This window comes from Microcaecilia unicolor, chromosome 9, assembly GCF_901765095.1.
Source record: "Microcaecilia unicolor chromosome 9, aMicUni1.1, whole genome shotgun sequence".
Taxonomy (NCBI): Eukaryota; Metazoa; Chordata; class Amphibia; order Gymnophiona; family Siphonopidae; genus Microcaecilia; species Microcaecilia unicolor.
Genome location: NC_044039.1, coordinates 40234162 through 40378340, shown reverse-complemented (window position 1 = coordinate 40378340; position 144179 = coordinate 40234162). Strand labels below are relative to the sequence as shown.

The window sequence follows — 144179 nt, the reverse complement described above, 5'->3', positions numbered from 1 at the left end:
AAGAAACAGGACAGCTGAAAACACCACAACACCGATCTTGAATGTTAAGTGGCCTGAGTGGAAGGTGATCTTTCAGCAGGAGAGAAATTGAGCCTTTTGTTATAGTCTGTATTCATGGAGCTTCAGTTACTGCTGCTATTACATAAGAACATAAGAGTAGCCATACTGGGTCAGACCAATGGTCCATCTAGCCCAGTATCCTGTTTTCCAAACAGTAAGTCAGGTCACAAGTACCTGGCAGAAACCCAAATCATGGCAACAATTCATACTACAAATCTCAGGGCAAGCAGTTGCTTCCCATGTCTGTCTCAATAGCAGACTATGGACTTTTCCTCCAGGAAGTTGTCCAGCCCTTTTTTAAACCCAGATATGCTAACCGCAGTTATCACACCCTCCGGCAAAGAGTTCTAGAGCTTAGCTATTTGTTGAGTGAAAAAAAAATATTTCCTCCTATTTGTTTTAAAAGTATTTCCATGTAACTTTCTTGAGTGTCCCCTATTCTTTGTACTTTTGGAATGAGTAAAAAATTGATTTACTTCTATTCATTCTACACCACTCAGGATTTTGTAAACTTCAATCATATCTCCCCTCATCCTTCTCTTTTCCAAGCTAAAGAGCCCTAATCTCTTTAGCCTTTCTTCATACAAGAGTTCCACCCCCTTTATCATTCTGGTTGCTCTTTGAACCTTTTCTAATTCTGCTATATCTTTTTTGAGATATGGCAACCAGAACTGAACATAATACTCAAGGTGCAGACGCACCATGGAGCGATACACATTATAGTATTTTTGGACTTATTCATCCTCCTTTTCCTAATAATTCCTATCATCCTGTTTGCTTTTTTGGCTGCTGCCACACACTGAGCAGAAGATTTCAGCATATTATTTACAACGACACTTGGATCTTTGCTTGGGTGCTGACCCCCAAGGCGTACCCCAGCATCAGGTAACTATGATTCGGATTATTCCTTCCAATGTGCATCACCTTGCATTTGTCCACAATAAATTTCATTTGTCATTTGGATGCCCCGTCTTCCAATTGCCTAAGGTCTTCCTGCAATATTTCACAGTCCGCACATGTTTTAACAACCTTGAATAGTTTTGTATCATCTGCAAATTTAATCACCTCACTCATTTTCCGATTTCCATATCATTTATAAATATGTTATGTAGCACTGGTCCCAATGGCACACCACTGTTCACCCTCTTCCATCGAAATGACCATTTAACCCTACCCTCTGTTTTCTGTCCATTAACCAATTCCTAATCCACACCAGAACCTTGCCTCCTGTCTCATGACTCTTTAATTTTCTCAGGAATTTCTCATGAGGAACTTTATCAAAAGATTTCTGAAAATCTAGACACAGTACATCAACCGGCTCACCTTTATCCACATTCACGCCTTCAAAGAAATGAAGCAAATTGGTGAGGCAAGACTTCTCTTGACTGAACCCATGCTGACACTGTCCCATTAAACCTCGTTTGTCTACGTGTTCTATAATTTTATTCTTTATAATAGTTTCCACTATTTTGCCCTGCATCGATGTCAAGCTTACGAGTCTATAATTTCCTGGATCACCCCTAGAATCCTTTTTAAAAATTGGCATCACATTGGCCACCCTCCAATCTTCAGGTACTACAGGCAATTTTAACGACAGGTTACATATAACTAACAGCAGATCAGCAATTTCATGCTTGAGTTCTTTGAGTACCCTTGGATGTATGCCATCCAGTCCAGGTGATTTACTACTACTACTATTTAGCATTTTTATAGTGCTACAAAGCGTACAATTTGGCTCAGTACATCTTCCAGGTTCACCGAGATTTCTTTCAGTTCCTCCACATCACCCTTGAAAACTATTCCAGTACAGGCAGATCTCTTACATCTTTTTCTGTAAAGACAGAAGCAAAGAATTCATTCAGTTTCTCCGCTATGGCCTTGTGCTCCCTGAGCATCCCTTACTCCTTCATGATCCCTTGGATTCCCTTGCAGGCTTTCTGCTTCTCATGTATCTTAAAAAGTTGTTACTGTGAGTTTTAGCCTCTGTGGCAAGTTTCTCTTCATATTCTCTTTTAGCCTTTTTTTTATTAATGCTTTGCATCTGATTTGTCAGTACTTATGTTGCTTCTTATTTTCTTCATTTGGCTCCTTTTTCTATTCTTTGAAGGACAATATGTTGGCTGTAATGGCCTCTTTTACTTCACCATTAAACCATGCTGACTGACATTGCATCTGGACTGGGTTTCCAAGATGGTATTTTTGAATATGTCCACATCTGATTCAGTATCCTAACTTTTGCAGCTGATCCTTTTAGTTTCTTTTTAACCATTTTCCTCATTTTATTATAGTCAACCTTTCGAAAATTAAACACTGCTACAGTAGATTTCCTTTGCGGGTTCGTCCCAGATAGTAGCTGAAAGTTGAACGTGTTATGATCACAGTTTCACAGGGGACCCAAAACCACCATCTCTCCCACTATGCCCTGTACGCCACCAAGGACCATATCTAAAATGGCTCCTCCCTCTTGTCTGTTCCTGGACCAGCTGCTCCAAGAAGCAGTCATTTATTACATCTAGAAATTTTCTCTCCCTGGCACTACCTGATGTAACATTTACCCAGTCAATATCAGGGTAATTGAAATCACCCATTATTATAGTGTTGCCCAATTCGCCAGCTTTCCCAATCTCTATAAACATTTTTTCATCCATCTGTTCATTCTCTCCCAGCAGACGGTAGTGCAGCCCTATAAGAATACTCCTTCCCTTCACACATGGAGTTTCTTTCCATAATGATTCCACGCCGCTGTGTCATGTGGAATGCTTATTTTATTGGACTCAATTCCCCCTTTAACATATAGCACAACCCTCCCCCCTTCCAATTTGATCCTCTCTATCATTGCGATACAATTTGTACCCTGTTAACACAGTGTCCCATTGATTGTCCTCTTTCCACCAAGTCTCTGAAATGCCTATTATTTCTATCTCAGCATTTAGTGCTATATATTCTAACTCTCCCATCTTATTTTTTAGGCTTCTAGCATTTGTTTACAGGTACTTCAAATTGTGTTTTTTCCTTTCACCTACAAGCTACTTAGAAGTTGAAGAGGATAATGTGCATCCTTTATCGAGCTCTCTCATTAAGCACACCTGGCTTACTTTCAGCATTGTTGAAACCTCGCTACTGGAATTCTCTAAAATGTCATGTTTCAATAGTATCCTTCAACCATGTGCTCCTGGTTGACTGTCAGTTTCCCCTCCCCCCCCCCCCCCCCCCCCCCCAATTCTAGTTGAAACGCTGCTCTATCTCCTTTTTAAAAGTTAGCACCAGCAGCCTGGTTCCATCCTTTTAAGGTGGAGCCCATCCTTTTAGAGGATCAGGCGACCCTCAGGGGGAGGAATGCTGGCTTCGGCCTAACCCCTGGTAAGCCTTTCCTCAGCTGAGAGGTACCCACCTCTACCACCGGCTGCCTTTCAGGTGCTGTGGAGGACTTGCAGCTCATCTGCATATCCTTACAGCCTTCTCCGGGGTGACACCCAGGTCCACCCCGATCCACTCAGGGCCTCCGCTCTAGGTGCCGCGCGCCTAACGGCGCGCGGGGCATTTTTCTCTTTGTATCTAATCTTTTTCCAGTTGCTAAAGTACCTTAATCATTTATGGCCCCTATTCACATTCTCTTCCTAGCTCTGTCCCTTCCTAATCTTTTCCCTCACCCCCTACCTCTCTCCGCTACAGGAACTCACTTCCCATCCATTGACTTCATCACCTCACCTTCTCTCCTACCCTCTTCCTCCCTCTTGGCTTTTAATCTCCGTCTCTTTCTTCCCTCCATTTTGCCTTCCCCATTCCACCTAAATACCTCTCGCCTTCGACGCCTTCGTGGCCACACCTCTCCTACTCTCCTCCGCTCTCTTTTACTCCTTCTCTTACTCTCAGCTGGTGACATCAATCCCAATCCTGGCCCTCCTCACCAACTATTATCCAAACTCTACAGATCTCACCGTGACCTCTCTAACCTCATCTCTATTCCTCTACTCCCCTCCTCTTCTCTGCCCTTCTCTTGCGCCCTATGGAATGCCCGCTCTATCTGTAACAAACTCCCCTATATCCAGGACCTCTTTATCTCGCGTCACCTCCATCTGCTCGCCATAACAGAAACCTGGCTCTGCCCTGATGACTCTGCTTCAGTCGCAGCCCTGTGCCATGGCGGTTATCTATTTTCACATACTCCTCGCTCTGCTGGCCGTGGGGGCGGTGTTGGACTACTTCTCTCTCCCTCCTCTAGATTTCAACCCCTTCTTCCACCTCAATCTCACTGTTTTTCCTCCTTTGAAGTCCACTCTATCCGCCTTTTCTCTCCTCTGCCTCTTCGAATAGCGGTCATTTATCGTCCCCCTGATAAGTCCCTTTCATCCTTTCTCAGTGACTTTGATGCCTGGCTTGCCTTCTTCCATGATCCTTCCTCCCCCTCTCTCATCCTTGGTGACTTTAATATTCCTGCTAATGATCCTTCCAACTCTTATATTTCCAAGTTACTCGCTTTAACGTCGTCCTTTAATCTCCAACTATGCTCCACCTCCCCCACTCATCAAAATGGTCACTGTCTTGATCTCATCTTCTCCTCCAACTGTTCACCCTCTAGTTTCCTTGCCTCCGATCTTCCCCTCTCTGATCACCATCTTATAACTTTCACACTTAAATCTCCTCCCTCCCAGTCCCGTCCTATCCTATCTAATTTATCTAGGAATCTTCACGACATTGACCCTTCATCTCTATCCTCCCATGTTTCAAACCTCCTCTCTACTGTGGCACCATCCACGTCTGTCAACGAGGCTGTTTCTTCTTACAACAATACTCTATCCTCTGCCTTAGACACTCTTGCACCTTTGATGACCCGCCCTGTAAGGCGTACAAAACCCCAACCTTGGCTGACTTCTAATATCCGCTACCTACGTTCCTGTACCCGCTCCGCCGAACGCCTCTGGCGGAAATCTCGGGCCCTTGCTGATTTCTTACACTTTAAGTTCATGCTGACCTCCTTCCAATCTGCTCTTTTACGTGCCAAACAGGATTATTATATCCAACTGACCAACTCTCTTGGCTCTAATCCTCGACTTCTCTTCACCACATTGAACTCTCTCCTCAAGGTGCCCCCTCCCCCAACTCCCCCTTCATTATCTCCTCAGACCCTTGCTGAATTCTTTCACAACAAGGTTCAAAAGATAAACCTTGCTTTCTCTACCTCACCAGCTCTCCCTCCACTAGTCCGTTCCCCTCTCTCTCCTTCCCCTCATTCCCTTTCCTCCTTTCCTGAAGTTACTATTGAGGAAACTACACTTCTCCTTTCTTCCTCAAAATGTACCACCTGTTCCTCTGATCCCATTCCCACCCACCTTCTTAATGCCATCTCTCCTACTCTTATTCCTTTTATCTGTCACATTCTCAACCTCTCACTTTCCACTGCGACTGTCCCTGCTTCCTTTAAACATGCTGTGGTCACACCTCTCCTTAAGAAGCCTTCACTTGACCCTACTTGTCCCTCTAATTACCGACCCATCTCCCTCCTTCCTTTTCTCTCCAAATTACTTGAGCGTGCTGTTCACCGCCGCTGCCTTGATTTTCTCTCCTCACATGCTATTCTTGACCCATTACAATCTGGTTTTCGCCCTCTCCACTCAACTGAAACTGCGCTTACTAAAGTCTCCAATGACCTATTACTGGCTAAATCCAGAGGTCAATATTCCATCCTCATTCTTCTTGATCTTTCCGCTGCTTTTGACACTGTCGATCACAGCATACTTCTCGATACCCTGTCCTCACTTGGATTCCAGGGCTCTGTCCTTTCCTGGTTCTCTTCCTACCTCTCCCTCCGCACCTTTAGTGTTCACTCTGGTGGATCCTCTTCTACTTCTATCCCTCTGCCTGTCGGTGTACCTCAGGGTTCTGTTCTTGGTCCCCTCCTCTTTTCTATCTACACTTCTTCCCTTGGTTCATTAATCTCATCCCATGGCTTTTCCTACCACCTCTATGCTGATGACTCCCAAATCTACCTTTCTACCCCTGATATCTCACCTTGCATCCAAACCAAAGTTTCAGCGTGCTTGTCTGACATTGCTGCCTGGATGTCTCAACGCCACCTGAAATTAAATATGACCAAAACCGAGCTTCTCATTTTCCCCCCCAAACCCACCTCCCCGCTCCCCCCGTTTTCTATTTCTGTTGATGGCTCTCTCATTCTCCCTGTCTCCTCAGCTCGAAACCTTGGGGTCATCTTTGACTCTTCTCTCTCCTTCTCTGCTCATATCCAGCAGACCGCCAAGACCTGTCGTTTCTTTCTTTACAACATCCGTAAAATCCGCCCCTTTCTTTCCGAGCACTCTACCAAAACCCTCATCCACACCCTTGTCACCTCTCGTTTAGACTACTGCAATCTGCTTCTTGCTGGCCTCCCACTTAGTCACCTCTCCCCTCTCCAGTCGGTTCAAAACTCTGCTGCCCGTCTCATCTTCCGCCAGGGTCGCTTTACTCATACTACCCCTCTCCTCAAGACCCTTCACTGGCTCCCTATCCGTTTTCGCATCCTGTTCAAACTTCTTCTACTAACCTATAAATGTATTCACTCTGCTGCTCCCCAGTATCTCTCCACACTCGTCCTTCCCTACACCCCTTCCCGTGCACTCCGCTCCATGGATAAATCCTTCTTATCTGTTCCCTTCTCCACTACTGCCAACTCCAGACTTCGCGCCTTCTATCTCGCTGCACCCTACGCCTGGAATAAACTTCCTGAGCCCCTACGTCTTGCCCCATCCTTGGCCACCTTTAAATCTAGACTGAAAACCCACCTCTTTAACATTGCTTTTGACTCGTAACCACTTGTAACCACTCGCCTCCACCTACCCTCCTCTCTTCCTTCCCGTTCACATTAATTGATTTGATTTGCTTACTTTATTTATTTTTTGTCTATTAGATTGTAAGCTCTTTGAGCAGGGACTGTCTTTCTTCTATGTTTGTACAGCGCTGCGTATGCCTTGTAGCGCTATAGAAATGCTAAATAGTAGTAGTAGTAGTAGTAGTAACAGTCTCCCCCTTTCCCAGAATGTCACCCAGTTCCTAACAAATCTAAATCCCTCATCCCTGCACCATCATCTCAACCATGCATTGAGAGTTTGGACCTCTGCCTACCTTTTGGGTCCTGCACATGGATCATCTCTGAAAATGCTACCCTGGAGGATCTGGAATTCAGCTTTCTACCTAAGAGCCTAAATTTGGTTTCAAGAACCTCCCTCCCACATTTTTCTATGTCATTGGTACCCACATGTACCAAGACAGCCAGCTCCTCCCCAGCACTATCTAAGATCTTGTCTAGGTGATGCATGTCTGCCTTCTTCGCACCAGGCAGGTAAGCCACCAGATGATCCTCATGTCCACCAGCCACCCACCTATCTATATGCCTAATGATCGAATCACCAATTACAACAGCTGTCCTAACCCTTCCTGCCTGGGCAGAAGTTATTGGAGACATATCCTCTCTGCAAGAAGATAGTAGAGCCCCTGGTGGGAGATCCTGGCTACAGGAGTACTTCCCACTTCACCAGGGTGATGTTCTTCTCCTCCAAGGCATCACAGGAGCTGCCAGACTGGAGGTGGGACTTCTCTACAACATCCCTGTAGGTCTCCTCTATGTAACTTTCTGTCTCCATCAGCTCCACCAAGTCTGCTACTCTAGCCTCACGAGAACAGACCCGATCTCTGAGAGCTAGGAGCTCTTTGCATCAGGCACACACATATAACCACTCACCAACTCGAAGATAATCATACATGCGACACTCAATGCAAAAGACTGGATAGCACCCCTCTCACTGCTAGACTGCTGTCTCCATCTTAGTATTTTTGAATTTTTGGGACTTACAATTATTATTATTATTATTAACATTTGTATAGCACTACCAGATGCACACAGCACTGAACACCTGACACAGAGAGACAGTCCCTGCTCGATAGAGCTTACAATCTAAAAACACAGACAGACAAGACAATTAAGGGTGAGGAAAGTACTGGGTGAGAAGGAACAAGGATAGGGGAATTGAGTAGTGGTTAGGAGCCAAAAGCAGTGGTGAAAAGGTGGGTTTTCAGCATAGATTTGAAAACAGGCAGAGATGGAGCTAGGCGTACAGGCTCAGGAAGTCCATTCCAGGCATAAGGTGGCCCGAGGGAAAAGGAACGAAGTCTGGAATTAGCAGAGGAGAAGGGGGACGACAAGAGAGATTTGTCCAGCAAGCGGAGTTTACGGGGAGGAATGTAGGGAGAGAGGAGAGGTACATAAGTACATAAGTAGTGCCATACTGGGAAAGACCAAAGGTCCATCTAGCCCAGCATCCTGTCACCGACAGTGGCCAATCCAGGTCAAGGGCACCTGGCACGCTCCCCAAACGTAAAAACATTCCAGACAAGTTATACCTAAAAATGCGGAATTTTTCCAAGTCCATTTAATAGCGGTCTATGGACTTGTCCTTTAGGAATCTATCTAACCCCTTTTTAAACTCCGTCAAGCTAACCGCCCGTACCACGTTCTCCGGCAACAAATTCCAGAGTCTAATTACACGTTGGGTGAAGAAAAATTTTCTCCGATTCGTTTTAAATTTACCACACTGTAGCTTCAACTCATGCCCTCTAGTCCTATTATTTTTGGATAGCGTGAACAGTCGCTTCACATCCACCCGATCCATTCCACTCATTATTTTACACACTTCTATCATATCTCCCCTCAGCCGTCTCTTCTCCAAGCTGAAAAGCCCTAGCCTTCTCAGCCTCTCTTCATAGGAAAGTCGTCCCATCCCCACTATCATTTTCGTCGCCCTTCGCTGTACCTTTTCCAATTCTACTATATCTTTTTTGAGATACGGAGACCAGTACTGAACACAATACTCCAGGTGCGGTCGCACCATGGAGCGATACAACGGCATTATAACATCCGCACACCTGGACTCCATACCCTTCCTAATAACACCCAACATTCTATTTGCTTTCCTAGCCGCAGCAGCACACTGAGCAGAAGGTTTCAGCGTATCATCGATGACGACACCCAGATCCCTTTCTTGATCCGTAACTCCTAACGCGGAACCTTGCAAGACGTAGCTATAATTCGGGTTCCTCTTACCCACATGCATCACTTTGCACTTGTCAACATTGAACTTCATCTGCCACTTGCACGGATGCATTTAAAGGTCAGTAAGAGAAGTTTGAACTGTACGTGGAAGCAGACAGGGAGCCAGTGAAGTGATTTGAGGAGTGGGCTAGTGAGGGTAAAATGATTTTGGCTGAAAATAAGTCGTGCTGCAGAATTTTGGACAGACTGGAGAGGAGAGAGATGGCTGAGTGGAAGACCAGTGAGAAGCAAATTGCAATAATCCAAGCGAGAGGTGACAAGGGTTTGGATAAGGGTTCTGGTAGCATATTCAGAGAGGAAGGGGCGAATTTTGCTAATGTTGTAGACAAAGAAGCGACAGGTTTTGGCCATCTGCTGGATGTTACCGGAAAAGGACAGGGAGGAATCAAAGATGACTCCTAGGTTGCGAGCAGATGAGATGGGGAGGATGAGGGTGCCATCTACTGAAATAGAGAATGGGGGAGGGGCAAGGTGGGCTTGGGGGGGAAAGACAATAAGCTCAGTTTTGGCCATGTTCAGTTTCAGGTGGCGGTGTGACATCCAGGCAGCTATGTCGGTCAAGCAGGCTGAAACTTTGGCTTGGGTTTCAGCAGTAATGTCAGGTGTGGAGAGGTAGAGCTGAGTGTCATCGGCATAAAGATGGTACTGGAAACCGTGAGATGAGATCAGAGAGCCCAGGAAAGAAGTGTAAATGGAAAAAAGAAGGAGGCCAAGGACAGATCCCTGAGGAACTCCAACTGAGAGTGGGACAGGGGTGGAGGATGATCCACCAGAATATACTCTGAAGGTACGGTGGGAGAGATAAGAGGAGAACCAGGAAAGGACAGAGCCATGAAATCCAAATGAGGACAGTGTGACAAGAAGACTATGATCGACAGTATCAAAAGCAGTGGATAGATCGAGCAGGATAAGGATGGAGTAAAGCCCTTTGGATTTGGCGAGGAATAGATTTTTACAGACTTTAGTGAGCGCTGTTTCAGTCGAATGTAGAGGGCGAAAGCCGGATTGAAGCGGATCAAGAATGGCATGAGAGGAGAAAAAATCAAGGCAGCGGCTGTGAATGGCACGCTCAAGTAATTTGGAAAGGAAGGGTAAGAGGGAGATGGGACGGTAGTTGGAAGGACAGGAAGGGTCCAATGGTAAAATTATGTATCATACCTGATAATTTTCTTTCCATTAATCATAGCTGATCAATCCATAGACTGGTGGGTTGTGTCCATCTACCAGCAGGTGGAGATAGAGAGCAAACTTTTGCCTCCCTATATGTGGTCATGTGCTGCCGGAAACTCCTCAGTATGTCGATATCAAAGCTCCATCCGCAGGACTCAGCACTTAGAGAATTACACCCACGAAGGGACACTCTGCCCAGCTCACCACCGCCGAAACGGGGGAGGGGAATTAACCCAGCTCATCCCCACACAAGTGGGGGAGGGGAATCCGTCCAGCTCATCCCCGCGGAGCGGGGGAGGGACACCACACCCGCCGATGCGGGGGGATCTGGCTTATCCTGCAACCGCAACCGCGGGAGGAGCTGACTGACCCTAACACCGCCGAAGCGGGAGGGGTACAAAGCTGCCCTACAGCCGCACGAAGCGGGAGGGAGTGCCGGCAGAATTTAAATCTCAATCCAGCCCCGTAAAACGGAGGGGAGAGGAATGCAGCAGCTCACTGTAACACAAACTCGTCTCAACTCTTGAAGAATCCAAGTGAAAGAAGAACTTGAACACGAAGTCCTCCTGAAGTAACTGAAGGCTAAACTTGAACCTAAAATTCAACCAGAATATAAACAGTACAGATATCTGGGAGGGGCTATGGATTGATCAGCTATGATTAATGGAAAGAAAATTATCAGGTATGATACATAATTTTACCTTCCATATCATCAAGCTGATCAATCCATAGACTGGTGGGATGTACCGAAGCAGTACTCACCCAGGGTGGGACATAGAAATCCCTGACCGCAACACTGAAGCTCCAAACCGGGCCTCCGCCCGAGCAGCCACAGTCAAGCGGTAATGCCTGGCAAAGGTATGGGCCGAAGCCCAAGTTGCCGCCTTGCAAATCTCTTCCAAGGAGACGGACCCTAAGCCGCTGCAATGGCTTCCTTGCCCATCTTGCCACTGTAGGCTTAGAAGCCTGCAGACCCTTACGAGGACCTGTAAACAGGACAAACAGATGATCTGATTTCCGGAAATCATTGGTCACTTCCAAGTATCTGATGATGACTCGTCTCACATCCAGAAATTGAGAGCAGAGTATTCCTCTGGGTAGACCTCCCTACGAAAGGAAGGGAGACAGAGCTGCTGAATCACATGGAAGCGAAAAACAATCTTGGGCAGGAAGAAAGGCACTGTGCGAATAGTCACTCCTGCCTCAGTGAACTGCAGAAAAAGCTCTCGACATGAGAGTGCCTGGAGCTCGGAAACTCTTCTGGCTGAAGTGATAGCCACCAAAAAGACTGCTTTCAACGTCAGGTCTTTCAGAGATGCCCTCGACAAGGGTTCAAAAGGCGGCTTCTGCAATGCTCTTAGCACCAGGTTGAGATTCCACGCAGGCACCACTGAGTGCAGAGGAGGGCGCAGGTGATTAACTCCCTTGAGAAAGCGCACCACATCTGGCTGCGAAGCCAGGGAAGCACCCTTCAGGCGGCCCCTGAAGCAAGCCAGAGCCGCTACCTGAACTTTCAGGGAACTGAGCGACAGGCCTTTGTCCAGACCTTCTTGCAGGAACGCCAACACTGAAGAAATTGGAGCAGTGAAGGGAGAAAGTGAGCCTGCTTCACACCACGCTGCAAAGATACGCCAAACCCTGGCGTAAGCAGTAGAAGTAGAGCGCTTCCTCGCTCTCAGCATAGTGGCGATGACCTTGTCTGAGAAGCCCTTCTTTCTCAGACGCTGCCGCTCAATAGCCAGGCCGTAAGACCAAAGGGGGAGGGATCCTCCATCACCACGGGACCCTGATGTAACAGGCCCTGCTCCACTGGCAGCCGCAGAGGATCGCCGACTGAGAGCCTGATCAAGTCCGCATACCAGGGACGTCTGGGCCAATCCGGACCCACCAGGATTACCCTGCCGGGATGCCCTGCTTTGCCACCCGGTTTAGCACCCTGCCCAACATGGGCCAGGGCGGGAACACATAGAGAAGCTCTTGTGTCGGCCACTGTTGGAGAAGAGCATCTACTCCCAGGGATCGAGGGTCCCGTCCTCTGCTGAAAAAGCGCGGCACTTGGCAATTGGCCGATGACGCCATCAGATCTAGGCTCGGCTGGCCCCAGCGCTTCGGGATGTCCAAGAACGCCTGAGCAGATAGCTGCCACTCTCCGGGCTCCAAGGTATGGCGACTGAGAAAGTCCGCCTTGACATTCATGACTCCGGCAATGTGGGCCGCTGAAAGCTGCTCCAGGTTCGCTTCCGCCCACTGGCATAGATTCATAGCCTCCTTGGCTAGAGGGGCGCTCTTGGTACCTCCCTGGCGGTTGACATAGGCCACAGCCGTGGCATTGTCCGACAGGACCCGTACAGGCTTCAACACCAGTACCGGGATGAACTCCAACAACACCAACCGAATGGCTCTGAGTTCCAGGAGGTTGATAGACCACTTGCCTCTGCAGGAGACCAGAGCCCCTGCGCTGTCCTTCCCAAGCAGTGGGCTCCCCAGCCCATCAAAGAGGCGTCTGTCGTGACGACAATCCACTCCGGGGTCACCAGAGGCATTCCTGCAGACAACTTGTCTGTCTGCGTCCACCAGCTCAGCGCCTTGCGCACTGCTGGGTCCAAGGGAAGGCGCACAGCATAATCCTCCGACATCGGAGTCCAGCGCAGCAGCAGAGATTGTTGTAGTGGTCTCATATGAGCCCTAGCCCAGGGCACTACTTCCATCGTGGCCGTCATAGAGCCCAACAGCTGCACGTAGTCCCAAGCCCGAATAGGAGAGGCTACTAGGAACTAGTCCACCTGAGCCTGAAGCTTGACAATCCGATTGTCTGGCAGGAACACTCTGCCCACTTGGGTGTCGAATCGAACTCCCAGATACTCCAGGGACTGAGTCGGGCGCAGCTGGCTTTACTCCCAGTTGATGATCCACCCCAGGGAGCTCAAAAGAGCAACCACCCGGTTCACAGCTTTGCCGCACTCTGCATAAGAGGGGGCTTGGATCAACCAGTCGTCCAGATAAGGATGGACTTGAACTCCTTCCTTCCTCAGGAAGGCCGCGATGACCACCATTACTTTGGAGAAGGTCCGCGGAGCAGTAGCCAACCCGAACGGGAGGGCTCTGAACTGGAAGTGTCGGCCCAGTACTGCAAAACGCAGAAAGCGTTGATGAGGAGGCCAGATGGGAATATGCAAGTACGCTTCCTTGATGTCCAAGGATGCCAGGAACTCTCCTGCCTTCACTGCCGCTATAACAGAGCGGAGGGTCTCCATGCGAAAGCGCCGAACTTTCAAGGCCCAATTGACCCCTTTGAGGTCGAGGATAGGCCGTACAGAACCTCCTTTCTTTGGTATCACAAAGAAAAAGGAGTAACATCCCTTGCCAAGCTGATTTTCTGGCACCGGAACGACCGCCCCCAGGCGGATCAGATTGTCCAAAGTCTGCTGCACTGCCACAGCTTGACCGGAGACTTGCAGGGAGAGAGTACAAACCCGTCTTTTAAGGGTCGGCAGAACTCTAGCTTGTAGCCGTCTCTGATGACTTCCAGCACCCAAGCGTCTGAAGTTATTGTGGTCCACTCGCCCAGAAACGAGGACAGCCGTCTTCCAATCTGCACTGAGGCGTGGACCAAGGCCCCGTCATTGGGTACGAGACCCTGGGGGAGAACCGGAGGGAGCACCTCCGGGACGGCGGTCTCTGCGAAAGGAATGCTGCTTGGGGGAGAAGTTCCTCTTGAAGGAAGAGGGGGCAGAGGAGCCCGACCTGCCCGGGCGGTACCGACGGGTTTCCTGAAACCGTCCTCTGGAGGTACCAGGGCGAGTACTAGCCCGAGCCCTGACCTCTGGTAACTTCTTGCCCTTAGACGTGCCGAGATCGGTCACGATTTTGTCCAGCTCGACCCCAAAGAGCAGCTTGCCTTTAAAAGGCAATCTAGCCAGGCGGGATTTAGAGGCATGGTCAGCAGACCAATGCTTCAGCCAAAGCCACCGCCGCGCAGAGATTGTCTGAGCCATGCCTTTAGCTGAGGCTCTCAAGACATCATACAGCAAGTCTGCCAAATAGGCTAAGCCCGATTCCAGGGCCGGCCAATCAGCCCTCAAGGAATGATCCGAGGGGGAAGCCCGCTGCACCATAGTCAGGCACGCCCTGGCCACATAGGAGCCGCAAACTGAGGCCTGCAAACTTAAAGCAGCCGCCTCAAAGGACGACCTTAAGGCCGCCTCCAATCTTCTGTCTTGGGCGTCCTTTAGGGCCGTGCCACCTTCCACCGGCAACGCCGTTTTCTTAGTCACCGCAGTGATTAAAGAATCCACGGTAGGCCACAGAAAGGCCTCACGTTCACTTACAGGCAAAGGATAGAGGCGGGACATAGCCCTAGCCACTTTAAGGCTCGCTTCCGGGACATCCCATTGAGCCGAAATTAAGGTGTGCATGGCATCATGCACGTGGAAGGTTCTAGGCGGGCGTTTCGTCCCCAGCATAATGGCAGAGCCAACAGGGGCTGAGGGAGAGACGTCCTCCGGAGAGGAAATCTTCAAAATGCCCATGGCCTGCACAAACAGGTTGGGCAAATCCTCTGAGCTAAAAAGTCGCGCTGCAGAGGGGTCATCCGCTCCATTCGAGCGGGGATCCGTCTCCTCCAAGGAATCCGCAAAGGACCGTTGGGAGAACTCAGATACGCTGCCCTCATCTACATCGGAGGAGACAAAGTCCTCCAAGGCCTGGGAATCAACCCGAGGGCGTTTACCTCCGGGGGCCTCAACCTCTTTACCTGACGAGGGAGCAGGGGCAGCGTTCTGCATAAGGAAGGCCTGATGCAGCAGCAAAATAAACTCGGGGGAGAAACCCCCCAGACTGTGCACTTCCGCAGCCTGGGCAACAGCCCTAGACGCACCCTCAACCGGCGCTCGCAAGAGCGGGGGAGAGACATGCTGCGCATCCAAGATGGCGTCCGGCGCGACACTCCGCGAAGGAGCCGCACGGGAAAAACGGCGCTTAATTTTAGCCGCCTTTGTGCCGTCGCCCAAATTAAGGGCGTTCATGGCATTAATGTCTCCTACCTCAAGGGCGGCCCAAGAAGAAGCCGTCCGAGCCGCGTGGCCGGCCAAGATGGCGGAGGCGAGGAGCGGGGGATGGGCGTTTATGGCGGGAAAAACCGCCACACCGGAGGAAGGACCGGGACACTCATCGGTCACAAAACTGTCACCCAACAAGGGCGAATCAGACTTTAAGACCCCCGCATCCCCTCTAGAAGCGCCCAAGCGATCCGGGGAGCGACTCTTTACGCCCTCGCCCTCCGACGCCATATGCCACGTGGAGATAAATCGGGGAACCCCCTGCCCGCTATAAAAAGGTAAAAATTACCTGCTTTCCGCTCCGAGCTGTAACGACCTGGTGTCCCAGTGAGTAGCTGCAATGAACGTTTAAATAAACGTCGAAATAAACGCCTTTAAGGACGTTCAAAATTTTTTTTTTTTTTTTTTAACGGAGCCAGCGGGAGGGGGGAGAAAAGGAGGGACCTGGCACCACCAGGTTTGCACTTGCTCAAAAGAGCCCTCAACCGGAGTCCAAGATGGCCGCCGATTAGGACGGACGCGTTTTTTCGTCTCTCCTTTTCCTGAAAAAAAAAAATATCGTTGTTATGCCTAAGAGGAGGGGAAGGGCTGCGGCGACTGCCTCCCAGCAGCCGAGAAATGTACCTTCTCTTGGTTCTATCGAACCATTTTTGCAGAGAGCCGCAGGCATGGTTGTTCCGTCAATGGGTGGCCCGCTTGTTCGCACACTAGCTGGAGAAAGTGAAGCGAACACAGGGCTGGAAGTTTCGTTGAGCCCAGACGGCAGAGAACCGCCTCCTCAGCCAATTGGAAGCAGTTCCCCGATGAGTGCGCACTCAGACGCGAAGACCGGAGGGTCAGGTAGCGGAGAGGAACGGGAGGCTATTCTATCCTCGATGGAAGGTTTGGGAAGTTTGTTAACTCCCACCTTAACTGCTCCCATACAGAGAAGAACCACTGAGGAGACCGTAGGAACAAATGGGAATGTAAGTCCGATACACACTGAGACAGAAGATATATTTCCTTTCAAAAAACCTACTGAAGTAACTTTAGACAATCTTTGGCATCTAATTGTGGAACTTGGTAGGGCTTTATGCCCTCAGACAAAAAAAATGTCAGAAGAAATTGTTTTATTGGATGGGAAATTGAAGGAAGTAGAAATTAAACTTAATACTGTGGCCTCACAAACTGAAAATTTTGAGAAAGAATTACAATATATACAATCTGTGCAAACAACAATTGTTAAAGATTTGGTAAACCAAAGGAGGAAATCGGAGTTTCTTGAAAACAATCTTAAAAATAATAATTTACGTTTTATAAATTTTCCTGCTCAGCCTCTGATTTCCCCACGGGAAATGTTAAGAAATTACTTCAGAGAGGTCTTGGAAATTGGTGAAGATCAACTCCCTCCTATTTCCCAGGTTTTTTATATCCCGGGTAAAAAAGATGAACAACTTCCAAGTAATCAGGCAATAGATGTATCTGCATTGTTAGAAAGATCAGATAATGAAATAATTACAGCTTCAACTTTACTTGCTACTGTGGCGTTGACCTCTGACAAATCATGGATATTAAAGAAATTTTTCCTAAAGAAAGAAAAAACCTTTAGAGGGTTACAAACACGGATTTTCCCGGATTTGTCGAGAGATACGCAGAAGCGTAGGCAAAAGTTTTTGCAGTTGAAACAAGAGACTCTCCAATTAGGAGCAACGTTTTATTTAAAATATCCTTGCAAATGTTTGGTTAATTATCAGAATGTCAAATATGTGTATTTTGACCCTTCCCATTTAAGTTCCTTTTTAACATCTAAGAAAGCTCTGTAAATGAATATATACCTTGTCTGGAATGCTGATGTCTTAGTTTTGGTAACAATTTACTTGAAATGTTTAATTTCTTTTCCTTATATCTCCAGTATTTTGAATACTTGGACTCCCTATTTGTGGACTTTAAAGCATCTAAAAAGGAGATGTTTTCTCTTTTTTTTTTTTTTCTGAAGAAAATTGTGTTATTTTCCTTTGTAAATTAGTACTCTTTGGATGCTTTTTTCCTTCTCAAGTGGTATTGGCTTGTGATTATTGAAATACTAATAAATATAAATTTAAAAAAAAAAAAAAAAAAAAAAAAAAGAGCCCTCAACCCCAGGCACTCAACAAAACCTAAAAATTAGGCTTGGAGGCCTAGCCAGAGCTGCTGTTGTGTGTGACCACCACCTGCTGAGATAGAGAACATACTGAGGAGTTTCCGGCAGCACATGACCACATATAGGGAGGCAAAAGTTTGCTCTCTATCTCCACCTGCTGGTAGATGGACACAACCCACCAGTCTATGGATTGATCAGCTTGATGATATGGAAGACGGTTTTTTGAGGAGCGGTGTGACCACAGCATGTTTGAAGGCGTCAGGGACAGTTGCAGTGGAAAGAGAGAGGTTACCTCGAACAATTACCTCGAACGCAGGTAAACAAATCCTATGGGGCCGATCCTCTGTATTGGATGAACTCTTTCACAGGAGGTTTGAGTTTGAGTATGAGCAGAACAGCCACACTTAGCGATTGGCTGTTCTGTACATGCTCAGATGACTGACCGGCATCCCCCCTCCCCCTAGCACATGCAAGTGAGCTGTTTGCAAAAGCAGCGAGCAGCTCATTTGCATGCGATTCACTTCGGGAAATTTTTACTGATAGAAATAGTGTGATTTTTTACAGGGACCTTTGTGCATCTGGGTGTCAGTCTGTGTTAGCATGTGGGCTGTATCACCTGGAGGAAACCAACAGTGTTAATTAGAAGGCAGCAGACAGCAGAACTCAATCTATGTGTAGTTTTTCTCAGTGACAAAAGGGAGGAGGTGTTCTCACGTGTGTGTTTTGAGTGGCTGCAGAAAAATCAGAAATTCCAGGGAAGAGGTGGAGGAGTGCTGTGTGCATCCACAAGAGATAAACAGTGGAATAAAGTGAAGTTGCTTACCTGTAACATAGGTTCTCTGTGGACAGCAGGATAAATCAGTCACATTTATGGGTTAACGTCATCTCTGCAGATTGGACCCTCTCTCCCAAAGCTCATAAGAAATAGTAAAATCACTCTGGGCATGTGTGAATGCTTCCTCCCTAGCAACTGAAGTCCCTTCTCCTCAGTCTGTTCTAAAGGGTCATTTCAATCATGAGGGGAGGTGGGAGGATTGTCTGGCTGATTTATCCTGCTGTCCACAGAGAACCTACTTTACAGGTAAGCAACTTCACTTTCTCCATAAAAAAGCAGGATATAATCAGCCACACATGTGGGTGAGTCCCGAGCTGAGGGTGCAAGGGTACATGGAAGTCTACTATATTTAGCAAACCCTTGCAAAACGGGTGTAACACCATGGTAGGTTGAAGTTAAGGTCAATGGAAGAAGAAAAGGTACTGGTGAGGTCATGTAAATGAACCAAAGAAAAGTGAAAGGAGATGGGATGGAGCTAAAATGAACAGAGTTAGAATATTCTGTCATTTCAAAATAAAAAAAAGAACGAGTGTTGATATATTGTGGAGATGGAAATGTAACAGTGGTGATAGGCAACTGTGCAAAGGATTTCAACAATGAATGTATGGAAATAGACTATCTTATGTTTCCTACTCACAATTTAGGAAATGTCTACCCGACATTTCTGTAATGTTTGTGTATTATGAAGGTATACCCAAAATAAAACAATGTTAAGGATATTCGTGTAACTACAACACGAGTTTAACTAGATGATACTAGGGAAGCATGGGTGGGGACATTATACTGCGAAAGAAACCTCGACTAGACGGCAAAATGTATATACCAGCAACCTAGTTACTAGGCAGCATGGCACAATGTGATGGTTAGGAATAACACAACAGCAAAACGGTATAACCTACTATTGTGATGAGAAGAGGTAAAATACAGGGTAGTTGAATGAAAAAGGACTATCAGATGGTTGTTAAAAGATGTCCTTGGAGTCAACCCTAAAATAAGAGAAAGGTTAGGGTTGGTGAGAATGAGGTTTTCTTCAAGATAATTTTTGTGCCAAAGGAACTATAATGAAACACCTTCCCATATATGAGTTAAGAAAAAGTATAAATGCCTGAGACAATTTTGAGGGCTCATTTTCAAAGCACTTAGACTTACAAAGTTCTATAGGTTACTATGCAAATCTAAAAGTCTAAGAGCTTTGAAAATACGCCCCTGTGATTTACATACACACTAGAACTGAAACAATAAGTACATAAGTATTGCCACACTGGGACAGACCAAAGGTCCATCAAGCCCAGTATCCTGTTTCCAACAGTGGCTAATCCAGGTCACAAATACTTGGCAAGATACCAAAAAAGTTCAATACATTTTATGCTGCTTATCCCAGAAATAGCAGTGGATTTTCCCGAAGTCAGTTTAATAATTGTCTATGGACTTTTCCTTTAGGAAGCTGCCCAGACCTTTTTTGAACCCCCGCTAAGCTGACTGCCTTGACCACATTCTCTGGCAATGAATTCCAGAGTTTAATTACACGTTGAGTGAAGAAATATTTTCTCCAATTCATATTAAATTTACTACTTTGTAGCTTCATCGGATGCCCCCAAGTCCTAGTATTTTTGGAAAGAGTAAACAAATGATTCAAGTCTACCTGTTCCACTCCACTCATTATTTTAAAGACCTCTATCGTTTCTCCCCTCAGCTGTTTTTTCTCCAAGCTGAAGAGCCCTAGATGCTTCAGCCTTTCCTCATAGGGAAATTTTCCCATCCCCTTTATCATTTTCATCTCCCTTCTCTGTCCCTTTTCTAATTCCACTATACCCACTATCCTTCATGTCTTGATTAAAGATGCAATTCTGCAGTAAATAGGAATGTAATTTCAATCTCATAATACGATTCATGCGGAATGTGGAAAGGTAGTTTTTGGAGGCCTAGAGATTTAAGGGTAAGGACGGAAAGGTTCCTGTGGGTTGAAACCTGCAGTGTTGTAGGAATTCAGGTAAACATCAGATGGAGCTCAAAGAACAGAGTACCCGTGTACAGGACAATAAAGAATGCAAAGCGTTCTAGATGGAAGATATGTTAACATGCTAAACGCATGTGAGTTGAGTGGAGAAATTAGCTACTGTATTGCTATCACCTATATGATTTTTTTAATGTTTGTCTGTATAAGTATCTAGGTATGTTAGGATTTGTTTACCACCATGTTCCAGAAAACCAAACATGGCAATGAATAGAAAGTCTAACTTAGAGAATAAGCAACAAGAGCAATACAGCCAGACAATAATACATATCAAGGCATGATGTGCTGTTGATAAGGTGAACACAACATCCGATGAAACATCTCAAAGGTCAATATAGTTTGAAATGTCAAGAAACAAATGACTAGTGTGAGCTTGAGTGGACAACTGATGAATTCCTAAAGAAACCATCCATGAGCGTTAGACGTGAAGAGGGAGCGAGGGCTACCGAATCCTGTATAGAAGAGAAAGAATGATATGCATATCAGTGCTGACAGGAGAATGAAATGAGTTGAGGGAATGATATTGAAAAAAGGTAATAACGTCCATGGAAATACTGGCGATGGAATCTGAGTACGTTAACATGCTGGTATGAGATTTATACCAGCATCTCAGGTATACTTCATCAGCCTAATACCCTCAAAGATAATTTTGAGAAAAGGAAACCTGGTTAAAGTTAATGTGCAGGTGATTTATCACTGGCTATGATAAACTATCCCAAAAGGGAGGAGTGGGGGAGTTGTCAACCATAGCTATGGTTTGCATAGTAGTGACAATGGGAAGGCTTCATATAGCGTTCTTCACAATGTTTTGAGAAACAGTAGAGAAGGTAGTGAAAATACAACTTGTGTTGTTACTGTATAAATATGTCCAATTTTTTGTTTCAAAAATGGCCATTTGCTAGATGTTTTTGTGCTCAGTATGTCTATCTTTGTGGACCATTAAATAAAAATGTCTAAGGGAAAAAAGAACAAAAACAAGCCATTGGGATGCATGTTGGGGGGAAGGCAGCATTCTTAGTAGACTGGCCACACAGATATCCCATCATAGCAGTGGGGCACCCTAAGGGGCATGGCAGTAGATGTCACATAAAAGGTCCCAGGTACACATCTCACTATTATCCCATTATATTGTATGGTGAGCCCTCCAAACCCCACCAAAAACCTACTGCACCAACTGTATACCACTATAATAGCCCTTATGTCTGAAGGTGTCACCTCTAGGTGGGTACAGTAGGTTTTTGGTGGGGTTTGGAGAGCTCAACAGTTAGAGTGGGATATGGGCCTAGGTCTCCTCCTCTACAGTGCACTGCACTGACCACTAGGCTACTCCAGAGACCTGCTTGCTGCTCTGATAGGACTGGTCATAACATCTGAAGTTGTCATAGAGACTGGTATGTATGGTTTCTTTCACATATTTGGGGGATAGGAGGGGGTCAATGACAACTGGGGGAGTAAGGGGGTTCATGCCTTAGTCCCTCCAGTGGTCATTTAGAGCACCTTTTTGTGACGGTTTTTTTCAAGACCTGTTTCAATCATGACTATCTTTTACCCACAAACATTTTGGCTTTGTTTCTGTATGGGTGAAAAACAGCCAAGTTTTGGGAATGCCCAAACCCTGCCCCCAACACGCCCCATTGTGATTTGGATGCACAACATACGAACTTCATAGAAAACCATCTTAAAAATGAGTTTCAAAAATAGCAATTTGGACATTTTGGCAAAAAGAAAAAAAAAAAAGGTCCATCTGCCACTTTTTACACATTTTTCTGTTTAGAAAATGTATTTATTTTTATTTATTGCATTTGTATCCCACCTCTTTGCAGGCTCAATGTGGCTTACAATTCTTCAAGGGTGATGGAGGTAGAAGAGAACATACAATTGGTTTAACAGAGGGTTTTGGGTTACATGGTGGTAAAATACATGATGATTTTAGAGCAAAAGACATTAAAGAGCATTTCTGGATATATTAGAGATACGTGAAATACATGATAGTTTAAAGCAGATGACATACATGATAGTTTAAAGCAGAAGACATTAGAGAACATTTCTGGATATATTTAGAGATAGTGCAGTTATACGTGCTGATCTTTATGATATATGTTGTCAAAGAGGTAAGTTTTCAGTAGTTTGCGGAAGTTGGTCAATTCATAGACCGTTTTCAGGTTGCGTGGCAGCGCATTCCAGAGCTGTGTGCATGTACAGTGGGGGAAATAAGTATTTGATCCCTTGCTGATCTTGTAAGTTTGCCCACTGACAAAGACATGAGCAGCCCATAATTGAAGGGTAGGTTATTGGTAACAGTGAGAGATAGCACATCACAAATTAAATCCGGAAAATCACATTGTGGAAAGTATATGAATTTATTTGCATTCTGCAGAGGGAAATAAGTATTTGATCCCCCACCAACCAGTAAGAGATCTGGCCCCTACAGACCAGGTAGATGCTCCAAATCAACTCCTTACCTGCATGACAGACAGCTGTCGGCAATGGTCACCTGTATGAAAGACACCTGTCCACAGACTCAGTGAATCAGTCAGACTCTAACCTCTACAAAATGGCCAAGAGCAAGGAGCTGTCTAAGGATGTCAGGGACAAGATCATACACCTGCACAAGGCTGGAATGGGCTACAAAACCATCAGTAAGACGCTGGGCGAGAAGGAGACAACTGTTGGTGCCATAGTAAGAAAATGGAAGAAGTACAAAATGACTGTCAATCGACAAAGATCTGGGGCTCCACGCAAAATCTCACCTCGTGGGGTATCCTTGATCATGAGGAAGGTTAGAAATCAGCCTACAACTACAAGGGGGGAACTTGTCAATGATCTCAAGGCAGCTGGGACCACTGTCACCACGAAAACCATTGGTAACACATTACGACATAACGGATTGCAATCCTGCAGTGCCCGCAAGGTCCCCCTGCTCCGGAAGGCACATGTGACGGCCCGTCTGAAGTTTGCCAGTGAACACCTGGATGATGCCGAGAGTGATTGGGAGAAGGTGCTGTGGTCAGATGAGACAAAAATTGAGCTCTTTGGCATGAACTCAACTCGCCGTGTTTGGAGGAAGAGAAATGCTGCCTATGACCCAAAGAACACCGTCCCCACTGTCAAGCATGGAGGTGGAAATGTTATGTTTTGGGGGTGTTTCTCTGCTAAGGGCACAGGACTACTTCACCGCATCAATGGGAGAATGGATGGGGCCATGTACCGTACAATTCTGAGTGACAACCTCCTTCCCTCCGCCAGGGCCTTAAAAATGGGTCGTGGCTGGGTCTTCCAGCACGACAATGACCCAAAACATACAGCCAAGGCAACAAAGGAGTGGCTCAGGAAGAAGCACATTAGGGTCATGGAGTGGCCTAGCCAGTCACCAGACCTTAATCCCATTGAAAACTTATGGAGGGAGCTGAAGCTGCGAGTTGCCAAGCGACAGCCCAGAACTCTTAATGATTTAGAGATGATCTGCAAAGAGGAGTGGACCAAAATTCCTCCTGACATGTGTGCAAACCTCATCATCAACTACAGAAGACGTCTGACCGCTGTGCTTGCCAACAAGGGTTTTGCCACCAAGTATTAGGTCTTGTTTGCCAGAGGGATTAAATACTTATTTCCCTCTGCAGAATGCAAATAAATTCATATACTTTCCACAATGTGATTTTCCGGATTTAATTTGTGATGTGCTATCTCTCACTGTTACCAATAACCTACCCTTCAATTATGGGCTGCTCATGTCTTTGTCAGTGGGCAAACTTACAAAATCAGCAAGGGATCAAATACTTATTTCCCCCACTGTATACAAGAAGGTTGATGCATGCATTGATTTGTATTTCAAGCCTTTGCACTTGGGAGGATGAAGGTTGAGGAATGTGCGAGAAGATTTTTTTGCGTTTCTGGGTGGTAGTTCTACTAGATCTGCCATATATGCTGGGGCGTCACCATGGATGATTTTGTGGACTAGGGTACAGAGTTTGAATGTGATGCGTTCTTTGAGTGGGAGCCAGTGCAGTTTTTCACGTAGGGGTTTAGCGCTTTCATATTTTGGTTTGCCGAATATTAGTCTGGCTGCCGTGTTCTGGGCTGTCTGGAGTTTTTTTTAAGTATTTGCTCTTTGCAGCCTGCATAAAGTGAGTTGCAATAGTCCAGATGACTAAGTACCAATGATTGTACCAGGTTGCGGAAGAGCCCCATAATCATTTGCAAGAAAAAACATGTGGTTGATAATAACAAAATCAGCATGTGCTTTCAAGTTATCTTGTATGAGCACAGTTTTTTTGTTTTTGATATATTGTAGAGTAGCAGTATGTGAGAAAGAGCCCCTGTGCAGCTTTAACTGGAAAGACACAAAGAATTTATTTCCCCAGAGGAAAGAATGCAATATCCAATGATTCCTGAATTGGGAAACACCCATTGAGGGGTGGTTCACCAATCATTAACCGTCCATCGTTGAATATAGTCAGAGAAATACAAACCCATCAGTGACCAGGTTCAAACCAAACAGGAAAAAGCTGAACCTTTACTTACCCTAAAAGCTCTACCTGCCCTCTGAACTAAGCTGTTCTTTCTACAGCATTATCAACAGTGAAGGTAGTGGTGCGAGTCACTGGAATAGGGGCAGTATTTTCAGAGACATTCAGCTTAATATACCAGCTTAATATACCTGTCATATTTTGAGACACAATTTCTAAATGTTATGAAAGAAATGTGTTTAAAAGTGAAAATAGTCAGAGGGATACAAGTTCCTACTGGACCACCTTTTACTGGGCAGTCCCTGACAGGACTAAAAGAGAACAGCTAAATGATTTAAGGCTCTTCATTACAGAAAATAAACTCCCTAGAGGACCTCACAGTCAGAGGAAATTGCATACTTAAAACATTTAATGTGCACAAATGCTGCCCACATATACTTTTTAACATATTGTACCAAATAAACTTATAAAAAGTGAGGTTACTTACCAGTAATGGGAGTTTTCCATGGACAGTAGGATAAACCAGCATCACTCGCTTGATGATGTCAGTACGGACCTGTTCCCTAGAGCCCAGAAAAATCTGGAAGACTTTTCTGAGCATGTCTGGATGTGTCACCCTAGTTTTAACTGCCACTGGAGAACTCATATGTTGCACTAGGTGTCATTTTTTAAAGCCTAGTCAGCAAGTATTCTCCTGTGTTTTGTCCTTCATTTTTGGTTTGTCTTTAGGCTTTGACTTCTTTGTATCTAGCATATTGAGATACAGGGAGAGGAGCAGAATCTGTCTGAAGCATTTAAGTGGATAAAACAGACTGGTCCATGGGTGCTCCAGTGGTAGTTAACACTAGAAGGACACGGTCAGACATGCTCAGAAATGTCTTCTAGACTTTTCTGGGCTCTAGGAGCAGGTCCAGACTGGAGCAACCAAGTGAGTGACATTACCTGCCTGCATCCTGTTAAGTGAGTACAGTTAGTTAGTATGTTAGTTTTTTGTCATGTTGTACAATATATTTTTATTATATTTTACTATGCATGTTGATTTGTTCGCCACCAAGTTCTTTAGATTGTGCGGATAATAAATATTTTAAATAAACATCTCTTTCCATGAGTAAAACTTGGTTTTACAGGTAGAAATCAATAAAATAAGGATTTAAACCAATGGTTCCCAAACCTAATCCTGGAGGCATCCCAGCCAGTCAGGTTTTCAGGATATTCATAATGAATATTCATGAACAGATTTGCATGCAGTGGAGGCAGTGCATGCAAATCTCTCATGAACAATGATCTGTGTGTTAAGTGTATAGCAAAATTGTAAGGAAAGTAACAAAGTAACTGTGCGGCTAAGTATCTTAGAGGCGGTGCAGAGAATTATTGATAAGTTCACAAGGAGTGGGATGTTTGTGCTATGAGATCTTCCTGGGTTTAAAATTGAGAGTGGTATGAATGTGGTTTGAGAGTGAATGAATGCAGATAGAAACGTACTGTTTTGTTATGATGGTAATATAATAGTAGTGGAGGAGTGGCCTAGTGGTTAGGGTGGTGGACTTTGGTCCTGGGGAACTGAGGAACTGAGTTCGATTCCCGGCACAGGCAGCTCCTTGTGACTCTGGGCAAGTCACTTAACCCTCCATTGCCTGCCGCATTGAGCCTGCCATGAGTGGGAAAGTGCGGGGTACAAATGTAACAAAAAAAAAAAAAAGAAGAAGAAAGTAATGTAAATTTGGAGACGCAGTTGTTTGATTTATCTGATATGAATATTCATTGTGGATATCCTGAAAACCTGACTGGCTGGGGTGCCTCCAGGACCAGGTTTGGGAACCACTGATTTAAACAATGGAAAACATACATGTCTTGAGCAAGGCATAAAAGTAGGGGGTGTCCTTTATATCTGTTATAAAAAGTAGACCGATACACATATATAAAAACAAAGAAATGATTTATTCAAACCAAGATAAAAGCAGTACCCGACGTGGCCACGTTTCGCCCTCAGGCGGGTACTGCTTTTATCTTGGTTTGAATAAATCATTTCTTTGTTTTTATATATGTGTATCGATCTACTTTTTATAACAGACTTTTATGTAGCAAGTAGACTGTTGCCTTTTTTGTTTTTCTTTTTTGGTGTCCTTTATATTACATTTGGCATGTACTAAAGAAACCCATCCCAAAACAAAATACAAAGCAAGAGTTTTTCCCTTGTACACTCCCAGCATAAAGATACATTTGTGACATAGTCCTCCTCTCTACTAATCAGGGGCATAGCTAAACCTCATGGTGGGAGGGGGCCAGAGCCCGAGGTGGGGGGGGGGGGGGGTGGAGTGTGAGGCAGCAGAGTCTGCCACTCTGCTGCCTCACACCTCCCCCCCCCCGCCGCCTCGCCCCCCCTCGCCGCCCTCCCGCACCCCACAACAGCAAATACCTTTGCTGGCGGGGGTCCCCAACCCCCGCCAGCTGAAGCCTTCTTCAGCGCTGGTCTCTGGCACTGCTGCATTCCCTGCTCTTTCTTCCTCCTCACATTCTGCATACTCCTTTAAGTGAAACTGAGCCCAGATTCACTTAAAGGAGCACGCAGGACGTGAAAAGGAAGAAAGAGCAGGGCAGGGAACGCAGCGGCGCCGGAGACCGGTGCTGAAGAAGGCTTCAGCTAGCGAGGGTTCAGGACCCCCCACCAGCAAAACCAGGGGCACAGACAAAACTTGGGGAGGCCCAGGCCCCTGTGGCTCCACCTAGCTATGCCACTGCTACAAATGAATTTGGCTAAAATTTGGAAGGGAAGCAAGAAAATCCTGCAAACAAAAAAACTCTCCTACCAAATATCAGTCAAATCCATCCATGGAGAGGGCTTCAGACACATGTACAGACGGACAAACATGGTGATAGTAACAGGTGGTTCTCACTGATGAAATATTACTACAAGCAGAAAACAGGAAAGAGAACAGTAAAAAAAAACCAAAAAAGAGGAAAGCAGGTGAGAACATGAAAAACTGGACTCAGGATGGACAAATTATTTTATTTTCTGAAGAATATTGTGTCATTAAAGGGTGCACAATTTTCAAACACCCTTATGAGGGGTACTTGGAATATGGAGAATGAGGTACATGTCTTAAAACACCATTTAAATGTAGCAAATTGCATACATTCTTTACAAGATGTTATGTCATGATGTATACCTTCCTCCTTGAAAAAATGATGCAGCAAAAAAACAAAACAAATACTAGAAATCCCAAACTACACTGTGATTGGAAAAAAAGAAACCCTTAGATTTTGTCATCTCGCTATACAAAACGCACCTCCAATGTTCTATGAAGCCTCAACAAGTCCCAACGTTCTAAACGCATGGTGGTGAAACCCGAAATTCGCCCATGAGTGTTTGCCCCGCCCCCGCGTCAAACGTCATGATGTAGAGGGCGGACCAATAACACTCAAACAAGGAAAACCAGCAGCAAACAGTTGCTAAGCGACATCAAAGCAACGCAAAAAGGACCAATCACGAAACAAAAAAAGGCCATGAAGGACACTGCCAGCATCTTCAGCACAACGCCGCACTAACTCTCATCTCACCCCACCCCAACGCTGCACCCCCCCCTCCAAGACGTAAGATCACAGCGACTTGAAGCGGACCACGCAAAGCCACCCCCACCAGAGTCGCAACACCCACTGCTCCACCATCCACCCTCCCCCAAAGAGGTCGCCGCCGCTCACCAACACCCCTCCGCCAAACGAAGCAACAACAGGTCCCCGCTACCACTTTCACCCATGGAAGCAACAGAACGACTGCTACTGCGGCGCACGCTCCTCCCCCTCAGGTCCCAGACCACCCTCCACACACTCGGAAGCAGCGCCTCCGGTACAAGTCCAGACAATTTCGGAGGCGAACCTTTCGTACCCTCCCTCGGGCGCTTCCCGAGAGTCGGCGGTGGTTGCTGCCACAGGCAGAGGGAAGGAGGAATACACCTACCGCTTACCTCAGGGAAGAAACGAAGGAGGCGGATCGAGAAGAAAGGTTTTTAGAGAAACGTGGTCTTATAACACAAAGCTTTAAATGTGCCTTCGTCGACGGATGGGGGGGCCCCTGCCACACACACTCACACTTTCTCACAAACACACTCTCATTAACCTCACTCTGTCACACATGCACACTCGCACATTCACTATGTCTCTCTCTCACACACACTCCTCTCAAACATACACACTCCGAAGCACACCTTGAATTGGACTCACAGAGAGTCTGTGTAATGCACACATAATCCCTCACTCTCTCTCACACACAGCGTATCTGTGTGAAGCACACACTCTCTACCTCACATACACACTCTCTGTCTCACACACACACTCTCACAATCACTCTCTCTCTCTCTAAAACACTCTCACACACACTCTCTCAAACAAACACACTCCCAGGAAAACCTTGCTAGCGCCCGCTTCATTTGTGTGAGAAACGGGCCTTTTTAACTAGTAGTAACATAATAGATGGTGGCAGATAAAGACCTAAATAATCCATTCAGCCTGCCCAGAAGTCAAAACATTATCATCTAACTTTGTTGTTTGTAACTGCATAATTTAAGCCATTTTGGGTAATCTGTACTAAAATAAAGTTCAAGTAGCACTTTGCATAACTGATCGCTAGAATTCGCTGCTTATTTACTTTTTCTATTATGCAAAAGTGACATCAGTGTGAAGTCATTATTTACACTAACAGTGTTTAATGAAGACAGAGTTATCAAAGTTTTTGCAACAAACATTAGGGAGCAAAACAACATTGCTGAATTTCCAAAGCAGAATTGGAAATTGGGGGGCTTAAATAAGCTTCTGAGCAAGAACATCAGAAGGGCAGTGGGAAATTAATCAATGCATGATCGATACTGCAATAAGACAGCGATGTACTTGTCTTCGTGCAAGTTTTTTTTTGCTTGCAGAAGACATTTGGAACAAATTCTGTGACTCAAATTAACCTTATTTACTTTGCAAGAGTAGGTCTGTGTTCATCACTAATCTTAAAGGTCACATAAGTTGTCCAGTGTACATTTAGCAAAAAAAAAAAAATTATGTTTCGATCCAATTCTCAGATCTTGTACTTTACAAGATATGTGAGAACAGCATTACGGTGTGGTAACGTGTAATGTAATTGCCTTGTTTTTCATATATTTCTGTACATTTACTGAAAATCTGACTTCAACAGGTGGACCGTAACTCATTTTATCAGTATCACTGTGTATGCAAATATGAGGCACTATCCTCTCTGAACATAGGGTAATTCATTCCCCTCCATGACATTATGTCCACGAGTTCTGTGAGAACTAGTGGCATGCAATCAACAGTACCCACTAAATTGCAAGAAATTTCTCTATGAATTACTGCTTTGTGTTATTATTAGCTGTGTACTTTTATTCTCACTGCTCTTTTCTCTACAGTATAATGATGTTTACATGATTTGTACAGCACCATAACGATGTGTACAGTGCTTTTCAGAGACACAAGTCTGGGCCTCAGTGTCTTCTATTTCGAAGTCAAAATACAGACAGTAGCCTATGCAGATTCTGCTGCACCATATAGTCAACAGTTCACCAGTATAGCCAATTGGCTGTCTCTGAATGGATTAGCACTAAACCTTGGAAAATCAGAGACTACATGGCTAGTAAGATGCCTCCCTCTACCCAAAAGAGACCCTCTCTATTAACAGTATGCCTCTAGCTCTTCAAGATCAAATCACCATTTTGGATTTACATCTAGATATTTGTCTTGCATTAGACCCTCAGATTACAGCTGTCATTAAGTCTTCTTTTTTCACCGAGTCAGATTTGCGCAATAAGACCATTTCTTTCTGTGCAAGACCTTTGAATCCTCATATTTTCTCTTTTGCTTAATTGGTTGATTACTGGAATTCATTCTAAAACAGGCCTCAGTCTATCATCTTCAGTGTTTTTAGAACACTAATGTAAGGCTCTTAAGCACATTACACCTCTTTCGGCTGCCTGCACTGGTTTCCCATAGCATTCTGGATACTGTTTAAGGTCCTTCTTGCCCACAGATCGCATTTTTTAGGTGCCCAGCATTTTTAGCCCATCTTTTGGTTAGGTATCAACTTATTAGATTGCTCGAGATGAGAATCAGTTTTCCGTACCTTCATCGTTATACAATTGGAATGTACTTGGCAGTTGGTCTTTAGTCGCCTTGCCTGTTTATTAGATCTTTGGATAGCTATCTATCTTGCTTTAAAGCTGGTTTAAAACTTTTCTAGATGTCGAGGTGTTTTAAGAGTCATGAATGCTTCTGTTATTCGTACTCAGGTTGGGACTATGAATTGCAGTCTCTTCTTGTCTTGCTTTCTTATAAATGTATGTAAACTACTCGCATGTTTTTATATTTGGCTCAAATGGCAGTACATTGAAATAGTAATTACACCAAACTAAAAGACAGCCCATGCTCCTTGAGGTTTACAATCTAGTCAAGACAGATGGACAAGACACACTAACAAATATGATCTATACTGTCTAAATGTTAATCATTGAGAATGCCTATAAACATTGGCTCTTCAGAGTGATTTAATTGCTACTACATGATTGATTTATACAATGTAATACAAACTCCTATACTTATCCACATAAGAAATGTACAAGAAATATGCTTACATTACATCTCAGAGCATTTGAAATTGCACAGCTTCAGCCTTCAGTCTGTTGGCTTCTAACTTTCTGTTCATGGCCCTCCAAGAAGAGAATCTTGGAGCTGGGCTTCCAGCTCAAGTACATGAAACACAGTACATGAAGCACAGCTTCGAGAAGCCACCCTAGTAAATCTATGTGATAGGACAGCAATGCTTTTACAATGCAAGAGATGCTACGGCACTAGAACTCATTCTGTGAAAACAAAATGTCTATGCTGAACATGTGTACATGCTGTATGACATCACAATTATTACTCATACCATTCCTAAGTCTAGAAAATAGACTGTATTGTCAATTCAGGTACACCATTACCAGCAAACTGTTTCTAACCAAACACTACCCAGCCGCTAGAACAGTCAAATGTAACTTGGTTTAGGAGACTGAGCAGATCTCATAAGACATATGCACACAAAACCCATGCCCCTCATTTCACTACAGATAACATAATACGGAGGATGAAGGGTAACACTTTTGACATGTCTGATGTGACAGAGGTATTATAAATGATCACTGCTCAAATTCTACAATATGAATTCATGGATTCATGGTTGCTGGTGTAAGGAAACCAATGGGTACCCTTTCAATGAAAATGCAGGATGTGTCTCACTACAGGTACAGTGGGAGCTTCTTTCACTTGAAACCATCCTGAATTTTAAAAATGGTCATACCATCTAAACGTTCATTTTCCTTTTGGGAAAGACCATCAATATTCTTCTTCATAAAAGGAAGAGAGGTCAAAGGTTTGCATTAAGCACCGTCGCTGTATACTTTTCAGACTTTCTAACGTTTCCGGGGAAATCTGTTCATCAGAAGCCTCATTCTCCCCCTCCCCCTCCATGGGTCCCTCAGTAGATACAGGGGACATCCGGGAACTGTAACCTTGATCTGACTGAACAGACTGTCTCTGATCCTCAAATGCCTTACACTGTGCATTCAACTGGTTCTCATCATTTTGTATGGGAGAGAGCTCTGAGGGCATAATACTTTGGTAGAGCTGATGGAACATAAGCCTTTCCAACTGCCTCTTTACATCATCTGAGAGTTCATCGGTTAATGGTACGGATGTACATGTGTTGTCTGTGTCACTTAGCAGGGATGGGTATTCCACATCCCCGCTGATTAGCTCATTCCTTACAGAGGGCATGTTCGAGAGTAATGGCGTTTCTTCCATACTATCTTCGTAGGGCTGCAAACGTTGAACCATATTCTTGCCAAGCAAATGAGGGAGAGGTGTTAGTACCTGAACAGTGCTATCTTGTCCATTAGATATCACAGTTTGAAGTGATGAATTCCCATGGTGTCCCACAGGATGGAGTAAAGGCTCCACCTTCCCAACTTTCTCCTCATTCTCTTGACAAGACAGATCAACTTTGAAACATTTATTGACATTTGGTTTCTGAAAAACTGGTTGCTGTTTCTGGATTCCCCCTTTGTACTGCTGCAGTTCTATTAGACTATCCAGTGGCTCCTCCTCTTCTTCTACTAGATCTTTTGAGAGTAAGCACTCTTTTTCAAACCAATCAGAATACACCTTTTGCCAGTTCTGGAACCTGCACAGTGCTTCTTCCAGGCTTTGGCCACTTGAGTTTCGGGTATAATACTTGATGTTTTCCACACTGTAAACCCATCCTGGATGATGTTGTTCTATATTGTGGATTCGAAAGAAAACCTGTTCAAACTCTTTCATTAACTGGTAGTTGGTGGTGACTTTAAATGGTTCTGGAATATCATTCTCAGAGCTGACAGCATTAAAATAGGCAATAATATACTTGCCAAAATTTGCTGGCTTTCCAAAATCAGGCATGATCAAGTTGAAAGCAGGAGTACAGAGGTCACCAGCTGGATGTCGACAGTCTTGCTTGAGACAAACCCTTGCCTTATCTTCCCCCATCATGGCCTGCCACTTGGCTCGAGTGCCGTGTGAGCAAAGGATGATGATCTTGGAGGACTTCTCTTCCATTTCCTGCTTCTGTCGGTTAACCCAGGCTGCAACGCCAACCTTTGCAATTTCACTCTCTTGCAGCAGGTCCAGTGTGACTTCTGTGCCACAGGTGGCTTGCAGGAGCTCTGCAAATTTGAGAACCACTTTCACATATAGAGGATGGTCTGCAGAGTAAACAATCCAAACCCTCTGTATAGTTAACGATGGATCTGGAAAACAAGGAAGCAAAGAAAAAAAAAAGAACATTTGGCAGAAGTTTTCAGAACTAAAAGTTGGATATGTTGTTTCACTCAGCATCAAGTAAATTTTAACACAAAAATTGAAAATGTATTCTGCAAGTTATTATTGGTAGCTGGACTGCAATTATCAATGTTTACTCGTTTTCCCCAATAAAAAGAAAAACCAAAAATCACCCACATTGCAGCCTTAGGTGAATCTTTTCATAAAGACGGTTAATAAATCCTAATAAATAAACATAACCAAGCAAAAGCAAAATAAAACAGTCACACTTCAACCTAGTCTGAAAACAACCCATAAAAGTACACAAACCAGCCACTGCAGAATAACACACTCTGAGTGGCAAACATTGGGCCCTGTTTACTAAGGTGCATTAGCATTTTTAACACGCCTACAATTAGCGCACAAGCTAGCTGTGTAGGCGCCTATAGGGATATTGTAGGCGTGCACACGGTTAACGCGTGTTAAAGATGCTAACACGCCTATAACACGGCCTAGTAAACAGGGCCCATTATGTTTGACTGCAGGACTGAAGGAAAACAAAGGAAAGCTGGTTAAGGCTACTAATAATAATTTCACCAACTCCCACACATCAAGTAATAATTAGAAATAAATTTATGGGCTGGCCTAATGGCAGTTCTATGTACTGAGTTCAGTTCATGTGCTGGGAGTTTGCTGCTTAAGGCTGCTGTGGAGGCAGCATTAATTGCCACTGCTGAACAGTGAACATGCCAAAGGAAGCATGGTTGCATGACAGATGGTCAGGGATAATTGCTGTGATGACTGGTCTAAAGTGAAGCAGAGATGACATAAAAATAGGGATAAAATACGACAAGTAGCCGAGAATGAAGGCGCATGGTGACAGATCCCAACTCCAGCAAGTGCCAACCACAGATATTTTTTTTCAGACCATGAGATGTGAATAAATTCTGGCTGTTCAAACAGCTGAATGACCAGAATTTCTGTGTCTAAGGGGCCCTTTTACAAAGTGGCAGTAATCCCAATGCAGGTTTACCGCACACTAAAACTGAACTACTGCCGGACCAACGTGGCTGATGGCGGCAGTTCTGGGTTGAGCACACATTTCCAGCACTCCCAGGAAATGTTTTTTTTTTTTGTCTAGTCCAATTCTAACCCCGTGGTAATCGGGCAATGCCACATGCTGCCCAGTTACTGCGGAAGCCCTTACCACCACCTCAATGGGTGGCGGTAACTGCTCCCTGCTGCATGGCCATGCGGTATGAGTTATCTTACCACATGGACATTTGGGGGGGCCGGGGCTTTTTACCCACTGCAATAAAAAAAAGGCCCTGGCACATGGGGAAAACAGCACCCCCACCCCCCCAACCGCAGGGCCCTTTTCCCCACAGCTTAGTAAGATTGGTTTTAAAGTTATATGGATTATGGTGAAATTCAGCTGCTCTGCATATAACTCGTGCAGTCAAATGGCAGAAGTTCAAAATGTTTAATGGTAGAAAATACGTTGAAAGACTAATAATGCTTTCATGGAACTAAACTAAGGTTGTAGCATCTTAGGGGATTGGTAAGTGAAGAAGATGCTTAAATGTTTGCAAATGAATAATGATGAAATTGACTGGCAGGGTGAGGACTTGATGCAGTTTGGCTTTACAACAAATGGACCATGGATTTTGAGGGGGATTTGTTACCCAGTTTTAAAAAATTATCACTGGCTGCTGATCGAACAGAGACTAAAAGTCAAGATTGTTCGTTTCATCTTTAAAGCACTCCATTAAATGATCTCTCCTATTCTTGCCTCGTTTGCCTCTTCATCAGCCTGTTAGAACCTTACATTCCAGTAGTCAGAACCTACTTGAAGTTCCTTCATTTCATCTATTACCGTGTTTCCCCGAAAATAGGACATCCCCCGAAAATAAGACCTAGTAGAGGTCTTGCTGCAATTGTAAAATATAAGGCCTCCCCAAAAGTAAGACCTAGCAAAGTTTTTTCTTTTAAAGCAGGGCCGCCGAGAGCCAGACAAGGCCGCCGCCGCCGCCCCCCCAACCAAGGTCGCCAGGCCCCCCCTCCACCCACCCTCCGTTGCTCCCGGAAGTTGGAACTAACCTTAAACTCCTCCTTTCACCAAGTTCGCACTCACAGCAAGCAGCAGCAGGGCAGGCCACTCCTTCCTTCGGTGTCCCGCCCTCACCTGATGTAACGTAACGTCTGCGAGGGCGGGGCACGGAAGGAAGGAGAGGTCTGCCCTGTTGCTGCTACTTGCTGCGCGAGTGCGAACTTGGTGAAAGGAGGCATTTAAAGTTAGTTCCAACTTCCGGGAGCGATGGAGGGCGACTCCGATGTTTCCACGAAAAATAAGACATCCCCTGAAAATAAGACCTAGCGCGTCTTGGGGAGCAAAAATTAATATAAGACATTGTCTTATTTTCAGGGAAACACGGTAGACTTGAAGCCTATGTTTCGAACTGTAGGTCCTAAATTCTGGAATGAATTTCCAGAAACTCTTCATAGGATCACTTCTTTCACGTAGTTTAAGAAAAATCTTAAAACATGATTAAATCCATGAGGCATATGGAAATTATTTGGTTATCTAGTAGATCTTGATGCCTTTGGTATGTTATTTTGAGAAGAACTTTAAATACAGGTTTGATGAAGTATATGGCAATTAGACTTGCTGATTAATTTTTCTGTTATCTTTTAATTTTGTCAATGTAATAGTAATGTTAATTGTATTATTTTTATTAATTATGTATGTTCTCTTGTAACCCGCCCAGAACTGTGGATACAGTGGGATATAAATCTGCCAAAAAAATTCTCTCTTCAATGCAATCAGTTGCTACCTAAAGATCTTCCAAGAACCAACAAATATCCATCCCAGTCTCTGATGAATCTAGTTCCCAGGTTAATCAGAGACTCAGCAGTAGGATTTTCAGACCTGGCCTCATCAACACCACTAGTAACATCAAATGGGTGGAATACAAGTGAAAGTGCCAGTGCAGGGCAGCTCACCAATGGCAGGGAAAAGAATGGTCCAAAAAAGAAGCACAGAGGGATATCAAGAATGGTACAAGTGTGCTTTATTTGTGACCTGACCAAGCCATGTTTCAGCATAAAACAACCCCTGCCTCAGGGGACAATTCAGCAAATCAACAATAATCACATAAGCTATTGCTCAAAATATAATGATCCACGTTTCCACAATGCACTTTGGGGACGGAAATTCAGAGACTTGATGTGGAACAAACCGCCGTAAAAATGCGCTCATGCGATTGTTGATTTGCTGAATTGACCCCTGAGGCAGGCATTGTTTTATGCCGAAACAAGGCCCATGTTGAGTCACAAATAAAGCACACTTATACCATTCCTGAGAGCCCTTTGTGCTTCTTTTTTGGACTGTTGTTGTCGTGTACTTCGAACCCCTCCGTTGTATGCCGAGAAAAGAATGGGACATGACAACGTTGACAGGGACACTTAGAAATTCTATCCTAACATACGTACCTGGTGGGCTGGTTGGTGTTATTTTGCTTGTTTCTGGAATAAAGCAGTAAAAACAGTTTATAATCAATTGTAATCACGTACAATTCTATTCTCTTTGATTGAGTCAATACAGCAATGATCTTATCTATCAAGCCATTTTCATTTTTAAACAATGATTTAAGGGTTCTTGTAGTCCAGTAAATAAGTTTAAAATTAAAATCATATATACTTCATATATTAGCACTAGTCTTCATATTTGATTTTTTATCTACTATTTACTCAAAGTCTGTCTCTCTGATCTGCCCTCTTGTTTAGATAATTGCAGCTAATTCTTCTTTATCTAACCCAAGGGGTCTTTTACTAAGATGCAGTAGCATTTTTAGCTCACTACAGAAATCAGCTGGTGGTAAACACTGAGATGCCCATAGGAATGTAATGGGTGTCTCAGGTTTACCACCAGCTGATTTCTACTGCGAGCAAAAAATCTAAAAATTCTACTGCGGCTTAGTAAAAGACCCCCCCCCCCACCCCCCCCCCCCCCCCCCCCGCCAGTGATTCCCAAACCTGTCCTGGGGTAACCCCCAGCCAGTCAGGTTTTCAGGATATCTACAATGAATATTCATTAAATCAATTTGCATATACTGCCTCCTTGGTATGCAATTCAATCTCATGCATATTCATTATGGATAATCTGAAAACCTGACTGGGATTCCCCCAGGACAGGTTTGGGAATCAGTAATCTAATGTCAGACTCCTTCCCACAATTCAAACCTTTCACTGCAGGCTCTTTGAATTGTAGGAGGTGCCTTTATATGATGAACTAGCAGCATTAAGGGGCTCTTGTCTGGAATTCCTTTACCATCTGTCTGCAGCTTTTTCTACAGGAGGGCATTCCAGGCATACATTACCTATTTTTTGAAAATAGGGCTACTTACTTATAATAAGTGTTCTGAGTGTAGCAGTTCATCAGTCACACAATGTGAGGGATGTCATCTGTGACAGGACAGCATTAAATGAGTCTTATCTCTGGCCTCACTTTTAAAAGCTTTTGAGTGTTGTAGCTGCATTGGTTCAGGGTACCTCAGAGGCCTGTCACTAAGCTGATAAGTTCAATTCCAGGAGGAAACAATGGACTATGTGTGTGCCTGGTGAATCGTTGTACTTGGAGAACACTTATTAAAGGCAAGCTGCACTATCTTCATAGTCACACATTTGGGACTCCCTAGAAAAGGGCCGTAGTGAAAACAAAGACAGGAATAAGAAATGCGCATAATAGCAATCTGCTGCCAACACAACCTTTTCTTTGTTTTAAAGGTAACATGAAATAATAAAAATAGGTGCTAAAAGAGCTGGGCTCTCCCCTTGGAGTCATTATCTAATCTACACAATAGTGAGATGACGTACAGTATAGTGTTTGCAAAGAAACAATTAAAGGACATTACATGCAAGCCTATTGAGACCAAAGTGGAAAATGTTCTTCTCTATAATAAGCGATAGATGTGGTGTAAAACAAAAAGCACCTCACCCTGCTAGACCCATCCCCACAATAACTATGGTGATAGCAGCATTATCTTGTAGGAATGCTTTGTGGCAGTGGGGACAGAGGGGTTTGTGAATATCCAGTGAGTGATGGACGGTGCACATAGCAGGCAGATTCTGGAAGTAAATCTGTTCAAGTCTGCAACAAACCATGGGACTAGAGAGAAGTTTCACCTTTTCCTGGAGCAATGACCCTAAGTACAAAAAGAGGACTTGGTGCTCACGTTTACATTACACTTGTCCACTTAAGTGTACAGAATGCTGTTACTTTCACAGCACACCAATTTGCAAAAGTGGTAGCAAAGCAACTAAGTGTTATTTATTTCTTTTGGCATTTGATAAACTGTCTCTCAAGAAACACCTAAAGCAAAGCATCTCCCAACATGCAGTCTACAATTTAAAATAAATAAAACAAAGTATCTTCCAAAGAGTAAGTTATTCTGTAAGGAGACATTTAAGTGGCATTAATGCCAGTGGGAGTTCATATGGGCAGAGACTAGGAGAGGCATGGGCGAAGCTGCCACTTACAATAATCTATAACGTGCGCATGTAAGTTACATGTGCCCTTGCTACATATACACCAGGTCTAGATGGCTGGTGTAACTGTGGTCCCTTATTTCATTTATTATTTATTTATTTATTTGAATTGTTGTTGACTGCCTTTTTGAAGGAAGTAACTCAAGGTGGTTTAAAATGTAAACTTAAATGTTAGGTGTGCCACCAGGTTATGCTAGTGTTCTCTATAATGGAATCTGCACACCATCACAACACGTAAAAGGTCGTGCCCACTCATTTCTTTCCTCAAGCCTTCCCATCGGTCTCTGTCAGCTGAAACCATGACCCCTGGATAATAGCAGCTTGATAACCCCCTTATGCTTTCCCCTCTCCCCATTTCCCCTATTAGCTAAATCAGGTGGTTTTCAATCCCGTCCTCAGGGCACACCCAGCCAGTTGGAGTTTTCAGGATACCCCTATATCCTGAAAACCCCGACTGGCTGGGTGTGCCCCCAAGAACTGGGTTGAAACCCCCTGGGCTAAACTATTATTATCTTATCATGTTCTCCTGTTTGTTGTCTTCCCTTTGTGTTTTACTTTGTCTAATCCTCTTTTTTTTTTTTTTTTATTACCCTGATTATGTACACTGCTTAGATAGTTTATAGTTATAGTTTATTGATGGCTTGGTATACCGCTATTACGTTTGGTCGCAGCGGTTAACAATAAAACAAGAACTGATAACAAAAAGAATGCCAACTGTTGCTAGGACAGTACACAATCACACAGTAAAGGAGGGGGTATGAACAGTCTATGCAGGTCAAGAAGAGCCTAGGCTTCTACAGAAATAGATCCAAAAGCTAATTGATAGAAATGTTTTTAGAAGACTTTTGCCTTGATTGCAGTATATTCAACTTGAACGGCTCCAAAAGCAAATGCAACAACGGAGTGAGTTCAGCAAGAAGAAAGCAATGTCGTTGAGCGGCCGAGTTAAAGGGTAGACCTGAATCCAAGCCTGTTGGGAGACTTACACTGCAGTCCACAGCCAACTTGAAAAAGTTTGAGCTATACCACCAGGAAGAATGGGAAAAACTTGCACCATCCTGATGTCATTGTATACTTATCTTAAACTAACTCATGGGTATTATGAATAGAAAAGCAGTTTTTATCAAGCATTGTGTCACAGAGTGCAATGACTTCTACAATTGAGACTTTGATTTCATATTCTTAATTTTCTTTAAGAATAGTTTTATAGTTGTTTGATAGTGTTGAAAGGTGAGAGTATGTTCTGCAGCTCAGTGAAACAAAATTACTACTTTAAATGTATTTTGAACTGAATTTTTTTTCAGATAGTAGAATATGAACAACATAGAAGGGTGTGAAGACTTTAGCAAGGCACCATATATACAATTAAAAGCATGCACTGCAAGAAAATTGTGAATCAATGAAGGTAAAGTTGAAGATCAAGACATGGGTAGGAAACACTGGCAGACAAGATGGATCTTGCAGTCATCTGCCATCATATTCTATATTTCAAAATAAAAAAGGAAAGGGAACTATATATCCAGCCACTTAGAACATATGGACTATGTTTCTATAGACATTGCTCCAACATGCTTTCCATAAAGATTTAGTATTCTAAATCACAGATAGCTGTAGATAACCCTCAAGTGAAAACTAGAAAACAAATCAGTAATTATATACTAGTGTATTTCAAGAGAATCATAGTTGGAAAAAGTAAGGTAACTTTTCCAAGTCTACAAAAACCATTAGCACTGATATTTAATATCGACTCTCACCACTCCTGGAAACCAGTGGTTTATTTACTTTGCTACTCTGGGATAATTTAGTAAATCAGAAATCTTTCCATGCTGTTGCTCTCTTTGCCTAAATTGTTCACTATCATGTTCTGCTTTAGCTCAGGAATGGTGGTCTATAAGCTGTTAAATTAAAGTAAATTTATATTACCTGGTGGCTTGTGGCATACAAGTTTAAATATGATTCCAGTTGCAAAAATCACCAGCAGGACACATGCAACAGGGATATACCAATGCAGAGGCTGGGTAAATACTTCAAAACAAAGGCAAGATCACATGTGAGAAATCAGTTGTGCAAACAGCATCACATCAGCAAATTCATTCTAGCAGAATACTAAGGCAGGGGTAGGCAACTCCGGTCCTCGAGAGCCGCAGGCAGGTCAGGTTTTCAGGATATCCACATTGAATATGCAGGAGAGAGATTTGCATACCATGGAGGCAGTGTATGCAAATCAAGTTCATGCATATTCATTGTGGATATCCTGAAAACCTGACCTGCCTGCGGCTCTCGAGGACCGGAGTTGCCGACCCCTGTACTAGGGCAGAACTCTTGCTCTCTGATGGGTTTAGAGTACAGGCTGGAAGAAGGAACAACTCTAAGATTAAAGGGAGCAGACTGTTTGCAAAAGCAGTCCATAGGGAGGCCAGCATGGGCCAACTGAGTTTTATTTCCATTGTTTGTTTGGAACTCGTTGGTCTTTAGTCAATTTCACTTCCATTTCCTGGATTGGCCACTGTTGGAAACACAATGCTGGGATGATGGACCTTTGGTCTGTCCCAGTGCGGCCATACTTATGTACTTTAAGCAATGCTCAAGGTCCTAGAGTGCTACAACATTTGGAAAATACACTGGTTTCTAAAGAGTGTTTGCTATGTCCTAGAATACATTTCAGTGGCAAATTCAAATATGTCACTATTAGCTAGAATTACTAACATTACATAAACCGCTTTGAATGTAGTTGCAAAAACCACAGAAAGGCAGCCTATCAAGTCCCATTTCCCATTCCCCTTACTGCGTTAGCGCATGCTAAATTAGTTTCCATTGCATACAATAGGGTTTGCAATAAAACAATGTTCACGTGGAACAGCATTTTGGAATGGATGTCCAGGGCAGTATGTCACTGAAGGTGCTAGTATTTTAGAACAGGATCTGATGACATACAGCCTGTTCTAAAATACACGAGAAATGGACCTCCATGTGCTGGTGACATCTGGCACAAACTTCCATTTTACATACTGAAATGTCCAATTTAAGAACGGGGCAAAAGAAGGGATACAGACGTCTTTGTGGCACCAGAGCAACGTCCATGTTACAAAATGGCCACATAGGGATAGGTTCTATACATGGTGCCTAAAAATTCAGCACAGAAAAACCCCACTTAAGTGTTATTCTATAAGCAACCCTAGAGTTCGGCATGGTTTATAGAATAACGTTTAAGAGTTATGGTCATGTGTAAATTTAAGTGCCACTATTTGCACTAATGAAAATGTGGAGCAAATGCCCACACATAATTTAGACACGGAGCACCCTAGTTAATTACACGCATAACTCAAAATCACGCCCCATTCTGCCTCAAAATGTCCATGACCATCCCCTTTCCACACCTTTTTTGAGCCAGGCAAAAAGTTTAGGCGCAGATCATGTGCCTAACTTTACTTGACAACCACATAATTAATCTAATTAGTGCCAATTGCTTGTTAAAAAGCCAATTGGCAATAATTAGCTCATTATCCTATTAAATTGTGCATGCAAATTGGGACTGCGACTAAATTTGCATACACAATTTGTGACAACCTTTATATAAAGAGGGCTATTGTCCATGCGGAGCAGAGGAGCCTAATGATTAGAGCAATGGGCTGAGAACCAGGGGACTCAGGTTCAAATCCTACTTCAGCTCTTTCTGATTTTTTTAAAAAATTGTGAATCTTAAAAGTACACTGCTTCAACAGAAACCTGCAAGCCTGAAGGCTAAGGAAGCAGTGTACTTTCAAGTACAGTGGGTATTTTTTTGTCCTTGGAGCGCTAAGAATTAAAAAAATAATAATAAAGAGATGAAGTGGGATTTGAACCACAGCCCCCTGATTTTCAGCCTGCTGCTCTACCCATTAGGCCACTTCACCACACTACATAAAGGTCTATTGAGACATTAATTTAAAAATATATATATATTAGCACCATGAACATCTATAGCTCCTGAAGCTGTCACAGCGCTAGGTATCCCTAATTTCATATTCGGGGAGGGAGGGGAAACTGCAATGACTGGGGGATTAAGGGTGTGACTTCCCTTTATCCTTTCAGTGGACAGCTGCTCAATTGGAGCAAAGTAATGAATGCCTTTGTGTTTGTGGTATGAATGTCAGTTTTTGCTTTGTTTTGACCTACTATCTTAAGCAAGAGATTTGTCTTCTTTCCTATCTTTTAATAATAATTGTATATTAAAGTTTTTGTGAATAGTTACTTGGCAAACCGTTCTGTTTTGCTAAGCAATAAGTAACGGTATAGTAAATAAACGATAAACAATAAACCTTTCTGTAACCTGGAGGTGCCAGGTATCAGGTCTGAATTCCAAAGTCTTTCTTTTTGGATACAGACGTAGACATCGCTTCCCCTTCTGTAATCAGAGTTGGACGTCCATATTTTGTCATCTCCCTTGTCCTTCCCAAAATACACCCAGGCCACACCCACTTGCCATAAGGATGTACTGCAGTTTTAGATGCCCTTATCCTGGCTTCATAAAATTAGGGATTTGGACGTCTATGCAATATGGCTAGTTTTAAGACATCCAAACATGAATACAGCTTCTAAAACAAGGGTCCAACTACGCTAATGCACACTAAAGTTGTAGTGTACATTATTAACTCTAGGGAAGGGGTTCTCAAACTAGTCCTTGTGACATAAGAATAGCCATACTGTAATACTGCAGGTTTTCAACCCTGTTCATCATGGTGCACACCCAGCCAGTTGAGGTCTTCAGGATATCCCCATTGAATGGGGATATCCGGAAAACTCCAATTGGTCAAGTGTGCCCCAAGGACTGAGTTGAAAACCTCTGCCATACTAGCTTAGACCGATTGTCCATGTATTCCAGCAGTGGCTAATCCAGGTCACAAGTACCTGGCAGAATCCTAAATGTTAGGATGATTCCATGCTATTGATCCCAGGGATAAGTAGTGGCTTTCCCCGTGTCTATCTTAATAGCAGATAACAGACTAGCCTATCTTAAACCCAGATACACTCAATTCTAATACCACATCGTCTAGCAACGAGTTCCAAATTTAACTATTCACCGAATGACAAAATAATTTCTTCTGTTCATTTAAAAGTGTTACCACGTAACTTCATTGAGTATCTCCTCATCTTTATATTTTTTGAAAGAGTAAATAATCAATTCATGTTAACTCATGTATTCCATTCAGGATTTGGTAGATTTCTATCATATTCCCTCTCGGTTGTCTCTGTTCCAAGCTGAAGAGCCTTAATTTCATATGAGAGGAGTTTCATTCCCTTGTAAATTGCTCTGAAAGCATATTTAAGAAACAGTATATCAAATAAAATGAACCTGGTGGGGGTGGTGCTGGGCAAGACTTCTACGGTCTGTGTCATGAAAATGGCAGATACAAATCAAGGTAAGGTATACACAAGTAGCAGCACATATGAGTTTATCTTGTTGGGCAGACTAGATGGACCATGCAGGTCTTTTTCTGCCATCATCTACTATGTTACTATGTATGTTAATCAATTTGGTTGCCCTTCTTTGAACATTTTCTAATTCCGTTCTACCTTTCTGAGTTGCATTGACCAGAATTGCACACAATACTCAAGGTAAGGTCACACCATGGAGCAACATGCAGCTATTATAATATTCTTAGTCTTATTTTCTATCCCTTTCCTACTAATTCCTAACATTGTTTGCTTTTTTGGCCACTGCCACTTATTAAGCCAGTCTGGTTTTCAATATATCCTCAATGAATATGCATCAATTAAGTAATCAATATGAGTTCCTATGTTTCAATCCAGTTGCTACCATAAATAGTATACCATATAAATCAAACAACTGCGTTTCCAAATTTGCAATTTATTCTTCTTATTTTTTTATCTTAACAATTTGTTCCTATCTACTTTCATTCACTTTCAAACTTCATTCATACTTCTCACAATTTTAAACCAAAGGAGATCTCATGATACTAGCCTATAGCTCCCTGTGAACACATTAGTAACTTTTCATTGGTTCCCTGCACCTGCGCTAAGTTACTTAGCCGCACAGTTGCTTTATCGCCTTCTTTACAGATTTAACTTTACACTTATCACAAAAGTCACACTATTCACATACAGGAAACCTTAGTTCATAATAATGATATTATTCCTTCCACTTATTGGGAAGTTAATCATGCAGTTGTGTTATTACTTTTCTTGTCAGGATTTTAATTTTGCTTAAAGAGTCACTTATCATTTACAGGACGCCTTAGATCTTATGTCTCTTCATCCACTCAAACAACTTTTCTTCTGGCTTCACAGCTGATATCACGTGAGAGTTCTTTACAGATCCAACATCATTCCAATTACTAGTGTCACGATTCTTCCTTGGATATTCTCCTATAGGCTCACTACAGCAACTTCCGTAATGGCCAAGAATTAACAATCAGCACCAGATGTAACCACAGTGATTAAACCCAACGCTTGCACAGCGTTTCGCCACCTGGCGTCTTCAGGGGTTTAACTGCAATAAAAATAGAATAAAAGCAGATACAACACCCCACTACTGTACAACTTCACTCTTTTATATTTTTAACTGCTAAACAAAGCAATTTCCCCTACCTCTTATCTTCCTACCGGTTGCTTGCACAGGATCGACCTTACTCAAGGGACCTGAAGAAAATGGCGCCGAGATATACTTGAACGCTGGCGCTTGCGCACATTTATCGAACACAAGGGGGACTGTGACCAATCAGAGACCAGAGCTTACAACCCAGCTCACTCTACTTCCTTATTGACCCCAGGCGGAGAAACCGTACCCCATTCATAAATTAGTCTCTGTTCTTATAAGAAGAATAAACTGATGCAAATTTGGAAACGCAGTTGTTTGATTTATATGGTATACAATGAATATGCATAAGATAAATCTGTGCATGCACTGCCTCCATTGTATGCAAATCTCTCTTATGCATATTTATTGTGGATATTTTGAAAACTGGACTGGCTGGGCATTTCCTGAGGACTAGGATGAGAGCCCCTGCTCCAGGTGTATATTTGTAAATCATGATAGGCTGAGATTCAGCAGAAACTTCAGTTCTATCTAGAGACTTGGAAACACTCTGCAAGAGCAAACACAACGTAGGCACATTCCAACCTGCTTCAAATTTTTTAAGATGGGGCAGTGTGCAATTTTTCCTTGGATCTGCTGTGAAAATGAGAAAATCAGCAAAAGACTCCGGCAGACCAAGAAATTTGAAGTTGGATTGCCAATCTGATAACATTTACACTGGAATTTTCAAAAAATGGAGACAAATTTCTGAATACCCTCCTCAAACTTGAGAATGAAATGTGTTTGAAATTTGTAAGATTTTTCAAATGGTCAGGGAAATCCATGGATTTTCTGCCAAGCTTATTTCTGAAAGATTTATTCAAAGTTTTAACCACCTGTTTCACAAAAACAGAGAACAAGATAGAGGAAGGCCCATCCACTCTGCCCAGTTTACTTCCTGGTATAATACAGTAGCCCCAGTTGATTTTCGGCTTTCCTTCAGTTTTCTGCACAGAAAGTAATATTCCCAAAAGTTAGTCAGGAAACGTATTGGTTTCCCAATTAAATGTATGGCCTTAATTTGTTTGGCTCCTTTAAGATGTACCTCCGAGCACTGGACCGTGCATTACTGGCCCAATGCCATTGGACAGAAGAATGCAGATTGCGAGGTTGATCATAATGTGTTTTATTAATTTACTGTGGTAAATTAAGCTGTAGTACAATGCCCTGGGAAGTCGCCCTGAGAAATGACAGTAATAAGGTTAAGTATAAGTGGCAATTACAGAAGACATGATACATTTTACAAGTATTCCTACAAACAACCAAATGATGCCCAAACCCCTTGACTTCTTTTAAAAACTATGAGGTCAATATTCAGCTTGTGGCGCTCGGCATTATGCCCCAAAATTCTATGCTGGGCCGTGTCTGGGCTTCAGCATTGAATTTCCAGGTTTGCGGAGCTGGCAAAAGCACAGCCAATGAAGTGCAATATTCAGCACTTAACTGGCTATGGAGCACTGCATAAAGACAGGACTGACTTTTATGTAGTTCCATTTATGCGGTTACCTTGGTCGATTAAGTGCAAAATATCAGAACTTAACCGACCAAGTGCTCACTTCACCCCTAGAATGCCACCCAAAATAGTTGGTTTTCAGAGTGGCGCTAACTGAACATTTTCAGCATCCACTGAAAATGACCGGATAGCCACGAGCGGGTGATTTAACCGGCCAGAAACGGCTCCTGGCCGGTTAAACAGCTTTGAGTATTGACCTGTACATTTAACTATTTTACCTGGACTGGGTTCTGTGGTTGACAGTGTAGGGCAAGGCAGGGAGACCAAATGTCTTATGCAATCATTTTCACAAGTTTCGAAAAATGCTTGAATCTAGAAGAAAAAAACAGGAGGAAAAAATACAGAGCTCAATAAGACGGTACCTTACATTATTGTGAAGAGGGAAGAAAGGGAAGGGATTTGGGATTCAGCTCATGCCTTTTTCAGTAGTAGCTCAAGGTGAGTTACATAAACTAGGTTTCCAATGCTGAGCAGGAAGCATCCGTTCCAGAACAGCATCTGGGTGCCCCAATTCTGTTCTACAATACTACTACTACTAAACATTTCTAGAGCGCTACTAGGGTTACGCAGCGCTGTACAAATTAACAATAAGGACGGTCCCTGCTCGGAAGAGCTTACAATCTAAAGGACGAAATGTCAAGTTGGGGTAGATAAGTTTTCTGAGAAGAGGTGTAGTGATTAGGTGCCGAAGGCGACATTGAAGAGGTGGGCTTTGAGCATTGATTTGAAGATGGGTAGGGAGGGGGCACGGCGTATGGGCTCAGGGAGTTTGTTCCAGGCATGGGGTGAGGCAAGACAGAAGGGACGGAGCCTGGAGTTGGTGGAGAAGGGTACTGAAAGGAGGGATTTGTCTTGAGAGCGGAGGTTACGGGTAGGGACGTAAGGGGAGATGAGGGTAGAGAGGTACGGAGGGGCCGCAGATCGAGTGCATTTGTAGGTGAGTAAGAGAAGCTTGAACTGTATGCGGTATCTGATTGGGAGCCAGTGGAGTGACTTGAGGAGAGGGGTGATATGAGTATATCGGTTAAGGCGGAAGATAAGACGTGCGGCAGAGTTCTGGATGGACTGAAGGGGGAGTAGATGGCTACGTGGGAGGCCGGTCAGGAGTAGGTTGCAGTAGTCAAGGCGAGAGGTAATGAGAGAGTGGATGAGAGTTCGGGTGGTGTGCTCGGATAAACTACATAAATTTACTAGCATAAACCCTTATCAGTGTACCTAAATTTAGCTCTGCCCAGTTGTGCAGGTCTATGGCAGGCGTAAAGGCTTGTGCCAAAGTGTAGCAGGCACTGCACTAGTTTACAGTATCCTGTAAATTGTATGTGGCAGCCCTGCCCATCCCATGTTCTGCCCACCCGTACACCCTCCTTGCAGGTACGCACTATAGCATTTATGTACTTTTAGAACAGGGGTGCTCAATGTTGGTGCTCAAATTCTGCAACCTAATTGGGTTTTCAGGATTTCCCCAGTGAATATGCATGAGATTTATTATCTATCTACAACGGAGGGAGTACATGCAAATAGATCTCATGCATATTCATTGGGGAAATCCTGAAACCAGACTGGGTTACGGACAAGGAGGAGCAAAATGAGCACCCCTGCTTTAGAATGATGTGCATTAAGTGCAGTATGCAGCACCTTTCTGTGCACTTATGTATTCAAGGTGCACGTAACTGAGTGTGTTTAGTTATTGAATTGCCTTTTATAGGTTATGGACTAGATTCTACCTCGCCAAGATTTCTGCGAAGAAATCGAAGCATATTCTATAAAGTACGCTTTAATTTAGGCGTACTTTATAGAATAAGCCTAAATTTCCACGTAGTTTATAGAATACTGTGAGTGCCGGTCTATGCAACTAAATTTAGTCGTGGTCAATTATGGCAAGTAAAATAAATCCCAATGTCTAAATTAGGAGTGGAGCTTGTGTATTCTATAATTATGCGCATAGATTTTAGAAATGCCCATGACCCGCCCATTCCACGCTCATAACCACACCCATTTTCAACTATGAGACATATTAATGCGCACGTTACAGAATACGCTTAGCAAGTAGTATGCGTAAATTCTAATTAATGGCAATTAGTGCTGATAATTGGTTAACACCCAATTATCAGCTCTGATTAGCTTAACTAATTAAGATATGCACATTGTTATGGAATACGCTTTGATTTCCATGCAAAAATCTCAACGCAATATGTAGAATCCTGAGGTATGTGCATATCTCTGGTATTTAGGCATGAGTACTTAGGCTGGAGTAAATGTTCCACCTAAATTATAGGTGTGTATCTAACTTGTTCTGCTGGCAGTCTATAAATTAAACAGGCTTCTGCTTCCCTTTATAGAATAAGTGCCACTGAGGTACACTCTAGGCACCTAAATATCGATACACAATTAAAGAATTGTTCTCATACCCTCTAATTCTATAAACGTGTGTGAAGATGGGTTGTAATAAAGTACTTGTACTTCATTACAGTACTTAAGTACAATTGTCAGTACTTTTTACTTGTAATGAGTTACATTTTTTTCTAATACTTTTACTTGTAACTCGTTACAAAAAAGCTGTACATTTGTACTTAGTAACGAAGTACAAGTTAAGAAAATTTGTTTTTGGGTATTTGTTTTCTTTAAGTATTCTTTCTTACCTCTGCTTCTTCCTCTCAGGGCTTGCAGAAGATTGGGCCCAAACTTCTGGTCCCAGAAACAGCTGAGACTGGAAGTTCGGGTCAAGCCAGCGTCTAACGTCACATAACCTTCCAGGACAACTGCGAAGGCACACTATCTCCCGCGCGTGGTACTGTGGCTGAGGCGCATAGACTATCGAGCACAAGGGTGCAGTGAGTCATCGGACGTGGAGGACTAGAGGAGTTTTTCTTGGGTGCCACACTGATGGTAAGGAGGCATGGGAACCTCCCAGCACTGAGGAAAAGTAGCTGGCTACCAGGTGACAAACTATAGTTGCTTTCCCTTCTCAAATCTACCATCCCCCACCACATCCCGATGAACGGACCTACCAAACGATGCCAAGCCTGTGTGGTGTTTCAAGGCCACCTCCCTTCAGTCTCAATCAGCTGAGAGCTCCTCCTCTCCGCCAAACAAATCTCCCTCCCACTCCGAAGCCTAACAGGCTGAGAAGCAGGGAGAGATGTGAAAAGCTAAGCTAAAAGGAGGGGGGGAAAAAAGCAGGTTGATAAGCAGGGAGAGCCTAGATGAAAGGAGGGAGGGCTGTGAAAAAAAAAAGGCTGAAAAAAAAAAAAAAAAAGTGGCAGCTCAGCTCAGAGCTGGGAGGAGGGTAGAAGGGGAGAGCTGAGCATGGAGGAAGTTGGAAAGGGAAATTAGAGGAACACACTGGGCAAAGAAGAAGGTGGGAATGGGAGATCAGGGTGAGACATTCTGGATACAGGAGGGAGGAGAGATTGGGGAGAAGGAAAGTGGGAATGGAGATTGGGGGAGCATGCTAGATTTGGTGGAAGGGGAGTTTGAGGGCATGCTGGGCATAGAGGAATGGGGGAGGAGAGATTGGGGAACATTCTGGGTATGAAGGATGGAAAGGGAGATCTGGGGGATATGGTAGAAGGGGTGATCGTGAGAGATGCTGGGCATGGAGGAGGGTGGAAAGGGAGATTAGGGGGAAATGCTGGGCACAGAGAAGTGAAGGTGGAAGGAAAGGTCAGGGATGGTGCAGGAGAGGAGGGAAGGTGGAAAAAGAGATCGGGAAGATGCTGGGCAAGAAGGAAAGAAGGACAGGAGAGATGCCTGGCATTGATGGAAAGGAAAGAGAAGAGAGGGGAGATGTTAGAAATGGGTGGAGAAAAGAGATGGAGAGCTAGATAGAAGCAAAAAAAAGAGGGAGCTGGAAAACTGAAGGATGTGATGAAAAAAAAAAAAATCAACGTCTGACTGGAAGAAATTAAGAAGATAGGAGGAGAGGAAAACATGGCAAATGGACAGGAGGCCCTGGACAGCGATCCAAGAGAAAAGAAGGAGCAGCAACTGGGATCACTATGCTTAAAAAAATAAAAATTACCAGGCATAAAGGTAGAAAAATAATTTTATTTTCCATTTATTGATTGCAATGTGTCGGTTTTGGGAATTAACATCTGCTATCTGTATAGTTTGCACTGTACGTAAGGAAATGCAATCTTTTCTATTTCTGTAGTGCTGAATGTAGAGTCTGGCTTCTTGAGCTTTCAAGCTAATTGTTGTTTACATATTTCTACTCTTAGGGGCCCTTTTACTAAAGCTTAGTACTAACGGGAATTAGTGTGCGCTAAGTGCCCTGTGGCCTATAGGTATAAAATAGGACGTGCAGCATTTAGTGTGTTCTAATTCCATCAGCATTTGCTAATTCCATCAGCATTTGCTAAGCTTTAGTGAAAGGACCCCTTAGTTTGTGGTCACTTATCCTGTATTTGTGCTTGAATATATAATTAGAACTGCTGCTTTTGGAGAGAATTAAAGTATGGCTAAATGCTCTACGATGATGCATACATCTAGTCACTTCTTGAAAACACTCATCAACTTATATTAACTTATCTGAGTATAATGAGAAAGGCAAGGAGATTCCTGAGAAAGGCAAGGACAAATTAAACTCAGGTATACATATAGAGTATCACATAACATGTAAAATGAGTTTATCTTGTTGGGCAGACTGGATGGACCGTACAGGTCTTTATCTGCCGTCATTTACTATGTTAATGCTGCACAAATACTGTTCTTGCAGCCATTGTTATAAACTGTGGTGCTTTGCAGAGCCTGTGCATATTCCTTCACTGTGTAGGAACCTATAAAAGTACAGTAGTAAGTATATTGTTGCTCTAGAGCCCAGTGTAATATTTATAGCACTGTCTTTTCATAGGTGTTAAGGCTGTTATGGTGTGATAAGTTTCCTATACGGGTTTTGAGTGTCTTTTCAAGGTGTATTATTTTGCAAAGTGTTTGGGTCTTTCTGAAAGCAGGCTGCTTTAAACGAAGAACGTTCAATCCATTCTACAGTTTGTTTACAGTTGCTGATCAGTTGTTTAGTCAAAAAAAGATGTACTGTTGGGCCTTAACTCAGCTTTTGATAAAACATCAAATAAGAAAGATTAAAATAATGATGTGTCCAATTTCTTCAATAGCTTCAACAGGCACCACAGTTTGTGGGGAAAGAGGAAAGAGAGAATGACAGATTGTTGCCCAGCTTGTTAAAAGACTATTAAACTTGTAATTTCATGTATTATGTTTCTGTTCCATTGTACCCTCAGAGATCTAGACAGATCATAAGTTGATATGTATACACATTCTCAATACAGTACTGCTGCTTGTAAACATACTAATTCTGTGGTCCAATTTGTTAAGAATACTTTTTACTTTGTAGTAGAAAAAAGTTGTTTTAAGAGCTGTACTTTATTACTTTTGAGTGTTTTTTTCTTTTAATAAGACTTTCTACTTTTACATCACTACTTTTGAAGCCAATAATTTTACTTTTTACTTAAGTACTTTTAAAATGTAATGGTCCCATCACTGTTTGTGTGTACAAATTATAGAATAGTGTCAGCTGCGTGCATACCCTAATATATTAATTAGTTATTACATAGAAACACAGAAAAATGTAGGCAGATAAAGGCCATATGTTCTATCCAGTCTGCACATCCATGCCATCAACTCTCCCTATCACTCCCTTAGAGATCCCATATACTCATCACAAGCTCTCCTGAATTCAGATACTGTTTTCATCTCCACCACTTCCACCAGGAGGCCGTTCCATGAATTCATCACCTTTTCCGCGAGGAAGTATTTCTTCAAATTATTCCTGAGTTTGTCCACTTTCACCTTCATCCTATGCCCCTTGTTCCAGAGCTTCCTTTTAATTGAGACTCACCTCCTGTGCATTTATGCCATGTAGATATTTTAAATGGCTTTCATATCTGCCCTCTCCCCTGCCTGAGTAAAATAATCTAAGTCGGGATTCTGCAAATTGCACGCAACTACTAGAGGCATAGATGTGGAAAGGACATGGGCAGGTTGGGGATGTGCCTAGCAGTAGGATACTAGAAGTTACTTGCCTATCTTCCTACAGTTAGGCGTGAGTATTTATACTAGCCTTTCAGCTAATATAAGTGCTTGAGGCGAAAGTTAGATTCACAATTGTGGTCTTAAACTAGTAATTTTTTTTTAAACAGCAATAGCGTGCACAATTGCTATTATAGAACTGGCATTTTGCATGTATCATCCTGGCACTTAACTTTAGGCAACCTATAGAGAATTACCCCCCTTAATTATATAAAATTTCCCAAAAATTGCACATGCAAATTAAATGAATAACGTGTGCATCCCAGAAAAGGTGGTGCAGAAATGAAAGGGTCATGGGCGTGGATTCCACCTATGCCCCCAATCATAGAATAAGGGGGTTCCGCATGTAAAGTTAGGTGGGGGCATTTGCACTGTGTTTTTGTTGGTGCAAATTAGGCATGGTTTATAGAATAGCGCTATTCTATAAACCATGCCTAATTTTAGAACAGTGCTGAAACGGGGGATTTTTCCAAGTCGAATTTTTAGGCGCAATTTATGGAATTCACCACTTAATGTGTATGTGAAGGGCAATTCAATAACAGGATATCTACAATTATGCACCCAGAAGGCGCCTGGTGGAGCCTATTTTATACAGGTATATAGGTGCCTACTTTCCTATACAAAATATATCCTACCTGTATGTATGTGTGTATGTGGAGGAGTAGCCTAGTGGTTAGTTCAGCGGACTCTGATCCTGGGGAACTAGGTTCGATTCCGCTTTGAATGTAATTGGAAAAACCACAGAAAAGCAGTATATAAGTCCCATTCTGATATATATATATATATATATATATATATATATATACTGTGAGAAGGAAGAGGCTGTCCTACCCTGGTTAGGCCCCTAGAGGGCGCTGTTCCCTAAAATGTCCAGGGAGAAGGGCTGGGTGAGTCACTAAAGGGAGCCAGTAAGGGGTGTATAGCAGGAGGTCGCTAGGACCGAGGAGAGTCCTGGAGGAGGAAACAGGTGCAGCAGGTTATGGGCTGGGTCCTGTTTGGCCATTAACCACTTAATACCCCACCTGAGTTGTGAGGGAGAAGGAGAGCTGGTAGCTGAAGCAGGAGGATCCCCATGAGAAGTATTGGCTGAGCCCTTTGGACTGCTGGTGAACTGTGTGCAAAGCAAGGAAGCTGGCTGGGGTAAGAAGGCCCTAGAGTATCAAGAATAAGAACTGTGTGTTCAAAGAGGTACTGTATGTCCAAGATGAAAATACTGTGTCTAGAACAGTGAAGAGGTACTGTGTTTCCCAGATGAAAAGACTGTGTGTCTAGAGCTGGGTGCTACAAGGAGGGACTGTGTGTCCGGGACTGAGTTAATACTGAGAAAAGACTGTGTGTCTAGAGCTGTGTGCTACAAGGAGGGACTGTGTGTCCAGGACTGAGTTAGTACTGAGCCCAGATGCCTGTGTGGGAAGGCTCAGGGGGAAGAAATCTGTTGGGTATTGAACTGTGCAAGAAGAAATGTTTAAGCTGGAAGTTTGCACTGAGTAGGAAGAAATGGTTAAGCTGGAAGAACTGTTTAAGCTTGTGAAAGTGTTTTAAGCTAAAAGAAGTGTGCCCAGAGGCTGGAATAAAGATTTGTATGAGAAAAATCCTGTTGATAAGACCTGACTATGTTTGTCTTTTTGAGAACCAGGTCACCACGAGTAGAAAGGGGTAGGATACTAATTTGCATAAAATCTGCATACTGAGAACCAGCTCACCCTGAGTGAAAGAGGGACCTGGGATCCTGAGGTGGGAGCTTCATCTTCACAATAGCCTCATCATCTTCACAATACATACACACACACACACACATATATACACACGCACACACAGTGCAATCCGCATAAGTGCAAGGGTCTGGGACCAAAGAAATGAATGCAGTTAACCGGAGCGTGCACTTAACCATTGTGACCCAAAGAAGCTTGACATCTGTTAAACCTATGTACAGTACTGTTTATTATTATACATACAGTATACAGTCTCAGTTAACTGATGTTAGACTTACTTGAAGTAATCAGTTATAGTCCTCTGTACACTATTGGGTCTGTGAGTTCCATAGACTATGTCTGCCAGATGGTAAAAACTGTCATAGCACTGACATCCAGTGGCCTCCAGATAGGCCCGCACGGTGTTGCAAAAGTGACAGGAGGAGGTTGTTGAATTTCATCAGCATGTGCCTCGCTGCTCATTTCATCATCTGTTTCATCATCAGCCGTTGTTGCCTGCGTGTAGGCGCATATCTCGACATCAGTGCTGTCAGCTGTTTGTAGATCATAATCAACAGCTACATAGCGATGAAACTCTTCAGTAACACCAGCTGGGATGTCTTCAGTAATACCAGCTGGGATGTCAATAACCTGTTCATCTGAAGCGTTTGCAACAGCTGCATCTGTTTCATCCCTCTCCACATCCTTAACAAAGCTTGCCCGCTTGTAGCAGTTCACAATGGTTGCCTGTGTAACATAATTCCAGGCTTCTTTCTGCATATGTAGGGAATCCAACAGTGATAGATTACGAGCCAGTTCAACAGGACGTTTATCCTTGCCAGTCTGGTCATCCATAACGCTCATCAGATGACGCAGCACAAGAGCCCAATAATGTTATTTGAAATTGGCTATTATGCCCTGATCCAGAGGTTGGATCAGAGAGGTAGTGTTTGGTGGCAGGAAGACCACCTTGACGTTAGACAGCCTGACATCATCCCTGTGTGCAGCACAATCATAGGCAGTCGGTGGCCTAACTGTTTGGGGAGGCTAAAGGGGGCAGGGTTAGGGGTGGAGCTTAAATCCATAATTGTCTGATAACACACAGAAAAAATAAATAAAAATAAGTCACAATTAATACCTTTTATTAAATATAGATATTAGATATGTATCATATGTCAAAGAATAAAGTGGTTGCTCAAAGCATATACTAACCACAATCGATCGCTCAGCTGCAAAACACTATGCACAATTTTGTGCAAAAACACACTCAGAACCTTACTGTACCATAAATATTACACTGGGCAGAACCTAATACACCAATATACCACCCATACAGAAAATGCAGACCGTCAACAATATGAAACAAGGGATCATAATATCACAATTCTCATGTAGAGCCACAAAACACCCTCATTCATGTTTAATGTGGGATAAAATGCCATAAATAAGTAAATAAATATAAACTTTTAATGTTGAGCACCTGATTCTCAAAGTGGACATATTCCAAACACTATAATGAAAATAAAATGATTTTTTTCTACCTTTGTTGTCTGGTGACTGTTTTTCTGATCGTGCTGGCCCAGTATCTGATTCTGCTGCTATCTGTCCTCTTAACTCCGTTTCCAGAGCTTTCTTTCCATTTCTTTCTTTCCTTTCCTCCTTTCTTCTTCATTTCTGGCAGCTTCTGCCAATTTTCTTCATCCATGTGCAGTTTTTCTCCTCTCTTTCTTTTCCCTCATCTCCTTCCTCACTCTTCCCTCCCCTCCACCCATGTCCAGCATTTTTTCTCTCTCCCCTCCCCTCCTCTCCCTTGCCCTCCATCCACCCATGTCCAGTGACCCTTCTCTCCCCCTGCCCTGCAAGCACCCATACACAGCAACCCTCCTCTCCCCTGCCCTCCATACACCCATGTCCAGTAGTGATCCTCCTTCCCCTGCCCTGCATGCACCCATTATACCCAGCGACCCTTCTCTCCCCTCCTTCCACAAATGCCCAGCAACTCCCTTCTCTCCCCTGCCACCCCCTCCCGAGTTGTTTGGCAAATTCCTCCCCTCCCTCCTCCCTCCGGATCCAGTCCACTCATGTCACTGACCTAACTCTTCTGAGCTGTCAGCGCTAACTCTACCCCGCTGCGCTGGCGCTGCCGGCGTTCGCGCTTCAAAATGGCCGCTGAGACTTACAGGGCGGCCTCTAAGACTTCAGCAGAAGTCTCGCGAGGCCGCCTCTGGAAGTCTTGGCGGCCATTTTTAAAGTGCAAACGCCGGCAGCGCCAGTGCAGCGGGGGACAGTTAGCGCTGACAGCTCCGAAGACGAAGAGTCAGGTCGGTAACGTGAGGGTCCGGAGGGAGGGGGAGGAGCCGGCTCGCTGCGGCTGGGGAGGCTTAGCCTCCCCAAGCCTTCGATACCGGGCGCCTATGAGCACAATTATCACAAAGCTTCAAAATCTGATGCTTTTGTGCCCGCATTCTAGTGTCTAACTTCTTTAGCCACTGCTTCAAAAATTTCCACAGTCATCCATGAATTTGCATTAGCCTCGTATGACACAGGAAGTCGCTTAACTTTCTTGAAGCAACGGGGCTGTTTGCTCTTTCCAATGACGAGGGGTTCCAACTTCTCGCTCCCATCCATATTGCAGCAAAGGAGGATTGTCAGTCGGTCCTTCGATGTTTTTATCTCCAGTAGTTTTGGCATGTTTGAATGCAAGTGTTCCATCAGGAATAGCTCATCAGTAGAGACCGTTTTTGTCAGCATTGAAAATGTCACAAGGTGCAAACTCGTTCAAGATGGTAGGAAGAACCGAAACAACCCAATTTTCAGCACCAAAGTCATCAGCGTCTTGTTTCTCACCATGCTGTTCCTTGAATTTTATGTTGTTCCTCTCCTTCCATCTTTCCAACCATCCCAACAGTGGCTTTGAATTTAGTTAGTCCAAGACTTTCAGCTAGCTGATTAGCTTTCTCCATAAGCAGTGGACCACTGACAGGAAACTGTCTGCTCCTGACTCGAGAAAACCACTGAAGACCATCTTCTACCTCCTCAGCTTTTCCTGCCCTTTTACGTTTCCTGTGTGGATTTGTATTGTTTTGCCAGTCTTCCAGAAGCTGATGTTTCTGCTTCAAGACACATGAAATTTCACTGGGATTGACACCATATTCTTTAGCAATAGATGCTGGACTTACTTTTTCTAATTTTTTCAAGAACTTCTATTCGTTCTGCCAGTGTTAAAATCTTACAGTTCCACCGCAACGACAACTCCAGTGTACACTCTTAACAACATTCTTTCGCTTATTCTGCCTGTGGAAGTTAAAGGGGTGGTAAATTTGAAATCTCATTGGTTGTCACGCGCCAATTGGCTTCCAAATTCCGTGAGCGTACTTATGCGGAGTCTTTCCTGCAGAGGAGCGGTCTTAAACCATGCATATAAGCGAATCTTGCACTTATCAGTGGTGCGCTAAACCGGTTTGTCCCTATAGAAATTGATGGCGCCAAAAACGGGACCGAAGTACGGCTTGCAGTTAAACAAAGCATGCACTTAAATGGACTGCACTGTATATATATATATATATATATATATATACATACACATATATACATATACATATATATATATACATACATACACATACACATATATATATACACACACACTAGTAAAAAGGGCCCGTTTCTTAACGCAATGAAACGGGCGCTTGCAATGTAATGAGTTCCTGCCATTAAATGTTTCCACAGTTGTATTCTGAATATAATTGTTGTTTACATGTGTAAGATTTCTTTATATACACTATTTTTTGTGTAAACTGTGTTACAATGTGGTAAAAGTTTTCCTTGTTTAGGCCCTTCAACTACTTTAACAATCACATCAGAAGAGCTCCTTACTCATGAGAATGCAACATACAGTTGCCCATGTGAGAGACAGAGTAACAGTGTGTTTTACAGACAGTGTAAGAGAGAGATACACAGAGTGATTGTGTGTGTGTGTGTGTGTGTGTGTGTGTGTGAGAGTGACAAAGTGATTAAATGTTTGTCTTCCCTTCCATTCTGTGCACTTGCCTCCACTGATATTCGTACCTCCCTGTATATGATTGTTTGTTAGAGATTCAATCCACTCCACTTCCCTCCTCCAAGTTCCGTTCTAGCTGATTGGTTCTTCGTTGCTATGACGTTGCGTTTGTTTGCTTGGCAACTATGCAGCGTTCCGTTTCCTCGACATGAGGGCGGGGACAGTGGCAGCCAATGAAACGCTGAACTACAGACTTACGAACCCTACACAGCCAGTGCCAAGGAGTCAGCTTCAGAACATTGGAGGTGCTTATGTATATATATCTACACATATATACACACACACACATTTTAAAACAACTTAGGCGTGAATTACTTACCCAGCCATAGAGGTGGTGTAAATGTTTATGCTTAAATAGTAACTTACAGTATTTTGTATACACATATAAGAGGGAGCCCAGCCCATGTATACCACCACCTTGCAAATGCATGCTCTGTAAGTTAAGTGGGTGTATGAAGAATCGCGCTTAGGTGGAATTTTGGCACCTATGCTTTTAAAAGCCATTATTCTAAATATTAATGCATGTAATGGGTGTTTAAATGTTAGCACCTGTTTTGTAGAATTGCCCCATACTGGCATATTCACCTTTTAAATGCACACACGAGTGCATATGCCAACAGGTCACCTAAGTGGTATTCGGTAACTATGAACATATCCGTGATATTGTATACTTTGGAAAAAAGGTGGGAGAGAGAAGATATGATAGAGATGTTTAAATACCTACATGGCATAAATGCACAGAAGGTGAGTCTCTTTCAATGGAAAGGAAGCTCTGGAACAAGGGGGCATATGATGAGGGTGAAAGGGGATAGAAGCAGTGTGTTTTTTCTAGCAAAAAAATGCCATACTCAAATACTAGGCCACCCTTCAGGGTTGCGGTGATCACTGAGGGACCCACCAACCAGTCACAGAATCCGTGACAAGGCAGAATTGGCATACAGAGCCTGAGTTCTTTTATTAAAACTTGGGGTCCATGGGACAATTTTAGCAGACAATGGAAAAGGTGCCGGTGCTCAGTACCCCCAAGTACCCCCTTCAAAAAAAGTCCTGGATATAAGTAACCAAAGGAAATACTTCTTCACAGAAAGGGTGGTGAATTCGTGGAAAGGCCTCCCGGTGGAGGGAACAAAAACAGTATGTGAATTCAGGAGAGCTTGGGACGAGTACATAGGATCTCTAAGAGAGTGATAGGGAGAGTAGACGGCATGGATGGGCAGACTGGACAGGCCATATGGTCTTTATCCGCCTACACTGTTCTATGTTTCTCTATTTTTCTATGTATAGTTTGCAGGTGAGCATACACATTGGTGGTGTCCAGGTAGGGTGCACATTTATGAGCATAACTTAGAGATACTATAAGATACAAGTGTATCATTAGAAGTTCGGTGTGAGTATTTACCTTCTATGGCTAGTATAAGTGCTTAAACCTAAGTGCAAATCTGAGAATATAGCCTGCTAAGTCAGTACTCTATAAAGGAAACTAGGCACCTAGTTTCCTAATAGTATAAGTGGGTGTTTATATTTAAGTGTACTGTTATAGCATTATCCCAATATAGCAAGAATCATGTGCTATTTACCCTTAAAGTATATTATTATGCACTGCAGTAAACTGAGATGCAAAGCACTTCATTATTATGCAAATTCAATAACAGAGCTTGTGTTTAACTTCACAAAGTGCATTATTTGCAGCAAGGTTAACACCAGCTCTAAGCTAGTATTACCTTTCCTCTCAGAAGCATCGGGACATTGCGTGTCGGGAGGGGGGGGGGCTGGGGAATGGGTATTTCAGTATCAGGTGGTTAATGAGGGTGGAGTGCTGGGAATTTGAGCGCCACAGGGTAGGGGGATGGGAAGATTTGCTGTCAGGGATGTTGCCTGGCAGTGTGGGGGGGGGGGGGGGGGGGGAGGGTTAAGGCATCCTATGACTGATCCCTTTATAAGAAAGCGGGCATGACTTTGGGCCCACCGTCTGCATTGCTTAAATACCTGAACCCAGCAACACGATGAAACCAAAGAACATAATGGACATAACTTAACTCTTCCTCTATATGATTCCCTAATATGTTTGTTTGTTCCACATGAGCCCTATTCTACCATAACATCACTGTGTAACTGTTTATACCAGAATTGGCGAACGCCTCTATGGTACTATTGTAAGCCACATTGAGCCTGCAAATAGGTGGGAAAATGTGGGATACAAATGTAACAAATAAATAAATTGCTGCAGCCAGGAATGCAGGTAGGGTGCAAAGTTACACTTATTGAATGCTATAAGTTATGTACATATCTCTGGAAAACAGGTGCACACACTTACTCCAACTCTATGGCCAGCATAAGTGCTGACATCTAAATGCAAAGAGGAGGAAAACCAAAAAAGATCCCACATGGAACGTTGCAAAACACATAACAGTGGGAAGGTGGAGATGGCTTGAGAAGAACCAGGTACGCAGGTTGATCATAATAACCAAAACATTTTATTTCTTGTACTTGCAGTAACATTCAATGCCCAACGGGGCACTGTGTTTCAGCACCAAGTGCCTGCCTCAGGGGTCTGTTAAACATGAAATATAAATGAGGTAAGAAATAAAACACAGAACATAAAACAATATCAAAAGAAATTAATCCAAATGAGATACGTAAATGCCAGATCAGTAGTAAATAAAACAGAAATTATAACAGACTGGATCACTTCAGACAATCTTGACCTACTATTCATCACTGAAACCTGGATCCATGACCTTAAAGATCCCATAATCTTAGATTTATGCCCACCAGGATACAAAATTACCCACTGGACAAGAAACAGAAAAAGAGGAGGAGGAATAGCCATAACATACAAATCCGAGTTCACCATCACAACCATTCTACCACAACTTGAAATCGCCTCAGTAAGAATTAAATCACCCAAACTTGCAGGAACACCTTAACGCAGTCCTTTTCTATAGACCACCAGGCAACTGGCAAGATTCCCAAACACTTTATGGACTTTATCTCGAATACTTGTGTATCTACCTCAAATCTTATCATAATAGGAGATATCAATCTGCACCTAGAAGACCTCAACTCAACAAACACCCTAGAATGCGAAGAGTTCCTACAATTATGGGATCTTCACAGGACAAACACGCATCCAACTCACATCAAAGGACGCTCACTAGATATCGTCACATACAAATTCGATCCCGACTCAAATCTTATACTAACAGACACAAAATGGACACCCACACCGTGGTCCTACCACTATAAAGCAAACATCTCCCTCCAATGGCAAACGAAAGACTCAACGAACAAACAAGAATGAAAAACCTACACCACGAGAGGAAAAATAGACCCGGTAACATTCTAGCAACAAATTTACCACAACTGATGGCCAATAAAGGCAGATACAAATCAATTCCTCCTAGAATGGGACGAGAGATGCAGATCCATATTAGACAATATCGCTCCAACCCAAACCAGAACCTTACACAGAAAGAACTCAATACCATGGTTCAATGAAGAACTGAAAAAAACCACAAGTTAGAAGGCTAGAACGTGCATGGAATAAAAAGAAAGACGAACCCCCACACTGAACGCCTGGAAACTGTAGGGGTATTTCCCTGTGATCTAGCCTAAGCTGGTCTTGGCCTATACAAGCCTATGACATCTTGGTATAATAAGATGGCTGCTGCAACTCTCTGACCTGCACATCTCTGTGTCAGCAAGATCCAGCTTCAGCTTGTGGAAAATCACTGACAGGCTTGCTGAAGCCAAGGACATTCTGTGTTCCAACCATCCCCCTTCTATCTCTGAGACGCTGGGAAGGGAGTCATACTCATGGCACCAGAAGTTACCATCTCCAAGGTCACAAAACAAAGAACTCTTCTTACCCATGCACTGTACTGTATGAGAGGAGAATTGGTCCAGGCTATCCCCCGACAGAGAGGTCTGGAAGAACGCAGGGAGAGTGGGAGAAAAAGAGTTAGTCGGAGACCCTCGGAGGAGGAGTACCTGTGAAGGAACTGAGAAATCCAGCAAGGCTCAGGGTGAGCTAGAGACTGTATGATACCAACCTTGTGACCTGCATAACTGGTGCAAATACCTGTGGCAGAGATATTGGCTCTGATAACCAAAGGAGAGACGGGAACCTGCTTGTTTGCTGACAAAGACCTGCACTACATAAGACACAGACAGCTAAGATAGCGTCTGGGGAGATTCTGCTCTGGTCTTATCTGAAGCCGTCATCAGGACACCGTGGTAAGATCACAGTGATATATTTCCTGGTCTGGGGTTAGGCAGTGGTTTTATCTAAGTACGACTGGTTTATGTCAGCTCTTGGTCAGGGACAGCTGCTAATGTGTATTTTGCATAAGATGTGATAAGGTTTCATAAGGATCATTAGGATATCATTTGTACTGTTCTAATCATTACTGTACGTAGTCTCAGGATAATCAGAGTGTAGTTAGACAATATATTTTGTTAGTGTGCATATCAGTAACAGATATTATATATTGCATATAAGCTATTGCAGAATGTTTCTATTTTTCTACCTGTAATAAATAATAACAATTATCTGTGACGTGGCTTTGGTTCTTTGGCAAAGCACAAAACACTGGCAGGGTGCCAGCACAAGGTTCCTTTATAATATCCCCTAGACTGAGCGGGAACCTTGTAATAAGTATTATCAGGGAATAATTATTGCCCTAATTACTTATTTTCATCCTACAAAACAACTCCAAAAAAAATACAAATATGCCATAAGCCAAACCAAAAGACTATATTACAAAACTAAAATTGGACCTAATTACAAGGACAAACATAAACTCTTCCAACTCGTGAATAAAATATTTGATACTACACCAGTCACAACCAACAACAAAGATGTTCCAGAAGCAGACAACCTTGCAAGTTACTTCAAAGAGAAAATCGTACAACTAAGACTTAAGATACCTGTCAGTACCATCGACTATGCTGAATTCCTTGACTGCCTAGACCCAGACCCTGGCATATACCCAGCAGACAGAACCTGAACCAACTTCGAGAACCTATCAGAGGATATCATCTCCCAAACGCTCAAAAGATTTGCCAAATCTCATTGTAAACTAGATATATGTCCAAACAACCTCATGACATCTGCTCCTCAACAATTTATAACAGTTATAACGAAACACTTGAATTATATGTTACAAAATGGACTCTTCCTGAAGGAAAAAGGAAACATTCTACTTACCCCCATACCTAAAGATGCAAAGAAACGTGCCAGTGAACTATCTAACTACAGACCAGTAGCATCCATTCCCTTAACAACCAAACTAACGGAAGGAATAGTGACTAAACAACTCACACACTATTTAAATAAATTCTCAATACTCCACGACTTCCAGTCAGGATTTCGGTCTAACCACAGCACCGAAACAGTACTAGTTACACTCATGACTAAATTTAAACAAATGATTGCTACTGGAAAAAACATACTACTCCTACAATTTGACATGTCAAGCACTTTCGATATGGTTGATCACGGAATACTACTACACATCCTTGAGTACTTCGGAATTGGCAGTAACGTTCTCAACTGGTTCAAGGGATTCCTAACCACACGATCATACCAAGTGACATCCAACTTGAATACTTCATCCACATGGATACCCGAATGCGGAGTCCCACAGGGATCCCCCCCATCTCACCGACTCTATTCAACTTAATGACGATACCCTTGGCCAAATTATTGTCAAACCAAAACCTCAATACATATACGCAGACGATGAAACGATCTACATCCCATTTAAGCAGGATCTAAAGGAAATCTCCAACGAAATCAACCAAAGTCTCCATATCATGCACTCATGGGCGGATGCATTTCAGCTGAAACTCAATGCAGAAAAAACCCAATGCCTAATACTTACCTCTCAATATAACACAAACAAATTTACCACCATTAACACACCAAACCTGAAACTCCCAATTTTGGAAACCCTAAAAATTCTTGAGTTACCATCGATCGACACCTAACACTCGAGAGCCATGCGAAAAACACAACCAAGAAAATGTTCTACTCAATGTGGAAATTAAAAAGAGTAAGACCTTTCTTCCCAAGAACTGTTTTCCTTAACCTGGTACAATCAATGGTGCTCAGTCATCTAGACTACTGCAACGCACTATACGCCGGCTGTAAAGAGCAAATAATCAAGAAACTACAAACAGCCCAGAACACTGCAGTTAGACTCATATTCGGCAAAACAAAATATGAAAGTGCTAAACCCCTATGAGAAAAGCTACACTGGCTCCCACTTAAAGAACGCATCACGTTCAAAATATGCTCCCTAGTTCACAAAATCATTCACGGAGATGCACCAGCCTACATGTCAGACTTGATAGACTTACCACCCAGGAATGCTAAAAGATCATCCCGCACATTCCTTAATCTGCACTTCCCCAACTGCAAAGGTATAAAATACAAACTAATGCATGCGTCAACCTTTACCTACCTGAGCACACAGTTATGGAACGCATTGCCATGCAACTTAAAAACGACTTACGAACTAACCAACTTCCGCAAACTACTGAAGACTCTCTTTAATAAGGGATACCATAAAGATCAACAAATGTGAACACACACCACTCCCCCACATAAATTCGAAACTGTCTTATAATATATGCTTGTTATATTACTATTATGTTTTATCATTATCATGTTAACCAAGACCCTTCTGTAACACCAAATGTCTATTTTCTAATATATTTCCACCATTCATGATGTATTGTAAGCCACATTGAGCCTGCAAAGAGGTGGGAAAATGTGGGATACAAATGCAATAAATAAATTAATTAATTAATCAATCTCCCTCATTAATATAGATGTTAAGATCCTAGCCAAAATTATGGCTGAGAGGCTGAAGGAGATACTTCCCACCCTGATACATGAGGATCAGTCAGGCTTCATAGCACGACGACAAGTAGCAGACAACATTAGACGCACTCTAAATCTTATCTGGGGGGCACAGAAAAGGGGCGACTCCCTAGCACTCCTCACGGTCGACGCTGAGAAGGCGTTTGATCGGGTCGAATGGGAGTATTTATGGGATGTAATGCTGGAGATGGGATTGGGAAGTGTTTTCGTGGGATGGGTAAAAGGCTTGTACTCAACACCGGTGGCTAGGATTAAAGTGAACGGGGGCTGGTCAAGTCAATTTGCTATTCAAAGGGGAACTAGGCAGGGGTGCCCCTTGTCCACACTACTATTTGCGATCTCGATAGAGCCGCTGGCCCAAAGAATTAGAGAATTAAGGGATGTTAAAGGGGTTAGGATGGGGGGGAGGGATCACAAAATAGCATTATTTGCAGATGACATTTTATTCTATGTGGGAGCACCATTGCTGACATTACCTATAATTGTGAGGGAATTAGATGCATTTGGAGCATTGTCGGGATTCAAAGTAAATTTCGACAAATCTGAAATAATGGGAATAACAATATCAGAACATGAAAAAGAGCAAATGGGAAGACACTTTGCATTCCGGGTAGTAACCACTAGTTTTAAATACTTGGGTATTTGGATTCCATGTGACTTAGATAGCTTATATGTGTTGAATTATGTTCCCCTAATCAGAGAAATACGAAAGGACCTAAATAGATGGAAGATGAGCTGGCTGTCCTGGTGGGGCAGGATAGCAGCCATAAAGATGAATATTTTACCTAGATTACTGTTCTTGTTCCAAACCCTACCAATCCCAGTCCCAAAGGGGGAGCTACAGAAGATACAAACAGAGTTGGGTGGGTTTGTATGGGGAGGGCAGCAAGGAGGGAGAGGTATGCCAAATATACTTTGGTATTACTGGGCAGCTCAACTGAAACAAATTGGTGTATGGAGCAAAGTGGATCTGTCGCCTATCACTAGGTTGGAACAGATTTTTGTTCAGGGGGGGCGGCTTGACGCCCTTCTATGGGGCTCTACTCCAGAAGTTAATTATATGAAGATGGCATTAAACCCTTTTGTTTCTCATCTACTTACGCTGTGGGGAATGCTCAAGAAAAGGTTACGGGGAACCCAGCACAAATCTACCTATGCTTGGATTACCCAGGAACCTGGATTTCCAGGAGGGAGGGACGGTAGGATATTTTCTACATGGTTCCAAAAGGGCTTGATTAGATTCCGGGATTTCCTAGACAATGGTTCAATTAGAAATTTTACTGACCTTAGAAGGGAATATGACTTGCCTGAGACGGACATGTATGCATATCTTCAGGTGAAAGATTATATTATAAAAGAGAAGGGGATGAAAGAGGGCCCAATTAAAAGTGAAAAGTTTGAAAATCTGTGGGGGGATATAGACCTGAGAGGGAAAGGGATCACTAAACTTTACGAATGTATCAGGGGAAGGGATTTTGTAAAATTGCCATTTATGTATGCATGGGAGCGAGATCTCGAGACCGAATTTACAGAAGCAGAATGGCAGAAAATATGTATGGAAGTTAAGAGAGCATCCATTTGTGTTCTTATCAAAGAAAATGCCTACAAAATATTGAGTAGATGGTATTACACGCCAGATAAAATAAAGGCAATGTTTCCCAATGCTTCAGACACATGTTGGAGATGTGAGAAGGAGAAGGGCACCTATTTTCATATTTGGTGGGAATGCCCAGTTTTACAGGTGTTCTGGAAAGAAGTAATAAATTCATTAACTAAGATGGTGGGTATCTTGTTCCCCCGCGATCCAAAATGGTGTCTTCTAGGTTGGGGAAACAGAGGGAGGAAGAAGTGGCAAAACAGAATATTGCGTATGGGTCTGGCCACTGCAAAAACAATGGTGGCACTAAAATGGAAACAAACTAGGGGACCCACAAAGACAGAATGGGTAGAGAAACTTAGATTGGTGGCTGCTATGTAAAAGATGACAGATAGACGCAAGGGGCGTCATAATCCCAATGCAGAGGAATGAGTACATTTGGAAAAGATTTTTCTGGGTGAAGAAATTTAATGAAGAGGGTGGGTTAAACCAAAGAAATAAGAGAACGGGGGTGGGGGGGGGGGGGGGGGAAGAGGCTTGTGGAAAAATGTTCATATATTTATAAGTTGAATTGTTGAGGGAACCTGTGGTTCTGGAATGTTGTAAACCTGTTTGATCAATAAAAATTTTATGAATGAAAAAAAATAAATAAATAAATTAAATAAATATATTAAAACAATGTGAAATAATGTGAGATAATTACAATATGATAAAAAGACCAATCGTAAAAAGTACACTTTCTGAAACCACATACATCTTATGGCATAATCAATGTTTGTGGACAATGGTATAGAACCTGTATGTTTGCCAGTTGTACAAAAAAAAAAAAAAAAAGTGTAATAAATCAACACCTGCATATCATGAAAACTTATGGTGCAGAGAATCCCTTACAAACCAGGTTAGGATTGTATGTTTATAAAGAAGAAATCAGAACATATATACATATAAAAAATATATACAATTTTAAAGAGGTAAATGGGCACAGGAGAATTTTATTGATGAACGGGTAAATAAATATTGTCTATGTATTCTAAATGATGTCTATTACATAAGAATTTTAAATGATATCAACTACAACAGACAAAATGGAAGTGAAATGTGAACTAGATGGTTCTAATGGTTATAAAAAAATAGCCCCAAATATGCATGTGAGAAGTTTATGTAGACATAATACCTCAAAAGTATGCTCAAAAGCCAACTATGCTGTAAAGAGATTAATAAAACAATATTAACTCACCAAGAAATGTTAATGCATCCAGAAACAGTGTTTGAATACAGCTTGGATAGATCTTCACTGTAATGATTGTGTAATTGGTCTAGAAATCCATGAACAGTAGTGATAAAAAAAACATGTTAGAAGTGAACAACATAATGTTGTAATGCCATAAGAGTGCAGTGAATGATATGTGATGGAATGGATGATTGTAAAAGTCCCGCTGTATTAGAAGTGAACAACGTGAAGTTAAATTTAACGTGTTCTTTACCACTATTGTTAATTGATTTCTAGACTAATTACACAATCATTACAGTGAAAATCTATCCAAGCGATCCCCATCACTGTATTCAAACACTGTTTCTGGACACAATATTCTTGGTGAGTTAATATCGTTTTATTATTCTCTTTACATCATAGTTGGCTTTTGAATGTACTTTTTAGATATTATGTCTACATAAACTTGTCACATGCGCATTTGGAGCTATTTTTCTTTTGTAACCATTAGAACCATCTAGTTTACATTTCATTTTCATTTTGTCCCCTGTAGTTAATATTTAAATTCTTCTGTAATTGATATTTAGAATACAGAGGGCCCTATTTACTAAGCTGCATTAGCATTTTAACATGCCTACAATTAGCGTGTGCGCTAACCGTGTAGGCACCTATAAGGATATTGTCGGCACGTACATGGTTAACGCACTTTAGTTAACAAGCATTAAAAACCCTAATGCACCTATAAAGCGGCTTAGTAAACAGGACCCATACACAATTATTCACCCATTCATCAATAAAATTCTCCTGTGCCCACCTACCCCTTTAAAAAAAATTTTTGATTGCCATGATATTCTTATGCGCCTTATCTGTTATCTATACTCTGATTTTCTTATTCCATCAATGTGATTGTCATTGTATTATATTGTAAGCCACATTGAGCCTGCAAATAGGTGGTAAAATGTGGGATATAAATACAGCAATATTATATATATATATATATATATATATATATATATATATGTGTGTGTGTGTGTGTGTGTGTGTGTGTGTTCTCCCTCCCTGGGGGGGCTAAGGGATGGAAATACATATTTTGGCGCTCTCGAACAGGGACTGATTGCCCTGTAATTAGCCTTAATAGCCCTCTAAACTAAAAAAAAAAAAAAAAGGGAGAAAAGATAAAAAACGGAAAAATAAAAAAGCTGAAAAAACCCCAGAAAAAAAACAGAAGAAGTCTGAGCTATTTGTGCAGCTGGACTGTGGAAAGTTTGGGTTTTTACTCCGGAGTTGAGTTGAGTGAAGAGCCTGCAGGGTTGAAGAATCTCACTGCCAAGGGCTAGGTGGTGGCTGTGGTCCCTAGCATACGTGCAGGTGAGATGGGTGTGGACGCGTCAACTGCACAACTGGTGCATGTCTGGAATTTTGTTTAAAGACATCTGTAAGTATTTTTTTTATTTTCATGGGGGATGTTAATTGTTAGTTATCAACTGCTTTCATAGACAGCAGGACCTAGATAGTATATTTAAAATAGTGTGCGCCAGTGATTCCTTAGTGCAGAAAGTCCTTGTAAGTAATTGTTTACGTTGGAGCAGGATAACAACTCAGTATCTGTAGTTTGCTTAAGTACTGTTCTTCCCTTGTACTTTGTAAAATGCCATAAATTGTTAAAGTCTAAGGAGGGATATATATTTTTTCCCTTTTCTTTCTTCCTGTCCTGTTTTCTCTTGTACTTTTGCTCATAGCCTTGGCTATTTGTGAAAGGGTTAACAGCTTGTCACGGCATTTTGTTAGTTTGCTTTGGAATGCAGTGAGAGAAAAAAAAAAGGTGGTTTTGCAGACAGCGAGACTTTCTCATTTAGAAAAAAAGAGGAATTTTTTTAGTTGCAGTCTGTGTTTCTTGAGTCACTTGCATAAAAGATAGCTGTACTTTTTTACCCCCTAAATTCCTGGCACAGCTTGCTTGGTTTAAAGCTGCTCTGTCTACGGATTTCTCATTGTAGCCCTGTTAGTTATGTTCTTACACTTTTGGTTAAACATAGCTGTATTTTTTTTTTCTTTCTTCCCTAAAGTTCTGGCAGAGGTTGTGCTGTTATTTCAAGCAACGTTTCTTTTTTTTTCTTTTTTCTTTCCTCTTTCTTCTTTCTGTTGCTGTCCATCATTACTGTGTGTGTGCGTGAGTGCAGACTGGCCAGTTTGTGTGGGTGTGTGTGCATTACGTTGTTTTTTTTTTTCAGGAAAAATTCAGCTGCTTGTAACTTTATTGTACACAGATTAACTGTGTTTCCTGCCTTTTTGCTACATTATTTTCACTGTGCAGATTCATTTGCCAGCATTATGTCCTGTTTATTTTACTCAAGTCTTAAGGCTGTCGTTAATTGCATTTTATCTTTCAGCTGCGTTATGGTTCATAGGGCAGATGAATATTTAAAATGCAATACAATTTTTAATTTCCAAATTATAGACTCTTTCTTGCCTGTTGTAAATATTGTAAAGATCAGCCAAGGATGCAACTTTTTGTTTCTTTGTTTATAGCTAAATTTTATTGCATTGGGTTCACAGTTTGCCCTTGTTCTGCATTCTCTGTAATACATTTAATGTAAAATGTCATAATAAGTATGTGCCTTCATTTCAACAAGTGCAGTCCAGTTTATGCTTTCTTTTAGGGAGCATATTTAACCATGTTCTTCTGATAATTGCCTTTGTTTAAGAGCACTAACTTTTAAGAGATTCCTGAAAACTAATCATTAATACTTTTGATTCCTCCGTGGTATGCAGCACATATGTAACACAGGATGTACAACCTTTCATTTATTTCTATAGTCTGGATCCAATTCCAAATGGCCCATCTTACTGTACCACATACTATACTCATACATTACAGCCTCATTCTTTGTATGAGACAGCTTTCTTAAAGCTAAAATAGTGTCGGATACCTATTTTGAAAATGTATTGGGATGACAAAGGGTTTTGTGCAGCCCTGTCTAACAAAACAGGATCTGGACTCTAAGTTAACCCCATAGTGGGTGTCTGGTCAAAGTTGCACACTTTTACACTCTTCTATTTCTGATGGCATGTTAATTTTTGTAATGCAGTTCTCTTATTTCCAGTTGGTTGCATTCCTCCTTAATAAAACGGACCATATTATCTGTTGTATCAGACATGTTTGTGCCCCATCAGGACTTTTCTTAAAGCTGATTTTTCTTACATTGGTTTCAAAACTTAACATTCACTTATGGATTTTGATTTACAAGGATAAATTTAGGATAAATTTTACATTCACTGGGAGATGTCCTGTAAGGTTCCTGCCTGTATTTTTCTGTTGTGTCCACATGCTCCATGCTTTTAAACTCTGTAATGGTGTTGCAGAAACTTTTGTCCTACTCATGCTAGCTAAGCTCTGTCTCCTGTTTTATTTAATGTATTTACTTCATTAATATCTGTGCCACTCTACCTTAGGTAGCTTAGATTGTACAGACACTGCCTCACAGGAAAAGTAAATATATATGAATCTTTACATTAAGAAGAAGTTAACATATTTTGAGTACGTTGCCAGAGAATGTTTTGTACTGCACCAAAACAAGGACAGCACCTAGTTTGCCCCAATTGGTTTAAAATCCCTTCTCTTTAAATTGTTACATTAAATGTCTGTCTACTGCAATGTTAAATGTGTTTAATGCCTATGTATGTTCTGTACCCTAGGTACCTGACATTTCATAGTCATACCTCCCAGGCAGAGAGTACCTTAATGTACTTTTACATTATGCAATTTGTTTCAATTTACTTCATCTACAATGGAGAAAATGTGTTACCATTATCTGAGTGCAAACTTTACCACTTTAAAAAAAAACAAAAACTTTTTCTCCGAATACCTGCTGACTACCATAATAATGTTTACAGTAATGTTCACAGTTATGTTTTGCATTGCAGGAAGTTTAATTGCGATATCGATGGATGAAAATTTCCCATTCCTTTTTGGGTGTGAATATATATATATATATATGTGTGTGTGTGTGTGTATATTTTTTTTTTTTACATATGTATATTCTTTATTTTATGTTCTGATTTCTTCTTTTTAAGCATACAATCCTAACTTAGTTTCCTGTGCCCACTTACCCCAGATGTATGTGTGTTTAGAACGTGCAATTTCTACGATTTGTCTTTTTATCATACTGTAATTATCTCACATTACTTCACATTGTTTTAATGTATTTCTTTTGATATTGTTTTATGTCCTATGTTTTATTTCTTACCTCTTTTATATTTCATGTTTAACAGACCCCTGAGGCAGGCACTCAGTGCCGCAACACGGTGCCGTGTTGGGAATTGAATGTTATTGCAAGTACAAGAAATAAAATGTTTTAGTTGTTTATGATCAACCTGCGTACCTGATTCTTCTCAAGCCATCTCCACTTTCCCACTGTTATTTGTTTTGACATCTAAATGCATACACACATCTATATTCCCACCCAGCTGCACTTGTATTCTATAAAGCAGGAGTTCTCAACCCAGTCCTCAGGATACACCTAGCCAGTCAGGTTTTCAGGATACCCACAATGAATATGCATGAGATAAATTTACATGCCCAACCTCCCTCCCTACCTCATGCAAATTCATTGTGGGTATCCTGAAAACCTGACTGGCAGTGTGTGTTCTGAGGACTGGGTTGAGAACCCCTGCTATAAAGGAAAGTAGATGCCTACTTTCCTTTATAGAACATGCTTATATACAGGTGCACTACTATAGAATCATCACCCCCCACCCTTATGTCAAAGGCACCCCCCTTTTATAAAGTTAACATAGGAACATACAAGATAAGGGAGCAATGGTGAGAGGTGTACCTGGGAGCATTTATTTGAAGTCCACTGCACTGTCCCTCCCTAGGGTGTCCCATTGCTTACCTGTATCTCGTAAAAGCAACAAGCTTCTCGGTTGTCCTCCAAAGGAATCATGACATTTGTTCTGGGGAATGACCATGGCTAAAGAAAACAAAAGGAAAGCACATCTATGGAATCCAAAGACCCAAAAAAAGATGAGAAGTCATGAGGAGATCAAGAGATGCTATCTAAAGCAAAGAAACATGAGTAGGCATTTCCATTTATAAGAATTCAAGGCCTCACTCAGCACACTGAGTTCCTCATTAGTCAAAGGGGCACTCATGACGGATTTGTTCAGTAATACAGTCCCGAAACTGGGTCCTTTTTTACCATCCAACTTTCCAAGTTTGGAGACACATATTTCTATTTTGACTTGGGGTCTATTTATCCCATTATGCATTCTCCTGGGAGGGAGGGACAATTCTACAAGGAGGCAACTCTATTTAAGCGCCTTGGTAATGCATAGTGAGAGCCTATTGTATATGGACACTTGGAATACTAGTGTTCTTTTAGGTGCTGCCTTTTACACCTGCCATAGACCCGAGGTAAACGAGGGGCCTAAACATTGCAGGCACATGGGCAAGATACAGCATTCTGTTAAGTTGCCCACGTAAATGTCTGCCCCGCTTATGGTCTCCTATGTTTTGTCCCTTTATAAATATGTACAATGTCATTTGTGCCTATTTGTAGAATACCACTTAGGTGCCCAAACGACATTTTCATAGGCAAGCGTACACTTAGAGGCATATTTTCAAAGCACTTGCACTTAAGGGGCCCTTTTCCTAACTGTGTTAAGTGTTAATTCATGCTTAGGGGCCCTTTTATCAAACTGCGGTAAAAAGTGGCCTTAGTGCATCTTCTTTACGTGGGACACCGGTAATTGGGAAGAAAGCCAGTACTGGGCAAACTTCTACGGTCTGTGCTCTGATCATGGCTGGACAGATTCAGCTTCAGAAGATGGAGAACAAGGCCACTGCTGGGCAGTCTGTGCCCTGATCGTGGCTGAATAGATCTGGATGGGCTTGAATGGTGCTTTTCAGGGGCTTCGACATTAACTTCGGGAATTTTAGAACAAGGACACTGCTGGGCAGACGTCTATGGTCTATGCCCTGAAAATGGCAAGGATAAATCAAGTGTTATTAGAAGGACCTGTCTTGGTTTATGTACGTTTGGTCACTCTCTCTTGCAATTTGGTAAGGACAAATCTAGAACCAAATACCATTTGTAATGAGTTTATCTTGTGGGGCAGACTGGATGGACCGTACAGATCTTTATCAGCAGTCATCTACTATGTTACGTTCAAGCACGGTAAGGCCATTTTTACCGCCGGGGTAAAATGGCCAATTTTTCTATTAATGGCCACATGCTAATCTTCCTATTAGCACATGGCCATTAGCGCAAGTCCCTACCGCCACCTATTATGTAGGCAGTAACAGTGGCGTAGCCACAGGTGGGCCTGGGTGGGCCCGGCCCACCCATTTAGTGCTCAGGCCCACCCAACAGTAGCACACATTTAGTGGTAGCTGATGAGGATCTCAAGCTTGGCCAGCTGAAGACACAGGAGCCAACTTTTCAAAATTATTGGGGGTGCTAAGACCAATGGAAACAATCCATCCCTGGACACATACAAGGAATTTTTCCAATATTGGGGGTGCTCAAGCACCCACAGCACCCACAGAGTCGGCTCCAGTGGCTGAAGACCCCCTGATGCTCAGTTTTCAGCGCAGGCCTGCTGAATACTGTCAAGGTGGAATGAAGCATTTTCCCACCAGCTGAAATATTTTTTTTTGGTGGTGGTTGAGAGGGGGGAGAACACTTGGTGCCCACCCACTTCTTGCCTAGGCCCACCTAAAATTTGTTGTCTGGCTACGCCCCTGGGCAGTAAGAACTCATACGCTAAGCATGCACTAATCAGTTAGCATACAGCAATACAGCTGGTCTAATTGATTAATGCTGAACACGCCCAGTACTAAAAATAACCATTTTATTTTTTAGCACTTGGGTGGCACCTGCACATCCCAAAACTACTGCGCTAAAGGACAACACAGTGGGTATGCAAATCACACACAGAACAGCTGAATAGGAAATTGCTCCCAATTTTTTTTTTTTTAAAACAACAAAAAAAAAACTGTGCTGAAACTTAGCACTTTTTTTTTTAACTCTTCCCCTAATGCTGAACCTTTACGCCAGTTCAGAGCTGGAATAACGATGCAGCATAGGAGTAAAAAAAATCATCTGAAGTGAAAACTTCAGATGAGATGGATCACCTATCCCATCCCAACACTCCTGATCCCATTACCCCCAACCCCATAAAATATCCCTGATGGCTTAAGTGGCTTCTGGTTCCCCAATCTCCCATCACAAAGATTCCCCCTGGTGGACTAAGTGGCCTCCTTGCACCTCCTACTTCCTCCCCTGACCCCCACAAAATATCCAGGGGCACAAGTGGACCACCTCGATATTCTCCCTCCTGGGTCTGGAATCCCACAAACCCAACACATAGTTGTGAAGCAAGAGGAATGCCCACTTATTTCTGACACCATTTTGGAAAATGATCCAAGATGGTGGCATGGAGGCAGGAGTGAGTGGGCATCACTCCTGCCTCCCAATTCTGGAGGTAGGCTTGCAGGATTCTAGGGGGAGTTGTACCTACTATACATGGTTTTCGAAAGGCAAGTAAATATAAAATCCAAATGAAAAGCACCAGAATTTGTATGGCAATTAATGAAGATTTGTTTCAGCTTTTCAAAACCCCTGTGAGATGTTTCAGGCTCTAGTCCACATTGATCTTGTACTCTTGAAAAGTGAAAAGCAGCTTACCTTCTCGACCTCTTGGTAGTACTGTCTGCATGTCCTATTGAACTTGAAACTGGTTACATAAATACGGAATGCGGAAGAGCTATTCTCTGCGTTAAACCCTATCATCATGTTCTTCTCTCGAACTTCCGCAGTGATGTTAGGCTCCCAGTGACTGCCTGCACATGGTACAGAAGTGCCAGGAAATTAGAAAACCTTTCCCACATATCTTAAAGAAGACGCTTGCAACAGAATTAGCCTAATGGTTAGAGCAGAGGGCTGAGAACCAAGGAAGCCCAGTTCAAATCCCACTGCAGCTCCTGGTTACCTTGGGCAAGTCAATTAACTTTCCATTGCCTGAAGTACAAGCTCTCCAGGGACCAAGAAATACCTACTGTACCTGAATCTCACCTTGATCTACAACTGAAAAACGTATGAGCCAAATCATAATAATGAATAAAAATAAATACATGCTCCATGTGAAAGTCCGAGTTCTTCTAAATTGGTGACTTTTTAGATATGGCAGGCCTACTCCATATCATTTAAACAGCTGAAAATTCAAGCCTTTCAATAGAATTAAGAGGAATAAGGGTAAGGTATTTGATATGGTAATTTTGTGAAGTAGTTTTTGCACATATGTTGCCACATATGCATGTAAACGGCCTCTTATAAAAAGGGTAAAATCCTGACTGGTGTAAAAGTATACACAATGGTGTGACAGACATACTGGCAGAATCTGGATGGAGCATGAGCACAGTTTGCAAGTAAATGTGTACATTATTAAATATGCAAAAAACTAAAAACAAAACACTTACAGAACAATAAACTCAAAGACTGTCAACACACACACAGTTACTGTAAAGTGCTCAGGTGCCTCAGAGCTAAACAGCCCAACACAGAGCATCCAGCTCCTACCATATAGGTACAGCCAGCATCTATCATAGGCAACCACAAAGAACTACATATGTGGAGGAAAAAAAAGCTCAAAGGCATAAAACTTTCCACAAGCTGTGAGTGGAACAGTAAGAAAGAAATAACCAGGGCTTTTTTTGAGGGAGTACTTGGGGGTACTGAGTACCGGCACCTTTTCCATTGTCTGCTAAAATTGACCCATGGACCCCAGGTTTTAATGACAGCGCTCAGGTTTAACACACCAATTCTGCCTTGTCATAGATTTTGTGATTGATTGCAGGGGACCTGGCTATTGTGGGGTGGGTCTCTCAGTGATCACCCCACTCCTGAAGAGTGGCCTAGCATTTGAGTACCGGCCCCTTTTTTGGTAGAATAAACGCACTGGAAATAACAGAAGCAAAAGGACTGTAACACCCCTAGTATAAGGTCTGATCAAGGGTGATGCAGTGGTAATGAAATGAGGGACCCTTGTCAGGTATGCTTGGTGCACTGGTTGAAGATACCCTGGGACTTTATGGAACCCTGAAGATAAGTTTAGAATTGTTTTTGTAGCTAGATATACTGTTCAGATCTTATCCCATGAGTTTTATAGTCCGATTGCTTCTTTCTTTCTTATGGACTACTAGTAAAAAAGGCCCGTTTCTGACACAAATGAAACGGGCGCTAGCAAGGTTTTCCTCGGAGTGTGTATGTTTTGGAGAGTGTATGTGAGAGTGTCTGTTTGTGAGTCAGAGTGAAAGTGTGATTGTGTGAGAGAGAGCGTGAGTCTGGGTGTGAGTGTGTTTGTGAGAGAGTGTGTGTGTGAGAATGAGAGTGTGTGCAAGTGTGTATGTGAGACACAGTGTGAGTGAGAGTGTGTGTGTGTGGGCGAGAGAGAGAGTGTGTGTGAGACACAGATTCTCTGTTTGAGTGAGTGTATGAGACCAAGCGAGTGTGTGAGTGACTGTGTGGCACATAGAGAGTGAATGTGATACAGTGTGAGACAGAGTGTGTGAGAGTGAGAGTCAGAAAGACATTGTATATGAGAGAGAGAGTGTGAGCCGTGCCCTCCCAATCCATGGCCATCTGTCCCCTGCCCCCTCCATTCATCCTTTTCCAGCAATTCCCCTCTGTCCCTGAGCCCTGCCCTCCCAATCCATGGCCATCCATGTTTGTCTGTCACCTGCCCCCTCCATTCATCCCTATCCTGCATTTCCCCTCTCTGCCTGAGGCCTGCTCTGCAATCCATATCCATCCATGCCCATCTGTCCCCTCCATTCATCCCTATCCAGCAATTCCCCTCTCCCTGAGTCCTGCCCTTCCAATCCATGCCCATCCGTGCTCATCTGTCACCTGGCCCCTCCATTTTTCCCTATCCAGCATTTCCCCTCTCTGCCTGAGGCCTGCTCTGCAATCCATATCCATCCATGCCCATCTGTCCCCTCCATTCATCCCTATCCAGCAATTCCCCTCTCCCTGAGTCCTGCCCTTCCAATCCATGCCCATCCATGCTCCTCTGTCACCTGGTCCCTCCATTTTTCCCTATCCAGCATTTCCCCTCTCTGCCTGAGGCCTGCTCTGCAATCCATATCCATCCATGCCCATCTGTCCCCTCCATTCATCCCTATCCAGCAATTCCCCTCTCCCTGAGTCCTGCCCTCCCAATCCATGCCCATCCATGCTCATCTGTCACCTGGCCCCTCCATTTTTCCCTATCCAGCATTTCCCCTCTCTGCCTGAGGCCTGCTCTGCAATCCATATCCATCCATGCCCATCTGTCCCCTCCATTCATCCCTATCCAGCAATTCCCCTCTCCCTGAGTCCTGCCCTTCCAATCCATGCCCATCCATGCTCCTCTGTCACCTGGTCCCTCCATTTTTCCCTATCCAGCAATTTCCCTCTCTCCCTGAGCCCTGCCCTCCCAATCCATGCCCATCCATGCTCCTCTGTCCCCTGCCGCCTCCATTCATCCTTTTCCAGCAAGTCCCCTCTCGCCCTTCCATGTTCCCCCCCCCTTCGCATCCATGCTACGCTCTCTCCCATGTCCCAGCCTGGCCCGCCCTCTTCTCCCCCCCCCCCTTCGCATCCATACCCCCCCTTCGCATCCATGCCCCCCCCCCTTCGCATCCATGCATCCTGTTTTTTTTTTTTATTCTTTTTAACTTTACCTCCGTGGCGGTTCGTGCAGCGAAGCGTCAGGGAAGGAGGCGGCGCTCCCGACGTCTAGCTTTCCCTTCGCTGTGTTCCGCCTTGTTTTGAAGGCGGAACACAGCGAAGGGAAGGCTAGACGTCGGGAGCGCCGCCTCCATCCCTGACGTTTCGCTTCCGGATTTGTTTGTTTTCTCGCGAGGGCGGGGCAGAGACGGCAGGCTGAACCCTTCAGCCTCAGCCTGGGAGTGACGTCAGATGGCTTCAAGGCTTCAGGCTTCAAGGCTTCAGGCTTCCGGCTTCAAGTTTCCGGCTTCACAGAACTGAGGCTTCCGGCTTCAAGTTTCTGGCTTCACAGAACGTGGCTTCAGAACGTTGAGGGTGCGTTTTATTATATTAGATAACATGCTATCTCTGTCTTGTCTACGCTCACAGCTTGTTAATGTTTTTTATGCCTTTGATCTTTTTCTCCACATATATAGTGTTGACAGTCTGAGTTTATAATGTTATAAATGCGGGATTTTTCTTAGTTTTTTTATTGTCCTGCACTCTGTGAAGATCTATTCTTAGAAAGTTGATTATAAAATATGCTAATTTACACATGTACATGAATAATCTAAGTGTGGACATTTTCTCAAGCAGCTGTAAGGTGTAAATTCACACCTACAAAAGCAGGTAGAATTTCTGCCACTTACATTACTGTTTTATAAAGATACACAGGGGTTCTGTTATAAAATTACCCTCAAATTAAGAACAACTCACACTGTAGACAAAGAATAGAGAATAAGGACAGGTAAAGACCACAGCACACATTCAATCTGCACACTTTCCTTCCCATTACAATACTACAAAGCTCTTCAGTTTTACCGCTGATGGAGACTTTTTGTGATCATCTCTGGGAAAAGGTGACTAAAATAGCAGATCCAAAATGTTGACAGTGGCCAATTGTTCATGTCATTGGTCCATAAGCAGTCTGAAAAAGTTACATGTTTGAACTTCTGTAACTTATTTTTTTCACAAAAAAGGATGAGTTTGGACTGTTGTAAAACAAATTGCTTGCTCTAACAGAATTCATTAAAACCTCTTTTTGATTCTGGTGACTGTAGTCATCTTTTCCTATAGACGATCACATTGTTACTCCACCACTGGGAGGATGTTCCCAAGATTCCACTACCCTTTCCATGAGAAAATATTTCTTTACATTCAACCTGTCCATTTACAGCCTCATATCATAACCTACATTTAAACATTCCTACAATTTAGCTAAAGAATCTTGAAGAAAAGACCAAACGGTTTTTCTTAACTAAATATATTCTACTCATACAAAGCACCAGAGATCATGTAGATGATTCCCACCTTGAAGCATGCAGGACTTCATCTGCTTCATTGTTTGATTTCTACAATCTAAAGATAAAACAAACAAAACACCCCATCCCCAAAAGAGAGGTGGTTAGTCATTGTCTGTAAAAATGTATGAAGGGCAGTGTATCAAGGGAGTGAATGAAACACAAACAAAAATGTAAGCATTAACTCTTGCCAAGTGAAAACCCATAACACTTTGGGACAATGTTGGCAGGGTTAGATGAAAACTCAGCAGAGCTGCCTTCAGTAGAGTGTGTCGGACACTGAAGATGGGATGAACTACCTTTTCAAATTGACATGGAAAAGATCTGCTAGGTCATGCCCAATTACTCCCCCACTGTCTGTTGCAACCAAGGAGGTTGAATTGAGAATAGAAGACTGTATGAGGCTATCTAGACCATTATATGGGTTGAAGCCAGTAGGCAGAGCATGCTGGCAGTAGGTGGAGTCACTAGTTCACCCAAAACAATAGCAAACGCTATTGAAAGCAAGAGTAAAAGACTATTAGAAATAATGGTCCATCTGTTAAAAGTCTAAAGCTGTTCCAGTTGGATAGGCAGTGCCTGAAAAGGTAGAGAACAATTTACTTTATTTTACTTGACTGCTTTTTACTTTATTTGAAAGTTTCTCATATGTAGATATAAATATCATGAAATAAAAACTGAGTATCACTAAAACAGCTTCAAAAATTACTGTAGCTGGTGAAAACAGCACTAAAAGGCTGTATTTTGAGCTCATTTTTCTACATTGTTCTATACAATACAGTAAATCATGGCCAAATTTCAGCAAGGACATCCTGTTTACTGATGGGTTCATCTTAACTGTTGCCGTAATCTGCCTTGCGAAGCCTGATAATATAAAGACTGGAAGTAAAATTAAACTCTCCCTTCATTGGGGCACATGGAATCACATGTTCACTTCACCCCACCAGCAAAGGTATGATATCTAAGTGGGGGAAGAAATATGTGCCCCCCAGTCCATCCCTGTGCCCCCTTCAATGGGCTGCTGGCTATGGCATGCGTTTAATCATGTGATTGTGAGATTACAATTTGTAATAGTGCCATTAATCGCAATTAGACATTTCAATTGAAATGCAGCCCAAGTTGCAACTAGTAAAACTCACTGGGATTGGATGACCAACATCCAATCCCAGAATGCCTTGTATGAAGGAGCAGGACATTGAAGCATCCAAACTGCTTCAGCATCTACTGCATTCTTATTTGGGCCTGCCCGCTACCTCAGCTGCCTTCCGCCCGACAGAACAGACTGCATGCTGTCAACCGGATCAACCACATGCTGCTGACGCCGGCCAGACCAACTGCATCTTAGTGCCTAGCCTGCCTGTACTGTTCGCTGCATGACCGGACCGACGACCATCCGCCTTGGCTGCCTGCCACCTTCTGCTCTGCTGGCCACCACTGCTGTCTGCTGCTGCTTTAAGTGACTTGAAAGAACTGCTTTTACAGAGCAGGTAAGGGGTCCGGTCTTGTTTTGAGTCCTGGGGGGGGGGAGGCCAGAAGTGGATGGAATATGGAATGGCGGAAGTTGCTGCTGGGGACAGAGGGGAGGGCGGAATCACAGGAGTTGTTGCTGTTATGGGGGGAATGGGGGCAGAACTGTGGGAGATATTGCTATTTGGGAGGGGCAGGGAGTGGGACCGGTTGGAAGCGGGGCTTGGGGGCCCAAAAACAAGAGCTGGTCTGGGGCGCTACAACATCTTGAGCCAGCCCTGCCACTAACTGTTTAAGTGCCACTGAATATCAGCAGACAGCCCCACACAAGCAATTTAGGGGTATGTTTACTAAAGCTTAGTGTGTCTTAAGTGCTGTATGCCCATAGGAATAAATTGGGCTGCACAGTGCTTAGCGTACGCTAAGCTTTAGTAAACATGGCCCTTATCCGAGTAAGAACCCTCCTGCCTAGCTAAATCGCTTTGGATACTCGAATGCTAAATTTCTGTATAAGGATATGCTATAATGTGATTATAATTTTTAATATAGTAAGCTAGACATTCTGGTCTTGAAGATTTTTTTTTTAAGTTTTATTGCAACTCTTATTCCCTGTCAGTACACGAGTGCCATGGGAGCTCATGTGAGCTGGTTTCTGAATGTTGATTTTCTAGTTTACATCACCACTTCGTTTCTTCCCATAAGCCCATCAACAGAAGAGCCTAACAAAATGACTGTAATTAACCTGGCTCTAACATTCAGGGCACAAGTTTCCAAATTTTTGTACTGGTCACTTAACCCTCCATTGCCCCAGGTACAAATAAGTACCCGTATATAATATGTAAGCCACACTGAACCTGCTATGAGTGGGAAAGCGCGGGGTACAAATGTAACTAAAAAAAAAAGTCCATGCAAACTTTTTATCCATGGACCTTCTGCACCAATTTTTGAAAAAGAAAGTTCAAGTGAACCTTTACTTTGAAACTGGTCATGGGTACTGCATACGCATTTTGTACAGTCATATTTCATTTGGACATGAACAAGCATCAGACTTGAAATTACAATCTACACACACTGTTTTCCTTCCAATCCAAAACATTTTCTCTGGGAATTACTCGCTTGGATATAAAGGTAGGTGTATTGTGGAATAATGCACATACTTTTAGCCATATGGACGAAGGAGTATTTGTACCTGGTACAGCACAGAGCATACTCTTCTGGTTCGGATCATGAGTGGTGCCTAGCTTGGGCAGATGGTGAACAGTTACATCATATGTTTTCCCCGGCTCCACTACGAAGCGGTCAAACATGAAGCTCCACTGAAATCAAAGAGCAAAAATAGCGCAGTGTCACACATTTCATCTGTGCATGGTCAGTTTCCCTCGATGAACTTAATGACGCTCCAAGTCTAGTAGTAACTATATAACATTAATGTTCCTCTGTCCCACTTCACCTGGAAAGTTGCTGAACTCTGTCTGCTCTATTTTTGCTAACAGTCAAACAGAACATCAACCTGACACACAAGGGCAATTCTATAAGTGGGTGCCTCCTTTTAGATGCCCTGATGGCATGCAGTCAGGGTCTATTCCATAATGACATCTGGGCACACAGATTCTGTTATATAATACCAGCATAACATAGAATTATAGTTATACCGGCTTTACAGCTTGTAGCTCTGGCAAAACTGTGGGTGCCTAATTACAGCGAGGGCGCCTACACCTTACAGAACATAGTAAGTTGCATATGACAGTGGCAGCATTGTCCATGCCCCAACCACAATGCGAACAAGTATGGAGTGAGGTCAAAAAAGGATACCGCAGTGTCCAAGAGGAGTAGGTATTTGACCACAATTTAGTCATAAAATTGCATAAAATGGAGGATACAGGCGTCTTTTGGCAAAGATGCCTGCGTCAGGAGTCAGAAAATTCTAATGGAGTGTATCCATGCACATAGTTCAATGGTAAAGCACCAATTATGTTCATAAACTCAAAAGAATAATAAAAACTGTATCCTCTGAAAAACATCCGACAATTATCAGTGTGGCTGTATCTTTTTTGTCTGATACAACCAAGCTGATAATTGTTTTTCAGAGGATACAGTTTTTATTATTCTTTTGCGTTTATGAACATAATTGATGCTTTACCATTGAACTATGTGCATGGATACACTCCATTAGAATTTTCTGACTCCTGACACAGGCATCTTTGCCGAAACACGTCTATCTTCCATTTTATACAATTTTTATGAATAAATCATTGTCAAAGACGTACATTTCCCAGACTTTGAAGTATCCTTATTTGACCTTGCTCCCTTCTTGTTTGTACTTATCTGTGAGGATTTTGTTCTCCTCTTTATGACTTTTCCCTCCCATAATCCTCCCATGTGAATGTTCCCTTGTGTTTATGTGCTATGCCACTTAACTTGCGTCCTCAAAGAACAGCACTTAGATGCCTTTTTGCCACATATGCGTGCAGGTGAAAACTGTTAATATTCTGTACATTTATGTATGCACGTGGCACAGCTATTTCTAAATCCTTCCTCCCTCAATGTTTGCTCCAGCTATTTCTAAATTAATTTGTTTGGCATGTGCTGGGTATTTATCACAACTTAGGGGGAAATGCTGATGATTACTCCACGTGGGGTTGATGAACATCCGGACCACTTTAAATGTGGTCAATGTTCTAACTGTGTACATGCAATGGAGATAGCACTACATTTTTTTCAGTTAAAGTATCATACTGATTGTAATAGTACGTTATATGATGCCCATGTGGGCTTTAATATATTGGTCAGACCCACCGCAAGATCAAACTATACATAGCAGAACCTTTAAGCATCATATGCACACAGAAACTGGAAGCTCCTTTAACCTAACATTGGGAGCAAAATAGACATTCCATTAATGATGTTCAATTTGCAGTATTATTGCAAGTAGATTTGCCAAGAGGAGGTGACATTGCTAGGATAATGGTCCAAAAGGAACAGCTGTTGATTTTTTTTATTTTATGGAACACGACCTTCCCAGCAGGATTGAACAAAGTGGAATGGATTGTTTAATAGCTTCCTGAAATAAAGAGGCTGCGCATGTGCTAATCACAATGTACAATGCACTTTTTAAATTTTTTTAGTGGCGTGGTCTGACAGTTTATTCCTGTGAATGAGTACATTTTCACTATCAGATTTAATTATATAGGGTATAATTGATTATCAATATATGTCATTGAGATTTACATATATAGTACTATTATAGTTGATAGAACACCAATGTAGGCGCCATAGGTGCCAGCTCTCTCTGTGGGTGCTTGAGCACCTCCAATATTGACCAAACTCCTTTATTGTGACCAGGAAGCCTTCATATGTGTTTTTATTTGTAGCATTTGTATCCCACATTTTCCTGAGTTTAGCATCACCAATCATTTTGAAAAGTTGGCTCCTATGATGGGTACCCAGTTATAAAACTGCCCTTATGCTGTGCTGGATGGGAACCCCCCCCCCCCCCCCCAAAAAAAAAAAAAAAATTTCTGTGCTTAAAGTAGTTCACCGAAACAGGGCTATTGAGTTATCATGACTTGGAACAGCCAGCATAAAGAACATCAAGCTTACAAACAATGCTTACAAAAACAGCCCATCATCTCATATCAAGAAGAAAAAGTACAGTATGCTAGCTGACAACTTTCACAATGGTGAATGAGACGAGCGGAAGAAGAGAACTGAAGGGCTTGATGGCCCCACTCTTACTGTGCTGATTTCTATGTTCTGTCAAGGAAGCACAAACTGTGCATTGTCTTTGAAGTATGGGCATGAATGCAAAAAAAATTCTCATTTCTTTTTTTTTTTCATAAGCTATTACATTTTGGGGCCCTTTTACAAAGGCGTGCCAAAACGTGGCCTGCAGCAGTGTGGGCGTGTGTTTTTCGCACGCGCCAGACCCTTACTGCACCGTGTCTGGAAAAAAGAGATTTTTTTTTTTTAACGGGCCAGAAAATGGACATGCGGCAAAATGAAAACCAGTGCGTCCATTTTCCGCCTCAGACCTTACTGCCACCCACTGACTTAGCAGTAAGGTCTCACATGCTACCCGGGCAGTAAGCATGCAGCGCACACCACTGCCGTTTACCGTCAGGTAAGCTCCCAGCGGTAGAAAATAGGAAATTTTCTACCGTGTGTTTTCAGCACGCGACAAATTTACCACCCAGGGTAAGCGGTAGCCGGTCGGTAATGCCAATTTGGCATGTGTTGGACGCACGTAGGCCCTTATGCACCTTTGTAAAAGAGCCCCTTATTTCCTCTTTATTTGGGTTTTAATTATTAGTGGATATTACTTACAAACAGCACAAGTAATATGAAAGAAATAAAATATGAAATTCATTTGAGCTTTTTATTCTGGTTTGTTTCAAAATGACACAGGGAATGTCTTTTCAAATGAGTGCAAGTTCTTACTTCTAAGACAACAGCTCTGAGTGCAGCATTCTGTCATTACCCAAGTCCTTGCAGATGCAACAACCCGACCACAAGTTATGTGAGTGCATAAAATGAACAGCACAAGAGAGGGTCCAAAAGTACACAACCAAAGCAACAAAAACAAAAACCAACAAAAGAGCCTTCCTAGTGGTTAGTGCAGTGGATTTTGATCCTGGGGAACTGGGTTCAATTCCCACTGCAGCTCCTTGTAACTGGGCAAGTCACTTAACCCTCCATTGCCCCAGGTACAAATAAGTATTTGTATATACCATGTAAACCATTTTGAATGTAGTTGCAAAAATCACAGAAAGGTGGTATATCAAGTCCCATTCCTTTCAAGAATGGAGCAACGGAGAGTCCTAAATTGACCCGACATAGTTTGTTAGGAGCCATCGCTGCGTACGGATGCGTTTGTTTTGCTGCTTATTATCGTGCAGTGCTATTTTGAATGACCACTTTGGATCCTGTTTGACATTGTTGAGAGTCAGTTTGACCCCTGAGGCAGGAGCGGTTGTACGCTGAAACACGGCCCGTGTCAGGTCAATTCAAATTAAAGGACTCTCCATTGCTGCATTCTTGAGGGCATAAAATAACACAATTAACTTGGAGCAGAGGAGGAAGGATGTTGTTTTCTGTGAATAAAAACAGAAGAGCCTTCCTGCATCAGTAACTTTCTATCTCTGCTCTGCAGGGGAAAATGGCCACTTCAGGTACAAATTCTTAAGAAAGGTGGAGAAGGAAGGAGGGGAAATAGCAACAAATTCTCACACTAACCGGGCCTCCATCTGGATTATGCTGAGAGTTCAGGTTGTTCACAAAATCAAACTGGACACAGATCTGGATATTGCTGCTCACTTGCAACACAGACAACTCAGCCCCCTGTTGGACTAAAACACTAGCTACAAAGAGAGAGAGAGAGAGAGAGAGAGAGAGACATGGTTTAAGGAAAACAAAAGATTAAAGTACGAGGCAATTTTTAAAACTCTGGTCAGCGTGCAAGGTCTCTTATTTAAATATTTAATTAAAATACAATACTTATAAACCACCCTATCTTGCGACCCTAGGCGGGGTACAAAAATTAAAGTATACATAATAGCAAACAAAATTATATAACTTACATAAAATAAAAACAAAGCAATAAGCCTCTACAGGGTAAGAGGAAAAGAAATACCCCCCTACAGTTTTTTGCAGTTTTCTCAGCAACCATTCAACAAGAATTTTTACACCAGTCATTGGCAAGCACCATACATAGGCAGGGTCATACAGTGAGGTTCATTTGTTATTGAAATACATGGAGAAATGAGGCCTTACCTGCTAATTTTCTTTCCTTTAAACCCTCCAGACTGATCAGGATGCATGGGATATGCACTTCTACCAGCAGAGGGAGACAGTGAACCATTGACTTTGAGCATTGTATATTACACCTGTGCAAAACCCAGCCAATCAATATTATGATAACAAAGCAGAGGAAAAAATTCCCACACTACAGCTGTACCCAGGACCCATAAAGAACACACCACACTTCTACCGACAGACTCCCACAGAAGACCTGCCTCCACACTGCGAACGAAAACAGGCCTGCATGCAAAACTTGCATATATGCAATACTGTGTGTGTGTGTGTGTCATTTGTCAGGAAACAACCACAGCAGTCCCAAACTGCAACAACCAAGAAAACACAGATCGCTTCCCAACTCCAGAGCCCCCCTAACCAGCTCAACGCCACAGACATCTTTACGTGAGAACAAAGGGAGGGCTCTTGTCCAGTCTGGACAGTTTAAAGTAAAGAAAACTAGCAGATAAGGCCAATTTCTCCTTCCTCAGCAACCCTCCAGACCGGTCAAGTCACATGGGAAGTACCAAAGCACATCCAGCCTATGCTGCTTCACAAAGGAATCCAGAAGTAACCACACCACCACCCTGCAAGTGTCTTGCAGCAGAATCAAGCTGTTCTCCACCCAGGACGTAGCCACCCCTGAGTGGAATGTGCTTGACCATCAACGGTACAGGATGAACCTTCAGAAGATAAGCCGAAGCAATAGTCGCCTTGGAAGCCACCTGCCCCTTCTTAGGACCTACCCAAGAGATGAAAAGACTCCGTTCTCCACAAGTAATGCTGTAAAACTGGCTCACATTCAGCTTGGCCAAATAGCGCTGATCTCTAACTCCTGCCATATCACCCAGAACCGCAAAGTCTGAAATAACCAGAGGTTAAAAGAATGGGACCAGCTTCAAGGCGACTTTCTCCAGGGAGAAAACGAAAGGGCTTCTGACAGGGCAAGGCCTGCAACTCTGAAATCCTCTGAGCCGAAGAGATTGGCACCAAAAACACTATTTTCAGAGTGAGATCCTTGCAATTGCTACCCTCAAGCGGCTCAAAAGGGAGGCCCAACCAAAAACGAGGTTCTAATCCCAGGACAGCACAAAGGGGCGTCGAGACTAGAGATGTGCACAGGAACAGGGTTCGCGGGAATCCCGGGGAACCCGCAGGGACGGAAGCAGTTCCTGCGGGGTTCCCATGGGGATGGAAGCAATTCCTGCGGGGTTCCCGTGGGGACAGAAGCAGTGGATGTGTATGCTGCACTTGCGCCAGTCTCTCACCCACCGAGTACCAAGTTCTTTGAGTGCTGTCTCCTCCTTGCTTTAACAGCACATATGCAGAAAGTCTCCATTAAGGAGGTGGTAGAGATACAAATGGTGATGAAATTCAAAAAGGCATGGGATGAACACAGAGAATCTCCAATTAGAAAATGGAAGTTATAAAATACCTAAACTTAAATGGCTGCTTGTGTGTGGATGTGTCCAGCAACACTTAGATGGCGACTCTGGCTGTGATGAACAAGGGCCGATACCGGAAGACCTGAACGGTCTGTGTCGCATATATGGCAATCTGGTTTAGGATGGTCTGGAAAGGATTTAGACAGCAACATTAGTGGCTAGAACATGAGGACAGTGCTGGACAGACTTTTAAGGTCTGTGTCCTGCAAATGAGAAGGTGAATAGGCTGGAGTGGGCTTCGAGGGCAACTCCAGCAGTTGGAACATAAGGATAGGGTCAGGCAGACTTCTATGGTCTATGTCCCAGAAACACCACAGAAAGACCATAATCAAGTATATAATATCAAATTCATTGTTGATTTAAGCATGAATTGATAATGATTGTGACTACTGGGAAGACTGGATGGACCGATCCGGTTTTTATCTGCTGTCATTTACTATGTTACTATTAATCCTCTCTGCTCCCGGGCTGATGCGCAGACCTCAGCTCCGACATAGGCTCAAGCATCAGATGTCAGTGGCATAGCCAGTCTTGACAGTTTGTGGGGGGCAGACTTAACATGAGGGGGCACTAAGCATATAGGAGTGCTTGGTATACTCCTAAATAACACCTTAAGTGTGCACTTGATGACAGATTTCTAAGTAAATAGTCTATCCTGTATCATAAACCCTATAAATACTTATGTAAACTTTGGGCTCCTTTTACAAACCCACGGCAGTGATTATCAGCACGGCAAATGCGAGAAAGCACATTCAATTCCTATGTGTTTTCATCGCATTTGCCATGTAGGAATCGCTACTACAGCTTTGTAAAAGGAGCCTTTTGGAAATACTGACATTTTAAAATAAATGTGCATTATCCTGTAACTTGAAACTTTGCCATTTCAGCAGGGGCGTAGTTGCTAGGGGGCCACGGGGGCCTGGGCCCCCGTAAATTTGGCCCTGGGCCCCCTGGTGACACCCCTCTCAACCCCCCTGCCAACGCCGTCTGTACCTTTGCTGGTGGGGTACCCCAACCCCCGCCAGCCGAAGTCTTCTTCCTGCGTTTGGTTTCTTCTGAGTCTGACGTCCTGCTGCATGTACAACGTGCAGGACGTCAGACTCACAGAAACAGAATGAAGCCCTGCAGATCGCAAGGCTTCGTTCTGTTTCTGTGAGTCTGACGTCCTGCACATTGTACGTGCAGCAGGACGTCAGACTCAGAAGAAACCAAACGCAGGAAGAAGACTTCGGCTGGCGAGGGTTGGGTCCCCCACCAGCAAAGGTACAGACGGCAACGGATGGTGGGCGGGTCGAGGGGGGGCTAAAATGTGCCCCCTCACCTCGGCTGAAGTCCAGATATGCCCCTGCGTTACAGTAATGGTCAACATCTCAAAAGGCATCACAATATCCTGCAAAATAATTACCACAATGGTACATATCCTTCAACTGTTTTATGACACATATAAACACCTCAATAACAATAAGCTGTACAGTTTTAATATGTAGCCTAAAATCTAATATAAAAAATACTGATTCTTAACACTGAACTATCAAGCTGTTAATTTAAACATATATTTGACATCCACAAAAACCCCCATAGCTCCTCCTCTAAGAATGGATGCAGAGCAGAAAAAGGACATTTCCCCAGGAACTTACCATACCAAAAAAAAGTTGATTTTGGTGTAATCTCAGTAAAAATATAGATTCTTTGCAATCCGAAGCATACTATGAAGTACCTGTAATACGAAACCTACAAAAATCACTCAGGATCTATAGAACTAATCTACTTTACCATAATACCACTAACTTACAGAAGTAACACAACAAGGACCCTACAAAAAATGTTTAAATTTCTTGTGATTTCTTTTATTCTGCAACATTGTCCTCCTCTAGGATTATTCAGATGGGAAGGCATTGTAAGTAACATAAGGCCCGGGGAAGGTTAAAGAAGGGCAATATATATCTCACTATAACCACCTTGCCTTGTTATATATAACCCAATACTATACAGTTGGCATGAATTGTGACTCACACCTACACCCTTACCTTAACAATGTGACTAAGATTTAGACACTTATGCAGGAAAATGAAATCACCCTTTAGTGCTCATGAGGTCGTATGCCATGACGGGTAAAGACAGGAACCGGATTCTCATCCTGCTAAGGGAATCTGAGTGGCCTGCAACCTACGCCAGACTGCGGCCGGAGCACTAACACAGAATATGTAGACTAAGTTAACAAAATAAAGGCAAGACACGTCCTAGGTGCAGGACTAGGCTGTGGTTTATGTTTTCTGTAACACCAAGGTAACAAACCTAATATAAATGAAGCCCTTATTACAAGGTCTTCAAGGGGGGATATGGAGAAATTATGAGCACAAGTTATGCATTATGGAATGGGTTAAAAGGCCGGAAGTCTGTATGACTCTGGAATCTATCAGAGATTGACAGAGCCTGCATGACTCAGGGATTTATGATCTCTGGAATTTATGATACACCTACAAGCAGGCCTGGGAAAACGAGACTAATGTAAACAGCAAAAGAATGTTGTTTAACAGCTTAAAAGAACCAGATGCTGGAAATCAGATAATCTGTGAGAAAGACAGTTTGCAGAAAAAGAGTCATGTAAATCATTGTCTGATAAACGATATAAACTGCCATCTCAGAAGAATATTTCAGAGATGCAGACAGAAAAACATCTTGTTATGTTACTGAATTGATCTCTCGTGAGAAACTATGGTGAATAAAATTATACTCTCTCATATGCCAGTTTGAGAGGAGAAATTATCAGTTTCTTCTCATGGAAGAAAAAGCAAGTCCAGTCTAAAATTGGTACTCTTGAAAAATAAATTTTATTGGCTGAACAATCAAAAGCAAAAGGAGTGGGAACATCCTTCCACAGCAATCAAACAAGAAACAAACAGGGTGGAGGAATGTTCCAAAGGACAAGCAGAAGTCAATTATCTTCCAAAAAACTTATTCTCCTTACAAAGTCATATGAATCACCTGGACCAGACACAGTTCACGTTTCGGCTGTTAACCCTTCTTCAGGGGTCACAACTCAGAATGTGTGATAATGGAGAAAGTACTCTGTCAAGAGTGAAAGAAATAGTGAAGTCCTTGAGCACATGGAACTGCGCGTGTTGTCAAGGCAGTTTATAATGTCCATCCTCTGGAACATTCCTCCTCCCTGTTTCTTTCTTATTGGCTGAACAACAACATATCAATCTAGGAGTACCCGTTATTCCAAAGAAACTACTCTCCTTAAAATACGAATATAATCATCTCATCAGTCACAAAGCTCAGGATGATCTTTACTTAAAACGAACTGGTAAATACATATCCATGAATAAGGCTGGAAGATTTCTAGCTAGATACTTAGCTATTCTAGCCCTTTGTTTTTAGTTGGCTAACATTGTAAATGCAGATGGTTGTTCCTTAACTGATGATAGGGATATTATTAGGGAATTTGAAAAATGTTATCAAAATTTATATTCTTCCTCTCTACCTCAAGACATGAATACCTCAGACCATTTTATGTCACACCTCCCACATCCTACATTACCTGACAGTCAAAGATATCCTTGATGATCCTATTAGCTTAGAAGAAATCTCTATTGCTATAAAATCTTTAGCATCACGCAAAGCTCCTGGGCCAGATGGTTACCCCGCTGAATTTTACAAGATGTTTTCCTCCATTATCTTACTTTTCCTGGTAGAATATCTTCAACTTCACCATTTCGATCAAGGTAATTTTACTGAAGCCCAAATTTCTGTATTGCCCAAACCAGGTAGGAATCTCTCAAAAGTCTCCCAACTACAGACCCATCTCCTTGATACATTTAGACTGTAAAATTCTCACTAACATGTTATTGTCTCGCCTAGAAAAAGTAATAAGTTTCCTTATTCATGTAGGGTTTCATGAAGGATCGATTCACTGGTGATAATGCACTTACATTTCATGCTATTGACCTGGCTCACAGATCAACTCACCGACTATTGCCATCTCGCTGGACATTGAAAAATCTTTCAATATGGTACAGTGGTCACACCTCTTTAATACACTTAAATGGTTTGGATGTAATGACAGTTTTATTCAATGGATTCAATTACTATATACTTCACCATATTCTAGACTCAAAATAAATGGATTCTCTGTCTGAACCAATTTGTTTACTCCAAGGTACCAGACAAGGTTGCCCATTATCCCCACTTCTTTTCAATCTAGATCTAGAACCATTACTTACTGCCATTAGGGCTTCACCTGAGATTCATGGTACTTCCTCTTGTAATGGGCAATATAAAACTTTGGCTTATGCTGATGACCTACTCATTTTTCTTTCTCAACCTTCTCTCTCTATCCCTAAACTACTGCAACTGGTTTCAATTTTTTCATCCTTTGCAGATTATCGTATTAACAAGGATAAATTGGAAGTAATGCCTTTAAATACCACCACCACTCAGGCTGACATTGGTCCAGCTGACATAAAATGGTCCTCTTCTCACTTCAAGTATCTGGGTGTTCTATTTCATAGAGATAGAGAATATCTTATGTCCTCAAATTTAGATGTTATTATAAAAAAAGGTAGAATATATTATCGGAAGGTGGTTTCCTAAGTCACTATCATGGTGGGGACATACAGAGGCTACAAAACTGTCTATTGTTCTGGTGGCTAACCACTATCTAAGTATGTTAGCCAAATTAGCACCCCCCCCCCTCTTTCTACACTACTGTGGAATGAAAAGCTTACCGATTATCTCTGGAATAACAAAAAACCTGCTTGAATTGCTTTAAATACTTTAAAAGCTGCTAAAGACAAGGGAGGAGTGGGCTTCCCCAGCTTTTTTCTATATCATGTGGCTACAATTTTGAGGTATGGGATACTTTGGTTAAACCACCCTATTAAAGATGGAGATAGTCCAGCTTGGTTCACCATTGAATCAAATTTAATCCACCCTATTTCACTTGAGTAGATACCATATTTAACTAAGATGGATGTTTCCCATATGGTAGATACTATTTTCTCTACTTTTCAGGCTATACAAGTTCTAGGTTCTATGTTAAAAAATGACAGATGGTCTTCTTGGGATACTCCTTTATGGTACAATTCTCACATATTAATTAATTTTTAAAAAATGATGTGTTGGCCAAAATGGATGGCTTGTGGTACTAGAAAAGTATTGCATATAATAGACAGTAAAAGTAAATCTCTTATGTCTTTCTCACATTTAATGGAGAAATACCAGTTACCTGGTTCTAAATTTTAACATTCATTTTATCATTCTATACTAAATGACCTACAACCCCTCTCCTCTTTTACCACGAATTCAGATCTTTCTAAATTGTTCTTAATTGGCATTGCACAAGGACATACCATGTCCTTGTTTAAGGTCCTAAGATCTAAGAAATTTTCCCTTAAACAAAGTATTAAAACATTATAGATATAAATCTTAATGGTTCAATGGTGAAAGACTGGTATAGTTACTTCTCTCACATTATACGTCCCACTATCTTCACCAACCTAATGCAGTCGCTATATTTCTTTTATCACAAAGCTATCTGGACTCCTAGTAAATTACACCATTGGTTAAGAGAATAATGGTTTCTGGAGGTTAGGATGCTGGCAAATACCAGTCAACAGACCTCCTTTAGCAATTCAGTCCTTGAAGACATGCTCATTTGTGACTGTCATTTCCAGAACCGCAGATTCATTTGTGATTGTTATTTGAACTACACAATACTTATAAGAGATTCCTGAGGCAGGCAAACATGGTACTGTGTCGAGTCATCAATAAGTTTTCACTTCATATTTGGCTGCTCCTTGGTCCATTTTTGAAGTGCCGTGATCCATCTCCCACTCCTGTTTTTTGCTGCTTGATTCTCCATGGGATTCTGGTGTTCTTTCCACATCTGTGGTTTTTCTACTACTTTTAACGACAAGTGGAAGAAGGATGCCCAATCATATACTTAAAATTCACACTTACAGATCAGCCAAAGGGCTAGTCTAGACCCATGTCTGTTGGCTGAAGCATTGGTATAGTGATGCTTACATAGTGAGAGAATTGGAAGGAGAGACAAATTAAGAGGTAACTATCTTGAACAAAGGCACATTGGTACCTCATCCACAGGTATCCCGAATATCAAAATACTAAGCAATTCTGGAGCAAGTCCTCTAAGTCCAGAACTCAGTGACAGATAAGCAGCCCCAATTCCAGCCCCCCACCCTCAAACTAAAATTAATTTCTGAATTTTCATGAAGTGCTGACTTACCATCCGTGCCCACAGTCCACTCAACTACTAGCACAGGGACCAAATGGCCTTCTTCATCACGGGTAAAGTTAATATCGACTTTCAGAGAACTTGGAGCTGAGGGTGTAAAAGTATAAGGTCGGATCCAACTGTCATCCAGACAGCTACCTGTTAACCACAGCAAAAGAGCTGGTTACTAACATAATTCCAGCAAATTCATGATCACAAAATGTCCCCAATTAAAATCTGCATCGCTAGGAAGCCATGCACTATACCGGAGGTTCTTGAATATTTCCTTATCCCTTCACTCTATAAACTTGAGCACATATTTTTGTGCTTAGGGGTCTATTGTATAAGTAGTGGCTAAACGCACAAAAAATTTAACATGCTTAGCGTGATTCTATAAAGAGTATGCTTCCTTTATAGAATCAGGCGTAGGCGTAACTGTATGTGCCTGCAATGAGCACGCTTAATGCCGGCGCCTATAGTTGGGTGAAGTTTGGCTATATTCTATATCAGCGCACATAACATTTGGGAATGACCCTATCCACGCACATTAGGATTAGGCGTACATCATTATAAAATATGATATGCGTGTAAATCCTAATTATTGCCCATTAGTACTGATAATTGGTTACTACCCAATTATCAGCGCTGATTGGCTCATTACTCAATTAAGTTAGTGCATTAAATTGGGCATAACTCGTAGTGCCATATATAGAATTCAGCCCTTAGTGTGCACACTTGTGCAAGTAGGTTACAAAATAGTGTCAGTTATGCATATAACTTAATTGCTATATTAGGCGTTTATAGGCACTACCAATAATCAGCTATAGAGTTAATTAGTGATAATTGGCAATTACGCATGTAACAACAAGTAGAAAGGCATTTTTGAAAGGACGTCCATGTCAGAATAGGGATGTCTAAGTCAGAACTCACGTGTATTTTCAAACAGGATACATCCTGTTAAAAAATATGCAGATGGACATCAATGCACTGGAAATGTCTAGCATAAACATCCATTTTACAAACTGAAACATCCTGAGGGAAAACAAGGGATGTGGACGTCTGTATAGCAGCATTCCTAGAAAATAGCCACACAGATGTCCGTGCAGACTAGAGGGGGAGCCTAGTGGTTAGAGCAGTGGACTATGAACCAATGGACCCAGCTTCAAATCCCACTTTAACTCTGTTTTTGTAATCCTGAGTCCTCTGGGAACAGAAAAATACCTACTGTACACCAATAGCCTTCAGGCTTGCAGATGCCTTATATATTTAGGTACAGTTGGTATTTTTCTGTTCCTGGAGGGGTCATGTCTTAATCCCTCCAGTGGACTGCTGCTTAATCAGAGCACCTTTCTGTAACCTGGATGTTCCTGAAACAGGTCTAACGTGTCCTTTTTACACATAGATGTTTCCTCCCCTTCGCTACTTGCTGCTGGACGTCCAGATTTCAGGCCCTCTTTAGTCTCACCCAAAACATGCCCCCTTGCTATTTGGATGTCCCTGTTCTGCCTATGCAAAATCAGGATTTGGACTTTTCATGCACATGGACGTCCATTTCAGCCTTTTGAGATGTCTATAGTCATAGTTCTAGATCTGTTAGCAGGGAAATCCTTTAGTGTGTCACTGCAGGAGGGTGTGGATGTGGGAGGGGCATGGGCATGTCAGGGGCGTGGCTCAGCACACACGCTAAGGTTTTAGAATGGTCACAGTCATGTGCAACTGCAACATTTAGTCATGGACATTTATATCAGCCACTGACATGATAAAAACGGCCACATCTAAAAGTTGGTGTATGCATACCAACTTACGCTAGAAATTCTATATTGGAAATTGATATAGAATTCATGCTTAGGGTGGATTCTATATGGCGCCAAAAAAAGCGCTATTCAATAAGCCACACTTGAAGTTAGGCGCAGTTTGCTGAATAATGCTTATGCCCGGGATTCACAGCTAACTTTAGGTGCAGTCATTTGTATCAACTGAAACATTGTGCAAATCCCCTGTATTCAATAACAATGTGCATAAATGCTAGGAATGTCCCCATGACGCTCCCAATTCTGCTCCCTTTTTTTTTTTTAGTCACGTGTAAAATTTAGGCATGGATCCTGCACCTAAATTTACATGCATTAAGTTTCAATTAAATCTAATTAGTGCCAATAATTGCTTATTAAAAAACAATTGGAACTAATTAGCTTATTTAATTAAATTGGGCACATGCCCAAATGTCTACGCACAATTTTTGGCGACTTTTAGAGAAGTAGGGGGTAAACGTGCAGACTCCAGGGCCTCATTTTAGATGACCAGAACTGAATTACTCCATATGGACTAGATTCTATATATGGTGCATGAAAAATCAGTGCTGATTTCAGGAACGGCTGCTTCTCCCTGCCTAGCCGTTCTTCCCTTGAAGAGGCTGAGGCAAAACACACAACAGTAGTAAGAGACGCTGTATGAGGGAGGACTGAGGGGGGAGGGACCCAGCCACCCAGGTATAACACCCCCAAGGCTAGAATACATCCCCGTGGACCTCAGCCTCCACGAAACAGGTTCAGAGAAACCCCAGGTGCACAGAAGGGAAAGAAACTACTCAAAAAAACCCAGAATCATAAACTCACAGAGAAGGAAATAGAGGAAAATTAGAGAGACTGAAGGGCTCACCACCGTTCACCTGCTGGAGACCGAGATTACAGGATCTTTCTCTACCTAACAAGGGCTCTTATTGGCTCACCCTGTAGAGTCAGAATTCTCAGTCTCCACCTGCTGGTGTTCCCCAAAGTGCAAAGTGGGGCACAATGTTTTGGAGAGGGAGAGGCAGGTAAACAAAGTCAGCAGGCACAAGTGAAGATGCATTCCTAGGAGGACAGCCCATGAGAAAGCCAATACACAGTCACCTTTGGAAAGTGGTAATGGTTGATTTCCATAATGAATATGAACACTTTCCATGAACAAGAAAAAAAGAACACGGGGGTAGATATTAAGCTGGCCATGGTGAAGAGTTTTTTTTAGCTGCTGCTGGCATTCTTCCTGGATATTCAATGCCAGGGCCATGAATATCTGGGTTTATGCAGCTGGTTCTCTCTTATGCACTTGTGTGATATTCAGTACTTAACTGCATAAGCAACAGTGCATATAGGACTGTGTTTTATGCGGTCCATTTGTCCGCTTAACTTAAGCAGTTAAGTGCTGAATATTGGCACCTAATCCCTTAAATCCTGACTCTGCCCCCAGACTGCCCACAAAATGGCCAACTTTCAATTTAGTGATCTGTGGAGATATTCAGCAGCACTAACCAGTTAAGAGCCGCTGTGGATAGCTCTGCACAAGCGATTTAACTGGCCAGAAGCTGTTTCTGGCAGGTTAAGTCACTTTGAATATCCACCTCAAAAAGTACAATAGAATAGAACCCCCCCCCCCCCCCCAACTTACTGTTTTTCACTTCACAAGTTAAACCCTGTAAAACAGAAGAGAAAAAAATTAGTGTATGAGAGTAAACAACTAATCTATATTAGAATCATAAAAATCTGCATTACGAATAGCACAATGTTGGCAAATGAGGACAAATGTGCCACTAAAGTCACTAGAAATAGAAAATGTGACCTGGATTGGCCACTGTTGGAAACAGGATGCTGGGCTCGATGGACCTTTGGTCTTTCCCAGTATGGCAATACTTATGTACTAAATGTGCCACTAAAGTCACTGGTAACAGCTCACGGTGATAAGTTATCATTATTTGAAATTTCAGCTTGCTAAGTGCGTCTCTACATTTAATTTCGCTGAAAATTTGTCTGGTCAATACTGTCCCTTACTGAATGGCCATTTCTTTTAAAATAAAAGGGATAGCCTTTTACCCGCTGCGATAAAAAGGGGGCCTCAGCGCACTTCAAAAACACATGTTGATGCTAGCGCAGGTCCACTTTTATCACAGCTTAGTAAAAGGACCCCTAAGTGCTGTATATTTTGAAAAGTTCTGTGCACTTTCACAATGCATTTTGATAAAGAGAAGAAGGTCTTTTTGCCGATGACAGATAATAGCAAGTATCACCAAAAAGAAACAAAGGGGTACATCCTCTTTAAATGTGCACTGGAAGAAACATCACGTAATAGCGCAAAACAAACCCACAATGTCTATACTTGTTACCACATAGCATTATCAACATCATCAAAACAGTAATAAACAGAATATGTGTTTCACAAAGAGGAACCGTCATGGATCAACTTAGATTTTCTCTGATCCCATCGGGAATCTCCTCTTCAAATCTATAATCATTGCACATATAAATTTCCACCAGTTTTGAATTTTAAAAAAAAAACCCCGTCAAAGTTTTGACTTTTCAGATAAGCACATTCATATCAGTTAAAATTTAGGGGGTCTTTCACGAAAGCTTAGCTCGAGTTATCTGCAGCAGGGCCCATAGGAATAAAATGGGCCCTGCTGCAGATAACTGAAGCTAAGCTTTAGTAAAAGACCCCCTTACTTTGAAAGAAAAACTTTGTTTAAAAGTTTTTTCCCATAACTGCTGGAAACTTATATATGCAATGATTATAGATTTGAAGAGAAAATTCCCAGTGGGATCAGAGAAAATCTAAGTTGATCCATGATGGTTTCTCTATTTATGAGCACAAATTCTATTTATTCTGATATGATTGATAAAGCTATGTGGTAATTTTTTGAGATAATAACAGGTGTCATAATAATACACCTGTGTGATATCTGAAGCTTTTCCCTTAATAAACAAATTTTGTACACTGAGATTTCAATTTTTGAACACAGTATATTTTGATATTTACAGTTTTATGTTTAGACTTCACAACTCAAGGCGGGGGTTCTTATCCACCATAGTCTCACCCAAAACATACTCAGACCATGCTCCTGGCCAGAAGCACCTTTTAGAGTTTTAGATGTCTATATGCCAGCTTTGTAGAACTGGGACTTAGACATTTTATACAAAACCTTCAGATAAAAGAGGAAGAGTAAAAAAAAAAAAAAAAGAGAAAGGAAGAAAAGGAGACTGCAACATTTTTGGCAACTGTATCATCTGTGTCTTCATGTCATGAGCCAGTATAGAAGTAATATTATATTATACAGACACATGAACACACACATTCACTGTCAAAGCAGGACAGTAAAAATCCCTATATAAATGCTGACTATTAGCAGACAGTATGAAAAATGTTTCCTATAATTTTAATAAAAAGGTGTGAGATGATATATTGTTCAACCTTTATCTGGTATGTGGAAAATTGGAAGAATGAAGGGATCAAATCCCCCCCCCCCCCAGAAAGAATTCCCATTACTATCCTCTCCCCTCCATCTTTCATCTGCTCCGACTGTGGGAAAATAAGGTGGTTTGGGGTTCCGTGCTGTGATATTTGAAACGCCATCAAATGTTTTTCAAAAATGAGTGAGTCAACTTTACACAAGTTTTATTACCCATAATTCCTGTGACATGAAACAAACGTATAAGTAGTTTGCTCAAATGTGTGATACAGCCTCCCTACAGACAGCATCATTACCCACATTTCTCCCTTGGACTGCAGCATTATTATACAATCTTATACAGGTCTGTTCCATAAAATATTACTCATAGCTTGTTGCCTTTTTCTTAGGCTACAGATATACTAAAAATTCAACTGGCCGTGGGATTTCAAACAGAGATTAGGGATGCCCTGAGAAAGGCAAGTGAGGTAGCATGCTATAAATTTGAGACATTCCCTAGTGACTCTTCAGTTGAAGATGGGTTATAAATAAAGATCTGTGTGAGAAAGATACATACACCATTTTCTCAGTTTTTCTCAGAGTGGAGGAGTAGCCTAGTGGTTAGTGCAGTGGACTTTGATCCTGGGGAACTGAGTTCGATTCCCACTGCAGCTCCTTGTGACTCTGGGCAAGTCACTTCACCCTCCATTGCCCCTGGTACAAAATAAGTACCTGAATATATGTAAACCGCTTTGAATGTAGTTGCAAAAACCTCAAAAAGGCGGTATATCAAGTCCCATTTCCCTCCCCTTATTACTCAATGGGTAAAGCGTGGGTAGGTACAGGCCACATCTAGGTAATCTAAGCCCTGTTGCTTTTCTGTGTAATGGAAATAGGTGCAAAGTTAGACTGTAAGCCCTCCTGGGACAGGTAAATACCTAGTGTACTGAATGTATCTCCACTTCGTGCTACTAGTGAAAAAAAATAGTGAGCTAAATCCAAAATAAATACATCCAAACGAACATTGCTTGGTATATTTTCTGAAACATCACTAGATGAGATTTCCAGGACTGGCTGAAAGTTCCCTCCCATTTAAAGTAACTTTACTTATAGCGTCCATGAGCTAAATCATTGGCATTAAAAACACAGTAATGCCAGGGGCTTGCTCCAGCACACAAGGGCTCATGGGTTACATAAACAACACTTTGGGAGGAAAAAGATCCCTCATTAATCTTCTGCATGAGTAGTTTGAGGAAATCTTATTTGTGGTAGGATGTTTTACTGTTCGGTTACGACATTTACAGGAAAAATGAGCAGCAATAGTTTGCCAAAAATCTAGAAGAAGCTTTACGCCCTGGCCTTCCACTGTGGGTGAAAACAACATAAACAAGAAGGTATCTTTCCCACACATATTCTAGACAAAGAGCCTTTCAAGAATGGTGACATTTTCCAATGCCATGTTATTTTTTAATCCATAATCTCCATGGAACTGGGAGATTATTACTGCAAAGCGCTATAGTTCACTTTAGTTCAGGAGAGATCACTGCTAAGAACATTTTGGATCAGCAAAATATTTCATATATATATCTTTATAAAACACATTTTGCATAATTTCAGAAACTGTGGCAATAAGATAAAGAAGGGTAATAAATCGCATCAAAGTTGCCTAATCCTACCTCTGCCTATTTGTCATAATCAAACCTAGTTTATCATACACAGGAAGCCATCCTGCCACAAGGTACATTTCCTGAAAAGAACACACAGACTTTCAGGAATGAGTGACAAGTATATTTTCTGCAAGAAATTAATTTGGACTAAAGAATATTTACCTGAAAAATGTTTCACACATTTCAGAAAACAATAGCTTGTACAGTTTCAGAAGCCAGAGGTTATGCATGGACACCCCACTATTCTAGAAACCGCACTGACAGATTCCAGAGAAGGTGAACAAGAGGTTGCTTTGAGGTTGTTCAATACCCACCGGCTATTGTACACACGCTGTTTTCATAGTGATACTTAAGTACTCTACCCTTACATTTACTTTCTAAAACCACACAAAATGAGAATGGATGGAACATTGTCCTCTCCTGTACAATGTTTGGTAATGGAGAAGGAACCAGCTATTGACTAGAAACCAAACCTCAAATCCACTTCTCCCACCATGCTTTCTGACCAAGCAGGTCACTTTGGGGTCCTATTACTAAGGTGCGCTAACAGATTTATCATGCTAAATGATAAGATGCACATTATATCCCTATGGGTGTCTTATCATTTAGCGCACCTTAGAAAAAGGACCTCTCTCTCTCTTGCTGCCCCAGGTACTTACATGGAGGGTAATTTCATCATAGTGTACTCAGATTCTATATATGGCAGCTAAAAAAGAAAATTGGTGCCAAAAAATACCATGTAAGCGGTATTCTATAAGCTACACACATAGTTCAGCGCAGTTTATAGAATAAATGCTTAAGCGGACAGGTCAAACATAATAAAATTTAGGTGCAGTCATTCGCATCAACGAAAAAATGCTGCAAATTCCTGCACCTAAATTTCTGCAAGGAGAACACCTATTCTGTAATTACGTGTATAACTCAAAAATCACACCCTAGTTCCACCATGAAACATCCATGACTCTCCCACTCTTGTTCCCCCCTTTTTTGGGTCACACGTAATTTTAGGCACTGATCCTGCACCTAACTTTACATGGGTAAGTCCCAATTTAATCCTTTGAATGACAACAATTGCTTGTTAAAAACCCAATTACTGGCACTAATTGGCTCACTATTCTATTAGATTGCACATGTAAATGTGGAACATGCCTAAATTTGAATGCACAATTTTTGGCAACCTTTATAGGATCAGGGGGGTATGTGTCTTTATAAAAATAGGCACTTACGATGACACCCAGTGGCACACGAATTTACACACGCTCCAAAGGTGTAAATGCGCAGGTCGTCCAATTTGGGCACGGATCTAGATCTGTATGTAAACTAATTAGTTAATTAAGCACAACCACTGAAGTTAAGCACTTAATTGACAATAATTAGAAATTATGCACGGACCTTCTGCTCAGTGTGCTGCGGCAGCTAAGAAAGCAAATAGAATGTTAGGTATTATTATGAAAGGAATTGAAAACAAAAATGAGGACGTTATAATGCCTTTTTTATTGCTCCATGGTGCGACCGCACCTCGAATATTGTGTTCAATTCTGGTCGCTGCATCTGAAAAAAGATATAGTGGAATTAGAAAAGGTGCAGAGAAGGGCTACAAAAATGATAAAGATGATGGGACGACTTCCCTATGAGGAAAGGCTAAAGGGGCTAGGGCTCTTCAGCTTGAAGAAAACACGGCTCAGGGGAGATACAATAGAGGTCTATAAAATTATGAGTGGAGTGAAAAGGGTAGACGTGAAGCATCTGTTTACACTTTCCAAAAATACTAGAACTAGGGGGCATTCAATGAAGCTACAAAGTAGTACATTTAAAACAAATTGGAGAAAAGTTTTCTTCACTCAATATGTAATTAAACTCTGGAATTCGTTGCCAGAGAATGTGGTTAGCTTTGTGTGGTTTAAAAATGGTTTGGACGGCTTCCTAAAGGAAAAGTCCATAGACCATTATTAAAATGGACTTGGGGAAAATCCATTGCTTATTTTTGGGATAAGCAGTATAAAATGTTTTGTACTTTTTTGGGATCTTGCCAGGTATTTGTGACCTGGATTGGCCACTGTTGAAACAGGATGCCGGGCTTGATGGACTTTTGGTCTGTCCCAGTATGGCAATACTTATGTACTAAGCACTAATACTCAGTGAAGATTACCAGCTATCTTGCACTGAATATTAGTGCTTAGTTAGATAAGTGCTATTTAACTGGCCAAAAGTTGTTCCTGTCCAATTAAATAGTGCTGAATATCGGCTCTAAAACTATATGAAGCAGGAATTCTGGAACGAATCTGGAGAACACCAGAAATGTGTTTAGAAAAGCAGTTAGGTAATTGTCCTCACAAACTAAGGAGATGGTCCAAAGAAATTAGAAACATGAAACCCCAAGGGAGCCCTAGTAAGGCCTCGGTCACTTAAAAGAAATGAGACCATGTATAAAACAACAGAAGCCTGCAAAAGCTGAGAGCAAGAAGGTTGGAAAACAACTGAATCCTGCAGAACAGGTATTCAGATCCAAGTCTCTGAAAAAGCAGAGAATAACACCTGTTAAAATAAAAGGTGAGGAAAAAGCAGAGTATAGGTAGGAGGAGGACAACCTTTTTGGCTCATTTGGTTAGAGCAAAATATTGTACAACTCCGACAAAAGTGACAAAATAGGAATGTCCTGCAGACTATAGTGTCCAGAGAGCAGCAACATAGGAAGTGAATAGTGTCCCCTAGTAGAAAGAAGGATATATGACCTTCTAACAGAATATGGAAAATGAGAGAATACTAGAAATGGGAACTTCCATATTCCCACGAAGGGCACAGACCAAATTACTAGGAACAGCCAAACCCCAAACAAAAAGGTGGCAGAATAGAGTACATGGAAGGGAACTGAACCAACTAGCCCATGGAAGTGCTCCTCTAAAGTTAGGAATGTGCATAGGAAAAACTACTAGACACTTGGAGTAATAACCGGCTTTAAGAGCCCCCAGATGGATAAGAAGGGTTGGAAGAGCGGAGACTAGGGGAAAATGAACCCTGTGGACGGCTACCATGGGTGACGAAAAACAGTAGCCACTAGAAGAATCCAATAAAGTTAGCTGCGACCACTGCATGTAGTTGTAGTAGGTGTTGCTGAACTAATCTATAGATGGCAGAGCCGCTGGTACCTAAATTGGCATGCACAATGAGAGAAACCATTGGATGGCTAGATTAGAATTAAATTACACGATGCAGTATCAGCATCAGAGAAGAACTAATGTGGCAAAAAGGAAGGTTAGAGCCAAAGCTGCATACTGGCTGACTCTAGGTTCAGTCTTATACCAGAGGTTATGTCTAACCTAGCCATGGAGGGCACAGGAGTGCCTTACTGTAATGTAACCATGAAATACCGCTATGTCATGCAATGTCCACCAATTGAACAATCTAGGTGTGACCCGGCAGGGCTGTCACAGGTGACTACCACACCAGGTGCTGTTTGTGCAAAATTCAGCAGATGAAATAACCTTAAAAAAACCTGGTAGTCATAACTGAGAAATACTAGCGGCTAATGTCATCGTGCCACAGGCTGGAAGAAGGAAAGCGGAATAACACTGGCTACTAAGTAAACATCATAAGAAGGTGGTAGAAACACACAATTTAAGAAGCGTCTCATATGGGATTGGAGCACAGGTGTTATACTAGTGCCCATGACTCCGATAATAGGCAATATGTAAAAGGAGGCACCCTCTGAAATGCTTGGCCGAAATAACATCCCAGATGTGCAGACAGACAATAGGTGGCTGGCAGTGATAGAAAGAACTGCTGCATCATGCAATACAGCAAAAAGGATGCCCTATAGAATCCAGTGAAAACAAGACTGAAAGAGTATGCTCAGCTGAGTAAGAACTAACATGCATGTGATTGATGCTGAAACAAAATGAGGCATAAACACACAGGCATGCTGGAAACCATAATAAAATACCAACCCAGGGCTGAAGCATGGCTGTGTGAACAACCCAGCTGCATAGTAGAGAGCATATTAGCTGGAATGGCAGCTGAGAGATTTGTTCTGAATTTCAATTGCAAGTCAGGGTATAGAAGTATAGCGAACTCTCCAGCTCTGAATTCATCTGAGCCGACTGGCTGTGCTATCAAGTGCTGAAGTCCACTTGAGAGCTCCATCCTAGAAGTACAGGAGAGCTCACCAGCCTCAAAGATCAGGCAAGTAGTCTGGCCTGAAAAACTTAGTCGAGTTCTCCAGCCTAAAGGTTTAGGTGAGTTCTCCAGATTAAATGTCAGTTGAACTGTGAAGCCTTGCAACCAAGGTCAGTGCTCTAGCCCTACAGCTAGTTCTCCTCCTTCCTTCCCAACAGAGCTAGTTCTGTAGCCTTTGTTAGCTCTGCAGCTCAGGTTAGGTCTTCAGCCCTGTAACCTAGGCTAGATGTCTAGGCTTTTAGCCCGAGTTATCTAGGCTTGCAGTCCAGGCTAGTTGTTTGGGCCAGAAACATAGGCTAGAAAGGCCAGCTCCGAAGCTTAAGCAAGACCTTCAACCACAAAATATAAGAGAGTTCTCCACTCGTAAGGCGTAGGCGAGGCCTTAACCCATAAAGCATTGGCGATGATGCCTTCAACTCTAAAACCCTGACGAAATCTTCAACTGTAAAACATAGGTGAGATTGTAATCCAGTAGCAGTGGTGAAAGTTCTGCAATCAAACCAGGCCAAAGATTTCGTCCAGTAGTTCGGGCAAAATGTGCCGCTCTGAAGTACACCAGAGGCACAGGGAAAAGGCCCAGTCTAAAAGCACAGGACAACTGTTTAGCCAGAAATAAAGAGAAAAAATCATCCCCAAAACAGGGGAGGAATGACTCACTCTGAGGCACAGAATTGTCATCCAGATCTAAAGAAGCAACCAGGTGTCCAGCCTAAAAGTAGAGCCAGTGTCAAAAAGACCCATACCTCTGAAGAAGCTGAACAGAGAACTCCACAGCATAAATGAGGAAGTGTTCTGAAGCAAAGTTGAAGTATGAGGTTATTCGTGAAGCAGAGGAGGGGGGCAGTAAATGAGCAAGAAAGTGAATGAACCCAACTGGGAGAATAACTCAATGTCTTAGAGTGAAAGAGCTGTGATAGCACTCAATCTTCAAACTTATTGGTCAGTAGAAAGCCCAAAAAGGCAAATTTAGAGAACAGATGCTGTATGTATGTGCCACATGAGATGCTTATGAAAACAGGACTCATTTAAGAAGTACAAGTAAAAGCCCAAAGGAAAAGGCACCACACAGTGAATCCCACAGTTGTGGAAAACGGGACCCTCGACTACCCTCATTGTTTACTTTTTTTTTTTTTTAATAATAATAATAAAACAGGGAACCCTAATGAGGAAACTAGAAAACAAAGGCATCACGCCAATAAATGAAAAAGTAGTGTCATGTGAAGAGAGGAATTTGAGATGCCAGGAATACTCTGCTCCAGAAAATTCCACACATAACGGTAGGAGCTGCTTTCTCTCGCTAACTGTCCTAACAGTTCAAAAACAACTTCAGGAAAGGCATAAGAGTAAATGATGTCGGAGAAATAACAGCTGTAAAATTAGAATGCTTAAATGACCACCCAATGCAGTACAAGATCATAATATGGCAAACAGAATTAAGGAAAGAGATTTCCGCCCAGCAGTTGACAGTTAGAGCCGACAGGGCACGCCGACGCGACTATCCCTCAGGTAACAAGAAAAGCATAACATAGCTCAAGGATGAAAGTCAATTCAGGACAACATACCAAACAGTATTAAACTGGCCACAAAAAGACTGCTTCACACATCGTGTCAAGCAAAAGCCTCTTAAAACCCTTATCAAACTACAGAGAAACATGTAAAAGGAGGCACTTCTATCACCAACCCCAACTGGAAATGTTGCAGGCCTCTGGCCCATCTCTCTCCTTCCACCCCAGCATCACACACACCCCAGCATCTGCATTTCTCTTACATCACTGTTAGCCACAATGAAATGATATGTAGGGTTTTTTTTTGTTTAGATGCAGATTATCCATGTCTGTCATGTGTCACAATAGAAGAAAGGTTGAAAACCACTGATCTAACAGCCACTTCCTCTCCCCCTACACGTGGGTTACAGTATCATACCCATGCCCCACACACTGTACAGTTATAAATGCGACACTCCAGCCCGTGTGGAGGGGGAGGGGCCAGCTAATCGACCAAAAGCAGTGGGTATAGGTGACTAAATTCTGCCTCATTGCCAAGATGTGAGGATGTCAGAGGGATTGTAAAATATAGACAAACAAATGAGAAGATGGGGTGTGCAGGAGGATTAAATGAAGGACTGGGTGATGCACATGACAAATGAAGGGATCAGAGGAAATGTGAGAAAGTAAGAGAATGTGAGAGGAATATGTATGACTAAGTGAAGGGGCTGGCATTGGGAGGAATGATATGGGTGGATTCACCTTCCTTTGTCTGGATTCCCCTTTTTTCCACCCCTCCACCTCCACTCTCTTCCTTTATTCCCTCTGCTTCTCCTCCCATTCTCAATCCTTCTGCTATTCCTTCCCAAGATCCTCTGAGGTACATTTTTTTCCTGTGTGCTTTACCTGTCCTCCTCTTCCCTCCTTCCCAAAAGTACATGACTAAAATGTCTTCCCTCCCTCCCAAAACACATGGTAGGAGCAACTGGAGAGATAGAGGGCCTGGCGGCAGAAACTAGAATAGAGAGAAAGACATGAGAGGGGGCACAGAGGAGGAGGAGTGGGGCTGAGCATGGCAGGGGTCTCCCCAACCAAAAAAGCCTTTTGCTGCCCCTGTAGGCACTTGTCAAGTCTGTGTAAAATAATGCATATCAAATCCAGAATAATACATCTTCTTCTGAGATGAGCTGTGAAATCTCTTCAATTTTTATACATCCCTCCTAATAAAGTGTATATTATGACAGTCGCTGAACATTTTAAGTTAAAAATCAAAAATGACCTTTATAGTGCAGTCAAACTTTGATAACAGCAAAGGTCTCTAATAATATGAAGAAATGTTCTGTAATCCATCTGCAGACACTTGAAGCTCCCAGTATGTGAGGTAGGGCTTCCCCAAACTTGGCTCTCAGAACTGCTCGACCAGACTATCCCCCATGAATATTCAGCAGCCACTTTTGGTCAATGAACCAGGTAGTTTGACATTTTTGCTCACCCCTCTACCCCTCCCCCAAACATCAATAAAATAAAATCATTCCTTGCACCAGGCTCAGGATCTGAGAGATCAACGTTAGGGAAACCATCAATGCCCATCCAATCTAGGAGTCAAACTCTCCTTGAGGTGTCTAACGGAACAACAACTCTCTAACAGATACTAGCAACAGCACAATGAAATGGCAGCCTCCACCTACTCTCCGTCTAGGGTTGGGGGAGCAGGAAGCAGAATTCTACTGAAATATACAGACGGCCTAGAAAGATAACAAGAATAATCAGTTCTCATCTGGTTATTTCCTGCCTGTTGTAACGTCAGGGACATTTCTTTTCTCTAGTTGTGTCACGTTAATTAAAAATGAGACAGAGCACTTGAAGGAAACCCAGTAACTTTACAACACTAATGCAAATCTATTGTTAAATAATGTTTAATCAACTTGATTAACCACCTTTTGAAAAAACAAACAAGGCAGTGTACAATAATGATAAATGTATAATGGAAAAATACAAAGACAAGACCAGCATGTAAGGAATTAATCCAGGGCAAATGCCTCACCAGATACAACTGTGGAGGGAGGATTTCTGATTAAAAATAAGTGTTTTTCAGCCATAAATTAGAAATCCTGTATACTTATTACTCTGTACTGCCATACAGATTCTCCTTGAAGCATCACAGAACTTATATTACATATTCTACAACAGAATTTATTTCACATGAGAATGGATATTGGTGGTGGTGGGGGATTCAGCTCTCCTACAGGATGCATGTGTTATGAATTTAGTGACAGAAATCATCACATTAAGTAAAAACACCTTTTCATTGGTGTCCTGGAGACAAACAAATGATTTGCTCATAGTCAGAGTCAGTGGCAGGCATAGAAGCATTTTGGCATTTTGTACAGCTGCTCTAGGATATCTCCCATGTCACCGTCTAAAGCTCTAACCACCAGCTCATAATCTAATTGATTTCCGTGGATATAGGGGGTGCATAATCTGAGTTTAACACACCATCACAGAGAAAAAGGAATAAAGACAACCAAGGGAACAACTTTCTGCAACAGACCACCGTCTTAGCACTGGGGGGGGGGGGGGTCCCTTGACTCAGTGGTTTCTGCCTGCTCCAGGGCTGAAATTTGGAGCCATAATACTTATTTGCAACTTTATGTTACAGCTCTGTCCAATCTGGTCATCTATATAAATAAATCCCCCCCCTCAGACGTTCTGAAGCTCACTCCATCTGTGGCAGTGAAGCCCTGAACTCCTGTCCTCCTGGTAGGCTAGGCTATTCGGACTACTCACCCTCAGTCATAGACCCGCACTCAGCCACGCCCATCTGGGCCGTAGGCCATGCCCCATCTGCACATAAAAAGCACCCTCAACGTTCTAAACCACACTCTGAGGCTTCAACAGTTCGTATGTTCGAAGCTCTGTAACCATTTTTAAGCACACTACATCTCTGCCCCGCCCTCACCTATCAGAGAAAGGAGTTTTTAAGCACACTACATCTCTGCCCCACCCTGACCTATCAGAGAAGGGAGAAGTGTCACAGCTGCACCGCTCTGACCTACCAAAGGGAACTGAAACAAGAACAGGGAGGAGCGTCACACCGAATGACGGACCTATCAGAGGGAACTGAAATAGAAGGGAGGAGCGTCAGAGGCCAAGGGGATGGCCGTATCTACGGGTGGCCCTGCCAATTTCGTCCCAGGCCCGCCCACCCAACCGCACACACTGCAGCAGCCTACCTTGCCCTTGCAACACCACCCTCTGTCCCCGCTCACTCCTGGTCGCCACTGGACCCGCTTCTCTTCTCTCCCTCCCGAGTCACCGCTCGCCCCCTCCCCCTCACCCACCTCCACCAAATGGCCAATGGACCGCTCTCTCCACTTCCTCCCACTCACCCCTGCACCTGCTATTCTCACACTTTCTAAGAGTGGAGGAGTCGTCTAATGGCTAGAGCAGGGTCCTGAGAACCAGAGAAGCAAGGGTTCAAATCCCACTGTTGCTCCTTGTCAGCCTGAGCAAGTCCCTTAACCCTCCATTGCCTCAGGCACAAACAGATTGTAAGTGCTCTAGGAATAGGAAAATATTTACTGTACCTGAATGTAACTCACCTTGAGTTACCAGCTAAATCCAAAATCCATTCCCTATGTATAAAACTGTTTCACGCATCAACAGTGCATTATGCAAAATGTGTCATCAATATGCATGCATAGAATAAGTATATGTAGGGAGTGAACCTACACATACTTTCTATACATGTAGGCATTCTCGGAGCAGAGTCTGGGGGTTTGCATGTATATTTTACAAAGTACAACAAATCAAATACGATTCAAAAATCTAATCATTAAAAATCTAAATAATATTTGCTAAAGAATGCCTGTGAGAGCTGATTTCCTGCATACAAATAAAGACATGTGCACATTACACTTATCTTCACAGCTGTAAGACCGACAACAACCTTCAAAATTAACACAGGGCCATGTCACTGACTGTCACGGAGTTCGAGTAGTGAGCCCTTGGGCCACTGCCCGGCGGCAGCAGCAGGTGAACCACCCAAACAGGAAGCGAGGCAGAACACAGACAGGCTGGTACAAGCAGGATGGAAACTGAAGCTGTAGATGAGCAGGGCTGGAATAAGCAGGACTAGAACTACCAGACTGGAGCTGTAGATAGGATTCTCAAACAGGCTTGGCTGGAAGCAAGACAATAAACAAGGTAGGAATAGGATTCTCAAACAGGCTTGGCTGGAACAGGATTCAGGCAGAGCTGGAATGGACGCTGAAAGCAGACAGGGCTGGAACAAACAGTGGAGGAACTGAAGCTGAAGACAAACAGGGCAAACACAAGCAGGATTAGAACTGAAGCTGAAGGCTTGCAGGGCTGGAACAAGCAGGGTTGGAGTAGAAGTTGAAGACTGGCAAGACAAGAACTAGCAGGGCTGGAACTGCAACAAACACACACAGACGAAAAAACTCATCTGAAGACCTCTGTTGCAAAGGCAAGCCTGAAAATTCCCAGGTGCTTAATAAAGGCAATTACAGAGGAGGTCACAAATAAGTCTGGAATGCTGGAACATCAGAATAGGAGGGCTTGGCTGGAACCGGATTCTGGAACATGTTTGGGAAACAGGGAGAAAACAGTCCACAGCAGCCATAGGGCCTGGTCACCAGGAGGCGAGGTGAATGTAGGCATAGGATACAGTCACAACCATGTCAGCCATTCCATACTCGGTCATAATTCAGCTCAACATCTTTTCACAGCATAGTGCCATGGATACAAGTCCTCAACAAGGGTTCCCCTGTTTCATATTCTTCTTCAGAAAGAGAAGCCGACCATTGTTATAATGCTCGGCTTCTCCTCCTGAAGAAGATGTTGAGCTGAATTAAGACCAAGTATGGAATGGCCTTGTGTTAATTTCGAAGGCTATCGTCGGTCTTACTGTGCACATGGTTTTTGAACTGCCGTGCTTTTGGAGATTTTGGTAATTCTTTTCAGCTTAGTGTGCGCCCTTGTAAGTGCTGACTTATCTGTGTACAGTTGGCTGTTTGGATTTTGGGGGAATAGTGTGGGGGGGGGGGGGGTTGTCTCCTTTTTTTGAGAGTTTTTTTTCCTATTCTTTTTTTCAGGGCCGGTGCTAGAGTTTGTGGTGCCATCCTGCGGCTTATTAGTCGGTGCCCCCTACCCATCCAGCATCTCCTCTTTCTCTTTTCTCTTCCCCCCCCCCCCCTAGTTTTACCTTCAGTTTCCAAGTTCCCACACCAGTTTACATTTATTCAATTTTTTGTAAATCACATACACCCTAATTCTATAACACAGTGCTACCATTAGGCACCATTTAGAATACTAACATTTATACTCATTTAATGCACACCTTTGTACATAAGTGCTAAAGCACTTTTCTATAATTTACACACACCTACATTTAGCTGCATCAATGCCAACTTAGACTAGTATTCTCTAACGGCATCTTGGTGCACAGATGCCGCTATAGAATCGATGCTTAGTGTGAAGCATTAGTACACCCGAATTGCGGTGGCCAGCTATAGAACTGCCCCCAGAGTGTGCAAGTATTCATTTACATGGAGCATTCCCAAATCAACCCCCCAAAAAATTGCAGCAACAGGCACAGAGCAGAAGCACAATTACAAAACCATTCTGTTGAAACTCTGGTGTCACATGAATGAGAGAAAACCTCCTCCACTATCAGACACTAAGATCTAAACCTTACAAATAGACACTCAAACTGTACTAACCCTACCTATGAAAGTCAGCAGTGCAAGTATTCTAGAACACCAGAATAACTCCACTGGGAAAAAGAACACTTGAACAAAGAAACTACATCTATATTAATAATTCTCACCTCCAATTCTGAAGCTCACAGTGTGGAAGGGAAACACTCAAGCCCTGGACTGTTGTAGCCTGTCAGTCACCACTCACTCTCACTCATATACCCGCCCTCAGCCACACCCCCCAGCCACGCCCTTTCCGGACATAATTCGCTACCTGAACGTTCTATTGAGGCCCCAAGCTCCAGCCACTTCCGTCAAGGGTTCGTTCGTTCATGGTGGTGAAGCCTCTCCACTCACCATGTCTGTCTGTCATGCCCTCGCGTCGAACGTCATGACGTCACGGACGGAGCTATTTCGACGAATGACACGAACGTCACGGAAAGGGGGGAGTTGCAATTTCCACCAACAAGGAATGACACGAACGCAACGGAAAGGGGGGAGTAGGGAAACACGACTCCTCCCCCTGCCTCACAATCACCTCAGTGCACCGACGAAACAACAATGGCGCCCAACACGACTGTTTCCAACCGCCACAAAACGCGGCCTCAGACACCAGAGGAGGAGCACCTTCACAGTCCAAAGGTCTGCTGGCTGCCTGCGGTGCCGTCGTGCTTCTACAAAACAGCTGATCCTCTTTGGCCAGGTATGTTCGGTGGGTGGCCGGACGAGGAGGGGGGAGCGGCGCTACTGACGACCTGCTTGGGGTGGGAAAAGGGGTGCAGTGGGTGCGCACACTGCAAACCTTCCTGTGCAATCCCCTTGCTTGCGCCCGTTTCATTTCAGCCTGAAACGGGCATCTTTTACTAGTGTTAAAATAATCCTTCTCTGTGATTGCAAAAGTAAAATACACACAGTCACTTAGTAAAAAAAAATAAAGAGAGAGAAAGAAAAAGAAAGACTACAAATTAAAAATAAACATGAAATTGAAAACCCAGAAACCAGATCATGAGGAGCGGAAAACTGAGAAAAGAGAAACAGAAATGTATTTCTTTCTGTACAAAATAAAGTAAAAGAAATCTACATTTTCAAAGCTGACATCTCATTTCTCTAAATAGTGAGAATCAAAATTTTTTTTTTTTTTTTTACTTTAAAGTTTTTATTGAGAGCTTAACAAGCATAACACCTCATAATACTGAACACATGTTACATTCCTCGTAGAACAATATACCTCCAAAGTTAAACATTTACATGTATAAGTGCATAGTTCTCTTTTCGACCTACCCACTCTCCATTTTTGTCCCCCCCCCCCCCCCCTCCCTTCCTTGAATCTATTTATTCCCCTTCCCCCTCCCTCCCTTTTCAAAATTTTTTTTACCTTTGTCTGACAATTTTGTTTTTCCACTTGGGTTGGTCGTGGCCTGGCCTTACTACATTCTCTTGTTGTTCTCCCAAGTCATTTTTCAGGATTTAAATTTCCGCTTTTCACTGTCCATCTTCTTCTCTAATATTATATGTATCTCATTTTTCCCCATCTACCTTTTTTATTTTGTTTTAACCTACAAAGTTGCTAAATTTTATTTCCCCCCCCCCCCCCCCCCCCCCCATTTTTCAGTCTCTGTCATTCCAATATTTATCAGCTTTTTACTTCTTGCACTTACCTCCCTAGTTCTCCCATTCCTACCTGGTTCTTATTCTCTCCTGTCTCCTACTTCCAGTATTTCACCCACTTTCAAGCTGCCCATTTCCACTTTCTGTATTCAATGCCTCCCCAGCTTATCTTCTCTGCCTTTTACCCCTTACCAACGTCCACCTTCTTCCCTGCCACTCATCCCCTCTCTAGCTTCAGTCCCTTTATGTCTTATCCCCTTATTCAGGCTCCCATTTCCCCTTCATTTCCACCCTCTCACTTCCTTCAAAGATCTGTCCCCTTCACAACTCTACGTCTCTTTTGCCCCTTTCCCTATCATCATTGGCTCTGCCTCTTCTCCCATACTTCTTTCTCCAACGTTTATTTACTCTATCTTTCCTCTACCCATCCCTTTGCCTCTCCATCATCACCTTTTCCTTCACATATCCCTGCTTCCCCCCCCCCCCCAACCCCCACACAGTATCCTCCCTTCCAACCTCTGCATCTGCTCCCAATCTCATCTGCCCCCGGACAGGGCTCAAACCCTTTCTCCCACCCCATCCCCAGTCTGTTAGCTCTGATCTCCCCTTCTCTCTTCCCCAGCTCTAGCATCAGTCCCTTCTTGCATCTGCCCCCAGCATCAGACCACTTGTCATTCCTTCTCCCACTCCATCCCCAGCCACCTTCTCCTAGCACCTAAATCAGAGACATTGCCAAGCCTCAGCCCCTAGTACCAGACCCATTATCCCACTTGCCCCTAGTTCTAGGCCCAGCCCACTTCTCCCACCTGCCCCCCTTTCAGCCCCATTATCCCACCAGTCCTCAGTTTCAGCTCCTAGTTTCAGCCCCAGCCATTTTCTCCAACCAGTCCCGCTTATCAGCCTCAGTACCTTTCTCCCTGTCCCCTTTTCAGCCTGCAGCTTCAGCCCCCAGTCCAAGCTGCTACCCCCTTTTCAGCCCTAGCCCCCTTATCCCACCTACCCTGCAATTCAGCCCCAGACCCATTCTCTCACCTGCCCCTGCCCCAGCCATAGCCTCATTCTCCCTCCTGCCCCCTTCTCAGTCTCCAGTTCCAGCCCCCTTGTCATTTCTGCCACCCAACACCCTGCATTTTAAAAATCTTTGGATCGGCAGCACAGCACCAGGGTCTATGAAAGAAGCAAGTTGCCTCGGGCCTTCTCTCACTGTGTCCCGTCCTCCTCCGATATAACTTCCTATTTCCGCGAGGGCGGGACACAGTGAGGGAAGGCCCGAGGCAACCTGCTTCTTTCATAGACCCTGGTGCTGTACTACCAATTCAAAGATTTTAAAAATGCAGGGCACTGGGCGGCAGATGTGAGAATGGGGCTGTCAAGGGAGCTGAGGGAGGGCAGGTGGAGACTGGGGCCTGATCTAGCAGCTGAGAAGAGGACTGGAAGCTGCCGGCAAAAATGGCTTGTGGCGCCCTTCAGAGGTCTGCACCCTCCTGCCATGCTTACCGCGCTGCGCCAGCCCTGCCTTTTTTCTAGAACCACCAACCGAAACCTGTGATAGGTCATTTCAGGATGGTTATTATGTGATACCTCATGGGGCGGTTGAGCTTTCATTTATTTAACATTAGAGATGTTGTTTCTTTCTTTACAACATCCGTAAAATCTGCCCCTTTCTTTCCGAGCACTCTACCAGAACTCTCATCCACACCCTTGTCACCTCTCGTTTAGACTACTGCAATCTGCTTCTTGCTGGCCTCCCACTTAAGTCACCTCTCCCCTCTCCAGTCGGTTCAAAACTCTGCTGCCCGTCTCATCTTCCACCAGGGTCGCTTACTACCCCTCTCCTCAGGTCACTTCACCGGCTCCCTATCCGTTTTTGCATCCTGTTCAAACTTCTTCTACTAACCTATAAATGTACTCACTCTGCTGCTCCCCAGTATCTCGCCACACTCATCCTTCCCTACACCCCTTCCCGTGCACTCCGTTCCATGGATAAATCCTTCTTATCTGTTCCCTTCTCCACTACTGCCAACTCCAGACTTCACACCTTCTGTCTCACTGCACCCTAGGCCTGGAATAGACTTCCTGAGCCCCTACATCTTGCCCCATCCTTGACCATCTTTAAATCTAGATTGAAAGCCCACCTCTTTAACATTGCTTCTGACTTGTAACCACTCGCCTCCACCTACCCTCCTCTCCTCTTTCCTCTACACATTAATTGATTTGCTTGCTTTATTGTCTATTAGAGTGTAAATGGTAAAATTATGTATAATCATACCTGATAATTTTCTTTCCATTAATCATAGCTGATCAATCCATAGACTGGTGGGTTGTGTCCATCTACCAGCAGGTGGAGATAGAGAGCAAACTTTTGCCTCCCTATATGTGGTCATGTGCTGCCGGAAACTCCTCAGTATGTCGATATCAAAGCTCCATCCGCAGGACTCAGCACTTAGAGAATTACACCCACGAAGGGACACTCTGCCCAGCTCACCACCGCCGAAACGGGGGAGGGGAAATAACCCAGCTCATCCCCACACAAGTGGGGGAGGGGAATCCGTCCAGCTCATCCCCGCGGAGCGGGGGAGGGACACCACACCCGCCGATGCGGGGGGATCTGGCTTATCCTGCAACCGCAACCGCGGGAGGAGCTGACTGACCCTAACACCGCCGAAGCGGGAGGGGTACAAAGCTGCCCTACAGCCGCACGAAGCGGGAGGGAGTGCCGGCAGAATTTTAAGTCTCAATCCAGCCCCGTAAAACGGAGGGGAGAGGAATGCAGCAGCTCACTGTAACACAAACTCGTCTTAACTCTTGAAGAATCCAAGTGAAAAAACTTGAACACGAAGTCTTTCTGAAGTAACTGAAGACTAAACTTGAACCTGAAATGCAACCAGAATAAAAACAGTACAGATATCTGGGAGGGGCTATGGATTGATCAGCTATGATTAATGGAAAGAAAATTATCAGGTATGATTATACATAATTTTACCTTCCATATCATCAAGCTGATCAATCCATAGACTGGTGGGATGTACCGAAGCAGTACTCACCCAGGGCGGGACATTGAAATCCCTGACCTCAACACTGAAGCTCCAAACCGGGCCTCCGCCCGTGCAGCCACAGTCAAACGGTAATGCTTGGAGAATGTATGAGCCGAAGCCCAAGTTGCCGCCTTGCATATCTCTTCCAAGGAGACGGATCCGGCCTCTGCCATCGAGGCCGCCTGAGCTCTCGTGGAGTGAGCCTTCAGCTGGATAGGCGGCACCTTCCCCGCGGCCACATAAGCCGCTGCAATGGCTTCCTTGACCCATCTTGCCACTGTAGGCTTAGCAGCCTGCAGACCCTTACGAGGACCTGCAAACAGGACAAACAGATGATCCGATTTCCGGAAATCATTGGTCACTTCCAAGTATCTGATGATGACTCGTCTCACATCCAGATATTTAAGAGCAGAGTACTCCTCTGGGTAGTCCTCCCTACGAAAGGAAGGGAGACAGAGCTGCTGATTCACATGGAAGCGAGAAACAATCTTGGGCAGGAAGGAAGGCACTGTGCGAATAGTCACTCCTGCCTCAGTGAACTGCAGAAAAGGCTCTCGACATGAGAGCGCCTGGAGCTCGGAAACTCTTCTGGCTGAAGTGATAGCCACCAAAAAGACTGCTTTCAACGTCAGGTCTTTCATAGATGCCCTCGACAAGGGTTCAAAAGGCGGCTTCTGCAATGCTCTTAGTACCAGGTTGAGATTCCACGCAGGCACCACTGAGTGCAGAGGAGGGCGCAGGTGATTAACTCCCTTGAGAAAGCGCACCACATCTGGCTGCGAAGCCAGGGAAGCACCCTTCAGGCGGCCCCTGAAGCAAGCCAGAGCCGCTACCTGGACTTTAAGGGAACTGAGCGACAGGCCTTTCTCCAGACCTTCTTGCAGGAATGCCAACACTGAAGAAATTGGAACAGTGAAGGGAGAAAGTGAGCCTGCTTCACACCACGCTGCAAAGATACGCCAAACCCTGGCGTAAGCAGTAGAAGTAGAGCGCTTCCTCGCTCTCAGCATAGTGGCGATGACCTTGTCTGAGAAGCCCTTCTTCCTCAGACGCTGCCGCTCAATAGCCAGGCCGTAAGACCAAAGGGGGAGGGATCCTCCATCACCACGGGACCCTGATGTAACAGGCCCTGCTCCACTGACAGCCGCAGAGGATCGTCGACTGAGAGCCTGATCAAGTCCGCATACCAGGGACGCCTGGGCCAATCCGGACCCACCAGGATTACCCTGCCGGGATGCTTTGCCACCCGGTCTAGCACCCTGCCCAACATGGGCCAGGGCGGGAACACATAGAGAAGCTCTTGTGTCGGCCACTGTTGGAGAAGAGCATCTACTCCCAGGGATCGAGGGTCCCGTCCTCTGCTGAAAAAGCGCGGCACTTGGCAATTGGCCGATGACGCCATCAGATCTAGGCTCGGCTGGCCCCAGCGCTTCGTGATGTCCAAGAACGCCTGAGCAGATAGCTGCCACTCTCCGGGCTCCAAGGTATGGCGACTGAGAAAGTCCGCCTTGACATTCATGACTCCGGCAATGTGGGCCGCTGACAGCTGTTCCAGGTTCGCTTCCGCCCACTGGCATAGACTCATAGCCTCCTTGGCTAGAGGGGCGCTCTTGGTACCTCCCTGGCGGTTGACATAGGCCACAGCCGTGGCATTGTCCGACAGGACCCGTACTGGCTTCAACGCCAGTACCGGGATGAACTCCAAAAGCGCCAACCGAATGGCTCTGAGTTCCAGGAGGTTGATAGACCACTTTGCCTCTGCAGGAGACCAGAGCCCCTGCGCTGTCCTTCCCAAGCAGTGGGCTCCCCAGCCCGACAAAGAGGCGTCCGTCGTGACCACAATCCACTCCGGGGTCACCAGAGGCATTCCCGCAGACAACTTGTCTGTCTGCATCCACCAGCTCAGCGCCTTGCGCACTGCTGGGTCCAAGGGAAGGCGCACAGCATAATCCTCCGACATCGGAGTCCAGCGCTGCAGCAAAGAGTGTTGAAGCGGTCTCATATGAGCCCTGGCCCAGGGCACAACTTCCATCGTGGCCGTCATAGAGCCCCACAGCTGCACATAGTCCCAAGCCCGAAGGGAAGAGGCTACTAGGAACTGGTCCACCTGAGCCTGAAGTTTGACAATCCGATTGTCTGGCAGGAACACTCTGCCCACTTGGGTGTCGAATCGAACTCCCAGGTACTCCAGGGACTGAGTCGGGCGCAGCTGGCTCTTCTCCCAGTTGATGATCCATCCCAGGGAGCTCAAAAGAGCAACTACCCGGTCCACAGCTTTGCCGCACTCTGCATAAGAGGGGGCTCGGATCAACCAGTCGTCCAGATAAGGATGGACTTGTACCCCTTCCTTTCGTAGGAAGGCCGCGATGACCACCATTACTTTGGAAAAGGTCCGCGGAGCAGTAGCCAACCCGAAAGGGAGGGCTCTGAACTGGAAGTGTCGTCCCAGGACTGCAAAACGCAGAAAGCGTTGATGAGGAGGCCAGATGGGAATATGCAGGTACGCTTCCTTGATGTCCAAGGATGCCAGGAACTCTCCTGCCTTCACTGCCGCTATAACAGAGCGGAGAGTCTCCATGCGAAAGTGCCGCACTTTCAAGGCCCGATTGACCCCTTTGAGGTCAAGGATAGGCCGGACAGAACCTCCTTTCTTTGATACCACAAAGTAAATGGAGTAACGTCCCTTGCCAAGCTGACTTTCTGGCACCGGAACGACCGTGCCCAGGCAGATCAGATTGTCCAAGGTCTGCTGCACTGCCACAGCTTTGACCGGAGACTTGCAGGGAGAGAGTACAAACCCGTCTTTTAAGGGTCGGCAGAACTCTAGTTTGTAGCCGTCTCTGATGACTTCCAGCACCCACGCGTCTGAAGTTATTGTGGTCCACTCGCCCAGAAACGAGGACAGCCGTCCTCCAATCTGCACTGGGGCGTGGACCAAGACCCCGTCATTGGGTACGAGACCCTGGGGGAGGACCGGAGGGAGCACCTCCGGGACGGCGGTCTCTGCGAAAGGAATGCTGCTTGGGGGAGAAATTCCTCTTGAAGGAAGAGGGGGCAGAGCCCGACTTGCCCGGGCGGTACCGACGGGCTTCCTGCAACCGTCCTCTGGAGGTACCGGGACGAGTACTAGCCCGAGTCCTGACCTCTGGTAATTTCTTGCCCTTAGACGTGCCGAGATCGGTCACGATTTTGTCCAGCTCGACCCCAAAGAGCAGCTTGCCTTTAAAAGGCAACCTAGCCAGGCGGGATTTAGAGGCGTGGTCAGCAGACCAATGTTTCAGCCAAATCCACCGCCGCGCAGAGATTGTCTGAGCCATGCCTTTCGCTGAGGCCCTCAAGACATCATACAGCAAGTCTGCCAAATAGGCTAAGCCCGATTTCAGGGCCGGCCAATCAGCCCTCAAGGAATGAACCGAGGGGGAAGCCCGCTGCACCAAAGTCAGGCACGCCCTGGCCACATAGGAGCCGCAAACTGAGGCCTGCAAACTTAAAGCAGCCGCCTCAAAGGACGACCTTAAGGCCGCCTCCAATCTTCTGTCTTGGGCGTCCTTTAGGGCCGTGCCACCTTCCACCGGCAACGCCGTTTTCTTAGTCACCGCAGTGATTAAAGAATCCACGGTAGGCCACAGATAGGCCTCACGTTCACTCATAGCCAAAGGATAGAGGCGGGACATAGCCCTAGCCACTTTAAGGCTCGCTTCTGGGACATCCCATTGAGCTGAAATTAAGGTGTGCATGGCATCATGCACGTGGAAGGTTCTAGGCGGGCGCTTCGTCCCCAGCATAATGGCAGAGCCAACAGGGGCTGAGGGAGAGACGTCCTCCGGAGAGGAAATCTTCAAAGTGTCCATGGCCTGTAACAACAGGTTGGGCAAATCCTCTGGGCTAAAAAGCCGCGCTGCAGAGGGGTCATCCGCTCCATCCGAGCGGGGATCCGTCTCCTCCAAGGAATCCGCAAAGGACCGTTGGGAGACCTCAGACACGCTGCCCTCATCTACAACGGAGGAGACAAATTCCTCCAAGGCCTGGGAATCAACCCGAGGGCGTTTACCTCTGGGAACCTCAACCTCTTTACCAGACGAGGGAGCAGGGGCAGCGTTGTGCATGAGGAAGGCCTGATGCAGCAGCAAAACAAACTCGGGGGAGAAACCCCCCAGACTGTGCACTTCCGCAGTCTGGGCAACAGCCCTAGACGCACCCTCAACCGGCGCTCGCAATAGCGGGGGAGAGACATGCTGTGCATCCAAAATGGCGTCCGGCGCGAAACTCCGCGAAGGAGCCGCGCGGGAAGAACGGCTCTTAACTTTAGCCGCTTCTGTGCCGTCGCCCAAATTAAGGGCGTTCATGGCATTAATGTCTCCAACCTCAAGGGCGGCCCAAGAAGAAGCCGTCCGAGCCGCGTGGCCGGCCAAGATGGCGGAGGCGAGGAGCGGGGGATGGGCGTTTATGGCGGGAAAAACCGCCACGCCGGAGGAAGGACTGGGACATTCATCGGTCACGAAACTGTCACCCAACAAGGGCGAATCAGGCTTGAAGACCCCCGCATCCCCTCTAGAAGCGCTCAAGCGACCCGGGGAGCGACCCTTTGCGCCCTCGCCCTCCGACGCCATATGCCACGAGGAGAAGAATCGGGGAACCACCTGCCCGCTATAAAAAGGTAAAAATTACCTGCTGTCCGCTCCGAGTTGTAACGACCTGGTGTCCCAGTGAGTAGCTGCAATAGACGCTTAAATAAACGTCGAAATAAACGCCTTTAAGGACGTTCAAAATTTTTTTTTTTTTTTTAACGGAGCCAGCGGGAGGGGGGAGAAAAGGAGGGACCTGGCACCACCAGGTTTGCACTTGCTCAAAAGAGCCCTCAACCCCAGGCACTCAACAAAACCTAAAAATTAGGCTTGGAGGCCTAGCCAGAGCTGCTGCTGTGTGTGACCACCACCTGCTGAGATAGAGAACATACTGAGGAGTTTCCGGCAGCACATGACCACATATAGGGAGGCAAAAGTTTGCTCTCTATCTCCACCTGCTGGTAGATGGACACAACCCACCAGTCTATGGATTGATCAGCTTGATGATATGGAAGCTTTATTGTCTATTAGAGTGTAAGCTCTTTGAGCAGGGACCGTCTTTCTTCTATGTTTGTGCAGCGCTATAAAAATGCTAACTAGTAGTAGTAGAGATGGGCTGTCATTTGAAACAAATGTCATCTGCCAGTACAAGTGTGCACAGCAGAGCAGTAGTTAGTGCCGTGGCCTGAGAACCCACTGCAGCTCCTTGTGACTCTGGGAAAGTCGCTTAACCCTCCATTGCCCCAGGTACAAAATAGGTACCTGTATATAATATGTAAACTGCTTTGATTGTAACCACAGAATGGGGGGTATATCAAGAACCCATTCATTCCCTTTCCCCCAGTGTGCCTCTTTCCTCCTAGGGCACATGTGCAAACTATTGCACATACACCCACAGTTTGGAAAAAGTGTGCTCTATGTGCAAAGAGAGCGCGCTATCCCGGGGATTCCATATATTGAGCCAAGAATTCCACATGGAAATTGATGCATATTCCATAACAATTCGCAGAAATTAATTAGTTAATAAGCTAATCAGCGCTGAATATCAACAGCATTTCATCTTACGCTACCCACATCAGCCCCTGCGTCTTTCCTCTGCTGTGGCCCATGGAAACGGGAAGTTCTGTCGTGCCCTGGCCCTTCCTGTGATATAAGAAAGATGCTAAGGCTGATGTGGAAAGCGTTGAGTGAAACAATGTCTGTGTTTGGGAGTGGAAAACTGCCTTTAAAAGGTAAGGGAGGGGAGAAGGTAGACTGGGAAAGAGAGAGGAAGAGGGACGCTGGCTCTTCCATTTTCTATGACATGCAACGATGCCAGGTAAGTTCTGGGACTGATTAACCTATAGGACCAGTGACATCACAGGCTCAGGCGTTTGGCACCCTTTATCTCTGGCATCCTGGGCCAAAAGCTCACCTGGTCCATAGGTTAAGCCTGAAGACATACAAATATTTATGCCTTTTACATATAAGGTATAAATACATACATAAGCCTGCTGCTACTGGGTGCAAGTGTAAGTGATAATTTTAGATGAGAAGGTATAAGTGTATTTTCTAAATCATTTCCAAATTTCTGAATAGCATGCAAGTTATAAAATAGTGCCAATTGCATACCTAACTTAGGGCTCTTCTTACAAAGCCATACAGTGAGTCCAGCGCAGCAAATGCAACAAAGCCCAGAGGAACTGAATGGGCTTCGTCACATTTGCCACAAGAGAATCGCTGGTGCGGCTTTGTAAAAGGAGCCCTAATTGTAAATTAATAAACTGTAAATTGTAAACTGGCCTTACGTGGTATTAAATGGTACTAACCGGCACTAATCTGTAGATACACATATAAGTGTACTTAGATTCTATTCTATAAAACTTACTCCCAGGTTCTATATAAGTTGCCGAAATTTGAGTATAAATCCAAGATCTACGTGAAAACTAATTAATGGAGCCATTATCAATAATTGGTGTCAACTGTCACCCATTTTGGTTTATGCGTGGATCTGCCCTGCACCCTATTCTATAAAATGCATGCTTAAATGTCATAGTGTGCAACTCAAAAGAGGGTGTGGCCATGGGAGGGGCATTTCCAGATATTAAGTGTGGTATTCCAGAACAGGGTCATTTACTCAGTCAACGGCCATTAATTGCATGCCAGCCTTTACACCAAGTTTCAGCAGGTATAACTGCAATGCCGAAAGTTAGCTATGAGGACCGCACTACACTAGTATTCTATAAAGGGCACTCTCTTTGGAGAATACTAGTTTAGCGCAGATCTTCCTGGCACCTATTTTTGAGCGCTATTTATAGAATCCCCCCTTAGGGCTAAATTCTATATATAGCGCCTAAAATTTCCGCGTGAAAAAAAAAGTCTAGGCGTATTCTGTAAAGCACGCATATATTTTATAGAATAGGCTTAACTTTCTGTGCAGTCTATAGAATAATGCTGTGCACCTCTCCATGCGACCAAATATAGTCGCAGCCATTCACACCATGTTTTACTTGGCGTAAATCCTGACACCTAAATTAGGCGCAGTGCACGTTACATTTAGGCACACCACGTTACATAATATGCTTAGCGAGTTGTGCACATAAAGATTAATGCCAATTCGTGCTGATAATTGCTTAACATCCAATTAACAGAGCTGATTAGCTGGTTAACCAATTAAGTTATGTGCATTGTTATAGAATACCATTCAATTTCCACGCAGAAATTAAGGCGCCATATACAGAATCCCAGGGTTAGTGGCCAAATGCTATACTGTGCAACTGCAAACGGGGAAATGCTTTCTTCCCTCAGAATTTATTCCTCCTGAAGAAGTAGTTGTGAAACCCAGATCCGAGTTGAGGAAGAGAAAGGAAAATCCCCACAGATATCCAGAAATGTTTAATAATGCCTTCTATTACTATCATATATTCCACTACCATGTAACCCAAAATTCTTCTGTAATACCAAATGATTATTCTCTTCTTATTTCCACTATCCATGATGTATTGTAAGCCACACTGAGCCTGCAAAGAGGTAGGAAAATGTGGGATACAAATGCAACAAATAAAATAAATAAATTTATGTAGTGGTTCTGATATTATTGCACAGTATATCACATAAGTGCAACAATGCAGGAAGCTTGAAAGAGTGTCCATCAAGTGTGAACCACCCACAGTGACAACGCTCTGGTGAATCTCATGTTCAAGGTAAGCACTGTTTTTGTGGAGGAGTAGCCTACCGGTTAGTGCAGTGGACTTTGATCCTGGGGAACTGAGTTCATTCCCACTGTAGCTCCTTGTGACTCTGGGCAAGTCACTTAACCCTCCATTGCCCCTGGTACAAAATAAGTACCTGAATATATGTAAACCACTTTGAATGTAGTTGCAAAAACCTCAGAAAGGTGGTATATCAAGTCCCATTTCCCTTTATTTATTATGGTCTTTGGTCAATAGTTTTGAGCCAACATGTTGTAAGAACTGTGATGTGTAATAATAGTTTCTTACATTTAGCCACGTTATGTTGGCTTTAAATGTTTTCACTGAGCACCTCTTTAAAATTTTTAAAATAACTTCATATATTTGACTGATGAGTATATATTCTGTATTCCTTTTACTATGTAAGCCGCATTGAACCTGCTTTGAGTGGGAAAGTGCGGGGTACAAATTTAATAATAATAATTTTTTTTATATCATCATTTGGCGTTTTTAAGCAATAACTAATCCATTTAATAGTTGGAGTTATTTGTGGGAACAGAAGATATTAATCGACTTCCCTTCAGTTAATTTAAGATGATGATATAAACATTAGGAGCATTTCACTCAAGCAAAACTTACATGACTCTCACACACAAAAAAAAAAAAAAAAAAAAAGAATGGGAAAAGAGCGGAATGGTTAAAGTTTATTACACTTTGAGGCTCATTTTCAAAGCACAAAGACTTACAAAGTTACTATAGAACACTAAGGGCCCCGTTTACTAAGCCACACTAGAGGCGCACTCTGTGTAGGCGCCCACAATATCACTGTGGGTGCCTACACAGTTAGCGAGCGCTAATTTTGTACATGCGCTAAAAACGCTAATGCACCTTTGTAAACAAGGCCCTCAGAGGCTCATTTTCAAAGCACATAGACTTACAAAGTTACTATGGAACTTTGTAAGTCTATGCGCTTTGAAAAAGGGCACCTTAATACAACTAAAACCCAAAAGTGTGGGGAGGGTGGGAGTTACCTGTAGAGAGCAACAGTTATAACTACAAAACAAACAAATTTAAAAAGGGGGGGGGGGGATCTACAGGGACAGGCAAGTACAACCCTAGTCAAGAACAATCCTAGGCCCGGTAGCCGCCTGTCTGAACACACTGAACAGTTAGTGCTGGTCATTATCTCTGTCATTTATTTTATGATGTTACTATTCACACAGGATTTTTTCCCCTTTCAGTACTTACTGGAAAATTTTTATGAAATGAGGCTAGCTGTGTCATACACTGCCAGATTGCCTTTATCCTCCCACAGGGGGGAAAAAAAAAAAGTTTCATCATTTTAATTAGATGCTGACTTTTTCATGTGACTAAACCACTGCAAAGGTTTGGAGGTTTTGTTGTTTTTGCTTTTTTTTTGCTTTTTTTTCTCTTTCTATATGCATAAAAGTTAAAATACAACATAAGTAAATGCCATTTACTGAATCTGGCCCCAAACATTTTTATAAAATTAGCTCCTGAATTGTAATATTTTCAATGGAAAGATTATTTAAGCTGTCACTTGTATGGGATAAACAAAAGTCATTCCTATTGAAACTAAAACCATGAGGCTGTCCCAGTTTTTTTCATTTGATGAGATTTTCACTCTCAAATGATGACATTAGATGACTGTAAAACCTGGAGCGTTTTCCCTTGTGATGTACATCTGCATCCTTTCATAAAGCTGTAATTATCGTGCTTTTACTTGATACCAATTCTTACATATATACGTTTTACAGTTTCAAATTTATTATATGGAGGGCACAGCGATTTCTGTAATAGCTCTAAAATCAAATTTAGCAACTGCTGTGTAGACCCAAAAACATTGTTTGCTAGCCCTTGGACAAGTTCCAGTTTAACCAAAGGGCAAAGGGAAGAACACAGATATGGACAACATGTTATAACAGACTAGGTCTTACCTTCTGGGAGCAATTAAAGGGAGGCGAGTGGAGAACGCGCAGGGCCGGGATTCCCGAACACAAGAATCCCAAGACGAAGAGAAAACCACTTAGGACGACCGAAGGGGCCACCGCCCAGAGCATAGTACTACCCGAATACAAAAACATGAGGCAATTCTACTGGTTAAAAACAAAAATGAACCATTCTGTTTTTAAAACACTCTCCGCTCGCTAGAACACATATAGTTGTTGTTATAGTAACAATACGAAGCAGTTGGAAAGTGACTTTCTTCTTCAGAATCGGATACACAGATACCAGCGACACCCAGGTCAAAGACTACTTTCTTCTACTGGAGGATTCCATTCCTTGTAATACTTTCCTGCTCGTACTTCCTTCTGATTTGCATACCCCGCCCTCATTATTTTACTTTTGTTCGGCAACTTCGCACCTTTGTCCTCACCCCTGCTCCTACTGCTTTCAGATTTGCATGCCCCGCCCACCCATGCATCCATTGGCACCTCTGGGTTGCTTCCTTATACGTCACCAGCTCCACCCCTAACTCTGATTTGCATAGTTGCTCTCTTGGTATTGAAGGAGGAAGTGTCTGTAGGAGGATTAATATGTAGGTAGAGCTTGGGGTTTTCGACCCCGTTTGTCGTGGTTGATCGGGGCAATTGGGCACATTTCTCTGCTGCCAGCCTTTTGCAGCGTGGCCAATCGCTGTCGGAGAGCTAGAAGTCGGTCCGGGATAGGGGGGGGGGGGGGGGAAGAGAAGAGTTCCTTTCTCTGTGCCCGGTTCTGAGACCAAATCTGAACCTTCGTCGGTGAAATATCAAGGTTAGGGCAGGGCAGGATTAATCTTTCGCTGGGCCCTAGGCACACAAGTAAACTGCCCGGGCCGCCCCCTCCCTGTCCACACCTCCATTTGGTTGCTTGAATAATAAGGCAAGGGTTTGCTTTTTAAACCCAAATGTGAAGCCTAAAGATGGTTGAACAATTAGGTATAAACTGTGTTGTTTCTGACTTTACTTGTTTTGGAGTGCTTTGGGTCCTGCTGATCTGTGCATCTGCGGTCTGGAATTTTGGAAGATGGAAATGAGAAAATAGAAATTAAGTTTTGGGTGTACTCTGTAGAAGTTTTTTTTTTTTTTTTTACTTTTGCAATGTGGGTATGGATGCCTGGTATGTGATAAGATAGACTTTTAAATGCCCAGTTGGGTATATATGCTAATCTCAACTTTATTAAATGTTTCACACATATCCATCTAGTTGCACCCATGATATAACTCAATTCTATTATTCTCACTGTATTTTCAAATGTAAACCACATTGAACTCAAGTTTACTTGGTATAATGTGTGACATAAATATTTTTTAAAACATCCTTTATCCTCCATGGCACAAGGAAAGCAAGTTTTATCCAGTGAAGACTAACTCAAAGTAACCAGTTCCTTAGCTGGGCTCTAGTATTACCATATTGAAAATGCAACCTAACCAGTTCCTTAGCTGGGCTCTAGTATTACCGTATTGAAAATGCAACCATACCATGCCTTTGTGGTTATGTTTCACTAACAAGTTAAACGATTAACTGGCTTTCTTGAAAGGATTATATAACCTTTGGATGCCTGACTAGGAACAAAAATATATGTATTTATTCAATGTCACAATTACTCAATGAGCTCCTTTTATTATTGACCAAGATAGAGATAAGAGTTTTAAGTTTAGGCACAGTATAAGTCATCACAAGAACAAAATATAAGAAAACCAGTGGACTGCATTAGGGGCTTACAGCCCGTTTAGTTATGTTTAAACAAAAGAGATCTGTATTAAACAAAATATTTATTTTTATTTTGACTTATAAAACCACTTGTCCCTGAAACATTGTCAAAACAGAATAAGCTATTTGTGTATCTAAAATGTAAACTTCTACATAACAGATGATGTGCCCCAATGAAAGGAGAGTTTAATTTTTCTTCCATTTAATTTCAGTATATTCCATCTTTATTACACCAGACTTCCCAAGGCAGATAACAACAGTTAAGATGAACCCATCAAGAAACGATATCCTCACTGCAATTTGGCCATCTGTATTGTATAGAACAGTATACAAAAATGAGCACAAAATGCAGAGTTTATGTGTTGTTTCTACCAGCTACAATAAATTTTAAGTTGTTTTAGTGATTATAAATATCATGAAATAAAAATTGAATAGCTACGTATGGGAAGCTTTTAAATAAATTAAAACGCTATCAAGTAATAAAAAAAAACCCTGCCCTTTTGTCCTCCACCATTTAAGGCACTTCCTATCCAAGTGGAACAGCTTTAGACTTTTTACAGAATGGACCACAGATACGCAGGGTAGGGAGAGCGTGTCTGTATGGCTAGCAGATCTATCCACAGAGAACTATTGTTACAGGTAAGCAACTTTTGTTTCTCCATGGATGAGAAGATCAGTAGCCACACAGCTGAAGACTCCCAAGCTGAATATAGCACAGGTAACAATGATAAAAAACAACAATTGTTAATGTACCTTAGAGTCATTACCTGTGTCTGGAGGAGGAGACAGAATCCAACACTGCAGTGCCAAATCCAAAATCTGCTCGAGATGCCACATCCAAACAGTAATGTCTGGTAAACATATGCATTGATGTCCATGTCGCTGCTCAACATATGTTGATAAGAGAAGCTCCATGAAGGTGCGCTTTTGTAGTTGCCATAGCCCATAGCTTGTGAGCTGTGACTCGTGGTGAAGGCTGAGAATGAGGAGAAAGTGTTGTAGCATAGCAAAAATGAATACATTTCGCCACCCATAAGGAGAGTGTTCTCTTATTAACTGGAGTAGGATTATTTTCCCTCAAACAGAGAAATAATTGAGAAGAGCAATTGGGCACCTGGGTACATTGAAGATAGATGGTGAGGGCCCTGACACAATCCAAGGTATGGGAGAGTCTGTTGATGAGACGTTTGGTGAGGAAGTGGTTAGAAAATTGGCAATACCACAGATTGATTGAGATGAAATGGTGAAACCACCTTAGGCAAAAATCTTGGATGTGTGCTTAAGATGGTTTTATTATGGAAAAGTTGCATATATGGAGAGTAATGAACCAATGACTGAATCTCTGAAATGCGTCTGGCCGAAGTCAGTGTGACAAGAAACATAGTTTTCCATGTTAAAAATTTTAATTCCACATATTGTACAGGTTCAAAAGGTGGGCCCATTAAAGTCTTTAAAACTAGATTGAGATCCCAAGCAACCAGGGGAGACTGAATAACGGTGTAAATTCCATAAGCAAGCCTCTCGTAAAACGTTTTAGTATAGGATGCCTAAACAAGGTTAGGTCATCCACAGCATCGTGAAAAACAGATAACGCAGCCAAGTGCACTTTGACAGATAATATGGCTAAACCACTGTCGGAGAGATGTAGTAAATATTGTAATACTAGTAAAAATGGCACGTTTCTGAGACCAATGAAACGGGCACTAGCAAGGTTTTCTTCGTCGTGTATATGTTTGAGAGAGTGTGTGTATGAGAGAGAGACAGAGTGAATGTGCAATTGTGTGTGTTTGTTTGCCATAGAGTGAGGCTGTGTGTGTGAGAATGAGAGAGTGTGTGTGTGTTAGAGGGAGAGTGTGTGGCAGGTGCCCCCCCCCCCTCCATCTCCTGGCCTCTTTCCTTCTCCCCCCTGTATTCGTTCCCCTCTACTTTCCCCTTTTCTTTTTTCTGCCCTCTCCCTCCCCTTCCCTGCTTCAGGGTCCTGAGTGCCCCTCCCTCCCAATGTGTTGTTCAAGCTGGCTCCCGCCCTCCCACTGTATTGTTGTAGCTGGCTCCCTCCCTTCCACTGCCATGATGAAGCTGGCTGGCTGGCTCCCTGTCTCCCATGTTCTGGCTGGCTGGCTGGTTCGTGTTCGCTCCCTCCCTCCGACGTTCAGCCAGCCAGCCAGCCTGCCTCCCTCTGACGTTTAGGTTGTGTGCTTTTTGTTTCGTTGAGTGTAAGTGCTCCGCCCTCTACATCATCACGTTGTGACACGAGGGCGGGGCAGGTAGAAAGGGGGCAAGAAATAGGATTATTGTGATTTTGAGTACACCATCTAGAAAAACGATTCCACTTTGAAGCGTATGAATTTTGTGTTGACTATTTTCTGGAAGCCAATAAGACAGTTATGACTGACGAGGGGAAAAGTGGAGTAGCTAGTCTAGTGCTCAGAGATACCATGCTGACAGACATAGAGGCTTATTTTCAAAGCACTTAGCCTCCCAAAGTTCCATAGAAACCTATGGAACTTAGCCTCCCAAAGTGCTTTGAAAATATGCCTCATAGTATGTTCAAATCCGGATGGAACAGTGTTCCCTGGTTTTGAGTTATTAGATCCAGATTCTTTGGTAAAAACTGTGGAGGATGAACCGCTAGGTTTTGGAGGACTGGGAACCAGACCTGGTGTGGCTAATAAGGCACTATGAGAATGAATGTGGCTTTGTCCTGAATCATCTTTTGCAGTATCCTGGGTATTAGAGGTATTGGAGGATAAGCATACAGTAGGACAGCAGGCCACCTGAAGGAAAAAGTGTCCTCTGCCATTCAGTGCGGAGTGGGCCACCTTGAACAGAATTTGTTGCATTTTACGTTCTGTGGGGATGCAAAAAGATCGATTTCTGGTTGTACCCATTTCAAGAAAAGGTCTTGAATAACTGTGGTCTTGAGTGACCACTTGTGTGGTTGTAACCTCCTGCTGAGTTTGTCTGCCAGACAATTGTCTTTGCCCAGAAGGTAAGTCGCTGTTATGTTTGAATATATTGAGATAACCAGGTTCCATATTTCTATTGCTTCTTGACATAGGAAATAAGAGCCCAAGCCCCCTCGTTTGTTTATATAATACATGGCAACTTGGTTGTCCATATGAACTTGGATTTCCTGGTTGGAGAGGAGTGTTCAAAAATTGCAGAGGGCCAGCTTGACTGCTCGCAGCGCGAGGAGATGTATGGAACATGCTGCTTCCACTTGTGACCACTGACCTTGAGTAGACAGATTGTTCACATGAGCTCCCCATCCCGATTTGGAAGCATCTGTCGTGAGCACTTTTGCGGGTGCAGGTCTGTGAAATGGTACTCCCTGGAGTAGATTGTGTGGACAAGTCCACCATGGGAGAGAAGTTCGAATTTGCGGTGACAGAATAATTGTTACCCTTAAGGACTGCTGCGCCTGAATCCATCTTTGTTTGAGGGCTCCATTGAAGAGGGCACATGTGCAGTCTTGCATGAGCAATGACTGCCACAGTCGATGCTATGTGACCCAAAAGAATTAAGATAATTCGTATAGTAGTGACTTGCTGAGACTGGAAATGATGAACTAGGTGAATTAAAAGCTCTGCCCGTGTTTGTGGTAGATGAGCTACTGCGCAAGGAGATTCGCTCCAATGAACTGCAGACTCTGTGGGGATCATATGTGATTTTTTGAAATTTATCTGAAAACCTAACTTTTCTAGTAGGTGAGCGGTGAGATTTAGTGCTGCTTGGGACTACTGAAATGATGGAGCTGCTATGAGCCAGTCATCCAAGTATGGGAAGTATTCCCTTTTGATGGAGATATGCCACCGGTGCCACAATACATTTGGTGAATACTCTGGGAGCTGAGAAGAGGCTGAATGGAAGTACTTTGTATTAGTAACGCTGATTTTTGACTACAAATCTGAGGTAACGCTGAGATGCTGGATGTATAGGGCTGCGTAAATAGGCATCCTGGAGATCTAGTGACGTGAACTAATGATGTTGATGAAGATATGGAAGTATGGTCTTGCAAACTTTCTGCTTGCAAATGTACTTGTTGAGGGCTCTGAGGTCCAGAATTGCCCTGTGTCTTCCAAAACCTTCTTTTTTATGAGGAAATACCTGGTGTAAAAACCTCTGTGCCTCTGTGACAGAGGGACAAATCGAATAGCTTGTACTTCCAGCAGTCTGTCAATCTCCTGTTTTCAGGAGTACATTGTGATGTGGAACCCCTGAAATGTGTCATGGTGGGTGGGGTGGTGGACGGTGATGGAAATTTAAACGGTAACCACTGTGAAGAATCTTTAGGATCCAGTCATCTGATGTGATTGTTGTCCAAGCTGCATAAAACCTCTGTAGTCTGCCCCCCACTGGAATGATGGCAGTTGGACAAATGTCAAAAACTCAGTACAGGCTTTTGAGTTTGAGTCAGGGTCTTCTTCGTTCTCTTCATGCGTGATTTAAAATATTCTGAGCACTGCCTTTTCTGCTTGCCTGGATACCCCTGTCTTGAACTATTGTAAGATTTTCTCTGAGGAAATCGATCTGGAAGAGTAGTATGGTAATTTTCTATAGTTAGACTTAGTGATAGGATTTTTATCCTGTTCCAAAGTGTCTAATGTATTGCAGTCTTCTCTGAGACCTTCAGTTAATTCCTTGACTTTATCTACAGTGAATGTCCTGAACAAGGTGCATCTGCAACCTTTTCAAACACCTCCTCCCCAAAAGCTGAAGCCTGCAACCATGCAAGGCGTCTTGAGGCAATTGCAGTAGCTGCTCCTCGTACAGCTGTATCAAAATTGTCATGAGCTGTCCGTATCATTTGCTTGGAGCATTCTTCCAAATTTAGCATAGTTTCTTGAAAAAGTGGAACCTGATCCACTGGTAAAAATGGAGAAATCTTAGAGAGTTCATCCATTATAGTGTACAAGTATTTAATGTGATAGAAGGAGTGAATAGAAATTCTAGTCAAAAGCATTGATGTTCAGAAGAAACGTCTTGCCATAATGTCCATACATGTAAGATCTTTAGGGGGAGGATGATTGGTAAGATCTTTCTGAGTTCTGTTCTTACTCATTGCAGATTTAACCACAATGGAAGCATGAGGTAACTGAGATTTACCATGACCCAATATTTCTTGGACCTTGTATTTATTATCTAATGTTCTTTGAGTAGGGCGCCCTGAGTAAGGTGTCTGCAAAATTTGTCTATGATGCTCCTGCAAGACTGGTATGATAGGCAAAGATATAGAGGGGCATTTTCAAAAGAAACGTCTAAGTCAGAATTTGGACATTTTACAAAGACGTCCAAATTCTGAACTGGGAAGAAGGTCATTTTCGAAAAAGATGGACGTCCATGTTTTGTGTTCAAAAATATAATGGGCGTCTTGTGATTTGGACATCTTTGATTTTCGGCCATTTTCAAAAAAAAACGTCCAAGTGTAAAACGTCCGAAGTCAAACCATTGGGACGTAGGAGGAGCCAGCATTTTTAATAGACTGGTCCCCCTGACATGCCAGGACATCAACCGGGCACCCTAGGGGGCACTGCAGTGGACTTCATAAAATGCTCACAGGTGCACATCTCACCATTGCTCCCTTAACTTGTGTGCTGAGCCCCCCCAAAACCCACTACCCCCAACTATACACCATTACCATAGCCCTTACGGATGAAGGGGGCACCTATATGTGGGTACAGTGGGTTTCTGGTGAGTTTTGGAAGGCTCACACTTTCCTCCACAAGTGTAAAAGGTAGTGGGGGTATGGGCCTGGGTCCACCAGTCTGAAGTGCACTGCACCTACTACTAAACTACTCCAGGGACCTGCATGCTGCTGTCATGGATCTGAGTATGACATCTGAGGCTGGCATAGAGGCTGGCAACTAATGTTCTTCAACACACTTTTGGGGGGTGGGAGGGTGGTAGTGACCACTGGGGGAGTAAGGGGAGGTCATTTGAGGCACCTTTTTGTGCCTTATTCGTAAGAAAAACAGGTCTAGCTCAAAACATCGATGTTTTAGTGCTGGACATTTTTGCTTTGTTCTATTATGACTGAAAGACATCCAAGTCTTAGGAACACCCAAGTTCCACCTTAAACACACCCCTGGCACGTCCCCTTGAAATGTGGACAGCCTTCTGACGGACTTCGGCGAAAGATGTCCAAAATGAGGTTTTGATTATACCGATTTGGACGTTTCTGTGAGATGGACGTCCAAATGCCAACTTATGTCACTTTTTGGACGTCCATCTCTTAAAAATGAGCCCAATAATCTCCTTGGAAACATTTAAATATTTGGTTATAGTTCTCTTGTCTGATGGTTGAGAAAACTGAGAAGGGAGAGACAAGCCTCTTAAGACTTGTTACTGTAAAGTCCTAATATCTTGAAGTATAACCTTGGCACCCCAGCACACACCTGAAGTCTCTATATTTTTTTGAAGTTTCCTTTATTGAATGAATACAGATAATTTACTCACAGTCATGATATTCAGAAGTGTTGCTCCAGGGCACAGAGACTCCGTAATTCTGAGAGCTGTATCAGTGGTTGGAGGTAGAGATCTGAAGAGAGGCAGCTTTATTGCAGAGGTGGGAAATAGTTGAACAGATAGAAGTATCTCAGAGCTGGGTGACTGGAAAGTGCAATATCTCATTAAGAAGATATATTCAAGGTAAAAAACCAAGTTCGTTCCAAGGAGTGAAGCAGGACAAGTGCTGTTCGAAGCAAGATAGAGAATGCCTCATGGCGAGGGGGAGGGAGAGGCAAAGAAGGGCTCACACATGCCCAGGGAGGAGGGGGTAAATAGACCAATGGGGACAGAGCCTGCCATCGGGTAGCAAGGGGTGGTCCTAGAAGACAGCCCTTGATTGGAGCAGTGGCTCCTCATTGCCTAGGCCAGGGCAAAAGAGATATATTTAATGACTAAATACATCATTTTTTTTGCCCTAGGCAGTGATTGGGGGTGCTGATTTTTTTTTTACAGGCAGTTTGTTCTCTCCCCCCCCCCCCCCCCCCCACCACCTTAAAATCCTGTCTGCTGCAGTCTTCACCTGGGCAGTGGCAGTGCCACTCATAGGCTGCCTCTAACCTGCACCAGGACTTCTTCCCTGAGCAGTCCTACCCCTCAGTCCCCCTGTACTGTGCAAATATAAAGATATGCAAGTTTCAAAAACTGACATATTTCAATCACTATACTATAGGTTAACAAATACAAATAAAACAAAAAATGGAAAATATGATAATATCATTTTTATTGGACTAAATACATAGCTTTCAAAGGCCAAAACCTCTTTCCTCAGGTCAGGACAGTATACTGCCGTTATGGTATTCTGTTCTGACACGAGAAAGGAGGGTTTGGTCTCCAAACATTAGTCAAAAATGTATTAAAATTAGTCCAATAAAGATATCACCTTACTTCCATTTTCTGTATTTATTAACACAGCTACCACACTACTTTATCCTAAACTAAAATTCATTTTTTTCCTACCTTTGTGGTCTGGCTGTTTACTGTTTCTAATTGTGTTGGTCCCAGTCTCTTGTTCTTTCCTCGATCTTAACTCTTCCCCCCCCCTTTCCATCCAGCGTCTACCCCCCCCTCTCTCCCCTTTCCTTCCAGTATCTGCCCCCTCTCTTCCCCCTTTCCATCCAGCGTCTACCCCTCTATCTCCCCTTTCCATCCAGCGTCTGCCCCCTCTCTTCCCTCTTTCCATTCAGCATCTATTTTCTCCATCCATGTGTAGTTTTTCTTCTCTTTTCCCTTTCCCTCATCTCTGTCAGTATGCATCTCCTTCCTCTTTCTTCACTCCCCTCCATCCATATGCATCTCCTTCCTCTCTCTCTTCCCTCTCCATCCATGTCCACCATTTTCCTCTCTCTCCGCCCTGCCATCCATGTTCATCTCACTTCCTCTCTTCCCTCCCTTCCATCCATGTCCAGCATTTCTCCTCTCCATCCATGTGCATCTCACTTCCTCTCTTCCCTCCCCTCCATCCATGTTCAGCATTTCTCCTCTCTTCCCTCCATCCATGTGCATCTCCTTCCAGTCTTCCCTCTCCTCCATCCATGTTCAGCATTTCTCCTGCCCTCCCCTGCATCCATGTCCAGCAACTCTCCTCTCTCCCCTGCCCTCATCTGCATCCATATCCAGCAACTCTCCTCTCTCCCCTGCCATCTCCTCCCATCCATGCCCAGCGATTCTCTCTTCCCTGCCCTCCCATCCATGTCCAGCATGTCTCCTCTCTCCTTGCCCTCCCCTCCCATTCATGTCCAGCAATTCTCTGCCCCCTGTCCTCCCCTGCCATCCATGTCCAGCAACTCTCCTCTCTTCCCTACCCTCCATCCATATCCAGCAACTCTCCTCTCTCCCCTGCCCTCCCACATCCATATCCAGCAACTCCCCTGCACTCCCCCATCCATGTCCAGCAACTGTCCTCTCTCCCCTGCCCTCCCCTCGATCCATGTCAAACAACTCTCCTCTCTCCCCTGCCCTCCCCTCCATCCATCATGTCCAGCAACTGTCCTCTCTCCCCTGCCCTCTTCCCCATCCATATCCAGCAATTCTCTCTCCCCTGCCCTCTCCTCCATGTCTAGCAATTCTCCTCTGCCCTCCCCTCCCCTCCATGTCCAGCGATTTCTCCTCTCTCCCCTGCCCTCCCCTCCATGTCCAGCGATGCTCCTCTGCCCTCCCCTCCATGTCCAGTGATGCCCCAAACCCCACCTGCCCCCTGAGTTTCAGTTTCAACCTCCCCTGCCCGCCCTCTTCAGCCCTCCTTGCCTTCCTGCAGCCCAGCCAGAGCTTAAAACTCATTTTACCTGACTGAAGTCATGACTGCAAAAGAAGCAGAGTAGAGCAGACTCACCTTCAGCCTTCCCCTTCTCTCTCAGCGTCCCACCCTCATTTCCTGTTTCCGCAAGGGCAGGACGTTGAGAGAGAAGGGGAAGGCTGAAGGCGAGCCTGTTCTATTCTGCTTTTTTTGCAGTCACAACTTCAGTCAGGTAAAATGAGTTTTAGGCGCTGGCTGGGCGGCAGGAAAGCAAGGAGGGCTGTTGAGGGAGAAGAGGGCGGGTAGGTCCAGAACTTTGGATGATTGATGGCCAGGAAAATATTGGGGGTGCTCGAGCACCCACAGCCCACATGGATTCGCCACCCTGGAGATTAGCTGAGCGGGCAGCTGGCGCAATGACACGGTACAAAAGTGATGTGTGCAACCGCACTTGGGTGGGCGGGCCTGAGCCGAGATTGGATGGGCCTGGGCGTGCCTGTAGCTACGCCCCTGGATTGGAGGCAAAGGTCATACCTGGCTGACCTCTCAGGACAGAGATAGTAAGAATGACCAGGAAATTATAGCAGGTAGACAAAGGAGCCAAGCTTGGCTGAGAAAGAGAGGAAGTCTAGGCAGCAGCATAACCAATAGTACAGGTCTTATACAGATAGGCAAGTGTGGCTGCATCACCTGTGAACTACATTACACACAATGCATTGCCCGTGTATCTTTACAGTGGGAACTGCAACAGTGAAAGTCCTTAGAAATAAGAATAACAGTAAAAGGGGAGGGGAGGGCAGCCAAACGATCCAACCAGGCGATCCGACAGACCTCATGGCCTTCCAGGTAGACCAACGGAACGATCGCTACGATCTATGCTGATTCCGCTGAGAAAAAGACCATCAGCTGAAAAAGAACCACTAGGTGAATCGACCAACTTGAGGACATTCTCCTGCCGAGATCATTAAGATCACAGGATACATCGTATACCACCGGGAGAAGAGAAAAGTGACAATCGGTACCTCAGCAATCCCGGAGCAGGGAGAAGCAGCGGCTCCCCTTCCCAAGCGAACCAAAGGAGACCCGAGCGCCCAGATTTCCTCCCACCCACTGTCCTCCAAAGCAGTGGCGTCGCCAGACTGCCAATTTTGGGTGGGCCTGAACCCAAAGTGGGTGGGCACAAAATTTTCTCTGTACCCCCCCCCCCCCCCCCCCCCCCCCCCAGCAAAATTTAGTCACACTCAGATGCATTTGTCACACAGGGTAAAGTGCTGCTTTTCAGTGCATCCGATTTCAGACAATATATTTAATAGCCTAATCCTTTTCAGTGAGCTTTCAGAGGCCAAAACCTCCTGCCTCAGGTCAGTATAATGCTGTTACGGTATCCTCTCCTGACCTAAGGAAGGAAGTATTGGTCTCTGAAACTTTATTAACACCATATTACTTTATCCTAAATTAAAAATAAAATTGTTTTCTTTACCTTTGTTGTATGGCCATTTACTTTTTCTCATTGTGTTGCTCCAAGTCTCTAGATTCTGCTTTCCTTCGTTTTCGCTTAACTCTTCTGCCAGGGTTTCCTGGCCATTTGTCATTTTTCTCTCCTTTTTCTTTGCTTTCTTCAATATTTTTCTGCCTCTCTCTGTGTCCAGATTTAATTCATTCTTACTATCCATTCTTTAATTTCCTTCATCTACTTATGGCTTTTCATCTTTTTCTCACCCTTGTTCTCCCCATGCCCCTTCCTCTTATTCTCCAATCTTTCACTACTCCCCCTTTCCATGCAGCAGCTCTCCTCTTTCTCTCCCCATCCTTTCAGTGTCTCCCCTCTCTCTCCCCATCCTTCCAATAGTCTCTCCTCTTTCTTTCTGCATCCTTCCATCCAGTGTCACCTCTTTCTCCCTACCCTTCCATCCAGCGTCTTCCCTCTTTCTCTCCCCATCCTTCTACCCATCTACCCTCTCTCCTGATCCTTCCATCTAATGTCTCTCCCTCCTTCTAACCAGTGTCTATCTCTCTACCCTTTTCTGTTCAGTGTCCCTTCTCTCTCCACATCCTTCCAGTCTTTCCCCTTCTCTCTGCATCCTTTCCATCCAGTGTCTCTCTCCCCATCCATCCGTTTTCCCTCTTTCTCTGCCAACCTTCCATCTGTTTTCCCTCTTTCTCTGCCATCCTTCCATCTCTGTACCTCTATCTTCCTCCATGTTTAGTATCTCCTTTTCTCTGTGTCCCTATATTACTCTGTCCATCTTCTTCCCTCTCTTTGTCCCCAGTGCCAATATATCTCTACCCTCTCTGACCCTACCCCATCCAGCTTCTCTCCCTCTCACTCCCTCTTCTTTCCAGCATCTGGTTTGGTTGCTTGATTTCCTGCCTCCCTCCCTCAAGCTGTAGGTTTAATATTCCCTTTTCCTTCATATCCTTGGTCTGGTATCTCTGTTTCCCTTCCCTCCCTCCTTGTGCTGTACCAGCAGTTCTCCTCCCATGTCCAGCAGCTCTCTCCCTTCCACCCAGAACCCCTCCTCCTCTTCCTTCAGCAGCTCTCTCTCCCTTCCATCGTCCGCTCCTTCTCTTCCTCCCATGTCCATCAGCTCTTTCCCTTCCCTCCAGTCCCTTCCTCCTCTTCCTCCCTTGTCCAGCAGCTCTCCAACCCCTTCCTCCTCTCCCTCCCATGTCCAGCAGCTCTCTCCCTTCCATCCAGGACCCTCCTCCTGTTCCTCCCATGCCCAGGAGCTCTCCCCCTTTCCTCCAGTCCCTTCCTAGCTTGTCCAGCAGCTCTCCAGCCCCTTCCTCCTCTCCCTCCCATGTCCAGCAGCTCTCTCCCTTCCATTCAGTCCCCTCCTCCCCTTCCTTCAGCAGCTCTCTCCCTTCCATTGTCCCCTCCTTCTCTTCCTCCCATGTCCAGCAGTTCTTTCCCTTCCCTCCAGTACCTTCCTCCTCTTCCTTCCTTGTCCAGCAGCTCTCCAACCCCTTCCTCCTCTCCTTCCCATGTCCCAGCAGCTCTCTCCCTTCCATCCAGTCCCCTCCTCCTGTTCCTCCCATGTCCAGGAGCTCTCCCCCTTTCCTCCAGTCCCTTCTTCCTCTTCCTAGCTTGTCCAGCAGCTCTCCAGCCCCTTCCTCCTCTCCCTCCCATGTCCAGCAGCTCTCTCCCTTCCATTCAGTCCCCTCCTCCCCTTCCTTCAGCAGCTCTCTCCCTTCCATCGTCCCCTCCGTCTCTTACTCCCATGTCCAGCAGCTCTCCAACCCCTTCCTCCTCTCCCTCCCATGTCTAGCAGCTCTCTCCCTTCCATCCAGTCCCCTCCTCCTCTTCCTCCCATGTCCAGGAGCTCTCCCCCTTTCCTCCAGTCCCTTCTTCCTCTTCCTAGCTTGTCCAGCAGCTCTCCAGCCCCTTCCTCCTCTCCCTCCCATGTCCAGCAGCTCTCCAACCCCTTCCTCCTCTCCCTCCCATGTCCAGCAGCTCTCTCCCTTCCATTCAGTCCCCTCCTCCTCTTCCTCCCATGTCCAGCAGCTCTCTCCCTTCTATCCTGATCCCCTCCTCCTTTTCCTCCCACCTCCAGCAGCTCTCTTCCTTCCCAGTTCCCTCTAATCCCCTTCCTCCTACAAGTCTGACTCTGTCTCTGGCAAAAGTATCCCTTCCCTTCCCTTCCCCCCCCCCCCAACCAACCAACCAACCAACCACAAATCCAGCACTTACTCTTCCAGGCCCGCCATCCAAATCCTTCATCGCTGTCGCTGCCTTTTCTCCCGCGGCTTCCGGGAGGCAGCGATCAGCGTTACCTGTCAGTGCCTGCCCTGAAATTGTGCTTCTCTTCTCCCCAGGCTTCGCCCCGCTCGTTTCTTCGCTCGTCGCGCAGCGCTGCTATTCAAACAGGCAGCTCCGCTCCTCTCTGCCGCATCTATCTGGCCCTACTAAGCAGGAAGTGCATTAGAGGGCCGGATAGACGCGGCAGAGAGGAGCGGAGCTGCCTGTTTGAATAGCAGTGCAGCACTGCGCGATGAGAGAAGAAACGAGCGGGGCGAAGCATGGAGAGAAGAGAAGCACAATTTCAGGGCAGGCACTGACAGGTAACGCTGATCGCTGCCTCCCGGAAGCCGCGGGAGAAAAGGCAGCGACAGCGATGAAGGATTTGGATGGGTGGGCCTGGAGGGAAAGTGGGTGGGCCTGGGCCTGTCCAGGCCCACTCGTGGCTACGCCCCTGCTCCAAAGCAGGCAGACCTGAGAGACAACCCATCGGAGCCATGAACACCCGAGAACCAACTGACCTGGCCAGGTGAGGCGCGAGACCTGCTCTAACGAAACCTCCCCAGGCCCAACAAACCAACGCTTCCAGCATTGGATGCGCCACGTGGCCGCGACCAACCTGCATGGTGCTGCCCCAGCCGCCGTGGCATAAAACTGAAGCAGCCCATATCGGAAAGATTGCGAGACCCACTCGCCTTAAATCTATCTTGGACCCGATCGAGAGATCACCCCGCCAGCCCAACACCACATGCTTGAGCACATCAACCGCGGACAAAACCACAACTCACAAACAGCAAAGATCTATTGTTCTTTGAATCCAGCATTGCAATTTACCAGTGACAGCTCTACATCAAAAATACATTTTTTGGATGTTGATATAGAACTCAGGGCAGGTGTCTTTCAAACCACTGTTTTCAAAAAGTCTACAGACAGAAACACGATTTTACAGTACAACAGTTGTCATCCCAGGTCATTGAAAGATAGTTTGCCATTCTCCCAGTTTTTAAGATATAGACGAATCTGTTCGGACAGCAGCCTATTTAAACAGCAGGCGAAAGATCTTGCCTACTCTTTACATCAAAGAGGTTATCCAGTGCCTGTGTTAAAGAGATCTTTTACCAGAGCAAAATACAACAATAGATCTTTGCTGTTGTCCAACAGTTCTGAATCAAGTAATGATGACAGAGACTGTAAACAAACGTTTGTGTTGAAATATCAGCAGGGTGGGGAAGAGGTGGCTGGTCTGATCCGAAAAAATTGGGACATTTTACAAGAGCATCCAGTATTCAGCAAATCGGAGTTACAAATAGCTTTTTCTAGGGAACGGAACCTTAAAGAGTTATTATGTCCAGCAGATATTGTGTCAAGAATGAAAGTTACTGAGGGGACCCATAAAATATGTGGATCATGCATGTTTTGTGACATTATGATCGAATGTGAGTGTTTTCGTAATCCTGTAGACAACAGGATTTACAGGTTGAGACACTCGACGACATGCAAGTCGGATCATGTCATTTATGCATTGAAATGCCCTTGTGACAAATTATATATTGGCAAGACTGATAGAAGTTTGATTCGAAGATTAAGTGAACATAAGTCTTG

General features: G+C 43.6%; 1 protein-coding gene across 1 annotated transcript; it reads right to left on the bottom strand.

Annotated features, from left to right (window-relative positions):
- Nucleotides 1–29269: 29269 nt before the first annotated feature.
- IL17RA (interleukin 17 receptor A) lies at nt 29270–128730 on the bottom strand. Its single transcript, XM_030214119.1, has 12 exons — nt 128343–128730; nt 99192–99216; nt 95781–95927; nt 87528–87652; nt 83485–83611; nt 80839–80886; nt 76468–76622; nt 73672–73749; nt 47500–47593; nt 41118–41219; nt 37140–37172; nt 29270–33637 (listed from the first exon to the last, which is right to left on the bottom strand). Exons 1-12 carry the CDS (start codon nt 128487–128489, stop codon nt 32190–32192), a joined length of 2529 nt encoding a protein of 842 aa, XP_030069979.1. The 5' UTR covers nt 128490–128730; the 3' UTR covers nt 29270–32189.
- Nucleotides 128731–144179: the final 15449 nt, after the last annotated feature.

What these genes read in the sequence shown, in the direction of transcription:
- IL17RA (XM_030214119.1), bottom strand. Translation starts at nt 128,489, where the DNA reads ATGTTTTTGTATTCGGGTAGTACTATGCTCTGGGCGGTGGCCCCTTCG. An exon ending in GTGGACTGTGGGCACGGATG is followed by an intron (nt 87,653 to 95,780) that starts GTAAGTCAGCAC and finishes CTCTCTTTGTAG; the next exon opens with CTAGTGTTTTAGTCCAACAG. An exon ending in ACTACCAAGAGGTCGAGAAG is followed by an intron (nt 73,750 to 76,467) that starts GTAAGCTGCTTT and finishes TGTTTTCTTTAG; the next exon opens with CCATGGTCATTCCCCAGAAC.